This window comes from Carica papaya, chromosome 9 (genome assembly GCF_054855325.1).
Source record: "Carica papaya isolate Zhongbai chromosome 9, ASM5485532v1, whole genome shotgun sequence".
Lineage (NCBI taxonomy): Eukaryota > Viridiplantae > Streptophyta > Magnoliopsida > Brassicales > Caricaceae > Carica > Carica papaya.
The window spans coordinates 3780840-3902735 of NC_142317.1; the positions used below are offsets into that span (position 1 = coordinate 3780840).

Genomic DNA, 121896 nt, shown 5'->3' on the forward strand with positions numbered 1-121896 from the left:
TAATTCTAGTGTATTATCATGCATTCGAAAGCTGTAAAGTCAGGCAATCGATTAAATATAGCAAACAATAATAAATAATCAGTTTCGCCTCCATTAGTAACCTGTAATTAATTATGGATATTTTCTAAATTTTACAAAATACCATATTATTTATAATTAAACTTCAATTTTATAACAGGGAATAAGGTGAGGGATTCTTACACAAACTGATGTCTAAAATGCTAACTTTTGACTGCCCCTACTGGTGGTTTCCGAGTTCTCTGAATTTTCTTTTGGAGATTAAAATCCGTTTAAAGTTAAGTACCTAGAAATACCCTAAAAAAATCCAAAATCAGTGTTATGAACCCTTTTTGACAAATTATGGAATTCCGGCATGGTGGCTCCGCTGTGCTCCAGCGACGGTTTACCTCGGGTCGGCTGTTTTCGATCATTTTCGGCCGATTTTGTACGAATTCCTACGATAAAACATGTTAAGGGGCATCGGTTAGCTGAAAAAAGTTAAAAAACTGAAGCTTACCGGTGGCCAGGTTCTCCAGTACGGCGGCTCCACCAACTCACCTTCACGGTTTTGCTTCGGTCAAATTGTAGAGAAATGAATGGTGATTACAATGGTAAAAAAATTATACGAAATGGGAATTATGAATGGCCTCATCGGAGGTGATTTTTGCCTTTTTCCGCGGCACCGCCGCCAGGCTTTACCCGTAGTTTTCAGCTCATCCGCTGGTTCTTTTGCTCCGATTTGGCCATGAAGGTATTCAATATTGAATTTCGAGCAAATTTTTTTTTACCTCTTTTGGTGGTCAGAAGTGGCTCCAGTGTGGTGGCAAGCGGCGGCTGGCTCTTCTTCTCCGATGAGGGTGTCTGGCAGCTAGGGTTAGGGTTTAGTATGAAGATGATTATTTATATCCGTCTTCTTTTAATCTGGGTCGTCCATCACGTTTGATCTGGACTGTCGGATTGTAATTAAATAAAAAGTAAATTTGGACCGTTCATTGCGATTTGATCTGAGCCGTCCGATCGCGTTTAAATTGGAAGTAGATCTGGACCGTTCATCGTGTTTAATCGTGACCGTCCGATCGCGTCTGAGGATAGAACAGATCTGGATTGTCCGTGCGCGCGGGAACAAATTTGGGCTGTCTGATCGTGGCACACAAATCGCCAGCGTGGCCTCCCGTGCAAGCCAAGCTGACGCACTCCAGTTCGTCAGAGCTACTGACGCGCTTCGGTTCGTCGGGGCTGCTGACTGAGCGTCCTACGTATGCAACTTTTTCAAATTATATTTTGACCTCCAGTTTCTGATTTTTTTTTCAAAAATACCATCAAAACCCAAAGTTTTACTCTTTTTTTCCAAAATTGTTTTCAATTTCATTCTCGATTTAATTTTCTTCATTTTTACCTTAAATAAAAATTAAAAAATTAGAAAATTATATTTATTCATTAATTTTAATTAAAATAAAAATTAATTAGGGCATTACAGTTTCAAACTCTATCCATGTGCAGGTTCACCATACCTGCTGAACTTCAACTACACACGCACCCTCCTCTCCTCGATTTAGATTAAACGAGTAGGTATTCAGGGTCCTTGCACTTTACACTCTTTTCAAATCTCTCTCATTTCCAATTCACTTATTTCCTACTTAAGATCTTAATTTCTATACATAATAAAACACAAACATATAGACAATACATGATATCATCATGCACATCAGAATCATACATTTCCCAAACTACTTTCTGAGTCATCTTGTACCAGATCACACAACAAGTACAGAATACTCAGATTTCTTATGCAATTGTACTAGATCACGCAAGTACAGTACATCGTATATCTGCACTGGATCACATAGCAAGTGCAGTATACCCAAATTCTACACGCACACACTGGTTATACATTTCATATGTATAACATATGTACATACATATTAATACACACACACATATATTATAATGCAAACATGTATCTTCACTACTTGTCTCAAATAGAATATATATTTATATTCATGCACACACAATTTTTACAGATACATACGCACACATTCATACTTAAACACATATACACAATCACACAACATATCATATACATATTTATTCACGTATTTGTTCTTATCAGTTCTGTTCTTATCAATTTATATCATATTCATCGTATATTTTTATAGACATACACACACATGCATAACAACATGCATATATATATATATATATATATATATATATATATATATATATACCCACACGCACATGAACACAAACAAATACAAATTAGACATACTAATTATATTTTTATTATATTATACATACATTTAAACATTCACACATAATGCACTATACATATATACATTTACATAAATATATAATTTATGTCTCCATACAGAATACACATAATTCTTACATATGATGTGATTGAGAAAACTTTGGGAATCCTTTCTAACTCGATGTACAGTCCTCTCAGAAATTCGAATACTATTTGAATAATTTTTTTCGTTTATAATAAAAAACACATATTAAATTATAAATAATTTTAGAAACTATATTACGCGAAATTAGGAATTGATTTTACCTTCGGACACACAATCCCAGTCGCTAGCGCCACCACGCGTCATGATACGCGTGTCACCAAAAAATATCAGGCGCTGATGATCGAATTAGTGCGTGTTGTCACATGCGGCGCACCAATATCATATTTGGTCGCCACCCCTCCATTCTCTTCCTTAATTTTTTTTTTTCTTTTTTTTCTTCCTTTTTCCCTTTTTTTCTCTTCTTTTGTTTTTCTTCTTTTTTTCTTTTTTTTTTCTTCTTTTTCTTCTCTCCCTTTTTTTTCATTTCTTCTTCTTTCTTTTCCTTTCTTCTTCTTCTTCTTCTTCTTCTTCTTCTTCTTTCTCTCTCTCTCTCTCTACCCGACATGAGTCTTCTCTCTCTTCTTCTCATTTTTCTTTTTTATTTTTTTTTCTTTCTTCTTCTTCCTCGCGGCTACTTCCTCTCTCCACTGCCGCATGCGCCATGGCAGTTGTGCCTCATTTCCTTTCTCTCTCGGCTGCTGTATCGCGCAACGCAGCGAGACCCTTCTCTCTCGGTCATCGATGTCGCTCGACCGTCTCTCCTCTCACAATCTCATCTTTCCCTTCTCGATCTCTCATCTTTCTTTCTCTTTTTTTTTTTTGTTATTTAATTACATATATATATTTACCACTTGAATATATATATATATATATTTGTCGCTGTTTAGATATTATAAATTAATTTATAATTATTTTTATTTATTTTAAAATATTAAAATTAATCTCAAACCAAATTTCAGGGCGCAATACTACAATTTTAAAAATTTTCATCTCTTTTTATGAAATTTGTATTTCTTGAAAAAAAAAATAGAAATAATTTTGATCATAATAATCACATTAGTATATTTAGAGGGAAAAAAAATACAAAAACATGGAATTAATTACAATCTATATAATTTTGGCATGTTCAAAATGAAAATATATGTACATAATAATTCTGGAAATAAATTTTATTTTTTTGTGAAATTTATTTATTGCAAAAATATTTGGTTAAAAACAACATAAATGGTATGGATTTAATTTGCCAATTTTATTAAATTTTTATTTTTTTAAAAACCAAAGCATAATGTATCCATACTCATCTTTACATGCTATGATGAACATCATACACACTCAAGAACCATAATTTTTCTCAGAGAATGAAATTAAAACTTGATACTTTGACATATTTCATTGCATTCAAATTCAAGATTTTGAGATATTTTATTTAATTCAAGTTCAAGATTTAATGGAGTGAAATAGGACAAGATAACTAACTACCTACACATACATATACGTGTATTTATACACTTAAAACCCTAATATGTAAATCTTGGTATATTCAAGAAGATCATTCAAATTAAAATTCAAGATTCTGAAATATTTCATCGAATTCAAATTCAAGATTTAATAGAGTAAAGAATAGAAGACAACTAGCTACGTATACATACATATCTATACACTTAAAACCTTAATAAGTAAAACTTTTTATATGCAAGAAAATTATATCAAATTCCAATTCAAGATTTTGAAAGATTTCATTAAATTCAAATTCAAGATTTAACAGAATAAAGAATACAAGAAAACTACCTACCTATACAGACATATACGTGTATCTATACACTTGAAACTCTAATATGTGAAACTTTGTATATGTAAGAAGATCATATCAAATTCAGATTCAAGATTTTGACATATTTCATTGAATTCAAATTCAAGATTTCACAGAATAAATAATAGAAGAAAACGAGCTACCTATACATACATATACATGTATCTATACAATTGAAACCCTAATATATAAAACTTTGTATATACAAGAAGATCATATCAAATTCAAATTCCAGATTTTGAGCCATTTCATTGAACCCAACTTCAAGATTCAACAGAGTAAAGAATACAAGACAACTAATTATCTATACACACATATATGTGTATCTATACACTTGAAATCTGTAAAACTTTATACACACAAGAAGATCATATCAATTTCCTTTCTGTTTCTTCTTCACCAACTTCAGTAACCGATCAAAAGATTCCGAACTGCATGCAAGAACAATGGGTCCATCTATCTTGGGTTCCATCATCTGATCGTCGTCTATTGACCGTCTGATCAGTTCTTGAAGAGCATGATCCGCCAGATGTTTCACCGGAACTTCATATCTTTTCCGTTCTTCTCCGACGTAAATCGCCACGAAACCCTTTCGAGCACGGCGCTTGACGTGGCCGTCGTCGTCATCAGCCGTTAAAGGCGAGTAGGACTTCTTGGAATGGTGGCGAAGACCCAAACTTTTCATCACAGAGCCGATACCGCCGTGGAAAAATCCTGAAGCGTGCATGTTTAATTTGCAGAGCTTGTTTCTTGAGAGAGAATGAGAGAGATCAGAGAGAGAGATGTAAACGAAGAGACTGCAAGTGAGAGATATGAAAAGGCTAGGCTTGCTTCTTGATTTGTATATATATATATAGTATCTGCATTTCCTTCTTGAATAGGAATCGAATTTGCGGTTTGCTTAGATAAAACTTAAACTCGTTTGATTTAATAGTAAGTTTATTAGCGGTTTGTTTGGATAAAATTATTAAAATAATACTAATTATTATTATTAATATTATTATTATTACTAAAAGGAACAGAAAACCTACTTACAGACTAGATTCATAGACCACTATGGTTATGAAATTGTAAGTAACATAAGCTTTTGCATTAATGTACCGTTCAATTCAATTATCATTGATAAAAAAAATAGACATAATTATAGGTTAAATTATCATAATGCATTAAATTGCATTCTCTTATTAATAATTAGATTACCATAACATACACAAGTATTTAATTAAATGACATGGTTATCATATACTTTTGAATTTCATTATTTACCAACTTAAACAACACGTCAAAAGAATCAAGCGTGCATACAAGAACAATCCGCTCATTGGGGTCCATGATCCAATCATTGTTTATTAATTGTCTAATGAGTTCTTGAAAAGCCGAAATTAACAAATGTTTCATCAAAATTTTATATAGTTTCAATTCCTCCTCTCACGTAAATCGTCACAGAACCCTTTCAAGTAGGCCACCGCAAACAATCTATGTAACTTTTCGGAAGAACTATACCTAAACTTCTCATGAGAAAGTCTACACCTCCATAGAGAAACATTGACGCATGCATGCTTGCTAAATGTGTTCTTTAAAAGGTAAATTAAAAATTATACGTTAGTTTAAGTGGTGATTGCTGGTGATTCAAAAAAATGAGAAAGTTCATAGAGTACTGGACCTATATCGAAATAGAATTTTTAGTTTTCTCTATTTATTTTATATAACTTTAAGAATTTAATGTAAGATAATATATTTTTTGAAAATATTATATAGGTAGGTTTACTTAAAAATTTAGTCCCCACTCTTGATTTATTATTTAAAATGGTACATAAACTTTAAATTTTAGAATTGACGAGCTCCCTTTTTCATTTATTTCACTTTTTACTAATTTCAAAATAATTTTAAATTTACTACTTTAATTTTATCCGAAATTAAAATTAAAAAATTCGACCAATTCAAATTATAAAAGAAGTTAAACTTTAATAATAAATCTTACAATTTTTAGATAATTCATTTGTTCACAGAAGACTTTTCTTTTTTTTTTTTTTTTTTGGGGAATTTGGAAATGATTTTAAGAGTGGAAAGAAAAACATAAAATCCTCTTAATACTCGTTTTTTCTTCTTATCTGTTTCTTTTGTAACGAAAAGAAGCAAGAAAGCGCCTGTAGCTCAGTGGATAGAGCGTCTGTTTCCTAAGCAGAAAGTCGTAGGTTCGACCCCTACCTGGCGCGTTTCCTTCAGAGTTGAAACAACTTTTTGGAATAACAGAACATGCTCCTCCTACCTTTTAAAAATCGTAGGTTGATTTCCTTTACACACAATCTTCTTTTTTAATGAATTTGTGTTTACCCTTATATTTTAAAAAAATTGAATCAGATTTCAAATCAAACAAAAGCTCCAGCCAAGCCATTGATAATTAATTATTAGGAGCAAGAATTGACGAGGCAGCAATGTTTTTTGCTTCTATCTCCCAGAAATTTCTTGCATTGCTTCTATAATTCCAAAATGATTAACCATCATATTTCGGTCTCTAATCTTTTGTGAAGTGAGAAATCTGGCTGATTTGGATGAGGTAAAATCCCCATTTTCAGAACCTTCCTTTGATGGGGATTGTTTGAGAAGCTGCTTGAATGACTCCATTTTTGTCTTTGCCAATTAACTTATCATTTTCCTCAATGCACTTCAACTAACATCGATTCTGTACCCTCAGGTGCTTCTCTCTGTAATAAAAACCAATCTAATATAACCATACGCACATATATATATATATATATATATATGTATGAGAATGACCAGAATCCATGTGACCTAAAACGATGTGTCCAGTTATCCATCAACCATGAATGTTGGTTCCATGACTGGGAGTCGAGAGACTTGCGAACAAATTTCAGCCTCCAATTATCATCATTGCAGGGAGAATAAAAGAATTGAAATGGCTTTAACGTAATTTTTTTTGAATAAATTCTTATAAACTTATTTAAAATTTTATATTTGTTTTAATTATGAAATAATGAAAATTACTTATAAAACAATAAAAATTAACTGAACATCACAATTGAAGGTCAAGGTGTATGGATTTCTAAATAAACTAAACAAACACTCCAAATATAGATAAATTCTGTCCGGGTCAAAGGATGTCGATATAAATCAACTGGACATCACAATTGAAGATCAAGGAACTAGAAGCATAGCACTATTAGGACCCATGAAACAATAATGCAATTTTACACCAATCAAGTTCTGAAACAACATTTGTAAAAATGGTGATCGACGATTCTTTTATCAAACTTTACACCACTGAGCATCAATGCCCTGTATAAAAGCAGCATCAAAAACTCACGGGCACCGGAAACAATGCACATCCCACATAATTAAAGACACCAAAGGTTCTGTGATATGACTATCTGAATCAATGTTGTCGTAACTATAAATACTCTGATCTCGGGTTCAAAAAAAGCTGAGCTCTGTTGTCAAAAAAAAATTACAGAGAACATATATAAACAACTTTTGTATTCTCTAATTTCCCTTTGGCAACCTTAACAACCACAAGAAAAATCAGAATTTAGAAAGAATAAGAAACAACTCACCTTCGATGACAAAATTGTTTAAGCACTTGTAACAAGATCAGTAACCTTTCCCACGGCAACTGTTTTCCCTGCAAAATAGATTTATTCATGTTACTAGACAGCCTATAATTAGAATATGCATAAATATAAATTCATATTTCTTAATCACCTTCAGTTCGCAAAGTAAACCTCCCAAGCTGTGGGAAGTCTGAAAATTTCTCAATGCAAATCATGCTGTTCACCTGGGAACATGAACGGAGAACTAAAAGTCAATAAAGAGAATCCAATAACTATTGACATCAGTAGACGTGACTGTAACCAATGAGAGTGAAATTCCCTAGCAAATTCACATTTTTTTATCTACATTTAAAGAATAAAATGTATATTTGCAAATTAATTTCACACTTGTTTCATAGAATTTATTCGTCTAAAACATAGTGCAACCTCTATTTTATCCTATTTCCTCCCCCCATAAGTTTGTTGACATCAATGTTAACAAAGAACTACACCTCCATGCACCCAAAGCACAGCTACCAAAAAACCCTGGCAAAGGACTGTTCCATCTTTATTAGAAGGGTAGTGCTGTCGAGGCTTGGGTCAAATTTCCAAAATTTTAGTCCATGTGATTTGAGAGTAAAAGATCAAATTATTAATAAATTTCCCATAAGATGTAAGTTTGTGAGAGCAAAAATGAAAGGTCTAAAGCCAGCTGAGAACATGAACCAGACCTGGACACGGCACACAACAACAGCACCATTCTTCACAAATAGGACTTTCTTTTTAAGTGGCTTCTTTGTCTTTGGATCAATCTGCTGTAGCAGCTCAACAATCTCACACTCCTCAACAACAGAATGGATATGGAGAACAGCTTTATAGCCAGCAGTAAAAATAGCCTAAGTAGCAAAACACCCAGGGAATAAACAAACGTTGATAATTCAACCTAACATCTAAAAGAGGCTTTTCAGAGTAAATTTTATAGACAACTAAAATAAAAAGTGTACATTGTCCAGCAACTCAAGGATCTGCAACTGGGAAACAAATTCGGTGACAGCAGCAATTGGCTTGGCTGCAAGAAGAAATATATAGAAACCACCAAATCAATTTCAAGAAAATAAAAGATACAACAGTGCTATAACTATAAAATCAAACAAGATTGAAGAAAGGGAAAAGTGTGAGTATATTTGAAAATACAAAAGATAATAATTGTCCTCGCTGCTAAAAACTTTTAGCAGCTTATGATGCTCTCTAATGCAAGCACACATACACAATATTAATGTCACTAAAAGACTCAGTGCAGAAGAGCTTCGGTTTCAAAGTTATAATTAGTAGACTTCCCATTAAATACGTTTAGTCACGTGTCCGTCATCAACTATATTAGCACAGAACAAACTTGCATATGATCTATCATTACTTCACCGCTTACTTCTTTTTATTTGAGAAAACTTACCAACACTCGACAAAACAAAACCCGATAAGATGTCTTCTTCTTCAATGCCAGACAATCTAACCCGTAGGTTCTCACCAGGTCCTGCACACCTAACTTTGTCTTCATCACAGTATATCCCAATAACTTTTACAGAAACCTGCAGGTTAACATATTGAGTCTCAGACACTACAAAGTAAAAAATAAGGTTGGAAGTATTAATTAGACATCCTTAGAGATTACCTTGTTTGGCATCACTACCATAGAATCACCTTCACAGATGCTACCAGATTCAACTTTTCCCATCACAACAGTTCCCATGTCTTTGAATTTGTCAATTATAGGCATCCTACAAGTTTAATCCAAAACAAATAACTGATTTCCAACCAAAAGTAGCTGAATCTTATCAGTGTCAAGCCCACAAATATATCCCTTCACTTCTCAAAAAAAATTACAAGCCATACAAGAAGGACAAACATATCAATTAAAAGGGAAAAAATGATGGAGACTGAGACTGAAAGCCCTATATTAACATAAAGTAATAGAACATCCAGCAAGAAGGAAAGAAAAAAAAGGAGTTGAGAAAGAAAGAGATACCTAAAAGGACCTTTTGGATCTCGTAAAGGAACTTGTACAGAATCAAGTACTTCAAAGAGGCAAGAACCATTCCACCATGGACATATGTTTTTATCCAATCTCTTATTCAGGTTTAAACCAACCAGACCAGATATAGGTAAAAACTGAACATCTGCAGGTTTTGAAAGAAAGTTTTTAACTAATAACCAGACAAGAGTACATTATCAGCAAAAACACAAGGATTGCAGCTACAAGCATAGTTCAACAATAAAAACTTCAGTAACACTGAATTCCAGGCAAACAATGATCCAGATACATTATCAGCAAAAATACAGGATAATCCAACTAGAATAGCAAATAACGATCAAGGTACTTGAACAAACAATAGTATAAACTTAGTTTTCCCTATGACATGAAACCATCATAGCACAAAACACCCCATTAAACAACTGCACAATAATGGTAGCACGTAGACCACTGAGGTCAACAAACACATAACGTCCAACTCACAAATGCAAGCTGGAGAACTCAATGACAATAAGCAAATATATTAGATCCACATTTTCTCAAAAATCAAGTTGAGAACCGGTGTGTTGTAAAGTTATTTGTATTTGTCACCTATTTTGAAAACTAAGAGAAAAGATTGATTAGAGAGAATCCAATGATAACAAATTGAGGAAGAAACTCGAAAACTTTTCCTGGATGAAAATTTCTGCTTTGTCTTTTGATTCTCAGAACAGGATAAATGCATCTGATTAGGAGAGAACCATGAAACTGGCCCATCACAGAACCAACAAGAGAACCTTAAAAGTACCTGCCATGAAACAGCAACCACCGAAAAATGCAAAAACTAACCAACACAAAAGCCAGAAATAGAACTTTATGAACCGGGAATAAATTGAAAAGAAAACCTAAACTGGTTGAGAGTCAATCTCTACCCTAAGGAGGTGCTTGTCCTCCAGCATAAAAGAAACCTTTTCCTCTATATCAGATCCATGCTCAACAACACTTTCAACCACCAAAGGTTTCTATAGAGATTATTAGAACCAAATGTCTCACCGAGCTTTATAATAGCCTAGTGGTTAAAACTAGTGAATGCTTTCCTCTCAAAAAGAACCAAATCTTTCCCCACACACACCTTTATTCAAAGTCCTTTCACCCAATTAACAAACTAATACCAGGAAGTTTGAAGAATTAGCCACTATATTCTCTTCCAAAACAAAATTATCATAATGGTTCTGCCAACCATCCACCACAATTCATACAATCCAAGCCAAAGTCATTACAGTAGTTACCTAATTGACACTATAGATCCACCTCAACAGCAATATAGTCTTTTTTAAAAAATAAAAGTGAAGTATTATTATGCACAAGGTACCAAGGGGGTACCGCCCATATACAAAAACAGCAATACAGTCTTGCAAACCACTCACATAAATCTGTACATCTTGCTTGACCGAGAACACTTTCAAATGCTGCCAACTGCTCAGAAGCAGCATTTACTCAAAACTTTCCCCATGAACAAAGTTTATTTAGTTTACAGGCAAGTGACCTTAATTTAGAGGTCCAACATACAAGCTAGAGTGCTGCTCAAATCCTCCTAAGTAAATTATGGTCAGACTCTGTCTCTATTGAAGGAACCATAGGTGTACATGCCGGTCTAAATGAAGGGGTTAATGATCCCATGTATTCTGCCAAACAGGCAGGTCCACATTATGATCAAACCTAGGAAAATCCAACTTAGATTATCTGGGAACAAAAGCACCACCATCCATGCTCTCAGCTACCAAAGCAACTCCATGATGTTTATATTGCCCAAAATTCACACTCCCTCATTGCTGTGTCCAACTGACTGTTCTCTAGTACGGTCTTCCAACTAGGCAGCAAGTTCTTGTAGTCTAGCCTCGTAGGCTGCTTGATCTTGTTCCTCTCAAAACTTCCTCGTGCATCATCTTCCTAACACATCTTTAAGAAAGTCTCAAATTGTTGCTGGAAGATATCTAAATCTCCCAAAAGATCGTACTCCAATCCAATTTGTTAAAATACGTAGTTTGGGATTAGGTTATGGTTTACTGGAAAATCCAGTTGGGGATCAGAGTGTTTTTAGGTTTTCTGCCTTTGTCAACCTCTTTTAGAAACTAGGGACAACTCAGTAGTATCTCTAGATTCAGGAAGAAACCCAAAATCTTTTCTGGATATAATTCTGCTTAATCTCTGCATTCCCAAAACAACCTATACGTACATCTAGTTACAAGAGAAGCATAAAACAACCCACCACTCAAATAATTAACAACCATAAGAGAACCACAAAACTACCAATTCAAATAGGGTACCACCCACAAATGCAAAAACTATCACAGAACGAAAAGAATTAAACAACTGAACAACTGGAAATAAATTGACAGGAAAACTGAAAATAAACTACCTAATCATCAGCTTGCCATCACATGCTGGCATGTACTGGTTGAAAGCCCATAACACCCAAAGAATACATTAATAGTTAATTCTAAGGTGTCGAATAAAAATCAACTACTCATCAAACAGGTGTTAAATCATAGTGCTGAGTAACTCTAGCAAAGGAAAGAACCAGTATAACTACTTCAGTGGTTTTAGTGGCTGAATGCAATCTTGCTTTACCTTTCTTCACATTGTAGCCTGAAGACCTCAGAAAAGGAATCATCTTTCCTTCAATCTCATCATACCTGATAAAAGATATCAGCATGAATAAATGGAAAGAAAAATACAGACACCAATACCAAGCCTAAAAACAAAAGATAAAGCACCTTTCTTTTGACCAGTTAACAGTGGGATCATCCATTTTATTCACAACAACAAGCAACTTAGACACACCCAAGGTTTTTGCCAGTTGCACATGTTCACGAGTCTGCCCACCTCTCTCATAACCTGTTTCAAATTCCCCTTTACGAGCAGAAATTACCTTAGCATTGAAAGGGAGAAAGAGTCAGAAAATTCAAAATCCAACCCACACATCAAGTAATACAAGAAAACAAAGATTTGCAGAAATTGCTCACCAGCACACCAATGTCAGCCTGAGATGCCCCACTTATCATATTTGGAACATAACTTTTATGACCCTAAAGAATCACGATAAGCACAAGTTAACTAGTCTTTTTAAAAAAAAAAACAAAATGAGAAATGAAAATTGTAAACTACTCCAAAGTTGTACTTGCAAGAGAAACAAACATTTCAATTCCTTTCATCTTGAAAAGTAACAAATGTACTGTAAGAATGACCACCAAAAAGGGGGAGCCCCACCGCATATATGACCAGCAGGAACATCAGTACTTAAAAATGCCAATAATAAGAGGCAAACAATGACATTAACAAATGATCCCTTACAGGTGCATCCAATATTGTAAATCTAGTAGTCTCGGTTTCAAAGTGTGCTCTTCCAACTTCAACGGTTTTCCCCTACAATCAATAATGAAAATTTAGTTACTTCTTGGAAATTTTCAAACTCAGGCATAAAGTACGCATTTAAGGATAGCAGCATAATCAGCTTTTTGCCATTAAGATTGGACAACTATGAAAATATAGCATATACAATTAACAAGACAAACAAAAAAGACAATAAGAAGTTCTCAGCTTTATCAGAAAGCTGAAAGAAAAAATACCTTAACCCTCTCTTCTTCATTTGTGTCCATGATATATGCCATATACCTAACAAAAAAATAAATAAAGAAAAGCAAGTTAACAATGCAAGACTAGCAATATTGTGCTATCACCCTTTATTGGTCAATGACAGTAATGACTAGAAAACGATCTACTGCTACAGAAGTTTCATGACACTGTCATAGTGGTCCTCAAATTTACTTAGCAAGAAGGAACCAGAAATCTGATACCCTAAGAGACTGGGGAATAGTATTAACATAAAAGAAAACAGAAATCAATATATAGAAGAGAATAGAAATTTGCATTTTCTGTACAACAGCAAATTAAACATTAGCATCACTCTTAACATGTCTCACCAGCTTTCTCTACTTTTATCTTTTGCTTCTTTCTCATACTTTTGGATCGTACGATCATCAACCTGACCACTAAGGAAAAGAATTTGGCCTCCAGTTGTCGACTTACCAGCATCTGCAGAAGAGAACTAGTTTTATAAATAATAGAGGATTACTTTCAAAAACTATACATTTTTGGGTACAGATATATGAATTTAATGAAAACCCGAACAGTAATCTACAACTATATTGGACTCCAAGGAAATTCTGAAGATCAAATCCACCACATGATGAATTAAAGCACAGAAATTTGCAAAATAAACTTGAGCGACATTTTACACATTAGCTTTTGATATGGTAACCATATTAGAAGTATCCAAGTATAACTTAACTAACATCTAAAAGATCTTCAATATAAAAGGAAAATTAAAAATGTGGATCATTTCTTTCCTGAGAAGAAAAAAGTAAGAGGATCAATCATAAAGCAGAGCCGATAGGTTTCACATAAATAAACAACCACAACGGATAAATGATACAGAACCAATCAGCAAGCACCAATTAAGTTTAGACAAGTTTGTTTTGAAGGTCTGTAATTCGCATTGCTAAAAATTAATTAAAAAAACAAATAAAGTATACATTTGTTCAAACAAAAAGGCATATTTTCAGAAGCAGAACAACCTACCAACATGCCCAATAAACACAACATTCAAGTGTCGCTTCTTGTTTATTTCCATCTCAGCTTCCACATCCTCTGTAGCGGCTACCTCCTTTTCTTTCACTACAAAACATTGGTATAGCTAGTGAAGTTAACTAATTGTAAGTACACAAAACGCATATAGGTCACTAAGGGAGAGAAAAAATTAACTAACCTTTTGGCACGTTCTCAACTGGCAGAGAATCTCTGCAAACTTCATCTTTCGAATCTGAAACCAGCAAAGACAAAATTTCCAATTCATGCTTTCCGTTTCAGTTTTAAAAAACACTAACAGCAAGTATGTCTCCGTTTAATAACCTGTGTAATGTAAAAGATTTTGTAATCAAAATTGATTACATCTAAAGCTTTAATTATGAATACGGCTTCAGCCGTTTAATTATGTAATCAATTCCCTTGCGTTACAAAATTAATTATACTGCATTACATTACAGGATTATTAAATTCAACTAAACATGTAAGGAGTGATGTTTGGTTCAAATGCTAATTTCATAGAAGAATAGAAATAGGATAAAAAGATTAGAATAAGAAATAAAAGTCTAGTTCTATATGCAATCAAGTTTCTATCGATTTATGACTCCTACAAAGACAAGTATGTACATAGATCTAACATAAATTGACTACCCTGAAAACCAAATTATGTGTCGTTGCCTCCTTTCTAAACAATAAGAAATGAACAGATAGAATCCAACTGGTCACCAGCATAGATAGTCACAAGACTCACAACCAGCAAAAAAAATTTGAGGACATAAGAAGAGTTTACGCCTTGAATGGATTAGTAGCATAGATTAGTGGAATGAGAAATCAACAAATAGTTCAGAGGGAAATAGCCTCTAAATCAACATGGAGCTTCCCCTGAAATGCCAGAGCAGATATACACAGAACAAGCTGCTAGAATGTGACAGTTATCACTGCGATAAAAGCAAAAAGAATCTCGTAGCTAATTCCTCATGTCATCTTTGGATTAGTTGTAGAGAAAGGAATGGCGAGTCTTTTAAGGACATCGTATCTAACTTTACTACTATTAGAGACCATTTATTCAGACCTTAAATCCATACACAAGGAAGTTTCTGGGAAATCATTGATATTTTGGCTAATCCCAGTTTGTAAATTTCTGTTACTGTGGCTCTTCTTATGCTATATCTTTCTTTCTCCTCTTAAAAATGGTCATAAATTAGAAGCAGTTGATATCTCCTTTGCAGTTTAGATTTTAGAACGGTTATATGTCAGGACTTTCACAATTCAGGGAAATGAATTGTATGAAAGACCTATTGGATTTACTGGAGCGCCAGTTGTACAAAACTGTATTAAACAATGAAAAACATATAAACTTCTTCCATGGAAAGACACAAGATGACAACAAAATCAAAGCACCGAATAGCAGCACCAACCTTCCTCCATCTTATCTGGTTTCTGAACTTCAACTTCTTCTGGTTTCACATCTTCTGGATTAGAGACCCCATTGTTATCTTCTGCTAGGATCCAATAATAGCAACCAAATAATGGGAAAAAAAAAACAAGAAAACAAAATATGAAACAAAAACTTTGAATCTCCATCCAAAAAGATTTACTACGAGGTCGTTGTGATGCTACCTGCTGAATCTAGTTGTAACGAGCGGATCTCCTCTTCAATATCTACCAATCAAAAGAATGTTAAAAACAGTTATTTACGAAATTCCTAGCTGTGAAACTCCATATGGTAACAATGAAAAATTCCAAACCTATAATTATCAGGTTAATCCAGACGAAATTAGTAGAGAAATTTCGCTCATTACAAGGCAAGTAATACATATTAGTTAATAGCCATCACACTCAAAACCTTAATCGTATTGTTTAGAAAGGGTTTAAAGAAAATTTTAAATCAACTATTTTCTTCATATTCGAGTTTTAATTACATCCAAGGCATTAATTCAACTCCAACTATTTGACGGTCGTTATCTGCTTAAGAAAAACCTTCACCAGCGCAGACAGATTTCATTCTAATAATTACGGAAGGCAACCAATTAGCAACCGAAAATCACACTAACAGTAATTCAGGTTACCCGATAAAAAAAACCAATATCAGACATCGAAAGCTTACAAATTTTTAACCACTGCCTCTATATAAAATAAACGGGCAATTAGAACTTCAGAAAATCCAGTTAAAATCACCGGAAATTTACAACAAAGTCCAGTTAAAATTGCAAAATATAAATTGGATCCAACAATTTAAGAAATAAACAATCAATCAACAGTAAACAAACTGATCCTTGTCCACGAAAATTGCTACAGTAACAAAAAAAATCGGAAGTAGACAGACTCTGCAGATACAAGTGAAAAAAGAGAGCAGAAATGGAACCAGATAAAGAGAAATTAAGCGAAGCGGATAGACGTACCCATAGTTCAACGAGTTTGTGCTCGGAAGGCTAGGGTTTTTGAGAGGAGAAATGCGAGACCGTAAAAGATGCGAAGTGGTGGCGTTGCTCTTCTGGAATCTGCGTACAGCAGATGTTTTTACTTGCGGGGTGGAATGGTGGCTTCGGTTGGGTAGATTTTGATGCTTCGCCGCTGATTGAACCGGATTTTCCGGCTTTGGGGTTCTTTGCAGATAAAAGTAAACCGGGGGCGGTTCACTAAAGCTGGGTTACCATAAATAAATTAATTAATTAAGAAACTTTTTCATTTATTTGAAACTAAATAGATTTATCATAATTTTTAATAAACTTTGAACTAAATTTCACACTTAATCCAAATTAATACATTTATAAACAATTTATCTAAAAAATTAAAATTATATAAGTTTTACATTTAAAATTATTAAGTCCATTATTTATTAAAATAATACTATAAATAATAATGGAAGCTATTCATGTACTGATATTAGCCGGAAATAACTCAATTAAACTTATTCTTTATACAACCTTAATTCAAATTCATAATTTAAATCACATTATGTTATCACTTCAATATTAAATTGATAACTCGCAGCATAATAGCTAAATGAACCGTTACAAATAATTATTTATAGGCACTATATAATATAGTAAATTATTAATTTTTTAGAAAAATAAAATAAAAAGTTGGAGCCCACTATTAGCGATGGATCAACCAAGTTTTTGCAAGTGTCATTAACATATATCACTACTGTATGATAGTCCAGAAGTAGGAAAGTGATTGTCAAGAATAAATAAAAATTTGAACGAAATAAATAATCAGAGAGTTCAAAATTTTTGTTCATAACTTGGCCCAATGGGCTTTTGAAGTCAATTTTATTAGACGCGTTCTTCTTCCTACTAATTAATGATTAACAAATATACTTATACGTGCTTTTATATGTTTAATTTCATAATAATTAATTATAATTAAATTAAAATTGATTTACACTTTTAATTTCATAAAAACTAATTATGTATTATTATAACCTATTAAAAATTGGACCTGGCGAGGCCCAATATTTTCCGAGTGTACTTAAAACGCCACTGAGGCCCAGTGAAGTTGTAATGCCAAAAGGCCTAATCTACCTGACAAGCTACAGAAGTCCAGCCTGCCCAATTTTACTGGGCCGTGAAATTATGAATTTTGAATTTTAAATATAATATTTTTGTAAAATTTTTTATACCCATTTAATTTTTGGACATTGAAATTTTTATTTCTTAAGCCTAATTATGGTCTTAGCTTTTATATTTTAAATTTAAATATTTATATTTTCATTTACGGCTCATTTAATTTATATTTTTATCTAATTCATAGAACTAATATTTATTTTATCGCAATATTTAAAAGTAGGATATAAATAAATTATTTATATAATTAAGAAGTTTTTGGTTTTTCTCAAGTCATTTTGGCCATTACCCGTCAGTAACGTGGACACGTGGCTTGTAAACAGAAGAAGACGAAAGCGAAAAAGGACTGTATATGTAATTTAATGTAAACAGCAAAATCTAGGCATAGATTCTCTGAGTTTCTATCCCCTACTTTCGTCTTTACTCAAGCATTCAAGCCGGCATCGATATTCGCCGTCCATTTCATGGAAACGACTGATGATGTTTGCGGATCCTGTAATCAGAAGACCTATCTGTGTGGTGCGACGTAGAGAATCATAACCCGAAGAGCGGGAAAGCAAAGGAAGGGGAATGATTGCGATAACGTGCGCACAGTAAGAAAAAGAATGTGTGGCAGTGATAACGTGCGCAGGGGTGGCAGCGGGACCCCTTAGCCTGCCCGTGTTGTCACATCAACGTGCCTTTTTGTCTAATATAAAATAATGTTTTTTATTCAACGGCTACCCCCATTTAGCCGTAACCTAAAAATCTAAAATTACTGTTCTGAAAGAAAGAAATTAAAATTAATAACAAATTTAATAATTAAAATCAATACATAAACACAGGAAATATCATTTTAAGGGTCGATTAATTTTTTTTTTTTAATTTTAAAATCGAACGTGGAAATAAATTGAAATTATTAATTTGTTGAAGTAATTTAAGGCTGAAAGTAAATAGTCAGAAAATAAAATATAAAGAGGGTGGAAAGGATCTTGGTAACAACTTATTCTCAGAGTCGTATTGTGGCGTACAAATGGTAAGTTTTTGTAGTAAGTTGTTTTGTCGTTACTCTCTTAGAACGAGAACCGCGATAAAACGGTGCGTTTAAAGTTTTACAATAAGGAATCTAACCACCCTTCGCTTTGGTTTCGAGTTTATTTATTTATTTATTTTTTAAAATTTTAAAATATTTATAATTTAAAAATTATTTACTATTTATTAAAAAAATTCCAACATTTAAATTAAAATGTAATTATAAAACCAAGGGAATCTAAGTCACAACGAAGCCAAAACCAGTTCCCAAGAAAATTTTTATTGACTCGGCAGAAAAACAGTTCTCTGCCGACCCACGCAACCATCATTATTCAGTGTTGGATTTTTTTATACGATGATTAATAAACTATACGTCGCTCTCAACTTTCTTCTTTTACTTATAAGCTGGCTCCTCGCTTGTCGACCTCATTAATGGCTGGTTACTTCTAGGGTTTGTTTCCGGTTAGCTACGTGGGTTAAGTTTAGCTTTCATGGGTTAACTTCGACAAATATAGCCTTATATATTATTCGAGCTTGTCCACAAATTTGGGTAACTGGGTAGGGTTTCTCAAAGGTCAGTTTTGGGTTGCTTGTATGGAAAACTGTGTTTCAAAAGGTTCTGTAGGGTTGTATTGTGTTTCTTTAATCAAAGATCGTCTTTCCGAAAGTTTAGTAGGTGATCTGTTCATTCTTGTTTGTGTTTCTTTTTTTTTGTTGGCTTTGTGTAGGATTGAGTTTTGGTTCTTGGTCTTGTGCAAGTATAGATTGTAAGTCTTTGGATCTTGGTTTTTTGATACATGCGGATACTTTCTTGCGTTTTGAAAGTGAGAAGCTCGATTTTGTTTGTGTTTCTTTTTTTTGTTGGCTTTGTGTAGGATTGAGTTTGGGTTCTTGGTCTTGTGTAAGTATAGATTGTAAGTCTTTGGATCTTGGTTTTTTGATACATGCTGATACTTTCTTGCGTTTTGAAAGTGAGAAGCTCGATTTTGTTTGTGTTTCTTTTTTTTGTTGGCTTTGTGTAGGATTGTGTTTTGGTTCTTGGTCTTGTGTAAGTATAGATTGTAAGTTCTTGGATCTTGGTTTTTTGATACATGCGGAAACTTTTTTGCGTTTTGAAACTGAGAAATTATGTACAATATATGGATATATAAGCATCTGTATGTAGTAGGGTTGTACAGATTGTTTTCGTGAGAGAGGATGTAGAGGATGGATCTGCTAGATTCGGTAGACGGGTATGCTTCTGTCTGTCTTGTGGTAAGCTTCTTAGATTCTGTTGCTGACGTCCTGCGTCATATACAAGTTATTGACGTAATTAGGGCTTCTGATCATGGTTTCTCCCCTGATCTATTTTTTTTCTTAGTTCTGGAAATGTATATAGATGAGTATATATATATATATGTATTGTGCTAACGGTTAGGATTTTACTTATTCTCATCCGGGTCCATGGAACCATTTAAGAGCATACTGTGAGACAAGCCAATGAAGTGATTGGATCAGTTAAGTGAAATCCAATGATGGATCCAAGTCTGGTTAAGTTCTGTAATTTACTATGTTGGGTATTTTAAGCGTTAAAAGAAAGAGGTTAAGTGTAGAGCTCCTTGAAGTCCAATAGAGGATTTTGCAGGGTTGATTGAGCTGCCGAGCTATGGATTCCACAGCCCTACCCGAAGTTATACTTTTTCTGGGTAGGCTTGCGGTTTGCATATCTCAGGAGCTGCATTACCCTAAGCTTAATCCTTGTTTGGATTGAAGGGAGCTCTACACCTCGCTCTTTCTCTATATTAATCTTCACTTTCTAACCATTTAAGCTCATACATATATGTCTGCACGTACACATGAAACTTTATACATCTGACTTTTTCGTTAGATGTTTCGGGGTATCGTTTATTGCATCTTTTTATTATGTCTCTAGATCAGTACTGCAGATTCTTTGACGTAAATAAGGTATGCCGAGTGCTGAAGATCATCAAGAATGTTCTGAGAGATGATTGTCTCAGGAATGCTCGATTTACAGGCTTTTTGGCTGGAAGAATTTTTAAGCTTTTTAGAAGTGTATTTGCTGGGATAATTTATTTATATTCTCTACTCAAAGTATAGAAATCAAAGTTTCGAATGAGATCTTTCAGTTCATTGTTCTTAAAGATTTTCAACTTGTTTGTAAGGGTTATATTGTTAATGGCATTTATTTTATTTTTAATTTATACAAATTAATATATAAATTATAACTAAAATAACTCTTCAAAGTAGAAGTGCGTATCTCGGAATTTCAAATGTTAATCATCTAATTAACTAATATCTAAAATGCTTCGGAAAGAGTTTTATAAGTCTGGTAATTGACTAATGATTTCATGTGGGTTATTTAAAAGTTTATCGCAATAATCATAAGCGCCTGTAATAACTGTTACACTCAATGGTTACTGAGTGCTTTTTACCCACCTGTGACAGTTTCATGAGTATCCATTTAAGCCGAAATCAGTATCTGAAAAGTAATTTTGTTCGAGTTAAGTTTCCGATTTAGAAGCGAAGACTAAATAGTCTGTCTAAGCAAATTCAAATCCGAACCAGATTCGTGAAATCGGCTCGCCCTCAAGTATTAGTTTAAAAGCCACAAGTAAAGGTGTCAACTTTCGTGATTCTAATTACTTGGCGATTTTGAGCAGTGTAGGATGCGCGTCTCGTTGATCTGCATGATTGTCTGTGTGGTGATTGTAATCCTGGAAGCTGCTACACTCCCGGCGGTGGGGAACGAGTATGAAGTGTGTAAATTAGGAGTTGCCTTTCTTTTTAATATACAGTTATTGGATTCTTTGGTATCGTATTATTACGAATTTAGTAAATATAGGATTTTGTTTTTGTAAAGAGTACCCAGTTTCGTTTTTGTTCTTTTTAATACTTGTAGTAATATGCTTTTCATTTTCTATGAAACAATCGTCTGAGTAATTTTACCTTTGATACAAGTTTTGGAAGTAGTCAATTCAGTTTTTTAACTAAAAAATTTGCATAGATAATTAAGTAGTCAAGTTTGATTCTTCAGTACTTTCCTCCTCTTCTTAGAGAGAGAGAGAGTAGATGCACTCGTATTGTCTTGGCATCGGTTCATAATGTCTTATAATGAGATTGAAATTCGACACAAGTCCTATAAAAACATAGAATTGAAACCGGTTAACATGTACTTTGGAGAAGTAGAAAGCAAAATTTTTGATTGAATACATTATGAACGAATCAAATTTTGCACTAATTTATAGTTTAAAATTTTTTAAAAAAGAAATTATTTGGTTTAATCAAATACATCTGCTATTTTTATCTATGAGAAGTGTAGAAAGGGGAAAAACATCCTAACTGGTGGATTTTTTTTTTAATATTTAAAAATTAAAATAATTTATACACAAATAATATATATTATATACGTTATACAAATAAAATGTTACAAATATTAAATATATTTGTTGTTTAATATTTAAAATATAAAATATTAATACATAAATAATATAGTTTTAAATAAATTCTGATATATTTTTTGTCTAAGATCAGAAGCAAAAGATTTTTAAAAAAAATCATTGCCCAATTAGAATAGATACATCTCCTTAGCAAAGATTTGGTTTGGTGCAGGTCTCTCATTCGTTTAAAACGGATGCCAACGACATGGACCATTTTGTTATTTATAAAATTAAAAAATTCATTCGAAGTTGAAACATTAGGTCATTTCCATACTCGTAAGACTGCTATACCTAAACCTAAAATAAAATACAGAAGACAAATTCACCGCCCCCATAAAAGCAATATAGATCATGTTCACAGAATCTCTCCAATTATTGAAGTGGGGTTCTCAAAGCTCAACCAAGGATTAAATTTATCCATACATTTGAACTGGGAGAAAGCCGGATTTGAAACTGGTTTTACATCTTACAAACAGCAACAACTCGAGCCCTTTGCCCAGAATAAACTGCCAACCAATGGAAATCATAGAGATAATTTGAAGGAAACCGAAGTATTAATTATCTCTACAGCTTTAGCAATAGGGCATCATGCTTCACCTCTTCAAATCTTTGGACAGCCTACAATAAAACCAAGAATCAATTGTTAGTGATCTCTGAGGTAAACAATTGTATGAGGATATAGAACTCCAAGTCCCTTTGACAAATATATATGCGGTACCAGGACATCCTGCCTCTAAAACTTCATGGTTCAACCATCATGGTTAGATAATTCATTTATAATCAAGATACCGTGTTTTTAAGCATGATTACCTCCGGGAAACCAAAGAAGACCCTATACTTCAACTTATCAAAGTCCGTACAAATTACTCAAATCTAACAATGTAAAATTTTCTAAAGAGAACATTTTTTTTTTATCCATTGAATTATTAGTGGTGTAAGCATGGATAAGGCACTCAACTTGATACTGATTTGAATCAGTGATCCTAACAGCGTGAACTAATTTTTAAATCAAGCATGATTCGATAATACTTGGGAATCCAAGGTCACTATTTCAACTCTATCCAAATTTAAATCATGCATAGGGGACAATGAATAGTTTAACCAAATACAACTATTATGATTGCATCCAATTCCAACTAGAAAATTCTGAAGGTTGCTTCCACTTCCTATATCTCGTATATCTAAAGTTCATCAAGTTGCATGTTTTTCTGAACTTTAAGATTTTACGCTGTGAAATGACATTCGTGAACCATGGTTTTCAAGAACCAATTTAAGGATCAAAGATTTTCAAAACCTGCAAGTTACAACTATGTTTTTAATTTTAAGCAAGAATTTTAAAATCAGTATCTTTAAGTAGTACCTATTAACTAAAATGTTCATTTCTCACCATTTAGTAGTTATATAATTTTACTAATTAAGGACTTTTATCTTTACTAATTGAGTGAGTATTTACTTTTGATGGTTATATGGCTTTCAAATTATAGAATGCTTTTAAATTCATCTCCGCAAATTCATAAATAACCTACTAAAATACCTACCAAAGGTGGCCATAGTGCACAACTTAGTTGATAACATAAAGTTATACAATAAAATTGAAGTTAGTTATTCGCATATAACCTATAACTAATCCGACTTTAACACACAAATGATCCTTCTCACTTAATTTACCAAATAAAGAACAATAAATCTTCCTTCGCACTTCAAGATAAACCACTACTCTTCTAGTCTTGGGAACAACCTCAGCAGCTAGATCCAAAAGGATTATTCAACCATTAAGCAATCAATTCAGACACATCATATCACCTGCACTTCTCCCCTCCAATTTTGACATGAAACTGATTATACCTTCTGTTAGAATCCCAGAAAATTCAGACAAAAATCGGGCTGGAAGCAAGGCTCAAAAGGGGAGTGCAAAAGTGAAGATAAGCAGGTAAGCAGGAAATTAAAAAGGATACAGGATGATAATGGCAACAGATGATCACGACGGGTGCATGAAGAGGGTGAAACTGAGACGGGAACAAACAGACTTAAAGTATACTCCAGGAGATTTTAACACGTGGTGTAGATCGGGGAAGCGTTAGGAATGCACGGCACCTTCCTAGCCAGAGGATCCTACACACACTGTGTTGATTGGAGGAGATATCTTGGCCATCCGATCTTCAGCAAGGCACCACCTGGAGGGCGATCACTAAGGGTATTTAAGGCAAATAATATGTTAGGTTTTAGGAACCGGTGGATCCATCCTGCCGCTTAGAATTTTTCTGAATCAGGCTCTCGGGTTTCCGGCAACCTGGACAGATTCATGGCATTTCAGTCTCTTTTCTTTGTATATAATCTTCTATTTCCGAAGATCTAAACATGGTATGAAATATTTTAAATATATTTTCATTTTTCTCCCTCAAATTCTTTATCTCCTCTCGGTTCGGTCTCTATCTCCTTCTATATCTTCATTCTCATCTATTTTCTCTGTTTTACGGCATAAACTGAGGTACATGTCAGGGCCAGCTCCCAAGAACTTGGTACCAAAGCAGATTGATCCAGAAGAAACCCTAGCGAGCTTCATGTCTATGGCGAAAAATAAAGGAAAACCCGTGGTGACCGAACCACAGAAGTTACAAACCCTAGAAGAAAATGTTCAAGATATAGACCAAAGATTCTCAGACTTCATGTCTGAGATCTACAACTCTCAGCAACTGACTAAGGCGTTCGTCAACCAAAGATTAGCTCTCTTTGACCAAAAGTTTGGCCAGCTTATAGAGAAGTTGCAGGGAGATGTACGGTTGAATGTATTGCTTCTCAAGGGTCCGAGTTTGCTTAATCCTCAGATGTAAAGGTAGCTGCAGCTGGTGTTTTGGGTAGATGGCTCGCTTTAGTCCAACGAAGACAGATGGAAAAAGGCCAATTGCAAATGACAGGAGAAAAGTCGACAGATGCAGAGTCACCATCAAGGTCTAAGTAATCTCCTGCTTCAAGCACATTTGAAAATTTAGAATTGTGAAGTGTAGCGGGATTGTTGGTTCTTTGCTTCAGGGTTCTGTTGCAATAGGTGCAGGCAGCCAGATGACAGATCCTATGACCAGATATAAGGTTCAAGACTCAAAGTCCATGAATGCCATATAAGATGCAAAAAACGAATCATGGTCCAAAGTTCCTCCTGACTTGGACAAGGTTGAAACTTTCAAATTAGAAAATTAAGGGTAGTCCCACTGCAGATATCAGCCAGGACTTCCCTATTTCAAGTATAACCAGTCAATCTGATGATAATGATGCTCTGGTAATGGCTAGATTCAATGTCTTGAAGTTCTGAGATGAAAATTCAAGTTCCATTAATGTAGAATAGTGACAAATTCAGGAAGGTACTAGTTCTTGAGGGCAAGGATTATTTTCGTGGAGGGAGTAATGCCAGGCCCATGTGAAATATATAGTTAACCAGGTGATTGTACGATTGAGGTGTCACTAACAGATTATTTGTTCTATTCCTATATTACAGCAGAAGGAAATAAATAGGACAGAGTGTGAAGTGATTAAAAGAAGAAAATTCAATCGAAAAATACAGCTTTTCTCTCTACAACAATTCCTCCTTTCTTTTCTACATTTTCAACATTTCTTCTCCCTAATTCTGTTTTCATCCTCACCTAAAGTCTTTTCTACTTCTGTTGCAACTCTTCTTCTTCCTAAATTTCTTCACAACTCACAGTCAGCTCCTAACATTTCCCAACCAATATTAGCACCCCCGGTAGGAAATTACCAATTCATCCTCTTTGCAACATTCAAACAATCTTTTGTTTGTGAGGCATTTAAATCCACATTTTGTTATGCAGATTCTAGCATGTTACCATCAGACTGTAGCCATAATTCTTCTTGAAGAAATGCAGACCACAGTCAACGATCTCTTTCAACTATCAAATTAACAAGAGAAATTCTTACCTCCATTAATGTGCCAAAGAGCCATTGTCTAAATTAGCTTCCAAGTTCCAGCTCCTAAACAAGATCCGTTAGCTCCTGAACAGAAAAAGGCCACAAATGGAAACACAAACCGGAAACCATAGATTACCTTTCTGAAGCTTCTCTTTTCAATTCGTCTATATGGCTTTCTAGTTTAGAACAAACAGCTTGAATTTCAATATTCTTTTGACACAGCTCGTTCCACTGTGCAGACAAAGCATTGAGCTCATATGCAGTATTTTGCTGATCATCCAGAGAAAGAAACTAATTGATCAGATCAGGATCAAAAGCACTGGGACACGATAAAAACAGAAAATTTCAAATATAAATCACCTGATGGTATTTTCTTTCACGATTTACAGTTTCAATCTTTTCATGATACTCCTGAGCCAATTTTCTCATTCTGAAAAAAGAATATTTTCCATGTAACTGTTGAAGTAAAAGGCATTACAGGAATGCTCGAGATAAATCATTTCAAAAGGAGCCATCAGTCACTTCCAGGGAACTTCACACTTCAATTGCCAACCAGAATCATGTTAGATAGCATTAGCATTTTCATATTGCTCAGGACAAACAAAATGGAATGGCATTCAATTTCAAAGGTAAGGTGAATGTCCAAAATATTAAATATCAATAAATTTGTTACGTAGGTTGCATATATTACAACAGTCACTATCTGGTTTTGGGACATAAATATGATATCTGAATTTCCAACATAGAATGGCAGGAATTCTGATGTACATTTGCAGCAAACTACTACAAATAAAAGCAGTGCTGTAAGCCAAAACATTCCAGAATACAAAGGTCACTACATGAGTGACAATGTGAAATAACTGAGCCATTACCTATTTTTTTAATGAAAATCTAATACTTGTATTTACAGTCTTACAGAACAAACCTGGATAAGAATGCTTCCAATCGTTGGTTGTTTTGTCTCCAGAGTTCAGGGCCATATTTTGCCATTAAGTCCAAATTTTCCAACCTGCAGGTACAAACAACATAAGTCTACTTTCTGAATACCAAATGAGTAGCAATACAAAAAGCTGTTTGTGATGCATAATGGCTTAGGTTTAGAATTTCTAAACAAATTAGGACTTGCATTTCTGAAAAACATAGAGAAAAGGTATTGTTTATTATTTCCTAGTCTAGTTCTATTTTGGAAAGATAATTTAATAGCTATTCAGTAAAATACATTGAGAGTTCTCTTAATTTTCTGATTATGTGATGCAGTGAAAAACTCAAATGTGATGCTTAAAAAACCCCTTCTTAGGTCTGAAGCCTGAGAAGTACTCAGTGTACAATTCATGTTTATCCCCATATTCCCAATTTGGGCAAACTGACAATAATTTGTTGAACCTCAGTTTGATACTGGATAACTTTTCTGGTACTCTGGCACCAGCCAGTAAAGTATTAAGACAAAGATACATTGAGAAATGAGGCATGGATATATGCTAAATGCAAACAAAAGGAATCTCAACAACTACGTTCTATAATTCGGAAAGGTAATGCAGAAGAAATATAATAAAAAACACCACTTTTTTCATAATTACTAGTTAAGTGAAAAAATACCAGCATTTGTTATGACCAGCTATGATAATACTACAAGCATGCTTGTTTCACTTTAATGAGGTTGGAAATAAGGAATGAAGCTGTATGCTTAGCTAACTTTAGTGAAGTCTTTAAAATCCAAATATTCTAATGTTCGATAAACAGACTCGTAAGGCTTAAAATGACTCAGAATTGCACTTTTCCCAACAGCAAAAGTAACTGTCAGACAATAATATCAAGCTTTTTACTATCAACAAAGCAATCAATAATCCAAACTTATAAAGGCCTCATACTCGATCATTTTTTGTCGCAAAGACCGTTGATTTCTTTGAAGTGACTGCTTCCAAGCAGTATCATCGTTTCTCTTATTTGCAATTGGCACGTCAAATTCATATCGTGCATTGAAGTCAATCATCACAGGAGGCTTCCCAGATCTTATTCGCTCATACTCTCTGGCAAGCATGGGGCAGTTCTGAGATTCAATTTCAAAATCAGATATGCTGTGAAGGCAATATTTGAAGAAGAAAAGAGAAACAACAAAGAGAAAAAAGTTGTATGCCACAAAGAAACTGAATGTAGAAGATTAGTTGCAGAGCAGAACAATTTCATTTGACACTTTCAATATTCAAGCGTAACACGACGTAAAAATACTCGGTGTCATCTTCTCTTCCCCTTTTCTACTCATGACCAAACAGAGCATGCCAACGACCTCCATCCAGAGTTCCTAAAAACCCTAAAATTTCCACATTTACCTTAACAAGTTCAGATAACATCCACCGCCTAAACCACCGTACCTCTCGAAATAAAACTAAACCTAAAAAATGGAGGAAAACGAAAATACAAAATTAACCAAAACTTCAGCTCTTTTGCCTCATTTTTCTCAGCAACCAAACAAAAAATAATAAAAGCCAAAACAGCACCCGTCCTAACCAGAAGAAACAGAAGAGCTACCTCGAAATTGAACTTGGGGACTGGAGGCAAATCTTTGAGAAAATCAGCAGGCTTCTTGGAGCTTCTGCGCATCTCTTCCTCTACTAAGCGATCGACCTCTGCTTTCACCTGCGGGTTTCCGTAGTCCTCGTCTATGTACGGCAATGCGTCCACCATCTCCGCATTGGATGCGCTGGCCCATGGCCTCGACGCATCCGGCGGTGCCTCCAGCATGAGAATGTCTCCGTTCTTCGCTGCCATTATTTGTCGCTGGTTCTGGAATATCAGAGCTAGGAAGAAGGAGAAAACACGAGATGGCCACCGGGTTTACTAATGGTTTTAAGCATATAAAGGTAAATTAAAAGCCGAACTGAAGAATAAAATTGAAATTAAATTACGACGAGCCCCTAGAGGTCATAAAAAAATAGATATATTTAATAATAACAATAATAAATTAATCAAAAATGAAAAAAATATATATATATATATATGTGTATAGATTTTTATGCTATTTAATTATTATAAAAATAAAAAATATAATGTAGTTAAACTGGATAATAAAGATGAAACTTTGTGCAAACAAAATTCAATTATTATAAATACAAATATATAAATAAATTAGAAGGAAATTCTTGAGTTTGAATCTAATTACAATTTTATTCATTAATTTGAGAAATTATAGTTCATTTTCTAGTAGTTTAATCTGATAAATCTTGAACAAAATAAGAAAATTGAATTTCAATCCATCATCTTCTCCACAAGGACTATATAAATACTATCTTACATGAAAGCTCACTAAAACAGAAAGAACGCATATCAAATCATTAACCCAAAACATGCTATGCTGGGATTTTTATCACTATTGTTCATCCATGGTCACCATCACTGAATACAATGATTTAAAAAAAATACCAAAAACAACCATTTATCATGGTTAAACCCTCCAACTCACAGCTTTGTTCTTATCACCTTTTCTGGGGTGTAACACAGAAAATATACAAGTGATGATCGAGATAGCAAGAATTACAAATTTCTGCAGAAAAAGCCTCGATTTTTGCTTTTATTGCTTTATTGTTGTTGAAATTTTTCGAAACCAAAACCCCCAAATATTGTCCAGTTTAAGTTCTTTGCTTTTCGATGCATCCTTGTCCGAAAGTTTGAAGCGGGTATGATGAGAATTTGGAGTTAAAACCATGCTGGTTAAGCTAGAGAGGTTGGCATATTCGCGTAGAGGAGAGTGAAGAAAAGCTCGACTTCTGGGACTCTATTAATGATTTCGATGAACTGGTTTTTGCCTGCTTCATTAACCAAGTATGAACTTGTCCGGGCAACTTGCGACAGAAGCCTGGCTAATGGTATCCCCGACTTTAGACTGCCTTCAGATTGAGTCTCCATATGCTCCATGAGTGCACCCACCACAGCCCTCAGAGACATCTCGGAAACACTAGCAAAATCAGCACTGCAAATAAGGGAAAAATAGGAGGTTAGTAATTTCCTTTTTAAAAGAGTGCCTAAAGATGTTTTGACTTGATAGCTTTCGTATATGTTTGTGTGCATGGCTGCTTATAATTGTCTGTATACAGTAGATGAGGCTTGTAAGCATGTTTCTCAGGATCACAGGCAGAAGAAGCACAACCCCCCACCAACCAAACTCATTTAAACTGCAATGCATTCCCTAAAACAGGTTGTTCAATCGAGCAGATATTTGATCAAATAAGTTACAATACTCGGAATATGCATCTCTATATAAACTCCAAAAAAATGCCAATACATTGTCATATCTGAAACAAATCTCAACGGATAGAAGAAAAGTTACTAGCATAGGGGCAAGATTTTTAATGAATTCAGGTTCATGATGAGGACCACAAAATGGATTATGTAATTGACTCGAACAGATTAAGTAAATTGTTAGAAACCTGATACATGGTTCAGATTTGGAAGAAAGAGAGAGAAAGCCGAGAAAGAGAAAAAGAAAGAAAGCCGAGAATCAGCAAGATTTTTGAGAGGGAAAATATTCTGATTTCAATAATTTTCCATGATTTCTTTCCTCGAATACATGCCTATATATAGATTATAAAGGCAGGAGACTATAACCACCTGAATGGCAGAATAATGGTCCAGATCTTCCTCTCATTTTTCTATTATTATATTTCTACATTCTCCTAACTCTAATCCGAATTTCTTATAATGGAAAAGATAAAACAACTCTTGTACCAACTTTACCTTTTTTACCCTGCATATTATTTTACCAATTTTCTACTTACCCTTGGTTCGTTACATAAATATTCCGTATGAGGACTCACAAATTACATATCCAAATATGATATATATCTTTTCTTTTGGCCGGTAGCACGAACATACCTTGATAGCACTTCTCGTGTCTCAGCCATTAGTTGATCAAATTTGGTTACAGGAGATGAAACTGCAGAGTTATTGTCGGAGACTGTAACTTGCTTGTGCAACCTTGTATCTTCAGGCATCAAATAATCAATCCAATGATGGGGATTTCCAGTGCTCATGAACATGTCAAGAATCTGCATGACAGTTTCATGGAGGACTGTAGTGTTGAAGTAATCTTTCAACTGCTTTCTGCACATACAACATCCAAGCTATTTAAGAAAAGGTTCTCGAGTCAAATTTACTCTGCTAAAAATTTTAAAAAAAATAATAGAAATATTTGAAACAAATTAGAATTTGCAAGCGGAATGAAGTGTCAGGAATATTGACTTCCTAATTTCAGTCCATCAGAATTTATTACTTCCATTTTGTTGGTTTTCTTTAGGACAGTATGCCATATTTTTCAGGAGAATTTTGCCTTGACATTGTTCCTAACAACTTTAGGTATGCCCATAAGGTGCTCCTATTTAGGACAATAAATGGGAAAAATATTTGAATAAGAATTGTATTCTAATTGCAAGTTAATTTTATATCTAATTCAAATTAGATATTTTTTATCGTTTCTTCCTTAATAAGTGGAAATTAACATCGACCATTATGAACTTGAAGATATATGAGAATTAATTCAATTATGTATCAACTATATGAATTATAACAAAATTCTACATACCAAATAATTAAGATGTAGAAAATGAATGAAAATAGAATAAACTTAACCAAACACAATAAAAATGTAAAGGGAGTTATAGTCAACCTAAAATTTGCAATACTAAAAAGCAACTTAATACCATTGAGTTCCAAATCTAGGAATTAATCAAAAAAGGGGGCTTAGAAATTTGATTTAATGGTTGCAAAACAAACAGAATGCATATTTTCAAGGTTCATACTCAAGCTTGAACATGCTCAACCAGCAAGGTCGCAGTTTCCAACATGATTCGTAGGAAGATTATAAGAATTATTTCATCTGTGAGATTTCTCTCTTACGGCTTCTTTTTTTCGAAAGAGATTCCATGCTAAAATTGCTCCTTCCCGCAGTCCTAAATTATTATTGATCTCGAGAAAGGAATACAATTGAAAGACCTTTACCATGAAAAGATTAAATTACTAGAGAAAGTTAGACATTGTTTTAGAGTGATAAGAAACCTCACCCCTTAAGAACTTCTGTAACTGCTGCCTGCAAATCAGAAATCAACGCTGGCATGCCATAGTTTGCAAGAAAATCAGCACCAGACAGAAACTTTTTCTCATTGTCTGTATCAATTAGATCAGCATCGTCCTGTAGAGAAGGAAAGAAAAGGAACACGTTCAAAAACAAAAACTTAGAAAAAAGAGAAAGATAATCGAACGCGATTGGGGCTTGATCATTATCTATCAGTTCACCTTGGCTAATGAAAGTTACATATAGGGCTGGTTAAATATGCTACCATCACAACACCCACTTTTGATAGGAGAATAATGTTGAAGAAATACCAATGTCACGTAAAGAACCAGAAACGAAAAAACTGGAAGAAAAACATAGAGAATATACAATCAAATGCGAGGAGAAAGCTGATTAGCATCTGAGACTTCGATTGATATTTAAGAACAATCTGAGGATTAAGTCAGACAATTATACTACTGATGTAAGAAGACATCAGTTTCTGCAGGTAATACCAGGTGAAAGAAGCATGGATCAATTCCTTAAATAATTAAACTAGATTTTTTAGAACCTTTTCCTACATCATGTAATAAAGGATGCTATGCTTTTGCCTTTTGCACCTTCTGTTCTATCTAATCCCCACTCCTAATCTATTCTTACTTTACATTTCTATAACTAGGACGTCAACTAAGCCACTAAATCAAAGCTAAAGCCATAATGCAGTGAAACAAGGAGCATGGCTGAAAACAGAATGCTTGAACTACAACTAGGGAAAGCTTAATCCGTTTCGGATTAGAGTCTCCAGAATATGAGACCAACATCAGCTAACAGTAATCAAAATTACCCAATGGAACAACTGCTAACAGTAATCAAGATGAATAGAGGCAATTTAACACATCTTGAAACTATTGACGTCAAACCATAATTCATCATGTATCAATAAAAAATATGTTTTGCCAGGCCAATCATGTGCATAACCAGGTTTCAAGTTCATGTGCATTTGTCTAGTATATTTTCAGATGTGACTTCTACATGAGTGTGCCATCCAATTGTCAATGCATCAAGTGCAAATACTTTTTAAGAGCTTCTTTATTTAAAGTTATCATGTTTACATTCTCAATAATGTGGGTCCATAGTGCAGTTTGCCCATGTTTATTTGAAGAATGAATTCAGGTTACTGGTAACTTACTTAATTAACTGTGGGTGCATAGTGCAGTTTGCCCATGTTTATTTGAAGAATGAATTCAGGTTACTGGTAACTTACTTATTTAACTGTGGGTGCATAGTGCAGTTTGCCCATCCTAATAATCTTGGTATTTCAATCAAACGCAGTAATCATATATTCTTTTTTTTCAAATAAAAGAAAATTTGAATTAAAAGGTACCAAGGGGGTACCACCCCATATACAAAAGGTTATTACATATCAGTTAACATATCAACAACTGCTCCAATATCCTCTAAATATAGTAAATTGTGACCCAAGAGTAAGGAGTCAAAATAGTGTAATCATCTATATCTAATATTTACAAGAGTATTTTCAATGCCCTCAAAAGCACGGTTGTTCCTCTCCTTCCACAAGATCCAAAAAATAGAGAGGGAGATAAGGCGAGCAGCTTTGTTGTAAGAAAATAGACCTTCCCAAACCAAAAGTTCTCTATGAATAGAGTCCGCCATTACCCAATTAATACCCATCAATATATGCTAAGTAATCACACGACTCATAACTTAGAATTCCAATAAATAGCTGAATCTGTAATATTTTATACCTTGAACAAAAAGGGGTTCGACATTCCTTCTCCAACATTAGCTGCTTATATATCTAGAAGATACAACTGAAGGTTGGTATTTATTTTTCTTCCTTTTATCTCTCTCTTTCTTGTTCTTCCCTTACCTTGTTTAATCTCTTATTTTCTCTTTTTGTGTCTGTCTTCTTGTTCATTCTTCTTTATCTTGTTTCCTTTTTTTTTATCCCTTCTCATTTCTCCCATGTCTTCCACTTTCTATTTTTTCTCTTTCCACCCCTTTATTTTCTATTATCTCCTATCTCGCAAATGTTTTCCCAATGTTTTTGTGATCCTGCTTAGAAAATATTGCAAATCAGGGCTCCAGTACCAATAAAATCATCTATTGTTGCATCCAATCACCAGTTTCAGGTCAAGGGCCAATATTTCCCCCCAATGTCATATCACAGATCCCCACCAATACTCTATTCCCATTCATAAAAACCAATCTTCCAGTAGTGAAAAAGCAGAAAAGAAAAAACAGAGTTTTTGATTGGAAAGAAATCTCTTTCAGAGATATTTGGATAAGTACCTACCTTCTTGGATTTCTTTTTGGAAATGAAAGTATAGTAAGTATATTAAATTAGAGACACCAACGAAGTACGACTCATGTACAAAAATATTTACAAATCAGTGAGTATATCTATAACACTTCCAAAATCCTACCTTACCTTCTTGGATAATGGAGAAGCGGCAGACTTAATAGGATTTATGTCCTTCTTGTAAAGGTATTTGCATAGGGGCAGCACCCCCTTGGTGCCTTGTAAAATACACTATATTTTCCTGTTAAAAGTATAAAAATGACTTCCATAATCCCTATTTCTAATCCCATGGAAGGCCTTAACCAAAGCATTCATATCTCCACCCTTGCATCTCTCTCCAAATGTTCTTTTTCTTATTTCTAAATGATTTATTTCTTATTTATATGATTTTTAAAACCTATAAATTTGATCAGAAAAAATTCTTGAATAATGTATTCAACTCCAGGGATTAATTGGAAAAGAATTCTTTCCTAACATGTAAAAGCAATGAGACTTATTCTTTTGCTCCTTTTTTTCTTGTCCTCTCCAAAGTGATTTTTTGAAGCCCCTTTCCAATAAATCTTACCACATGAGCAGCAAAGATATAATCATACAGTTCCATCTCCTTAAGAAAAGACAACTTGATTCCGAACTCACCCACTGATTCTTGAATCTCCTGTCCAAATCTCAACCACTTATTTTAACATAAGCGACACCGTCAATCATCAGTCCACCCTTTCTATAACAATCGCCATGTCTGGTAATCAACAAACCTCTTTCTAATACGAATGACCTGTCTAGAAATTACCACAACCTGGAAAACTATCTTCCACCTCTCTATGTTAATCTAAAGCAATAATCCTCTTTCTAATATGAATGACCTGTCCAGAAATCCCCACAAGCTGGAAAACTATCTTCCTCCTCTCTATGTTAATCTAAAGTAAATTAGCTATGGATTCTGCACTAACTCTACTGAGACACATTATTAGCCCTAAAAAAATGTATTAATTTGCACCTCTTATAAAACTTTCTAGGGAAATATGTAAGTTCCACAAAACTATTCTGATTAAACAGCTTTACATTTCTCAACCAAAAAAAATCAGCTTTCAGTTAATACAAAAAGCATTCACATGTATAATCACCCAATAATTAGCCATGGCCTACTTGCTAACAACAAAAACCTACCATACTTCAACCCAGTAGACTTAATGCAGTGTCGTGTATCCGTATGTTTCTTTTCCAAATAAATCGATATCTGAAATTCCTATTCTTTATCTTTATCTAAAGAGACAATAAAATATGGTCATGTAAATTGAATGCATCTATTAATGAAGAAAAAATATGTTAGCAAACCAAGAAAGAAAAGCATATTCTAAAGTATAAATTGGCTAGAGCGGATTATTTCACGGAGAAGAAGACTATTAAAAAAGCATAGCATATTCTAACACTTCAAGTTTAATGATGAAATAACTATCTCAGTAAGTATTCTTGGGCGGAAAAGAAGAATACAGTGACTCTTACAAATAAATCAGAGCTCCCAAGGCCACGTGCAGTGTCAATATATAAATGCCTTCCAAGAATGTTAACCTGAACTCTGATATACAAACTGAGCATTGTCACGGCCCATACGGACATCACCATTCTTGTGAAACCTACAAAAACACTACCAACCATGAGAACATACAACAATGAGAACATGTAATGGATGAAACAACATGCATAAAGCACTATAGATGTAAGAAAACAATATTCAAAGAACTACATACTTAAAGTTTTGAGTCTTTCCCACAGCTCAAGTTTCTCGGAAGGCATCAAAGTTGCTTTCTCTCTATTTAACCTCTGGGTAAGGGGACCGACATCCAGCTCCTCTGCTATCCGACTATTTAAAAAATTCATTGCATGAGGTAATGTGGTTGTATCAGCTATTCTCTGAATATTTTGGAAATGAGCTTGCATTCTATCATATCAAGCAAAAAAAACTCCACGTAAGAATCCCCATTACACATTGAAATTGATCAAACTTGTAAAGGTAAAATGCTAAGTTTTGATTCAACTCAACTGGGCCTTGATGATTTCATCATTTTCCCGCTCATTTGCTAGTTGTCTTTCCAGATCAGCAAGGCTACGTCTATGCGCATCATATAATTTATACAGAAAATACCCACTTCCTAAAACACCTGTTGTAACAAAAATCTTCCTTCTATGCCTTCTCCAAAATTCCCTAGATTGAAAAGAAAGGTCGAAATCAACACAACGAGTAATTCAAACACCAGCAACTTTTTTACCCTCCCCACATCCCCAAATCATAAACATCACCTCAAAAACAGTCATTTCCACTTACTAGCTACCAGCTACCAGCAAAATGCAACAGAGACAGAACACTAAACAGATAGAGCACAATGAAACAGTAATAATCATTCTAAGAAATAAATAACCCACATCAAGAACCAATAAATTAAGCAATGAAATGACGATTCGACGAGTACCCAGAAGAAATAGAAAATGAACGGACCTTAAAAAATACATCTTTTATGCTATCGGCCCCAAATATTCATCATGAAGCCTTCACTCTCCGCAGGTCGACAAGAATTCCGAGACATAAAAAGGGAAGAATAAGATATATATCCGTCTGCGTAAAGATGAGAAAAGGAAGGTATTTTCAAGCCACGAACAAAGCAGAACTTGTACAACCCGGCACGAGGAAGTCTTTGGGAAACTCGCCTTTAAAATGAAATACAGCCCTGTAAATTTTGAGACTCCATGGGTATTTGCAGAGAAGGAGAAGACCTTACCTGTTGAACTGAGGACCCAGAAAGAGAACAACGGAGAGAGGGAGGAGAGAGTGTGTGTGTGTGTGTGTATTTGTCTGTGTGTGTGTGTGTGTGTGCGTGTGCGCGCTCTGGAAATAGGTAAAAGCCGGAAAGGAGGAGCCCAAACTCCAAAGTTCTTCAGCTTGTTTAATAATTTGCGATTTTTGAAAAAAATAATTTCAATTTATGGCAATCTAATGAAAGATAGAATCAGTGTCAATTTTAAAATTAGAGAAAATTAATTATTTTACGGAAGCTGTTTTTAGAAATTAATTTTTTTATAAAATATTTAAGGAAATTATTTGGAAACTTGAAAAATACATCTCTATAATTTTTTGAGAATTACAATTAAATCAAACCATGAATCATAAATTTCAAACTCTAAGTTATGTTAAACTCACCCTTTGATTTTCTTTTACATTAAAATTTATAATCTTATAAAAATGTGAGAATTATGTCATTAAATTATATGGCAATAAATAAAAATGTGATAATAATTTATATAAATAGAGAAGAGAAACAAAAATTACCAATCTACTCTAAATGGCTTCGCTTAAACTAGTAAAGAAAATAGAAGCATATTATAATACAATAAAAATATTTTTTATTAAATTATTTTACTTAACAGTATATATATTCATCAATTAAAAGTAATTTATTTTATACTAATTATAAAATAATATAAATATTTTTTAAATATAAAAAATATAATTTAACTCAAATTCGTACGCACTAACCACTGAATATTCATTTGTCTCTACAAGGTATTCCATTTCAATCATTGGTACTCTCTTATTGACAAATTCATCATTGTAGCTTCAATAAAATACAATAAATAAAAAAAACACTAACAAACCTCTATGGGTTGCCCAAGTATATAAATGTACAACATACATGGGTTGCCTTAGTACATAATTGTATAACACCTATATACTTACACACACATAGACACATGAATGAATACCAATTTCATGTAGAAAACATCAATAACATATATTCCTTCCCAATGATGAGAAGGGAAGAGAACTTAAAAACAAAGGAAATCAATCATTTCGCAAGTAAAGAATACTCCAACTATGATCCCTACAGAAGTATTCTCAATATATTTTGCAGATGTATTTTTCTTCGGAAAAAAAAAAAAAAAACAGAAGAAAACAGAAAGGAAGTATGAAAAAGAAATTGCAGAATCACCAACCCCCCAATATATTTTGCATAAAAAGTTTCAATGTTTACAGCCATATCTAGCATCATTCCGGAGCTATATGAACAAATTTACTAATGGGAAGCAACCAGAAAGCTTCAAGCTCAGCAAAATAGCTGACAAAACAAAGAAAAAACCTTTAAAATTAAACAAAAGTAACCTTATAAAGTTTGACCATAAGCAGTAATGAGATATACTTGCGGTTGAACCACAGGCTGTTACTCCAAATCTTCATCAGAGGTTTGAACATGCAGAGTGCTAGATGGTGAATCATTTCTATCATCTGTAGCAGCCCCTTCAGCTTTCTTGATTCCAGTCTTAACTTCAGCATCTACCATATCAGAATCCCCAGGCACCACAGGCTGGATTTTGTTAGCTTCGGTTTCTCCATCCAAACCACCAGCTTTGTCTGCAGAGATCTTGTTTTCCATTCCTTCATCATTTTTTCCAGAGCAATCACCAGCATCTACATTCACTTGCCTGCAAGTTCGTTTCGGCTTAGGTTCATCATCCTTGGATGTCAGATCAGGGTTTTCCTCCTGACCCTCCATCTCTTCACTTGACTCCTCAGCATTTTCTCCATTCTCTTCAGACTTCGATTTAAGTGACTCAATCACACCCATCAATTCTCGGTTAACCTGTCACAATGAAAGTGCCAAGAAACATGCAAGATTACCCTGACTTGAGGTGTGACAGATTTTGCAAGTGAAAAGAAATATGGGGAAACCAGACCTGAAGATTTTGAAGAAAATCAGAGATGTCAGTTGGACAACGAGGGCAGTTCATAACATTCTTCTGGGATCTAAGTGTTCGCCCACCCCTGCTTCTCTCTCTCACAAAGGTCTTGCCGGCAAATGCAGCTTCCAGGCATGACTTGCAGAAGTTATGAGCACAAGGTGTTGTAATTGGAAGGTTCATCACTCCCCGGCAGATTTGACAGGAGAATTCTGCATAATGAGGCTTATCAATTAAAAAGCAATATGCATTGTTAACATACACCTATTTTGTTATATAACATCATCTGAAAAAACAAGGGAAATCAAACTTCAATACTCAAAAAAGAAAAGCTATCAACAACTTTATGTTTATTCCCTCGATCAAGAAGATCCTGATATTTTGATAAATTCTAGAACCAAAACAGAGGGTCAAGACAACTTGTTGAAACCAATTTCAATCTCTAAAAACCAAGGTAAAAACTTAAGACAATGACGTTTCAGTAAATGCTAGAACTAATCAAAAACAAGATTTAAGACAACACTCTGGTGAGAAATCTCCAACCAGCTGTTAGCACAAGAACATGAACACATCTGCAACATAACACTCACGGACAAAAATTATCACATCCTAGCAGAAGATACAAGCAAAAAATTATCCTAGCTGCTCCAAGAATGAAATTCTAGAAATACACTTGACAACTAATGAAAGGTACATAACACAGATAAAAACAAACCTTTTAGGAGCCTCTCCCTTATAGTGGTGTTCTGTGCTTGCCTTATCACTTTCCTTGCTCTCTTCCTGTCCTCAGCATTTGCTGTATTGACTGATTTTCTACTCATGGGTGGAGGTATTTTCCACTTCCAACGACCATCTTCTTCCTGCAAACATGGAAAACCTAATTAGGAAAATATTTTAAACCTTGCAAAGGAGACTCATTTCCATGATGGCAATGGCAATGACATCTTAACCTAGAAGCAAAAAAAAAGAGTGAAGCTTTTAACAGGTAACTAAATTTCATAATCTTTTCGAGGCACGTGGCCAATTGCAGATGTAGCAATTGCAAACCCCACGGCATGATTAAAATTAGGATCAAAATCACATTCTTGAGCTCCTCAAGGGAGCATGATGCCATTGAATCACAAGACATGCAGTTTCATAAGTTATAAGACTTCCATTGATATATTTCTTCACTACCACACTGAAAGCAAGAGAATAAGTCGTAAGAAACAACCAAAGCAACAGAATCAGTCATAAGAAACAACCAAAGCTGATATAAAAAATGAGAGAAGAAACTATATCTCACATCAAAATCCCAAGCTGGACTTTCCTTCCTCTCAGTTACATCAGTGGCCTTCTTAAGCTCTTGTATAAGAGGCAAAGATCTAGGCCGGTCCCCTTGTTCATCACTAATTAAGTTCAAGAAATATTAGCAGAGAAAATGCGAGACAAGTGTAGCTAATTCACTAATTTTCAAAAGAAAAGGCAAACCTTGTCCATGGAGCAGGCTCATTATCACATCTCACAAATAAGTACCGACAAACCTTAAAACCCTGTGATGAATATCCTATCAGTAAATCTATTCGATAAGCTAAGAAAAAGAAAACATAAGATTAGCATGGCAAAGAAAACATTTACTTGAATTCCAACTTTTCTCCAGCATTTTTCAATTCGATAGACACCATCATATCTTACTCCTTTCTCAGGGGCATATGCAGAGCGCTTCTCTTTGTGAGACCTGCTCATTGCAAGAAAAATGAAACAATTATGGTAAAAATAACCGCTCTTTTAATAGGTCAATTACAATTTCTATATAAAACTAAACATTACTTTTTGGTAACATTTGATAGAAATAATTTCATGGAATTGGAAGCTACATAAGTGTTCAATCTTTGTTTGGTGCAAAAAAGTTATAAATAAAACAGTAAGATTACAAAAAATAGAAGTCTTCCTTCTTTTTGGAGGAACAAATTTGTTTCACTCTCAAATAAAAATTAACATATATATATTTGAAAATAAAAGGTAAGTAGATTTAACATATAATTATTTGGCGAGACTAAATTATTTGTGTTAAAGCTAATTATCAAAGATAAAATAATAACATTTGTATAAAGAATCTATTAAAATGAATAGATTAATATCTTTATTGAAATTAAATATTAAAATTTAAATAATATTAATTTTTTAAACAATCTGGATCCAATATATTTATATGGACTCAAACAACATGTTCTGTCATAAAAAATTGATAATAGACATAAAATAGTATGAAGCATATTTTAGTAACAATGGACTACTAATTACTAAATGTTTAACAGCAAAAATTTTATTCAATCTAGTCAACTCATATATCTAATGAAACAAACTATTTTCATATTGTCTGCTACTATCCTATTCAGTTATATCTTGTTCTGTTCCATCAATTTTTACCAAATGCTATGTTGGATGAATAAACACAAGCAACATGTGAATGAGTATTAATTATTAGAATTAACATTATGGAATGTCAAACTAAAGTACATAACTTTCACATCTTAAAAGGTAAAGACAACCCACCATCATATGCAATTTGAGAAGTTAAGACACTTACCTCACAACTCGAACTGGATAACCTTTTCTGCAACTCACTCTGAGAGCCTCATTCATTTTGTCAAACTTCTGATCAAAAGATTGTTCCTTGTTTGTCCTTTTGTTTCCACTAAGATCCCTACCTCCACTGCCATCCACATAATGCAACAACATAACGAAATATCATCAGAAAATTGGTAGATAAACTACTAAACTTCAATAGACAACAAAAAGAATGATAAGATTAAACAGAACATTATTAGCAAATATAGAATCCAAAAGACATGTAAACATAAACTAATATTAACTTTGACATCACAAAAGAACAAACAGTTCAAATAAACAGAAAGTACCCGCACATCTAGATGGTCTTTTTAATGAGAGAAGACAAAAGATAGGACTAATCTCAATGGATTGCAAAGAAGAGCTTGTATTGAACTTATTTTGAAGATAATTTTTCTTTCCGAAGTGCAATCAAATATTCATCACACTTGGATAGCCTAGGATAGTTACCAGAACGCATCCCATTCAAATTGGTACATGTGCCACATACGATAGTAGTTGAATTTACGTTTGAATGAGATATGTCCGTATGTTCAAGAGTAAAGAAAGCAAATATGAGCTGTAACCAAATTTTGCTTTGGACTTAATTATAATAATGATGATAAGGTGGTTTCTAAACCTGACCTTTATTTGGTTAAAAAAATCAAACTAGGTGTTTACCAACAGGATGAAATGTCCTTATTAAAAGAAAGAGTTTTACAACTTAATGAGAAAATGGGTAACTAGCAAAGTTCAGCAAACATATACATTGTGAAATATACAATAAAATCCACTGAACCACAGAAGTTACAAAATTTTGGTATATAGATGACAGAGCAGCTGAGCTATCCACGTAACTACGAGCCAAATAACTGAAGATTTTGGAAGAGTCATAGAATGTTTAAAAGTTAATCATCTGTTACACCTTGTAAAAACTATCAAACCAAGTTTAATATGATTGCACTTTACCCTCTTTTACTATTAAGAAATCGCTTAACTTATTGGTTAGGATGTGACCCTCTTTCAACGATCAATCAAACCACTTATTCAATTCATTATTTGGATTTGCAAGTTTTTCTTTAGTAATATATATTTCTTTGAGAACATAAGAGTTCTTTTGACTACATAATCAGATAGTAAAGAATCAATATTAGATAAGATAAAATAGTGATATATTACTACGTGGCAAGTGGGAAAAAGAAAAGAATTAAGAAGTTCTAAATTCTAAATTAATTACTATATTAGAAGCGTCCATATAAGCAGTACATAAGTCCTCAAAATAATTGTCGTCTAGTAAGACTATTAGCTCCCTGCTCTAAGGCAGCCATGGGTAATTTAAAAGATATCTCCAAAAGTCCATCTATAACATCAGTTTAAGTTTCTCCTCCAATAATCTTGTAAAATCAACTCCCCAAATCTCTTATTAATAAACCATGCTTTGATTCTCTAAAGTCCTAAAAATGTTTAAAGTATTATTTCTCCATAACTAATAATAACAACTCTGCTCTCTCTTTAATCCTTAAAGTCAACATCCTACTCTTACCTTATCCCAAATCTTCTCCTTAAAGAATAAAGTTCAGGATCTTGGCGAATCCGTAGAACAACCGAGGGGAAGAATCAATGATTCCCCTCTTTTTTCTTGATAATTTAAAATTTTATTTGGGAGGTGACAACCTAGTAACTTACTGCATATAGAGTCCCACTGAATTCTCCAAGTATTATCCCTCCGTAGATTTGGCCATTCACTGTTACCAATCCAATTAGGGAAACAATAAAATCCACAAAAACTCACACCACACCACAATAGGCATGAAAAAATAGGAGAGCAGATTCAAGGGTGCTGCTATCTAATTAAAGAATATTAATCCAGCAATTAAATAGCAACAAAGCACCAAGATGAACTGCACGTAGTGATTGTAAAATGCAATTCCAAATAAAAAGAAATTTCAAGAAAGTAAGACAATTACTTCATAACACTGAGAGTTAGTCATTATAAAACAAACCTTCCTGTGTACAGAAACCACTCTCCATGATCTTCGTCATCCTCGTAACCTCCTGAAAGTGCCACTGATTGTGCTCCATAGTCCGATTGTCCAGCTATACCTGCAACATGTGGAAGGTGGGCACCCCATTGCCGACATTCTAATCTATCCTCCCAGCATTCTCCAACCAGCACACCCTGATTTCTCTCTGGATCATTTTCAGCCATTATAGGTCCAAAATGATCGGGTGGAACAGTAACAAAGATCTTCCCACTGGCAGCATTGGCCTTGCCAGACTTCTGTGCCCGTTCTGTGGTAAAAGCTTTGTCTGGTCGGTCCTGGTTGTGTACAAAATGGTAAACTTTCGAAGAACCAGCTGCTACATTTAATTTTGACAGTTTCGCCATTCTGATGGCAGTCACAAGTGCAGAATTAATCCTGGGCTGGCTTGCCATTTTAGGAGGAATTTGGTGGCGGCATTTTGCGCAAGTACGCTTCCCTTGCCCAATCCATTTCTGGAAACACTTCAGGCAGAAATTGTGGCCACATGGTGTCTGAACAGCATAATAAACCAGTTACAAACTTCTGATAAGAACAAAATTCTGACCTAATTGGCATGATATTTACAGCTTGATGCATAATAGATTAGATTTAGATTAGAAATTAAAACCTAATCTATTCGGCATCATATCTGACTTAGATCTGCATCCTTAATCAGTAAATAGCTGAGGGATAAAGATGAAATATAACATGCATGTCAATTGACTACACTTAATTTCCAATTTCATAACAAACTATATGCCTTTTTTAGTTCCAGTTATAACACAAATCTACAAAATCATCCAGATAACCAGATAACCTGCATTAGCTAACAAATGGCCACCATCAAAATGACAAAAGAATAAGAAACCGAAGAAGACAATGAACAGACATAGCTATCAGCAAGAAGCAAGCAATAATATTAGCCAAAAAAGATGGTAAGAGAAAAGCAAATTGGTCGGCTTAATTAACATAAGATGTGAAAATAATCTAAATTATGTTGGGTAAAACATGAAAATTAGATTAAATTAAATGAACTGCAAACTGATAGTCTACAAGTTATTGCTTCATATGGATATCGGAGAATTTTGTTATGTTAAATCAGTAAAGAAGGGAATCAACTCAAAACCAACTTGAAGAATAAAATGACTGAAATAAACACCTGGGTTTCGCGCATTGCAGATTTACATAACGCAATACGAAAGAATCGCCAAAAGCAACACTATAGCAACAAGCAGGAAAACACCTTAATCGGAGACAATGATCAGATACAAAGATTTGCGGAAAATCTTTGCAGGCATCGCAAAAAAATTAAGCTTATGTAGCATCATAACTACAGAAGTAAACATGCGGATATGATTTTAGTGAATACAGTAAGAATAAGATCCTAAAGAGATGCTCTGTTTCAACGACCAGAAATCCGTACACTGAAAATAATGCTCAGTATGAAATCAACGCCCACAAAAGAAAATCGCAAGCGAAAAATCTCATGATAGAGCTTTGGATGCTCAAATCAGCTTTCAAGGTAAACAATGCTGCACCACTGAAAGGCACATACATTCATTTCACAAACACATACTATCGATCATATGCATGTCTAAATGTATAAGCATATGTCTGGATTATATAAGATCAAGACGAAAACAAACCGTGACAGGCCTCTCCGGCAACTGCATACAGAAGGAGCAGTTCAAGGTCCCACCGAGAACATCCAGAATATCGTTTTCCTTCTCTTTCCCTTTACTCTCCTCCTCTCCTTCTCCGTCAACTCTCCCACTCACCAGCTCCTGCCTCTTCCGCGCCTTCTCCCTCTCCGTCAGCGACTCATCCGCCTCGATCGCCCTGATCGCCGCCACAAGGTCGCCGGACGAGCCTTCCGTCCCGGCGGCCGGAGCCGGTACACAGTCACCGGAGCAGTCCGGACACTGCCATTGGAGAGTTGACGCTAGGCTTTCGGGAGGTGACGACAGACAGGCCACGTGCCACGGAGTAACGCACGTGCTGCACGTGAGAGACTCTTCGGAAGGTGGCTTTACTTTGCAACGCATGCAAACTCCATCCCCGTCGCAGGGAAGCTGGATGACGTGAGCCATTGGGGGGGGAGAAGCTGTGAAATGTGCAGAGGACAAAAGGAAGACGAGAGTCAAATATCCGAGAGGGAGAGACAGCGAGAGAGAAATGGGGAGTTGATTTGATGCGTAGAGGAAAACTGTGATATATATAGTGGAGGATGAAGAAAAGGCGGGTATTGTACGGAATTTTAGGGTTTTGAATTTCAAAAGGAGGCAAATTGTAATTAAAAAAAAGAATTGACAATCGCGTCCTTTGATTTTTACTTTTTCGGCATTATTTACTTTTATTTTTATTTTTCTTCACTTTTAGGAAAAAAAAACAAAAGGAGACCATTTTTCGGTTAAGATTCAAGAGTTATTTCGTTTGTACTATTATGCAATATTTAGAAAAGTTAATTTAATTTATAATAATGATTCCAAAATAATTTATTGCATTTGGTATATTTATATTAAATATATTTATTTAATTAATTTTTATATAAAAAGTACTCAAATATAGGCGGATTTTTTCTAAAACAATATCTGCACATCTTTAAATATGATTTTTTTTTTTTTCTTTTGTGGAATTATATAGTTTCCTTCGTATGAAATTCATTTTATAAATTATATCCACTTAATTATAATTTTTTAAGCAAGCCACTGAACTCATTCATAATTTGTTTAGAAATAAATCCTCTATTTTTATTTTATTTCCATTATTTCAAATAAACCAAATCAAAGATTTTACATTAAAATTATGAAGTTTATCTTCTTCCTTTTTTTTTATTTTGAATAAAATACCTAATTACTAAAAAAATACAAATGATAAGAATCATTCCGGACTTATCAATTGATTAATTATTTTTTTAAACAACTCGAACCATTTTAATTTCATAATAAAATACCTTTTTATAAACTTAAATTAATCACAATCGTTCTAATATACTTATTTGTTAAGAAAAATCTATTATTTAAGAGAAAAATATACGTTAAATTCAATTTTGTAATAGTAAATTAGTTCATTTACGTGATTATATCGATTTCTGCATGCGCGGCATGTTAACGACGTAATATGGTGGAATATTCGAAGATTCACTTGCACGTTTTTATAGTTAAGTGTTCGTTTTTTGTCGTTTTCTTAATTTGTTATATGTCGTTTTACGATAATTTAGTTAATGTCTAGCTTCAATTAAATTTATTCTATTTATTTGATAATTTTATATTTACGTATTTTATGTCAATTTTTTCATGCACGTCGTGTAAATAGTTCAATTTATTCGATTATTTATTGCTTTCTACTTTGGAGATATTCTTAATCGCAATTGCATAGTTATTATTTCTCATGTTTGCTGCGAAAGGCAACACCATGCCCTAAAAAAATTGGCTCATGGCGCACACCTCATTCTAAATCGATATATTAGATTGAAACAAACTCGTGGAGAATTAACCCTTTATTTTTACTTAAACCATTATCATTCTGTTTGGTCTCGGCCAAAGGTCCTTAGTGGAGTTTTTTTTCATTTTTCATTTATTGTAGTAAACAAAAATAAAAGATTTTAAGTTGATATTGTAAAACTTTTAACTCGAGTTCGTGTGTTTATTCTCAATGAAGTGACTATACATATGATTCTTTAAAAAATAAATACATTTATATATTTTTATTAATATAAATAATGAATATGTTATAAATATTATTATTAGTATATATTATCATATTTAATTTGTTATCACTCTTTTATACTATTTGTATTTTACGTGGAGAATTAATGAGATATCTGATCAAATCATATTTTTAGATATTGCTTATATGTTAAAATATGTTATGGAGATTGAGTCAAGATAAAAGTATTTAACATATATCACTTGTTTTTACGTATAATTGTCTTATGATTTGAGTTTCTTGCGTAGACAAATTCAAATATCGTTAATAATACTTTTATTGTAATGTAAAATTTAAATAACACAAAATGATAGATGTATTTGTTATGCATTGTTTAATTTGAAATTGCAAAAGAAATTGTATGAAATGGACTATATAAACAATTGTAATTGTAATGATAGATGTGTGTCTCATGTAACACGATCATAATCACTAGTTGGATATGTCAAGTTACATACCAATGTTGCATTTATGAATGGAGGTCGAACTTAATTTGTGTTTATCTACAAAAACTAAAAATAAAGAGTGTTGTTTGTGGTAGTGATGTGAAATACCATCATTGAGTTCCATATAGATAGCGGGAATAATTTCCTGATAATATGGGGTGAGCGTTGTAGAGTATAGATGTATATGACTATGAATACGATGCTTAAAATATTTTTCTTTACTATTAGTTGTAAAAAGCCTACTATAATTCGATTTGATATCATATGATATATTCGATTTGTTGTAATTTTTTTCTGAATCTTTTAGTTCAAATTGGATCCTCGTAGGTTATAACTAAATTATTTATACAAAAGATATGGAGGATTTATTGACATTTGATTGATAAAATCATTAATTTAGTTTATAATAATTATTAAAAACATATTTTATTGTATTTAGTATATTTATATTAAGTAAAAAAATTTAATTAATTTTTATACTAAAAATACTCAAAATATATGCTGATTTGTTTCTTAAACAATATTTTCATGTATCATTTATAAATGTGATTTTTTTTTTTTGTGTGGAATTATATAGTTTTCCGTGGAATGAAATTCATTGTGTAAATAATATTAACCTAATTATAAATTTTTAGCAATACATTGATTTTTTTTTATTTCTTTAGACATAAATCATTTATTTTTAATTTCTTTCCAACGTTCCAAACAAACCAAATCAAATATTTTGCATTAAAATTATGAAATAACATATTAATAGATTTAAATCAAAATTGGGTGATAGTTTCATATTCTATTTAAAGTAAATAACATATGATTATGATAAACACCTTACAATTAAAAAAATTACAAATAGTAAAAATAATCCCTAATTTATCAATAAATTAATAATTATTCTAAATAGCTCAGACCATTTCAATCTCACAATAAAATACATTTTATAAAACTAAATTAATATTAAAGTTTCAATCTATTACCAACAAAAATAAAAATTCTTAAAATATAATATATAAATGGTAATAGTGTTAAGAAAATGTATTATTTAGAAGAAAAAGAAAGTATACGTTAAATTCAAATTTATTATGGTAAGTTTATTGTACTTATTTTATATTTTATATTTACATATTTTATGTATATTATGTAAGTAATGCTAACAAAGTAATCCATATCATGGTATATTTAAAAATTTAGTTTTACGTTTTCATTATTAAATATTTATTTTTATCGTCTTCTTAATTTGTTCTACATCTTTTTACATAGATTATATATAACTTCAATTAAATTTATTATATTTATTTAATATTTTTAAATTTACGAACTTTATGTCGTATTTTTACATGCACATCGTGTAAATAACATGATCAATATTATAGTAAATTCAAAATATCTCATTGATATTTTTAAAATCATTAGTACTCAAAAAGTAGTTTAAGTCAATTCCAAATAGTGAAATGAGAATGTATACCCACTTTTACTATTAAATTGGGTTTAACAAAAATAAAAAATGATAAATTGAATATTTATTATATATTAATATTTTTAAAAACTATGTAAATATACATGAACTATTCATTTGCTATATGGTAAGTACTTTTATCTTTATTTATAATGATTTAGATTTAAGTAAGATCGTGTCTCTTATATTTATATTTATTTAGAGTTTATTACATTATTATTATTATTATTATCGTATAATCATTAAAATATATTTTATCTAATATATTATCTTTAAAAACTTATTTTTGGACCAGAAATACATAAGATATGTGAGATCTTGTACTTTTTTAATACAAATAAAAAAAAATACAAGATTAAAATTAGTTGTTGATCAAATGAGATTGTGTTGTACTACAAACATCAAGCTTGTATAAATATAGTTCAAAATTTATTAGCAGTTATTGAGCGTAATAGTATTGATAGAGTGATCATAGTTCCATTAACAAGTTAATCTATATATATATATATATATATATATACATTGTTATATTCTTTATCTATCGACAAAAAAAATCTAAATTTTATAGTTACGATGGACAAATTTATATAACTAATTATCAGCAAGCCAAATACCATGTTTTAATAAAAGTGGTAATAATCGGTTATCAATATAACTTATAAATATTGTCAGAGCTATTATAACTTTCGATAAATACAACAAATTTTGGTATAAGTTGGGTCCGAAATAAATATCTCCGTTTAATATCTTCATAAATGAAGAATTCATAATTCCTATTTTAAAAGATTATGGAAGGCAATCTTAATGAAGAGTCAAATAAGTATTAATGGCGATCTTAATAAAGATATAAATAAATATATAGAATATGAAGAGAGGAAAAAATGTATTTTGTAAGAAAATTTAGTATTGTTTGATTGGAGAAATAAAAAAGATAACATGCAAAAATGGAGGGAGGAGAGAGAATAGTAATATACAATTGAAAACTAAGACACTGTATACCAATTAAAATTATTAATTATGTATGTCTGTATGAACTATTCCGTGTGTTTCTTCATTTTGCATGCATGTATGATGATTGACTTTGATTATGGAAATTGTATAACCATACTTGTAGTATTGTCGTGGCTGAATACACCAATGTTGCTTATTAATAGTGGTCGGTCTGGGAGAGGAGTGGGGTCGCCAATGTTGGTGACGATTAAAGGGTTACCGGAAGAGTAACGGTGTGGGTGTGCGGCCAGTTTATGGTCAATACTTGGTGGAGGTGGGGATGAGTTGAGTCGTTGATATTGGTGATGGAAGTGTGAGTGAGTGGCCAATTGGAGTCGAATAGTAACAAAAAAAAAGAGTCACCGATATTGGTGATGGCTGGGAGTTTGATATAGGAGTAATAGTGTGGGTGTGTAGCCGGGTTAGAGTCGTGTGGACAGGTACGTCAGGTATGTTGGAAAATGTTGGGGTGGCCTATTGTAGTGACTTCACGTGGTAAGACGTGGGAATGGTTGACAATCTTTCTTCAAGGGAATGTTATAATTATAGCAGGGGATAGGTGAGTAAGAGGAGATGAGCGTGGGTAAGAAGGATGAAGTGATTAATGGAAGTGGGGACATAGGAGAGCATACATTTAACTGGATTTCCATACTACGTTTGTGATTTGAATTTACCTTAGTGAGATTGTATATACTCATTACTATCATTTACAGATAATGTAGTACCGAAAACTGGACAAGAGTTGTGTTATTTCGATCTTAGCGTGTAGAGAAGACGAAACATGAAGTATGAATAATGAAACAGAATACTCATATAGTTAGTAGAAAATAGCTTATGTTGAAATAAAAAATTATAGAATTGTAATCTACAGTTGATGAATATACATGAAGTAAGTTTAGAAATTTGATTGTTTTCTATGTGGTATAGTCAATTGGTTATAGAATGATATATGTTATACTACGTATGCTAACAAGATCATCGTAACGCCGTTGAGGCTAGATTTGAGGCGTTACAACATATGATAATACAAATTTATAATGATTAATAATAATTTAATGACAACTATAATTTAAGACATTTCATATATATATATTTAAATTTTCTTAACAAATAGTATGTTTGTTATGAACACAATACAAAATTTAATGTGGGATACTATTAAGTATAGTGTAAATTTATATAGTATTGTTTACTTGAGGTATATTTTAAAGAGTCGTAATTATAATTTACATCATTATGCATGAATTATATATCACAAATTTAATGTTTTGTTATTTAGTGAATTAATATAAAATGTGCTTAAAGTAATAACAACTTAATTTTAGTGTGCGCTTATTTAGTTAATTAATATGTTGTTGAATATCCTACCTTATTCGATTGTTGATTGCGTTCTATTTTAGAGATCTTCTCAATTATAACGCACAATTCATCGTAAATAGATATATTAGATTAAAATAACCTCTCAAATAGTTAGTCTTTTATCTTTACTAAACTATTGTGGTATGGTTTAATTTTAATTAAAAGATCACCAGTAGAGTTATTTTTATTATTTTTCATTTATTGTAACTATGAAAAAAATAAGACTTAAGTTAAGTTGATCGCGTGAAATTCTTGGCTCAAATAGTTAGTCTTTTATATTTACCCAACTATTACGGTATGATTTAGTAAAGGGTCACTAGTAGAGTTTTTTTTTATTATTATTTTACATTTATTGTAACCAGAAAAAAAAAAATAAGACTTAAGTTAAATTGATCTCGTGAAACTCTTGACTCAAGTATAGGTACTTATGCTCAATAAAATGACTATACATTTGGTTATTAAAAAATAAATATCTATATATTTTTTTAAATAGCATAAATAATAAATATATTATAAATGTTTATTAACATAAAATAAATATTTTATCATTATATAATCTATTTATATTATGCGATAAAAAATTGCTGATATAAATAATTATTTTTTAAAATATTATTTGTATGTTAAAACCGTATGGAAACTAATTCCACATACACGTATACGACACGTATTATTTACTTTTCACATGTAGTTATCTTGTCATTTGAACTTATTTTATAAATTTTTTTTGAGTATAGTTCATAATATTTTTATAGACATATAAAATCAATAAGCTCATAATAATAGGCATATTTGATCCACATATGTTCGTTCTGGAACTACGAAAAGAATTGCATGAATTGGATTATAATGACCATTATTGTAACGGCCCCGCAAATTTAAAATGAAATGTATATTAAAAATATCAAATGCGGAAGCGAAGTCAAAAATTCGATTAACATCCCTTACACTAAAACAAAAAACGTGCTCACAAAATATAAAAGATCAAACTACCTAAAGGAGAAACTTGAAAATAAAAGCTACGAATATGACTACGGAGTCCTTAGGCGTCCCCTTCGTCGTCCTCCTGCGGAACCGGCTCGGGAACGATGTCCTCTTGATCTGAAATGATTAAATAAGGAATGAGCTATACTAGCTCAGTAAAGACATCACGATATCTCACCGTCACGGAGGTAAAGGTGGGTAGAAAACACAAAAAGACCAATGGAGCATAATTTACAACAAATCCTTTTATCAATAATAAAACCTTTACCATTCACTTACCTCGATAGAATCCATAAAACAGTGTACGAAAGCAATAACATCATCATCATCATGAAATCATATATAAACTGTATAACATAATACTTATCAAGCCTTTCGTAATTCAATCGTTACACAACATATTTTTCCTCTTTTACCAGCCCACTAGTATCCAGGACTGTCCCCATACCCCGTCCGGTATGGGCGCCAAAACTATAAACCTCATTACCCCGTCCGGTATGAGGGTGAAACGGGCCGTCTCCATACCCCGTCCGGTATGGGCACCAAAACACATAAGATCTCCATACCCTGTCCGGTATGAGAGTGAAACGGGCCGTCTCCATACCCCGTCCGGTATGGGCACCAAAACACATAAGATCTCCATACCCCGTCCGGTATGGGAGACCATAATCCCGGTAGGGTTCCCTACGGATCCGGTCCGTCCACCATCTCCCAAGATATCTAGTCAAGCTGACCATGTTATACAATTACCCATTTACATAATATTTCATTCTCTTTTTCCTCAGTCAACATCATCAATCCACATACAAACAAGCAAAACGATAATTTATGCCAAATAGGCAACATACAACATCAATATCCCAGTCATTCAATCCATAATCAATAAAACAGTACAATATGTACACGAAACTATAAAATGAGAACATCAAACCTCATACTGCATTTAAAACTGTAAAACAGGCCAAATAACAGTTAACTGACAAACACACTAGACTCGGGCTCCATTAGCGACCTTAAGCAATTTCACACATTCGTTGATTCATGAAATACCATTTTATCATTTATTGAACTTTAATACCGTGATAGAAAATAGGGTGAGGGGTCCTTACACATTTCGGAGTCCGAACACGGCTTCACAGTGCGCCTACAGGCTGTCCCTAATTTTTTTTGAATTTTTTCTGGGGAACTGAAACGCACTACTAGTACCTGCACGTGTTCCAAAAAAATCCCAAATTAGGCCCAGGGCCCCTTTCGGCCAATATCGCATTTTCGGCACAGCAGCTCCGCCGTGCTCCAGTGACGGCGTCGCCGCTTGCGGCGGCGATTCGCCTCGATTTGGCCGTTTTCGGCCGAATTCGGCCACACTTGCATCGATCCTTGTGATTAAACAACTCTAGGGCCCTCGGGGGGCCAAAAAATTACGGAAAAATCGAAGCTTACCGACGGCGGTGCTCTCGGGTGCGGCGGCTCTCCGGTGAAGTTCGTGTTTTGGTGATTCAGCTCCGATCAACCTGTAGAGAAAAGAATGATGATCACGGTGATATAAAAATTGCATTAAACGGAGGCCGGGAAGGGCCTCATCGGAGGCAAAAACCGAGGAGGGACACGGCGGCGCCGCTGGGCTTCGGCCGTGTTTTCCAGCCGTTTGGCCGGGATTTTGGCTCCGATTTGACCACAGGGGAAATCAGCGTGGAAAAATGAGTCGGGGGTATGAAATTTACCTCGATCGGCGGTCAGAAATCTCCCCGGTGCGGCGGCGGTCGGCTTCTGGTTCGTCTTCTCCGGCGAGGGCAGGCGGCTAGGGTTTTGTGGTCTGGTGTGGGGGTTCTATTTATACCCTTTTGCCTTTTGATCTCAACCGTTCATTTTGTTTTAATCTGGGCCGTCCGTGCGCACGATTGATCTGGGCCGTCCGATCGCACGCACGTGGATCGCCAATGTAACGCCCGGACCGAGAAGGAGGAAAAAAAAAAAGCCATGTCAGCAGGCCCGGTCAGCAGTCCCGGCCAACCGGAACCTGCCACATGGCAAAACCACGTCGTTCCAAAAAGGGCCACGTTGGCGATCCGCGTGGGCGCGATCGGACGGCCCAGATTTAATCAAAAACGGACGGCCCAGATTAAAACAAAATGGACGGCTGAGATCAAAAGGCAATGGGTTATAAATAGAACCCCCACACCAGACCACAAACCCTAGCCGCCTACCGCTCGCCGGAGAAGACGAACCAGAAGCCGGCCGCCGCCACCCGCCGCCGCACCGGAGGAACTTCCGACCGCCGATCGAGGTAAATTTCGTACTCCCGACTCGTTTTTCCACGCTAATTCCTCCTGTGGCCAAATCGGAGCCAAAATCCCAGCCAAACGGCCGGAATGCACGGCCGAAGCCCAGCGACGCCGCCGCGCCCTTCTCGGTTTTTGCCTCCGATGAGGCCCTTCCCGGCCTCCGTTTGATGCAAATTTTATATCACCGTGATCACCACTCTTTTCTCTACAGGTTGACCAGAGCCGAATCACCAAAACACGAACCTCGCCAGAGAGCCGCCGCACCCGAGAGCGCCACCGCCGGTAAGCTCTGTTTTTTCGTGATTTTTTGGCCCCTCGAGGGCCCTAGGGTTGTTTTCTCGCAGGGACCGATGCGAGTGTGGCCGAAAATAGCCAACCCGAGGCGAATCGCCGTCGCCGGAGCACGGCGGAGCTGCCGTGCCGGAGTTGCGATTTGGGCCAAAAGGGGCCCTGGGCCTAATTTGGGATTTTTTTGGAACACGTGCAGGTACCAGTAGTGCGTTTCAGTTCCCCGAGGAAAATTAAGAGAAAATTAGGGACAGCTTGTAGGCGCACTGCGAAGCCGTGTTCAGAACCCGAAACGAGTAAGGACCTCTCACCCTATTTCCTATCACGGTTTTAAAGTTCAATAAATGATAAAACGGTATTTCATGAATCAACGAATGTGTGAAATTGCTTAAGGTCGCTAATGGAGCCCGAGTCTAGTGTATTTGTCGGTTAACTGTTATTTGGCCTGTTTTACAGTCTTCGATGCAGCATGAGGTTCGATGTTTTCATTTTATGGTTTCGTATGCATATTGTACTGTTTTATTGATTATGGATTGAATGACTGGGGTGTTGATACTGCATGTTGTCTGTTTGGCATAAATTATCGTTTAACTTGTTTGTATGTGATTGAAAATGCTGACTGAGGGAAAAGGCGAATGAAAGATTACGTGAATGGAAATTGTATAATGTGTTCAGCCTGACTAGATATCCTGTGAGATGGTGGACGGACCGGGTCCGTAGGGAACACTACCAGGATTGTGGTCTCCCATACCGGACGGGGTATGGAGATCTTATGTGTTTTGGCGCCCATACCGGACGGGGTATGGGGACGGCCCGTTTCACCCTTATACCGGACGGGGTAATGAGGTCTATGGTTTGGCGCCCATATCGGACGGGGTATAGGGACGGTCCTGGAATATGATCTCAAGTGTTAAGGATTAACGGGTAGCGGGACCCCTATGGATCCCCATAGATACTAGTGGGCTGGTGAATTAGAAAAATATGTTGTGAAACTATTGAATTACGAAGAGTGTGATAGGTATTATGTTATACAGTTCATATATATGTTTTCATGATGATGATGATGTTATTACTTTCGTATATTATTTTATGAATTTCACCGAGGTGAGTAAATGGTAAAGGTTTTATTTTCGATAAAAGGATTTGTTGTAAATTATGCTCCATTGGTCTTTTTGTGTTTTTCTACCCACCTTTACCTCCGTGACGGTGAAATATCGTGATATCTTTACTGGGCTAGTGTAGCTCATTCCTTATTTAATCATTTCAGATCAAGAGGACATCGTTCCCGAGCCGCTTCCGCAGGAGAACGACGAAGGGGACGCCTAAGGACTCCATAGTCACATTCGTAGTTTTTACTTTCAAGTTTCTTCTTTAGGTAGTTTAATCTTTTATATTTTGTGAGCACGTTTTGATTTTAATGTAAGGGATGTTATTCAAATTTTGACTTCGCTTCCGCATTTGATATTTTTAATATACACTCCATTTTAAATTTTCGGGGCCGTTACAGCCAACGTGGCCTGTCTCCGGTCGACGTAGTTTTGCCACGTGGCAGGTCCTGGTTGGCCAGGACTGCTGACTGGGTCTGCTGGCGTGGCTGCTGACGTGGCGCGTTTTTTTTTTCCCCCTCTTTCCGGGCATTACAATTATACTCATAAACACGTACATGAGCCCAATGTAACATGATCGTGGCTACTAGTTTGATATATTAAGTTACATACCAATGCTATATTTATGGATGGAGGTTGGTGGTTATCTATCTAAACTAGATAAGAAGAATGTTGCTTGCATGAATGACGCGAATACCATCATTGAATTATGCGGGGGTGACGAAATTGATATTACCATGTGGAGATCTTAAACTACCATTGTGATAGTTAAAAATGTTATTCTTTATATTTCATTATCAATAAAAAAAATTATTAGAATTTAGTTTAGTATTTAATTGTGTACTTATTACGTCACTTTTTTTTTTAGTATTTTTTAATTTGAATCGGGTTCCCACAAATTCTAATTAAGTTACTTATTCATGCATGAAATATGAAAATTTTTATTAACACATGATGGTTTATTTTTTACCGGAAAATTTAATGTTTTATTAACCTTTTTTTTTTTTAGCAACATGACTAACTGAATATCTAATGAATGAATAACTTGATTTCGAGCAAAAAAAAATTGTTCAACTTCTTTATTGCCTCCCGCATTAGACTTATAAATGATTTTACTCAATTTAATCACAGATAACAAGAGTACTGAGTTATGTTTCATGTGATTAAGATCAAACTAACATTTTTAATTTTTTTTTTCCCCGAAAAGTGAAAATAAATAAATGTTGTTTCTTATAATATAAATGTTTTTTAAATGAATAATTAATTTGTGATACTTAAGTCACTTAAAAATAAAACAAAAATTAAACTAAAAGTTGCAAGTTTATGATAATAAAATGTTTAAAACAAAATATTAAGACAAGGTCGTATATTAGATTGAATAAGTATATTAAACAATATTCACTTTAGAAAAATATTAAATATAAATATTTTTAAATTAAGAAATAATATTACGGGCCGGGCTTAAAGAACAAATACAAATACAGTTCAATTTTCAAGAGACCTAAAATTTTTAGCCTAAGCTCGTAAGTGCAATACTAAATTTCGTGTGACTTTAATAGCAGTCAGTTTGATTTGATTTTGTTTTAAAAATTTTAAGACTGTACGCTAAAATTACGTGTCAATATTTGAATATATTTAAATATTATTGATTTTAAAATAGTAAGATATGTAAATGACCTAAAGGTTAATAAAATAAACAATTATTTAAAATATATTATTTTCATTATGCCTGTATATTTAATATCATTAATTTATTATAAGTTGATATATTTATAATTAAATTTCAATAAATTAATTTGAGCATTTTTAAATTAAATAAATTTATTATTGAAACGATATTTTAATTATATACAAAAAATAATTGTTTAATTTAATATAAAAATTATAAAATATATTATTGATAACTTGTGTTTGAAATTTTAAATATTAATATTTTAAATAAAAAATTACTATAGTATAACTTATAATATTTAGACATAAAAGAATTGAAAATTATATGAAATATATGAATTGATTACTGTAATTTTAAATATGATTTTTATGTTATTTATAATCGAATTTATTATATATTGTTAATTCGTATGAATTTAATTCGATAATATTTTTTTTTGTTTAATTGAAGCATGAACTGTGATCATCTCATGGGTTAAGTGTAACACCCCGTTTTTTTTTTTTTTTTCTTAACGGTGTACGATAAAGCACTCATACAACACAATACCGAAATCCATATTATTCCAACCATGCACAAGAGAAGTTGGTCCACCTTCCATGTTCCAAATCAATTGTACATACATCTCCACCTCTACAACACATAGTAATACAATATCAAACATTCCTAGATATTCAATATCCAGACTAAACCATCCTTTCAAACTACTTTAAATCACAAACAAAACTTGTGCCATATGGCACTACCGACGGGGCTCCGTTACCAGCCGCTTGGGTCCCAATTCCGTTTTTACTCCACCTGTGAATGATGAGAAGTGAGTTCACATAACTCAATACGATAAAAATCAAGTTGTAAGTGTAATATGCAGTGACAAGAATTTCCAGAAATGTCTATATGCATTTATCCTACCCAACTCCCAAACAACTCATAACCCTCTCCCTACACTAATTATCAAGGTCCTATTCCAAGGAAATAGCACGGCTAAACAACCCCACCCACCCAACAATCATCCATTAACTCCCGTCACCAACATCGGCGACTCATACACTCTTCCCCCCATCTCCCGACCTCACGAGGCCACACACACACACACCCAACCACCTTCATTCCACGTCACCAATATCGGCGACTCATACCCATATCTCCACCTCTCGACCTAATAGGCCACGCACACACCCACACACCATTATTCCGCGTCACCAACATCGGCGACTCACACTCACTCCTCCACCTCTCGACCCAAAGAGGCCACACACACACACGAATACCATCATCTCGCGTCACCAACATCGGCGACTCATGCTCAATCCTCCACCTCTCGACCTAAAGAGGCCACACACACACACAACATTTCCACCTCCCGTCACCACCATCCGTGACTCATGCACCCTTCTACCCCTCTCGGCCTTGCTAGGCCACACTCACATACATATCCCCTCCCTGCTCCACCAACATCGGCAACTCAACCCGCCCCTACCAACGGCCTCCAAATTCCCCCTCCCAAACCGCATGCTCCCATCTCTCCTTATACCATGCTAGTCCCAAGCGTTCTAACTTGCTAACTCCTACTGACCACATTACTCCCCTTCTCCCATCCAATCCCCCTCAAATCCTGTTTCCTAGTCCCCACTGCCGTACCTTCCAGCTCCCTTCCCTCTCCCACTGCCCCCTACCCGCTACCTCCCCCATCCTCCTGCCTCCTCCCGGTTCCTATACACTTTTGCCTACCTAGGGTGATTAACCTCTCAGCTTGCACCGTTTCACACCACATACACGCCCTCACCACCGTGCATTTCGGGGAAACACATCACCGCCTATTAGCGGCTCCCTCCACATCCCCACCCACGCACACACCACGCACACACCTCTTCTGTCCTCTCGAGTTTTTATCCCACCCGCGCCCCCTAGATTATTCTCTCACATCCTCCTCACTCTGTTCTACCCGCACCACCCCCATCCTTCCCCACGGCTCCCCACACGCCTCCAACACCGCCATACTTTCCATTCCTTCCCCGATCACCTCCGTGAGCGCGCGGGACAACCCCACGCTTACGGCCTACCTTCACTGCTCCACTCCGTCGCGCCATTGCCGACGCCGCACCTGCACAAAATTCTCTACACACACACACCACACCAACAGCTCAAATTTTCACCGTACCTCCCGTTTCCATCTTCCTTCTTCCTGCCGGTCGCGTCGTCCGTCCACGACCTCCTTCCCTCTCCCTTCTCGCTCCCCTCCGCCCCGACTCTCTCCTCTCTCCTTCTGGAACTTTCCTCTTCTTCTTCGTCTCCGCTGTCCTCCTTCCCTCATTTTCTCTTTTTCTCTTTTTCCTTTTCTTTCCCTTTTTTTTTTCTTTTCTCCTCTCTTCCTTCTCCCTTTCCCGACCTCCTTTTATACTCTGCCAGCCTACTCCAAAACGACGTCGTTTTTCTTTCTTTCAAAACGACGTCGTTTTTCCCCTCTCTAAAACGACGTCGTTTTTATTATTATTATTATTATTATTTATTTTTTTTTTCTACTCTTTCTACTTTCTAGTCCTTACATTAAGGTAATAAAAAAAAGTTTATAAATTAAAGTGAGTTCGAATTTTATCTTTTAAATTTCACTTTACGTACGTATTAATTTTTTTACTAATATAAATATGCTAATTATAATATTATTATATTAACAAATATTTATAATTTTTAAATATAAATATAATTGTATTTATACTAACATAATAAAATAATCGAATTATAATTGAAATGAATAAACAGTGAACTTAATATAATTTGGAAAAAAAAAAGAATTCAAACCTATTTAAATTTAATTTTTTTTAATAAATTCTATAGGTTTAAGTATTTCAAATTAATCAATTTTATGTTGTTAAGTTATTAATTCTATTTAATTATATAATACTCCGATGTTCGAATTAAACAAATATCCCCAACAATTTTATACAAAAAAAACCAGCAATTTTACTTAAAAGCTTAGAGTTGCATAATGTATTGACCTATTTATCCACAGTGTTGAGGAGAACCGGTCACTGGCTATAGCCGGTAATATGCAAGCCGCATTAACCCGCTGTAACCAGTCAACCCTCACAAAACCCTAATCTCCCAATCTCCTTCCATATAAATTCCTCATTTCTCTGCATCGTCCCTCTCTCGCTCATATTCGCCTCTCAGCCTCCCACTAGAAAAACCCTAGGGAGACAGAAGCAAACCACTCGACCAGAAAATGGCTGAGGGACTTGTACTTCGCGGTACTCTTCGCGCCCACACCGATATGGTGACCGCCATCGCCACTCCAATTGATAACTCTGATATGATCGTTTCGGCTTCACGAGACAAATCAATCATCGTCTGGGACGTAAGTAAGGATGACAAGGGCAATGGTGTCCCGCGCCGCAGGCTAACAGGGCATTCTCATTTCGTTCAGGATGTTGTTCTCTCGTCGGACGGTCAGTTCGCTCTTTCTGGCTCCTGGGACGGTGAGCTCCGCCTCTGGGATTTAACCACAGGGGTTTCCGCCCGCCGCTTCGTCGGCCACACGAAGGATGTGCTTTCCGTCGCCTTTTCGATCGACAATCGTCAGATCGTGTCGGCATCCCGGGACCGCACCATAAAGTTGTGGAACACTTTGGGTGAGTGCAAGTACACCATCCAGGATGGAGACGCTCACAGCGATTGGGTGAGTTGCGTCAGGTTCAGCCCTAACACCATGCAGCCAACCATCGTGTCGGCTTCTTGGGATAAGACAGTCAAGGTGTGGAATCTTACCAACTGCAAGTTAAGGTGCACGCTTGCTGGCCATTCCGGCTATGTCAACACTGTTGCTGTGTCACCTGATGGATCACTTTGTGCAAGTGGTGGCAAGGACAGTGTGATTCTGCTTTGGGATTTGGCAGAAGGAAAGAGGCTTTACTCACTTGATGCTGGTTCGGTGATCCACGCCCTGTGCTTCAGTCCAAACAGGTATTGGCTGTGCGCCGCCACTGAGCAGAGCATCAAGATATGGGATCTGGAGAGCAAGAGCATTGTTGAGGATCTGAAAGTTGATCTCAAGGCCGAAGCCGAGAAGGCTGATGGCAACGTCGCCGTCGGCAACAAGAAGAAGGTATACCTTCTTATAGTTTAGATTGATTGGTTCGATTATCTGCATTCTTTATTATAGTTGGTGGGATTTTCTCATGATTTACAGGTTAATGTGCCCTGGATTTGTGTTATTTCTCCATGGGTTTACATTCTCATATATTGATATCATTTGCTCTGTGTATCATACAAGTTTGAAGCATTACAATCACAATTAGATAACATATTTTATTTCTGATTCATGTTGCTGCCTTGTTTCTGTCTTGTATTTGCAGGTATTTTGTTGCTTGGTAATTTTTATCATGTATTTAAATTTAGTACACGCTAGTTTATCTTCTGTGCGAATTCTCAAAAACGGGTTATCTTCATCGCTTAGTTTTTAGAAAGGTGTTTACTTTCTAAACGGGCTGCCTTAGGTATTGTACTGGTTTATAGGCGGTGTGTGTGATTGTATCATGTATGATAAGTATTGCCATTGTACTACAATCAAGTGCAAGTGGAGTCTGTTCTGCGGTCTTCGCTCTGGTCTATTACACAAGTATATATGAACTCTGCTTTGCGCGAATTCTTTAGTTTTTAGAAAGTTGTATTCTTTTTAATATGGGTATGAGGGTAAACCGTTGTAAGTAAGTAATCAGCAACGCCTTAGGTTTCTATTGGCTTGGGGGCGGATGTGATTGTAGCATGCATGCTGCTTATTGGCTTGGAGGCGGATTTTATAGTTGTATCATGTCTTTGCTCTGGTTGATACGTGCTAATTGTATGATTTGGGGATTGACCTGAGCGATGTGTTCTTGTAGCTGAGCAACTTTAAGTCAGATGATTTGAGATAAGGATCATTTTCATTTAAATTTATCATTATTTTTTATCTCTCAATTGATTTTGATACCTCTGGTTATTGATTTGAGTTTGTTTTTGGAAGGGCTAATATGAAAATTGATAATTTGTTAGGGTGTCTTGGTTTGGAGTTTTATTGTGATTTTCGTCTGGCGGTTCTGGGTTGTGTGTCTAATGTTCTGGGTTTTGGTTTTGCAGGTGATATACTGCACAAGCTTGAACTGGAGTGCAGATGGAAGCATCTTGTTCAGTGGTTATACAGACGGTGTTATCAGAGTTTGGGGGATTGGGCGTTACTAGGAAGAAGCAGCTTGAGTAGTAATTGCCATAATGCTGTGCTTTTTATTTTTTGACAGGAAGTAGTTTATTTTCTTTGTAGCCGGCTTCAAAACGTTATTTAAGATTTTGTTTAAAAATGGTTTCTTTAAGGATATTTGGATGGTTATTTTCGTGTTTGGATGTTACTAATATCTATATGGCTTTGAGGCCTCTGTTATTTTTGCTTTCATATTTTGTTAGATGTGGAGTACATCGGTTTTCTTAATTACAAATTTTTCTCTTCGTTGTTGAGGTTTATACTTAAATGTTCATTCTTGAATTTCTTTCTTTTTGTTAAATTTGTTCAAAAATTTATATTTATTTTAATATTGAAGACGAAGATTTATGAAGAAATCATGAAAGAAAGATCTTAGTTAATTTGTTCCAAATACAGGAACTATACCATGAGGCTCTTGATCTGTGTGTGACCTGTAAGCAAAATTAAGGTGCCATGCTCTGTAAGTATATGAGCTTTAATTTGTTAAAAGTATTTCTCAATAAAAATTATGTTTTATAATAAGAATTAAGTTTATGGAATATTCTGTCTTTTTAGTCGTTACAAAAGGTTCTTTATTAACCATTATGTTTGATTTATTTTTATTTAATTTTCATTTTAATGCATAATTAGCACGAGATAAATAAAAAAGAATTATTTTCTTTTATCTTTCCAAGTAAATCAATTTCTTTAATACATTCATTTTTCCTTTTTTTTTCAGTTTGTTACGTGCAAAGGCCTGTTTCAGAAAGTAATTTTCTTCTTTTCTAGTGTGTATTCCAAAAATATTTGTATTCTGAAGACTTTCCAATGCCGATGTCTTTCCCCGTGGGGAATATTTATATATTATTTTTACCTTCACAATTTTACCAACAAAAACGGAACTTCCCACGGTGTTCAGCTTTCCATAATCCCTGATTTCCTTTCCTCTCCCACAAATTGCCGGAAAAAGGAAACCACTCTCTACTCTCTACTTTCTATTCAGTAATACCTTCGACTTCATTACTCCATCCCATCTGAAGCAAACGATTTTACCTTCTCTTCAGTCTTTTACGCACCAAGTGTGCCAGTTTAAAATCCTCAGCTACCGAATTATCTTCCAGATTGACATGGGCTGCATCGCTTCCACCAACACTTCCACCTTCCGCAGCATCTATTCTACCAGGCTCCTTGTCACTAATTTCTACATGGACCGCAGGTCCATCGCTGGACTCATGAGCATGAGCAGATTCCGGGTAGGTGCCAAGAGATTCTGTTGCCATTTGGTCTCCACCACATGCATCATCAGCCGGTAGCACCATTGATATATCATTTGAAACAATTCCACCCTGCCTGTTTCTCTCACTGTGCATAAAGGAAGCCAGAGTAACATGACCAGCCTCATTATCAGTTACCAAATTGGTATTGTTGTGCATAAAGGGAGCCAGAGTAATATGACCAGCCTCATTATCAGTTTCCAGGTTGGTATTCACTGCTTCGGTCGTAGCAATTATCCCATCTTCTCCACAGTCTTTTCTACAAGGTTCCTTATCTTGAGCTGTGATGTTAACTGGAATTGGATTCTCAGTTTGATGAGCACGTTCCAGATTCATGCTCATGGACTCTCCCGTGAACCCTACAAAATGCCGTACGTTTTCATCAGCCTTTTCGGAGATGATGTTTGGTGAATCATTGGAAGCATTGATCCGCCGCTTCTTCGATCTGTTCTTCATGAAGTGAGAAAGAGTAATATAACCATCCAAATCACCTTCCAGAGTGTTGAGTGCTTCTTGCACTTCCTCATCCATTTCAGCACATCTACGCCTAGAATGCCGCTTGCAAGGCACTTTTGTTCTCCTTGATGTAGGTTCCTTGTCTTGAGCTGTGTTGTTAACTGGAGTTGGATTCCCAGTTTGATGAGCATGTTCCAGATTCATGCTCATGGATCCTCCCGTGGATTCTACAAAATGGCGTGCATTGTCATCAGCCTTGTCGGAAATGATGTTTGGTAGGTCATTGGAATTGATCCGCCGCTTCTTCAATCTGTTTTTCATGAAGTGAGAAAGAGTAATATCACCATCCAAATCACTTTCCACAGTGTTGAATGCTTGTTGCACTTCTTCACCCATTTCAGCACATCTACGCCTAGAGCGCCGCCTGCGAGGCACTTTTGTTCTCCTTGATGTTGGATTGTTCTCTCCAGAGGCTTCCACACCATATATTCCCGATTGAACACTCTCAGGATATAATGAAACAAAAGTCTCACTGTCTGTATCTGGTACGACATGTTTGCCTTTTCTTGAATGAGTTTGGATGAACCTTTTCTCGCTTGTAGTGTTGGTGCCACCATTGTTGCTGGTAAAAAATGTTGAAACCTGATCAGGTGATGAATGATCCTGCACTGTTTCAGAAGATTTGTTCTTTTTCAAGCATGATTTTATTGTTTTCTTCCTTTGAATGGCGCCGTCCTTCTGGAAAGATGATGAATGATGTCCCACTGCTTCAGAAAATCTATTTTGTTTCAAGCACAAATTTTTTCTTCTATTCCTTTCAATAGTTCTGTCCCCGTCCAAGGTTTCAACGTCTCGTCCACCAGTTATCCCTGTGACTTGTTGAGTCTCACTTCTCTGTCTCTTTCTACCTCTTCTTGATTGAACCTTTTGTGTAATCTTGCTGAACTCAGTGAAAGAAGACACTGTAAGCATGATTGTGACAAGAATAGCTTTGCTTGTGTAGAAGCCACATGTGAAAATTTGAACTATCCTAAGAGCAAAATTTATAACATTATTCTAGAAATATGTTGTAAAAGAGTAAGATAAAGATAAAATAATCTTACTAAGTTGCTGCATCTTTTCCATTCTTAGATTCTGCATTCCCTCTGCTAATGAATCATGAAAACTCAGAATCAATATATAATAAAACATTAGGCAAGCACAAAGGATAAGCAACAAGCACATTTAGGAATAATAGATTTAGTTTTTTGTATGGGATACCTTAATTTTCTTCTATCTTTCTTAGATGACATTATATTTCCTCCATCTCTCTTAGATGGCATTATATTTCCAGTTTCAGATGGAGTATCTGTGATTGCCAATGGTATAAAATCTTTTGGATCAAGCTTAGGACGCTCTGACTCACGATCCACAAAGTTGCATATAAAAGCTGTTCTCCGCATTCTTCTAGCTTCTTGGACTAGTGGCACTTTATCAGGATTCAATGCCTTCCACCTCCTGTTTGTAAAGTACAAGAATGCAGTCATTATGAAGTTCAGAAAATTTAAGAAAATAAGAACAAGAAACAAGCATGTTAGAGACTTTGACCCAGTCATTAATATGCAAAACAACATACCTCCAACATTGATTGTCAGTACGCGATGGTAAGTGGGCAGCAACCTTGGACCAACAGTGACCATGTTCTGCAATTGCTGCTCTCAACCTCGAATCCTCCTCTTTCGTCCATTCACCCTTATTCAAAGAAGGATCCAAACAATTGACCCATCTGCCACCAAAAAGAAAATAACAATAACTTTTAAGTCAATATCACTTAAATGGCACCATTGATTTAACTGACATACCTTTCTCGACACTGCACTTGAGTTCTTCCTGGCACAAATTGAGATATTTTCTTCCAATTCTTTGGCCCAAAAAGTATCACTGCTACTTTCAGGTGCTTGTCCTCATCTTGGTTCCACAGGCCTACCCTTAGCCTTGTTGGATGAAGTGATTTTTTCCATCTGTATGGACAAAATAATGCACTGGTACGTAAGTTCAATGGTCCTTTTTTAAGAAACTATAACAAATCAATGCACTATATGGCAAATCAGTTGACAAATGTCTCAAAAGGATGATATCAAATTTCAGCAGAATGCAACCAGTGATCCTGTAAAAACAAATATCCTAGTACACTGAGCTCCACTGACTGCAAAGTGGGAGAGAGCATTTTTATACTGTTTATACTCCATAAGATTTAGTTTCTTTTGCACTGTCTCTTGTTTTCACTTTCATATTCCTGTTACAGGCGTCCCTATAAATTCCTAGATACTACATTTTAATAACAAGAGCAATACTTTAGTAATATAACACAACAGGCGTCCCTATAAATTCTTATATACTACATTTTAATAACAAGAGCAATACTCTAGTAATATAACACTGATGCAGGAATAGGAAGTTCCTAAATGGACATATTTCAATATTAAGAGATTTACATAATTATAATGTTTATGTATTTAGTTTATTTAGGAACTAGAACCCACGGGTTTATTATTGGTGTGAGTTTATTATTTCCTATTTTGTTAGGGTCCTATTTAGTTATTCTCTATCATATGTCATTCCAATTAATCGCCTTCTTTTCTCTTTAGTAGAATTTCTAGATATACTGACAATCTCTATTTTGATTGTACAGTTCATACAAATAGGATATCACAGCTTAGTAAATTGGCAGGCTATTCATATGATTATTGTGGTAGAAAATTGAGTTACTGGTTCAATTATGAGCTCCAATTTTGGATCTTAATAAATTTTCTCCAAATATTATCCTCAAATTCTCTTTATCCTCTATCAACCGGTCTACTCTTTTACATGGTATCATTGTTTTTTTTTTTAAATAAAACAACACCACTTAAGAAAATAAAGAAGAGCATACACTGATCAACCAATTCGCAATTCTGTTTCATACAAAATTCCATCAACTTACCAAATATTTGTTAGCAATACTGATAAAAATATAGATACCAAGGACGATACATGAAGCAATAAAAGTACCCAAATAGAAAACTGCAATCATGGAGAAAATTCAAGCCTTAAAAATGAATTGAACTTGGGAAATAACAGAATTCACTACTTGGAAAACACTCGGTCGTAAATAGGTGTTGACAATGAAGTATAATGCTAATGGTGGTATCAACAACAAGTTCATACCTCGATTAATAGCCAAAGGCTTTATCAAATTTTATGAAATCAACTATCAAGAGACATTTGCACCAGTAGCAAAACTAACACAGTTCAGATACTAAAGTCCCTAACTGCCAATCTGAATTGAACTAAATATGAAAAATGTTTTTCTTGGTGAGAGCTGGAGGAATAAATTATAAGGAGATAATACCAGACTTTGAAAGTCAAATCACTAACAGAAAGTTTACAGACTCAAACAATCCTTATATTGGAAGTAGTCGATGTTTCCATTTGAAATGTCCAAATGAAATGCTGACACATCAGGTCTCTTTTTGTTGAAGCTTGCTGATTCGTCCTCACATAATATTCATGAACCAATAGATCTGCACGAAGATTTTCTTTGTTTTCTACTTGAGGACAAGCACAATTTGGAGGGAAGGAGGGATGTTAAGGTCTATATAACAAAAAGATGCTCAAAGAGGAAGAGAAATTTAATTACATATTTAGATATTATATTGTATCTAATACTAATGATATATCAAGGTATGTTTTGTATAATTATCATGGCAATTAGCATTTCAAGACCCAGCAACACCTATGACGCAGGAAATAATAGACTTACATCACGATATCTTTTTCTTCTTCATTCTGATTTTGGTTTTCGTATTATGGATCGTGGTTCGTGCTTTATGGCATTTCCACAATAAAAAAAAATCCAATCCCGCAAAGGATTGAACTACTATCGAGATTCTTCAGACCATAGTTCCTAGTATCATCCCGATGTTCATTGCTATAGCATCATTTGCTCTCTTATACTCAATGGACGAGGTAGCAGTAGATCCAGCGGTTACTATCAAAGCTATTGGACATTAATGGTACTTATGAGTATTCAAACTATAACAGTTCCAATAAACACTCACTAACTTTTGACAATTATATGATTTCAGAAGATGATCTAGAATTGGGTCAATCATGTTTGTTAGAAGTGGACAATAGAGTGGTTGTACCAGCCAAAACTTATCTATGTATTATTGTAACATCTGCTGATGTACCTCATAGTTGGGCTGTACCTTCCTCAGGTGTCAAATGTACTGCTGTACCTGGTCGTTTAAATCAGATCTCTGTTTTGGTACAACCAAAAGGAGTTTACTATGGTCAGTGCAGTGAAATTTGTGGAATTAATCATGCCTCTACGCATGCGTCCAGAAACATAGGCCGACTGCTGAGCCCACTCTGGCTCAGCAGGAAGCCGAGGAGCAAGGCAGTAGATAAGATAGAAGAAGGACCAGGCTCCTGGTGGAGCAGAGGAGACGGTTAGGATAACAAACTTGAAACGCAGAGCCTGAGCGGCTGGCGAACGAGTGACTAGTGGCCAATAGTGCCCTAGTTGATGGCATTCCTCTCTGCGCTGGCACTCGAGGAACCACGGGGCACTCCATACAGAGCAAGCAAATCTTAGGGATAACACACCCGCGCAAGGACCTCAATTCTCATTAGGAGGTCGAACCTAGGATCCATGGAAGTCGCCCTTCTTTTACTTTCTAGGCCATGCGAATGGGGCCAGCCCAAAATCATACTCTTCCTCTACAAAGCTAACATGTGTATAAATTAGTTGAAGGATAAAATAGAAGAGAATAAGAAGAAGGAGGTTGTTAGTTACTTAAATCTGGAAATAAGGATAAAATTCCAGAGATTAACTGCTCCTTGTTTGCTGGATTTTATGTATACCAAGTAGGACATTTAAGTTGGTATTCATGTAATAATGTGGTAGGATAATAGGAGAAAATAGGGAGAGTATGCAGCGGTAACTGCTCTAGAAATAACCACCAGAACCCCTGCTCCTCATCCCTCTTGTGTAAAAACCACTTATTGTCTCTGAAAAGGAGATGCAGAAAAATTTGTCAAAAAAGTTTCTTGACTACTTTTAACTCTAGAAAATCATTGGATTCTCCTTTAATAACCTATACTATCAAAAAAATCACATAATGAACTCATTAAATCAGGACGATAACATTCTTCAAGATCCATCAAGAACCATTGATTTAGAACCCTCAGTCTTTTGTCAAGGATCATCTCTTCGTGTATGACATGGACAAAAATGATCTTTTTGTTCCTTTCTCTTTGTAATTTTGTTTACCGGTTGAATTCCCTTAGTGCCCTTTAATCTTATTCTAGCTTTCTCTCTCAAAAAATATATATTCTGCTACAAGATTCAAAAACCTTAAAAAATAAGCATTCTACAGAATATCTGATGGCATATCCAAAATATATTGCAGTTTAAAAAAAACACGAGAACAAGAAACAAACTAATGTTATATAACTCAGATGATTTTTCAAGTAACTAACTGACCTATTAGAGCATTGAGGACCAGTCCGTCCTTTCAGAAGAGAGGCAACAGACTGCCAATTATGCTCGCCAAACTTCTCTACGGCCATGCGAAGTTCATCGTCCTCATCCTCTGTCCATTCCCTTTTTAATATGCAAGCGTTCAAACTTCTCTGATACCGTGCCAAGCATTGAAATGGAGTCCTGTTTGTCCCCAGGGATATTGCAATATCGAGCCAGTCTGTGATCCCCTTATCTTGGATAATACACAATAGATTCTTGTCCTCTTCAGCAGTCCATGGATCGCAGTTGATTAATGGATCTTCCCAGTTCAACCATCTGCAGAGATTAATCACACACAACGAAATAAGAAATGAAACAAAAGCTACCAACAATTATATGGCAACATTCATTTCAATGATATAAAAAAGAACAAAAAGTTACAATTTCATCCTCTACTGTTCATTTTTTTTAAAAGTCAAACCTTGTGACTTTTTATGCTAACATTCTGCCAACCTAAGATTTTAGTATTAATCTTACAGAAAAAACTAACTAATCACAAAGACACGTGTAGAAGTCTCGAGGTAGTAAAATATTACAAAAAAAAATTGGTATGACTTTTTAAAACATGCAAACAGCAAAACATTATATTGTAAAAAAAAGTGTAGATTTAAAAAAAAAAACATTGTTGATAACTATGGCTAATGGATATATTTAAATAAAAAAAAGTATGGCTGATGGATAGACTTTAAGCTTGTGGAATGTTTTAAAAATAACACAGGGTTTTATCTTGAAAAAGTAAAACTATGAGATAAAACTGTAGTTGCCCTATACAAAAACAAAAGCATCACAGACATCTATCTATGATATAATCATCATGGAAGCACTCAATACCACTGCCTTAAGTAGTACATGTATATATGATAATTTGTTAAATGTGCAATGACAAAGGTGTCTGTGATGGAATTATCATAGAGATCTCCAGTCCTAGCTTCATTGAAGGACACATGCCACATAATAAAATCAATAAACATAAAACACTTGTCAAGTTACACAATCTGAGACTGGTCATCTGATTGTCAAAAATATATTAGCAAGTATCAATATAAGAATTAGTCAAAGTCTCAAAATATTAAATGGTAGGACTTGTTCACTGTTATAATAGTACATACCGTGTCTCACATTCTGAACCAGAATGACCAGTAACATACATTGAAGCCAAATTATCCCAATTAACTTTGGGAAGAAACCGCCTAATCATTTCTGGGGTAATTTTAAGATCTTTGATAGATGTAAGAATGTTATCCAAATTATTTGAATCTCCAGAAGACCCCTCAGTAGCACTGTCAATAAAAGTTGCATCAGGATAAAAATGCCCGCCAGGAAAAGCTATCAGAAGGGAAAGTAATTCAGTCAATAACAACATCTCAACATTTATATGAGAATTGAGCTTTGAAATACAGCCTTACAAGGTTGTTTGCCAATAAATTATCCTCATGATTAACGAGTACAGTCAAGATTCTGATTTTGTCTCATACGGAATAAATCTCAAATATTCAGTTAGTTTTCTTGCCCTTATACATTTCTTGTAATTTATTGACCCCATAAACTGTTATGTTCTTTGATTAAGGATCGAGTCACCGGACAATTAACAATAAAGTTGTCTTCTAGTAAAAGGTTAACACCTTTATTCTTATTGCGAGACTGACCTATTTTGTGAAAATAAATTATATCTCATCAAAGGGAGCTGCTACCTTGGACTTTATTAAAAAGAACTCTAATCTTATAATTTAAAATAATATTCTGATTTATCTTTTATTAATATCAAACATATCATTTTATATAGAGGTTACAATTCTTATTTAGAAATGTTAATATAATTTGAAATTTAAGATCTAATGAGGAATACTCTATTAAGATATTAGAAGTCCTTCAATATTTAGGAATCAAGTACTAATAGAAAAAATATATATATTATTTAGAAATCTAATACTAATTAGAATTCCAACTATTTATAAATATAATATTAATTAGGATTCAATATTTAATTGAATGTCAATTTTTTATTCTTACTGTACCTTCTATATTTGCATTCATAACATAAACCTATAATAACTATGCAAATATATGCGTCCAATCTAGTTAAATGCACAGCTTGACAAAAAGCTAGTCATGCAGTTTTATTTCCTCCATAAGTCCATTACCATCTACTAAAATTGTTACTGCAAATGTTTAAAGTAACAAAGCCTAAACAATATAACTATTCACGAGAAACATGGCTCCCTTCTAGAGTAGTCACCAACATTGCCAAATTTTGTTTATTTTCCGGGAAAATATATTTTGCTTCTAAAGAAGCCTTGAAATGGGAGTAAGTTTGGTAAAAAACATTCAAACATCATATGGCAGTGAGATTTATTTTTAATGATCAATATACTTGAGAAATTCACTAGATGCCTAGAGATAGAATAATCACAAATACATTTTAATGATGCTAAAATGTAGTACAACAGGCTAATTCACAGTACCAAAAAAAAAAATATCAACAAACAACAGTAGTTACACACAGGTTTTAAATGAGCATGCTTAGAAGTCGTAATGGCACCAAACATTTTAATTAAGATTTACAAGTGCAAATATCAATAAGGATACCTGATTCGATCCATTGAAACATTAAGCAGCATTTCTTGAAACTGTTGTCTTATTCCCTTTGCCAGATTTTTTCTCTCTTCGGCAGACCATTTTTTGCAAGGGAATGAAAGAGGAAATTTCGTCAATGCCATTCTATAGTTAGCAACATGAGAATTCTCAGTTGGCCCAGAATTCATAGCAGACACCTTTTTATCATTAACCTGCAGGAAAAAAAAAAAACTTCAAGATGAAGCCACCTAAATCAAAGCTGTAAACAAAGCATAATATCAAAAGAACGGCAGGTATAGTTTAATCAAGTCCCATCCTCTCTCAAAGAACAAAGGAAGCAATCAAAGAGTTCAAACTCAAGTTAGCTCGATATGTGATGAAATCATTTTTAGTCGAGAATCCTTTGTGCTGAAATCAGGGAAAACTGTTACCTCGCAATCATCAGCAGACCTAGACCTTTGTGCTGAAATTAACTGGACACGAGGATCCTTTTTTTGAGACAGTGCCTTTCCTGTTAGTCTTTTGCAAGAAACCTGAAAATCTCTAAGGATTTTAAAACGCTCCTTGAGTTTCTTGTTCTCCTCAATTCTTGCTTCAATATGAGTCAGCTTGCTTCGAATGAACCTCTGATAGGCTCTGTTCTTCCTAATGGCATCAATAAGCACCTGTGCTGACTCTGGGAAACTAGAATTGCTATGCGGCAATTCAGACTTGCATGCATCTGCCTGCAGCCGGCCAGCTAAAGTGGAAGGTTGTGCAGTGTCTTCCCTTAAATGGACTGGCTCACACGCTTCTTTAGAATCTAGAATGATGTTAGCTGTTGCTACAGAATCCGCAATGTTGTCACGTGCTTGTCCATTATCTGGAAATCCTTCACAAGTGTTAGTTCTATTCATAAACATATCATAGGAAGTTCCTTTCTCCGAGGTTATACCAGATGCATGTACCTGCTCTGGCTTCCGCAAAAGATCCTCCATGTAGTTTTTGGGAGTATCTGCATTAGAAGATTTAGAAAAAAAAATGTCAGGGATACTAGGGGGAAGAAAGGGAGGGAAAGATGCACATCAACACCCGGCGCTGATAATGCAACCGCCACATTCAAACCATTGCACTAACACAATAGGTATACCAACAGGGATGATCGCAAGAAATCTCAAAAAGCAGCAATAGACAACTAGTAATCTTAAATGATCTTAACTAATACAAGTTCTATCTCTTATGCAAACCACTTATAAGGAGCGATTCAATATACCCCGAACAAGAAGTAATCACAAGAATGCCAATTGATGTAAGCTTCATATCTTAATCCAAACAGAAGCAAGGAAAAATCATACCGTAAAACCTGAACTGGAAGATATACCAATTTCACCACCAACGTGCTAAAAAAGTAGTTCACAGTTCCAAACTATATACGCAAAATGAAACGGAACAGAGAGAAGCATAAATTTTGAATGTAAACCCCCATAAATACACGAACTCCGAACATAAGGAACTTACCGCTATCTTCATAAGCAGAGAAACGCCTCTGAATAGAACGAAATATCTCGAAGTCTTCTTCATCACCGTCATCCGAGGGAAGAGGCGGCAAAATACACAATGGCTTCATTGACAGAGGCTCGCGAACGTCTTCCGACAAAGCGAATCGTTCCCGGATGCTTCGGAACAGTTTGATGTCCTCTTCGCCATCCGACTCCCAAGCCACTCCATCTCCCACACCACAGCCTTCGTCGCCTGAACCAGCGATGGCGGAATTGGAGGGGGCTTCACCGGCTGTGCCGTCGTGGTCATCTAAATTCGTGCCTGTGATCATGCAGGCGCGCCTTAGGGCTTCCATGTCCTCCTTGAAACCGTCGTCGTCATCGCTGTCAGAAAACTGCTCTCCATCTTCGTCTCCTCCTTCTTCGTCGTCGTAGTCGTCGTTGCGAGACATCTTACAATGTGCTGTAACTGGTGATGAGTTTCGCTAGCTTATAATTGATTGCGAACTGAGAGAGAAGCTCTGGGTTTAATGTTTTTAGTTTTTAGCGGTGTTCGTGGTTCGATTTGAAGTAAGATTTGTTTTGACTGCAACGACGCCGTTCGGTTTTGAGGCGGGGTCGGTCTCGGGGATGAATAACCAATCAATCGCATTCGCCTAATTTAAATAATAAGAGAAAAACGACGCCTGTCCCTGTCGTTTGCGCTTACGGGTCGGATTGGTTCTTGATTGGGCTTATTTCGGGTCCAAGTTTAAAAAATTTATAAAATAAACATTCAGTTGGGTTCATGATGTATTGGGTTTAAACTTAGTCTATTGGGTTTATAAATTGGGCTCGAGTAAGTCGATATGTTATTTTTATTATTTTATAAATATTATAATTATTATTTTTGTTAAATTTATTATTATTATTATATATCCAATTTCGAGTTTGGTAAAAAATAATAAGAGAAAGAAGTAAATTGGCTCAGTTAATATTATAGAGTGACACGAGTGGAGTCGTGATTGTGTACATTTATGTATATATATATATACTCATATATACTACGTATTATACGATTGATTGCATGTGCATATGCTTTCACAAACTTCATATTTATACCCATAAGCTATATGTACTTGGCCAACGAAAATGGTAGTGTGTATATTTTAATTCATTATGCTAATCATCATACACACACACACACATATATCAGAAATGGGAAATAAATCTTTTATTTATATCATAGGAGGCCTGCCATTTATATATGATATCAACACATGATAAATAACTAAAATACACAGCTTTATATTTAACTACAAACTAAAAACCGCCCATTAATCCTTCAAATGGGAATTAATTTGGCTCTTAACATGATGTGATTAAGTTAATTCCCACTTTAGTACAAAGCCACACAACATAATTGTATATTTCACATATATGCAGAGAACATTACTTACAAACTTTTTTACACCATCATAGCCCCCTCTAATAATATAATAGATGCTAAATATTTACTTTCTCCCGATTGGTGGACAGTTTTTTGCAATTTCTTTAGTGCAAAAACTATAACCATTAGGATTTTTATACATTTGATGATCATGAAGTTTATGATTTAAATCATGATTATCAAATTTTGTATTACTATCAATATTGTCATTAACATTAACCATGCCATCATTAATGATGTTTTCGGCATCTGTTAATACTCTAACATTTTTACTAATCTCACCTAAACGACGATTAACAGAGATTGCATTGTGATGCATCGTTGTAATATGCACGAATTTTCTTGCGTCAATTGTAGAGATTGATAAAATTATAATGAAAATATTAACTATTATAATCTTCATGACGGAGCAGTACCTGAAAAACATATACAAAATATCACAAAATATTAGAATTTGTCTGCTACAAATAAGGAAAAAACTATAGAAAGTAATGAGAAATTTAGGTAACATAGGGTTTAGGGATGAGCACCGGTTCCTTTTTTGAACGTAGAGAGAAGTATATGGAAGAAGCATGAAATGGTGGCTATATATATAGGCGATAACTTTCGGTATAAAAGATAAAATTGAGAGCACTAAAAACAGGGGATGGCAATTGGGAACTGGTGGTAATGCAGCGGCATTAGAGAGAGCCACCAAAAAAGTAATTATGATTAAGATAATTATAATTTAAGGCACTTTTCAATGTTTAATTATTACTTATACTTCCATTTATAGGTATTAGTTGAAAATTCAAAGTGTAAAAATTAAAATTTTGGAATAATTTATTATTTAAATATATTTCCTTTTTATTCTGTAGTATCAAAAAAATTTTCATTAAATTAAGCATTAAAAGAAAGTGCAATCACCTGTTTTAATCCACGTTTCAGCCAATTTGTGCACGGGAGACCATAAATCAATTATTTCTTTATAGAATTCAACAATGTGTGACACTCGGAATTGTATTTATTGGGCAATTGTGGAGATTCGTCTTAACAAGGGAATTATGAATAATTAATGCTCATTTGAATAATGTTTAGCAATCATGATCCCTCCTTAGTCTAAGCATGGCTAGTTAACTATTAAACTTTTAAGTAAAAAATAAATATATTTTATCAATTAAGTAAGACATGTAGGTTAATTATAATACAAGTCTAAAATAAAAAATATAATAAAAAGATATACTCCCAATACAAAATGTAAAAATAAATATAATAATTCAGACAATTAAAATAATTATTGGGTTGATTATTATATTTAAAAAATAAAAATAAAGTTAAAAATTATGATGTCAACATATTTAAAATTTAATTTTAATATTTTTGTTTAAATATTATTCAATTTCGGTAAGATTAATCATTATATTTTTAAAAAATAATAATTTATTATTTCTTTATGTTACTTCTTGATTTGTTGATATGTTAGTTAAATATCACATTATTTATTGTAGTATTAAAATAATTTGTATACCAATTCAAAAAAAAAAAAAATCTAAATCATCTCGCATTAGTTTAAATTTTTTAAAAAATAAATTGTTAATTTTTTTATGGTACTTCTTGATTTATTCATATGTTAATTAAATATTACATAGTATTTGATATAATATTAAAATAATTTATATACTAGTTCAAAAAAAAAATCTAAATCATCTCGCATTAGTTTAAAATTTTTAAAAAATAAATTGTTAATTTCTTAAATTCCCATACGGAAAGTTTTATTCTCATTCTTCTTTATCTCGTACTCTTATCCCTTATTCATTATCAAGAAGATTTCTTCTAAAAGTAAGAGTATGTCCTTGGCTTTAAACGAATGGTGGTTGAAAATGTCTTATTTTTTAAATATTTTTAATTTAAAAAAATTAATAATTCGTCATATAATAACGAATGTGTATTTATTTTATTAAACATATAATTTTAAACAAATTATTTAGGGGAATAAAATACATGCTTCGAACTTCTGATTTTTCACTTTTTAAATTTTACGTTTTTGCTAAAAAAAAAATTTTATAGTTTGTGTGTGGTTGAAAGAAATGAAAAAAATTTGACTTTATAGACGAAGAAAAATATGTCTCAAATTTACGGATTAAATAAGCTTTGGATTATCTGACTTCTTAAGCTTTGAATTTTTAGAAAATATTTCTCGTAAATTTGAGCATGTTGCACAAATAAAAGAGGAATGGAGGAAGAAATCTCTCACTCTAGCTTTCCTATTTCACAAGAAAATGAGAAAGCTTCACAAAACTTAAAACTTTTTTTGATGTCACAAGCAAGCTTCGAGCTTGCACGGAGACAAAGGGAAGCTTTTATGACTATATAAAGAATTTTTATTTTATTTAAAAATTAAGTTAAGTATAAATTATTTATGTTTATTTAATTAAGAGAATTCCATAATTATAAAATATTTTTCTTATTAAAATTAATAAAAAATTTATAATAAATTAATTTTTTTGTAGAGTTTGTTTATAAATTTATATTTAGATTACATAGCCAAAAAAATTTTCATTATCAGTTTCAAATTACATGAAATTTTGGTGGAGGTTAACTTTTATATTATTTTAATGAAATTCTACCTTTTCATGTTAAACTAAAAATAAATTCTCAAGTAAATCATATAAAATCAATTCATTTATTTTATATATAAATTCATAAAAATTAAATTCAATAAAAAAATAAACATGCTAAAGAATTTAAATAATAAAAAGAGTACGTTTTCAAATTTATATAAATACTTTAATCATATTGTAAATAAACCTTGATTTTTTTTTTCTTAAATAAATGTTTTTTTTTTTGCAAATTAATATGTTTTTAGTCCAATTGAAAGAAAAAAGTTAGACTCACGGTACAAAATCTTGCATTAAGTACCTATCCCTTTTTTTTTGCACTGATACCCTGTTATTTTTTGAAATTATACTTTTGGCCCCTAATTCTAGGAGTTAGTTCCGTTACTACCCCTGTATATAAATGCAAACAGCGTCCAGGCTCCAGAAGGACCAAAACGGTATGTTTTTTGGGTATGGAAGTTACAAAACTTTTAACTTCAAAAAAAAAAAAAAAAAAAAAAAACAAACCTCGAGAGCTCTTTCTCTCCTGCTCCTCGCTCGAACCAGCACATTTACAAAGCTTGTGCCGGCGACGCAATCATTCTCCGGCGACAATCGTTCTTATCTCAGTCCACGCTTACTCTTCACCTCAGAAGTTTGAACCGGCGATTGGATCAATTCGACGTGTCTGCGGCTTCTCGTTTGGTACACTTCTCCACCGACGGTGGCGCATTTCCTCGCGGCTCTAAATCTGGTATCAGCACCAGCAAGTTCGCTCAAGGAGTTTACAAGATCTCTCCGTCATCAGTGCGGCTAGTCTTGCAATCACGAGAGGCCGGGACCATTTGGAGCACCGGTTCCAAACGCACGCCGCTGCTTACTTAGTGTTTTAGCATATTTTGCATTTCTCTGAGGTAACAGATGGAGTTTGCTTCTTTCTCTTATCTCAACGATGGCCGGGTTTAATTGTAGGGTGAACATGGATATTTGTCTTATCAGATTTGCATTGGGGTGTAATTAGCTCTGATATCTTTGTTTCTTTTCCTGATGTAATTTGCTTTTTTGGTAGTTGATTGTGTAATTAGTAATTCTCAAGTTAGCATAAGTTCATGATAACACACAACAGCCTAGTGATTTGATATACAAATGTTGTTTGTTTTTGGTGCTATTGAGAGACTGCAGGTTGGAGTTTGGTGTTGTTTATCCATTTTCATTCTGGCGCTTTTGGCTGTTTTTCCGTTCGTATTTTCCTCTTCATTTCCACATTCGAGTATATGTACGTATATAAATCCAAGCACGTTTTGTTCTTTTTCTCCTTGTTTGTCTACTGAGGTTTGGATTTTAAGGAAAAGTTTGCAATAAATGAACTTCAATTGTAGAATTTATTTGGAAATTTACATTTTAACTAGGAGAAAATGAAATCTCATCCAAAATGATAAAAGTTAACCTCCTGGAATTTGGAATATATTTTCTCTGTCCCACTCGAAATTTCATAAAGATCATTTTTATCTCTTTTAATATAATTTATGTTCTCCTCCAAGGAAACTAAGAGTAGAATTCTGAACGAGTTATACAAAAAATAGCCAGTTGTTCCAAACATACACCAAGGCCTTTGGCAGTTCTGAATTTACTTTGACATGTTTTCCCTTGTTTATTTTGAATATAGTTTTGACCACTCAGCCCCATCTTCATTTTGTTGTTGTTTTTCTTTTTTATCTTTTCATGATTCTTGGTGTTTGCTGAAGTTCATTCTGATTTATGGCTGATTTTCATTTGATAGTTGAGCGATGTACTAAATTAGCGTTGTGTGGTTTTGGCTGAGAAAGGGAGAATTAAAAAATTCTGCCCTGTTTAGTAAAATTAGAATCTTTCATCAACACTAAAATGAAATTATAAGTAAAAATTGGTTTAACTGTTTCATGTGTGTGTAGCTCGTGACTTCTTTTTGCTCCGGTATTAACTAAATTTGGTGCTGTAGCGGTTGGTGCTAGTTTCCATATTGATCGTTTGATTTTGATAAATCACTAATTGATAGTAATTCCCTAGATTTCCTAGAAAAAAGAACAAGTGGCTACTTAACTCACTAGAAGCGAGTGCCTTTTTTCTTTAATGGATAAATAATTTCTTTCTCAAGGTTTGCCTCATTGAGAAAAATAATAGAATGCCTTCTTTTGAGAGGAAGTAAGTTAAACCCTTCAATCACCAATCAGGTTCTTTGAGCAATCCCATCAATTTCTCTTAAACTAGCCAAAATTGCTGTTTTAGATAAAATATGGTGGCCTTTACACATGACATATGCACCAATTACTTTCTATACTATTAGCTGACAGTATACTGTGATAATCTGTCCATTAGATACTACTACATTAACACTCACCTCCAGCTTCCATTCCGAATAGAGTCTCCTTTCTTCCCAAAAACATCAACAATCTTGCATTTAATAAATCCAAGCTTTTGAATCTCTACACTGCTAAAACAATCGTGCGGCCATGGGAACAATTGGGGGCCTCCCACCATGGTTCTTGTCTCAGATTTAGCTTCTGCTTCTACGCTCTGGACTTCTTCTGTACCAATCATTTTATTTAGCCAATCAAACTGTTAAACTTGTGCTTTAGTTTGGAGAATTGGCTAATTAGTTGACTGTGTCCTCCTTGCTCAATAATGCCTTGAGCACCCCTGAATCTGATGCATCTTACCCCTGTAATCATAAAGGTCCTCTTCTATTACTTCTCAGAATCCATTAGGAACAGTCTTCTTTTTTATCTTTGCTTCTGTTGGGGGCCCACAATCAAACTTGTCATCCTCAGCGTATGCTCCTCTCTTTCACAGTATTCCAGGAACATCATTGGGCTTAGAACATTTATGTTATCTGCCGTAGGCTTGTTATCTCTCAGCATTTTCTCTAAAATACTAGTCTCCAGCTGGGTCTCATTTTGGGCAGCCCTTCAGCTTGGGCTTGTATCATATCGGAATTTTCACCCTATTTAATTTCCATATGTCCCTCAATTCTGCCAATGGCCCCCCCTTCTGTGTTCATTATAAACTAACGAGTCTTCTTTTCTCAAAAGTGGCCGTTCATCCTCCTTCATAAATCCCTTGGGACCCACCATGATCAGCCTTGATTGGCTCTGAACCACACATGCAGTCGTAATTAACCAACTCTTTAGGTTTATCAAAATCCCTGTCCATGTGTACATACATAACAAGTGACAGGTTACTGGAACTTTTGGCATCTATACTTGATTAGTTCTCCTTCATGCAACCCTCCACCCTCCATACTCGATTGGCAGTGTTGTGATGATGCTGAGCATGCATAACTGCCCTACTTTGCCCCAAAAGATTTTCAATTAGCTTCTCTCATCTTCAACACTAGCTAATCATTATGAAGTTGCCTTCTACTTGGTAACAACCTATAAAGCATAAGTATCTTCTCCCTACTAATAAAAGCAATCAAAGGAACGTTTTGAGTACACATAATAAAACCATGCAACTAGAAACGTCATGTATAGGAATTGCGACCCGTTCTTCTTCCTTATTATGTTTTGGCCTGAAGTGGTTTTTGAATGTCGACCATCAGTCTTGACTTGTCTTTAACCTTTCCAAATTTACCTTCCATTTGCCAAGTAACACTATTTCAAATTCCAACTTGCCAATTTGACTTCCAATTTTTCGGGATTAAAATTGCTCATACTGAGAGGTAATTGATGGATTCCGAACCAGAATGGGAGCAATATTGAACTTCAAATCCTATACTGCAGCTGCTGGACTATAGTCTTGCAAAACAAGTAAGCTCTCCTCTCAGTCCAACACCTTCCTATAATTCTTCTATTATCAGCTTTGTCTAGTGACCTAAATACAGATGAATCTTTTTTCGTAACTCTTTATCCCTAATTGGTAGCTGATTTTCCAATCATTCTCCAAAATCTGTTTCATCACACATGAGAATATAAACTTGTAAGGTACCTGCCAATAAAAGCATATGTGATAACAGTTCTCCCCATGCTCTTAATCCCATCCTGATAAATATGGTTCTGGACTTATTATACTTGATCATTTTGCTTCATATACACCAATAATCACAGAGGAAAGAGGCACTCTACTGTGAGAATAGGCAAAAAAACTCGCTCATAAGACTACATTGAGAAGACTCTAGATAAAGCTCACGCAGAGAAGTTTTACCAAATATATCCAATTTATAACTGAAATCTTTTATGAGACGTACTGCTGACTCTAGTTTTTGTTTGTATGAAAGTTAAACACTGTTTCATTCGAGAAGAAATGAATTGGATGTTTTCACCTTATGAGGTTATGGCAGATTGCATGATGAAGTGAATTTGATTATCTTTGCAGTTGAATGTAGTTGCTGTTATTTTCACAAAAATGGTGTCTCTCCTTTCGTTTTAAATTTTGTGCCTGCATTCATTAAAAGTGTTAAATTTACTGTGCTCTGAAAAGAGAGAATAAAAAAGAAAAAGCTTTAATCCCACCATGTAAATATTTGGTTTTCTCAAATTGTTTAGATCTCATTGATAGTTATTAATCTCCCAGTTCTTTTTTTTTTGGGTTAGAATCTTTCTTCTTGACATGTTTTCTATGATTTTCAATTAATACATAGGTATTCTCTTTTTCAGGGAATTAGTAAAGAGCTCTCAACCAATACCTTTGCGATCCCTCTTCCATGGATTTGAGGAGATTCACAGTTAAAAAACCCAGAAGAATTTTCACGCCAATCATTCACCCATTGTCGTGGGTGACATTCACTGCCCAACAACGCCTTCACAGCCAACAAAAATACCCACAGTCACCATTGCTGCCACTGGACCAACTGGAATCTTGTAACCATAGTTTGCTAAAATGGGTATCTTCTATTCTCTCAAGCTCGTCTCTGGATTCTTCTCAATGTAAGCAACTTGTATCCACTTTGTCTCCTCATGAATTTGATCGCTTATTCTTAGATGTCAGGACGAAAGCAAACCCAAAAACAGCTTTGGAATTCTTTTACTTCGCATCAGAATCGTTGAAGTTTCGCTTCACCCTTCGTTCTTATTGTTTATTGGTTCATTTATTACTTGCTTCGAATCTTTTATCAGCTGCGAGGTTGTTTCTGATCCGCTTAATTGATGGGAAGATGCCTGTTCTATTTTCAAAAGACCACCCCAAGAATAGACTTATGGAGGTTCCTATTGAAATGGCAGATTTAAGTGCTTTTTTTGAGCCAGTTCATAGAGTTCATGTTGCCGACCTAGTGGTTCATGTTTATTGCGCTCAATTCAAAAATCTGGGCTTTGGTTTTGCAGCAGATGTGTTTTTACTTTTGGCCAAGGCTGGTATGTTTCCCTCTTTGAGGACTTGCAATTTTTTATTGAGTTCTTTAGTGAAGGCCAATCAACTTAAAAGAAGTTTTGAAGTGTTTGAAACTATGTCTAGTGGTATTTACCCAGATGTTTATTTGTTTAGTACTGCAATCAATGCTTTTTGTAAGGGAGGAAGAATTGAGGATGCACTTGGGTTGTTCACGAAAATGGAAAAGTTGGGTATTGCTCCTAATGTTGTTACTTACAATAATATTATTCATGGGCTGTGCAAGAATGGGAGATTGGATGAGGCATTTTTGTTTAAAGAAAAGATGGTAGAAAGAGGAGTGGAACTGAGTCTTTTTACCTATAGCATTCTTATTAATGGTCTAATTAAAGCAGAGAAATTCGATGATGCAAATTATGTTTTGAAGGAAATGTCAGATAAGGGTTTTGTCCTAAATAAGATTGTGTACAATACTCTGATTGATGGTTATTGCAGAATTGGAAAAATGAGTAGAGCACTGCAAATAAAGGATTATATGTTGTCCAAGGGGATAACTCCGTGTTCAGTAACATTTAATTCGCTTATTCAAGGTTTCTGTAAGAATGGTCAAATGAATCATGCTGAGCATGTCTTAGAGGAAATGCTATCAAAAAAATTGTCCTTAAACCGAGGTGTCTATTCATCTATAATTCATTGGTTGTGCGTGAATTCTAGGTTTGATTCAGCACTTCATTTTATTAGAGAGATGCTGTTGAGAAATTTGAGACCCAATGATGGCTTGCTGACTACTGTGGTCCGAGAACTTTGTAAGAATAAAAAGCATTCAGAGGCAGTAGAACTTTGGTTTGAGCTCTTGGAGAAAGGTTTTGCTGCCAACACTTTAACCTCAAATGCTCTGCTACATGGACTCTGTGAAGCAGGTAAGACACAGGAGGCATTTAAACTTCATGAAGTGATATTAGAGAGGGGCTTGGTATTGGATAGGATCTCTTACAACACACTTATTTTGGGGTATTGTAAGGACGGTAAAGTAGACGAGGGAATTAAGCTTAGAGAAGAAATGATTAAGCGAGGTATTCTACCTGACATTTATACTTATAATTCGCTTATACATGGCTTTTGCAAAACAAACAAATTGGAAGAAGCTATTAAGCTTTGGGATGAGTGCAAACAAAATGGTTCTGTTTTCACTGTTTATACTTATGGTGTCATGATAGAAGGATATTCTAAAGCTGGAAAGGTGGAAGAGGCTCATAAATTATTTGAGGAGATTGTTAATAAAAGATTGCAGCTAAACTCTGTTGTTTATAACATACTTATTGGTGCCTATAGTAAAAATGGGAATATGACCACGGCCCTAAGACTTCGAGATGACATGAGAAGCAAGGACATTATGCCAACCTGTGCTACATATACTTCTCTAATACATGGAATGTGCAACATTGGCCTTGTTGATAATGCAAAAGACCTCATTGGGGAAATGAGGAAGGATGGATTATCGCCCAATGTTTTCTGTTATACTGCACTTATTGATGGCTATTGTAAGTTAGGCCAGATGGATAAAGTTGAAGGTGTCTTGCAGGAAATGTCTTCATATAATATATGCCCCAATAAGCTTACCTATACTGTCATGATTGATGGGCACTGTAAAACTGGAAATATGAAGGAAGCTGCGAAGCTTCTAAATGAGATGGCCAAAAATGGAATTGTCCCAGATGCCATCACGTATAATGCCTTTATAAGTGGGTTTTGCAGGGAAGGGAAGATGGAAAAAGCTTTTGATATATGTGATGAGATGTCAAATAGAGGATTTCCTTTAGATGAAATTACATATACCACGTTGATTCATGGCTGGCATCAGTCTTCATCATTAACTAATCAGAATGATGAAGAAGTATCGTAAGGTTGCTTACCTAACATTTTTTATCATGTTTTTCCCTAATTGCTAAATTGTTTTACTTAGTGAAAGTTTGCAGTCAATAGAACATTTGTGTTTACATGTTGGGCTGAATTGCCACTTGAAATGCTTGGCTCACAGTTCTTTTCATTCACAATTTTTCTTGATAGGAAAGCAAATTGAGAATCATGGTATGACATTTGTGCTCTTTTTGATGTTCAAGGTTAAAGGTTGGATATAAAAGGTCAGTTGCAATTTTATTACTTATCCATCCTTATCTTTATCTTTGACATTATTTTCTTTCTTGTTAAACTTATTTTATTTATTTCAGCAGTTCATTATCTGATGGTTTTTGTCTGATAGCAACTTCCTTCTTATGTTAGACTTTTAGTAGTAATTCTTGTTATTTAGTTACATGATTTTATGGATCAGTATGTTTATCTCTAGAAATTACTTGTTTTTTTTAAAAAAAAATTTGTAATTTGTGTGATCTTCAAGATTGAGTAGCTTTCTTTAGTTTTATACCAGTGGGCATTGGTGATTCAGACTTTTCTCCTCCAATGCTGTTGATAGATTGCTCTTTCCTGTCCGGGATCTGTTTCATCAAAGTAACTGATTACCCAATGCTAATTGTTTTCTGTAAAATAATTCCCACTTTCTAGGTTTAGTTTTGTGTTTATAACATTTTGCTTTCTTTGCTTCACTTAATTGATCTTCATTTCTATAATTTGAGCCATATATCATATTCCTTTTGACATTTTCCTACTTGGAATTTTGGAGAGAGCTCATCTTTTATTATAAATAAAAGACTGTTGTGCTTTGAAAAATTATTTTGATTTGTTTGGTCAAGATCTAGAGAATTATATAGATTAAGTCTTGCTTTTCAAGGGTTTGGTAAAGATTTAAGCTTTTGCAGTAAATGTATAACTGGAGGTAGTCATAGATGAGAGTCGGAGGATGATTATGAAGGAGGAGAATGATTATGAAGGAGTGCTGAGCAGATCATGCCAACATTAGGAATCAGATAGTAGTTAAAACATGAAAATTTTTCATGAAAACATAAAGTTGATATATAGGTTAATGATCGCAGCTTCTTTTTCCCTTTAATCTGTTGGAAATTAGAATCTTGGCAAACTGATGATCGATGCAAAGATCAAGAGGAACTGACAACACACATTAGAGCTTGAACATAGTGTTACTTCATGACAGGTATGTAGTTCGGCACATTTTTTAATTGTCTGAATTTTAGTAGTTTTTTTTGGTTGTTTAATTATCTTAGTTTAAGTTAGGCATCGACTTTTATTTTTGTTGATGAAGGTTTAGTTTTTCTAATCTGTCAACAGTACAGATTCCAAAGATGTTTGCCTGATACTGACACACTATGGCATAAGCTACTTTATATACTGGCTTCTTAAGATAATCACTTCTAATCATATACGTAGAATTGAAAGCTAGTGTAATCCTGTTTGGGCTTCTCCCTGGGACATTTCTCTAAATGTGGGTGCATGGAAGACACTCGTGCACCTTGTGTATTTGATGTCAAAGAGGGGCAGGGGCTCAATGTTTCTGGGGTCATTGCTTTATGACATGTTCCTGAAAACATGAATTGATGTTTAATTTGTGTTCTATCCTTTTCTGTTGTTTATGCTTCTAATTTGGTGGATTAAGGACTTAATGTCGCTACTCACTTTTTCATGTTTGAAAATCTGTGGTGTAATGGGTCCTGAGGAATGTGTTGGCTGTTGTAAGAAGATTCAATGTTTCATAGGATATCAAGTAACTGGTTGATAATTACCCTTTTCAGTTGGGAAGCTTACACATTTTTTTGCTCCGTTCGGAATATTGCTAATGCTACCTAGATGTTGTCTTATTTCTGGATGCTTGTTTCCTCTACTGATTGCTTCTCCTTGTCATTCTATTACGGGATTTATTATTCCTATTTGCAGATGATGGATAATGCCTTAAATATGTAGATATATATAGGCTAGTAACTATTGGCTGTTTGAGAAGAAAAAACATTGAAAGATCACATTCTATACAGGCAAAGAATACACCACCAAGATTAGTCTTCCTCATGGCTGTAATGTTGATGAGCTATTAAAGATAAAGGGGAACTACTCAAGAGTTTATTTCTTTTTTTCATCCAAAAAGGTGCTCAAGAGGCTTCCAAAGTGGCTGCATGAATTGCAGAGGCTGAAGTGGCAGCAAGGGAAGCAGAGAAAGCAGAGACTGAAGCAGAAGAGGACAATTGCCAAAGCAGCAATGAAGGCTTCAAAATATAATAATACACTTTATACCTGGTAAAATCCCCTTAAATTGACAGCCTTCTTAAAATGCTCTTTCACATTTGGATAAGCACAATATTTTACTCAGAATGCTGATCCTCATTTATCTTAAGATACTTCAGCTTCAGTCTCACTCAACAGTCAAAGCCTGCAAAGTTTATGCCTCCGGATCTATGGCTTCCTTAATCAAGTTGGTTGTCTCTACTATAGTTGAGGGAGACTTAAAGTATCTTTTGTGCTGACACATGTCTACTTGGATGCATCAGAGTAGTTGAGTGGCAAAAATCTGGTGTTAAATTCTTTGAGATTGATCACGCTCGAAGGCCTGCAGGCACCCGCTTTACTGTTCATTGTTTGTGCAGGATTGGCCTGGACCTGGCATAATTAATGGACATCTATGTGATGAATGACTTTTCATTGATGTATCAATTTCCGGGCACTGAAGCATCATATTACAGACTTACAGGAAGCAGTTGAGTTGCTGAAGTCTGAACTAGAATGTTCTTTCATTGATGCATATTTTTGTTATTGCTGTTATGTAATGACAATAATTATTGTGGTCGGAAGCTGGCACAGTTGATGATTTTTCTGGGCATGCTTTGATTCTGAAAGAAACAAAGGGAGGGAAGAAGATAAATCTTGGGGTTACTAGACTTTCATTCTCTGGACGCTGAAGAGGTAGATAAACTTTTGAAAGTTTGATTTACACAATCAAACCATAGCGAGACTCATCTAAACATTCTTTTATAACTAATTCTCTGAACCTGAGAATTATATTTGTTCACTGGTACAGAAAAGTTACTGGTTGAGTCAGGGCGAAGGCAAAGAGGCATATCTTGAGACATACAATAGCAGCAAAGTGGATGATGCGAGTACAAGGAACCAATACTAGACAAAAGACCACTTTAGTTAACTAATTGGAGATTCTTTGAAACAAGATCAACACATCCAACATACAAGCAAAACTTGAGATGACAACAGCACATGCTCTATGAAGGTCAGTATATTAGACTCCGAGTGTTTCTGTATCATATAATGAAATATCAGTTTGTTGCTATTACTGCTCCATATAACTTAGTTAGCTAGAAGGTAAAAATTTTATGAGAGCTTTGGTTGGTGGAGGCATGCTGGTTATTTGCAAGTGCATTTTGGGGAGCTATGGAATGAGATTGCACTGATGCCAAGACATGGCGAGCATATAGATGAAAATTTCTCTCAATATATATGTATATTCATATAATTATTGTTTGTAGAAACAAAAAGGCCATTATTCCCTGATGAATCAAAATCTTTTTGTTATATAATATCTACATATTGCAAAAATCAATCAAATGTTTTAACCTTGCACTAATCACTTCCTTTCTTCACTGTCATAAATAATGAGATGTAGTGTCATTGTCTAATAATGGATTAATTCATTGCAAAAAGTAAAAAAGAAGAAGGGTGTTTTATATTATTTCCTAGAAATCATTGAGAGGGTAATGTTGGAATTTTTAATTGTCATTAAATGCAAAGAAAATGTGGCTCGAAAATCTTTTTTGACTTTAGATTCGAGAAGTGAGGAATTGAAAGAAAACTAATTATGCATGACTTGACTTTACTCCAGTGTTGAAAGCCGGAGAAGTCATTACCCCAACTAACAAAATCCCAGAATTGCCGTGATCTAATTTCTTTATATATATATATATATATTAAAAGTTCAGATCAGTTGGGATATAAAATATCTCCTTTAGCTTTTATGTATAATATTCATTGATTATGTCTCTCTTCATTTATGGCAGTGCGTTTTAGAAGCGTCACCTTGCTTGGAGTCATTACCATTCTCTCTGTATCTTCATTCAACCAAGCACAACATTGTTGACAATATGTATATCCACTTACTTCACAAATTACGTATATGTAGTTAATGTTGTGCGCATGAAATATGTGATCTCTTAATCTTCAACGGTATCTATTTATATATATATATATATGTTTGTAATAAAATAGAAGACTGGAAGTTGGGCATAATATTACAAAAGGCTAACTCTTTTTATTTACTCTTTAATTAACAAATTATAAAATAAAGTATAGTTTTTGTTTTTACCCATTATGGTTTAAATTTTCTTTGGATTAAATTAAAGTTTCTTCACATTTCAGTAATCTCTGATTTATTTATTTTAATTTATAAAATGCGTTTAGATTTCTAAATATAAACATGTGAAATGTTTGAGGTTAAATTACATTATAATACATTTTAAAAATAAATGACAAAAAACCAACCCATCAAAATTAAGAACCACAGTGTTTGAACTATTAAAGTTTGACTACAGGAGGTTGAATTATAATTTACTCTAAATTTAATGTATATATGTCTTTATTTTTATTTTCTTCGAAACTAAAATTTATTTTTCAATTTTAAATCACGATTGATATATGAAAAATAATATGACTTTCATGTCGAAGTCAACGCTCTACTCCTAAAGAATTAATGAGGAAGTTGAGGTTGTTCAAACATAAATTACACAGTAGTCTGCCATCCAATATATATATATACACACACACACACAGGAATTTTACCTATAAAGAGTACTGATATATACTGTGCTAACTGTGTAAATATTTATTTTTTTATGTAAAAGAAAATAGAGTAAGAGTACTAGATACAATCCTGAAAATCACAATATATATATAATCTCTTTATCTAACAATTGTTATAAATGTAGGGAAAAAAAATCAATAACAAAGTAGTTTATTTGTTAAAATTTTTTTGTTTTTCATTTTAAAGTCGGAATTTAAATCTTATTGAAAATATAGAGTTCATCGTTTAGTAAATATATTATAGATTAATTTTGATTGACTTATAATATTTACTTCAATTGAACTAAATATTTAACTCATTAGTATGTCAAGAAGATAATAGTATCAAAATTAAAATATTAATTACAACGAGTTTATTATATTTTTAGATGAAAAAAAACGTTTTGTGGCAACTAAATTCCCTTAGTTAGAGATAATCACTAATGGATTAAAAATTTATTATAATTTTTAATTAAAAAATGTACTAAAAATAATTTTTTTAAAAAAATCTAAATAAAACTAGATTGAGTTGTTGTCTTATTGGAACTATTTTAATTAATAAAATCTAACTCTTACAAAATATTTATTTCGATTAAATATGACATCACTTATTATGGTTAAATTAAATTTAATTTGATCATAATAGCTGTACTAACACACCGATAAATTAAACTATTAATTTTGTTAAATTAAATATTATAAGTCAACTATTATCGGCCCGTAATATATTCACAAAACTATGAACTCTATATCATTAATAAAATTTGAATTTATAAACTTAAAACAAAATATAAAAAAATTTAATTATTATATTACAGTTTTAGTGTTAAAAGAAATGATAGTTAAAAGTATAATTTTACTCATCTATTATGAACTTGAATTTTTTGGACGATCAATTATGGCGAACACAATTCAATTCAATTCAATTCAATTAGCACCTTACCCAATTTGAGTAGGCCTTTAATGTGATCAATTCAATTCAAGAGGACTTATCAACCAAGGCACATTTTTCATGGTCAAGTGTATAATATACATATACATATATATATATAGCTATAGATATGTAAGTATGCAACTATATTTATTTCATGTATAAATGAAGTAGATAGTTGTGGTGCATACACTCTGCAACTTGCAATACACGACATATATAATACTTGTGGGGACTGATATTTTAATACTTAAATTGTAAAAAATTATAATGAAACGTAAGAGATATTAATACTCGTATAACAACGTTTCTTTTAAGTTATATTATAACCTAATTCTTATTTTCAAAATTTAATTATTGAATAAAGTATAATTTAATTACAATTTTCTATAGTTAAGAGTTATATATATCTATTTCGCAATATTGATCCGTCCAATATTAAAACAAAAATTTAAATTTAAATAACAATATTTTCTAATTAATCAAATAAATAATGTTCATACTATTGTAACTATTATATATATATATATATATTATGTTGTATTTAAAAAAAAAAGAAAAAAAGAAAAAGAGTTAGACAAAGTAGAACCTCATATTGAATCAACTACTTCATGGACCGTAATTAAAACGAATTGAGCGTGACACAAAAATCCTCTTAGCATGCACTAGACGATACTAATTACTTACTCCCATCATAATTTCTTTGTCTCCCCCCCCCCCCCCCCCACACCTAAAAAACCCATTTGCCAAATACAAACACGTCTCTAATTGGTCTTATTTAATTTCACCCAAAAAAATAAAATCCAATACTTCCTTTGTTATAATTTTCTAAAATTACATATATGTATCGATTATATACGTATATATATATATATGTATATATGTATATGTAGGCTCATCTCTATAAGAATAATATCCGCTAGCTAGCTACCCTTTTAGCAATTAATGAGATAGATATCAGTTACATCGATCATCGATTTCCTCTCCTCTTGCTTTTTTTTTTTTGTTTTTCCCCATTATTTCATCATAGCTATACACATATACATGCACATATATAATATTATACACGCACACAGGATCAAGAAATTATTACTGTAAAGAGACGAAGCTGTTTTCGTGTATAGTACATCAACTTGAACCCATATTTGACTTAACAACCAGCTCCTGTACTTCCACATATATATATATATATATCTATATGTATCGTCTCTCAACTCTATCTTCATCATAAAAGCTGCAAAAGACATCATTTAATTTTCAGTCTAATATCTGATCAAATAATAATTCCAACTCTTTTGCCATGGCGTTCTCTCTTATTCACCCTCAACTTCAGCACATAGTTGCCCGGATGTCTTTCTTCGACGCTTTCTTGTTCCTAGTAAGTATATACATACATACAAACATGCAAATATATTTACACAATATACAAGCACGTATATTATTTGGGCACCGCCTTGTATCATCATAAGTTCATTATGTATTAATCATGCATGATCATTTTGTGCAGTGATTTAAAATCCGATGATGTTTTATATATATATATATATACGTATATGTAGATTATACATATGGTGGACAAGTTGGGGATATGGCACAGAGTGCCGGTGCTTCTGGGACTTGCATATCTAGGGATTAGAAGGCACCTGCACCAGCGGTACAACCTCTTGCACGTCGGAGAACTCAACGGCCAGAAATACGACGCGGATGAATTTTCTTATCGGACGGCTGACGGCAAATGCAATCATCCTGATGACGACACTATTGGCAGCCTCGGTACCCTGTTCGGTCGTAACATGCCGCCGTCAACTTCACAGTACGGGGTGAGTAGTAGCAGTAGTACTGTATATGCACTGTTACGCTGATTAATTAATTTAATTTAAAAAATTAATTAGGTTGGTATTATAATAATTACCACGATTTTTCAAACTTTAATTTAATTATTATTATCACATGTATTATTTCAAATATTAATATATAAATTATTAATAATTCCATTTTAATCAATTTCATTTATTATTTGAAAATGATAAGAAATTTATTATTTAAAATAGTATATATTATTTTTTTAATTATTCATTCACCTTATTTATTTGTTGACTATTCAATTTTATAATTTGAATTCCTATTTAATTTTTTTTAGTGTTCGAAATTCTTTAGCTTTAACTTTAGATATTTTGCTTAAAAATCTTTTTTTTTTCTTGTATTAAAATTTTTGAAATAATTAGTTTTTTATTATTTAAAATCCAGTAATCTTAAAACATTAATATGGTACCATAAGTTGTTTTTTGTTTTAGAAGAATTAATCATATATATATATATGTGTGTGTGTGTGTGTAACTATATACTTAGATTTTCAAATTAATTTCAATAAATTTTTTATAATTGGTATGATTATTTGTATGAATTATTTTATTTATTTGTTAAAATTTTACAATTTTTGTGAATAATTTTAATTTTAATTTTAAGAATACTGGCTATATATGTTATAAAATATACTGATTAGTCCCTTTTGGATCTTGAATGGATGTTCATATTCATATTAACGAATGCATGCATGTCACTGATTATATAATTAATTATCAGCACATGTGTACAGATATTACATGTTCATGCATGCATGTCTTGTAGTTATCTACATATATATATATATATATATATATACTTATAACAGTAACATGTGGCGGAAATGTGTACCAAGTTTCTATTTTCTTCTTATATAACCAACAATAATGTATATAAGAAAGGGATGGTTAATTAAACAGTTGTAAGCGTGGTAAAACGAGAGAGAGAGAGAGATATATATATATATATATATGTATGTATAGGAGATAATTATATAATATATGTCATTTTCTGGGTTTCCAATTATATAATGGAGTAACAAGTATTACATGCATTAATTAGCGCCACTGAGAAGTTTCAATCCGAGGAGGCTCTATGATTAATTCCTTTTGTTATCATAAATTAATTAAATAGAAAATGACTAAATTTGTGTTATCTTCTTGTTAAATTTATTAACAATATTTATATTTTATGGAGTAAATATTAATTTTAATTCTATAAAATAAATACAAATATTTTACATGAATTTTATGTTAATTTTTTAAATTAAAAATATGAATATATACAATTTAATTATGTATCAAATATATAATTGTAATTTTTTTACATGTTAAATAAATTACTAACTAAAATTTAAATGGGTATACACACACACACACACACACATCAACATAAGCCTGATTATAATTAATTAATTAATTGTGATTAGTTGCTGGATCCTCATCCAAGTGTTGTAGCCACAAAGCTATTGGCAAGGAAAAAGTTCATAGACAATGGAGATCAATTTAACATGATAGCCTGCTCTTGGATTCAATTCATGATTCATGATTGGGTTGATCATTTGGAGGACACCCAACAGGTACTTCCATTGTTCTTATTTAAATATTAGTATGTATTTTACCCAAATGAATATTTTTTTTTTACAATTAATATATCTATCTATATATATATATATATGTGGAAGAAACTAAAGTTATATGAAATTAAAGCAGGTGGAACTTAGAGCTCCTGATGAAATTGCAAGTCAATGTCCACTGAAGTCTTTCAAGTTCTTTAAAACCAAGAGGGTCTCCACCCAGGAACCTTATATGAAGACTGGGTCTGTCAATACACGGACACCCTGGTGGTCAGTAATCTTTCCTTAAATTTATTTTTTCATTCATTAAAAACAATATATATAGTTAAATCTTATACATTTAGGGATGATATTTTGCACTTAAACTCATTTAATTTGATCCATCCGAACATTATTCAATATGATATTTTTTCATTAAAGTACCGGTTTGAGTCAAGTTGAGTTTAAGTTATAGAAAGACTTGTCCGAACCCAACCTCTAAGTATATGTATATATATATATGCAAGTTCAGATTTGCTCTTCATTAGGGTAGGTGGGATTCAGTTTTGATAATCCATCTCCTGCTATCTCTAAATAAGATTTGGTACTTTCATAAACAGAAAAAGATACAGTGAACTTGCACAAATTTATGTGGAAACTTATAACAGTTTAAAATATTTGAAAGCAGGGATGGGAGTGTGATATATGGGAATAATGACGAAGGGATGGTAAGAGTGAGGACCTTCAAAGATGGAAAGTTGAAATTAGGAGGAGATGGACTTCTTGAGCATGATGAGAAAGGGATTCCCATCTCAGGTGATGTTAGGAATTGCTGGGCAGGATTTTCCCTCCTTCAAGCCTTGTTTGTCAAAGAACATAATACTGTCTGTGATATGCTTAAGGTAAAACTAATATTGTAAAACCAAGACATGTTACAATGTAAGTTAATGATTGACAAATTAGGGTTTTGATCAATGTCAGGAACATTATCCCTACATGGATGATGAGAAGTTGTATCGACATGCGAGACTAGTGACCTCAGCTGTGATTGCCAAAATCCACACTATTGATTGGACTGTGGAACTCCTAAAGACTGATACTCTCATGGCAGGCATGAGGATCAATTGGTATGATATGCATTTATATGTAGCTTTTGGGTTTTAATAGCTCTTTAATCTTGATCCATTTCATATATTAAATTTGTAAGAATGTCCTTTGTGCAGGTATGGATTTATGGGGAAGAAGTTTAAGGATACATTTGGACATATATTAGGTCCTGTGTTAAGTGGGTTAGTTGGCCTAAAGAAGCCGAGAGACCATGGAGTTCCATATTCACTTACTGAAGAGTTTGTTAGTGTTTACAGAATGCATTCACTGTTACCTGATAACTTCATTATTCGCGATATTAAATCCACGAATTCAGAGTACAAATGTGAATATGAATATCCTCCAATACAAGAAGAGTACTTCTCTTTTCTTTCATGAAGTCAATATTTTCAACAGTAATTTTTATGTGTATTAATTTATACATAATAATAAAATCATATATTGTTAATTTAAACTAATCTTTTAAATAATCAAACATTATAAATTGTTTTAAAAGTAATTGATTCGATTTTATAGGGTGCCGATGAAGGAATTAATAGGAAAAGAAGGAGAGAAGAGATTGTCAAAAATTGGAATGGAGCAAATGTTAGTGTCAATGGGTCATCAGGCTTGTGGAGCTCTTACCTTATGGAACTTCCCAACATGGATGAGGAACCTTGTTGCTCATGATGTTAATGGAGAAGATAGATCAACCCTAGTTGACATGGCTGCCATGGAAAGTAATTCACTATTAAACTATTTGCCCTGTTTTTTTTTTCTTTTAAATTTTGATGTTAATTATCTGATTGAGAATATTTTTGATGATTAGTCTATCGGGATCGGGAGAGAAGAGTGTCTCGATTTAATGAATTCAGACGAAATCTGTTAATGATTCCTATCAACAAATGGGAAGATTTAACAGACGATAAAGAAATTATTGATGCTTTACATGAAGTGTACGGAGATGATGTTGAGAAGCTAGATTTACAAATAGGGTTACATGCTGAGAAGAAGATCGAAGGCTTTGCCATTAGTGAAACTGCCTTCTTCATCTTCCTACTCATTGCATCAAGGTAATGTTAGCTTTTAGTCGAATATTAAAATTAAAATTAAGAAAATAAGTATTTATTAATGGATAATTCTCAACTAAAAACTAGAATTATTATATATATATATTAAAAAAATTTACATGTATTATATCATTTTTGATATTTTAATTTATATTTTTTGTTAATTAATTAAAATATTTATGAACAGGAGATTGGAAGCCGATAGATTTTTTACGACGAATTTTAATGCGAAAACCTACACGGAGAAAGGGTTAGAGTGGGTTAACAAGACGGAGAACTTGAAGGATGTTATTGACAGACACTTTCCCAAAATGACAAACAAATGGATGAGATGTTCAAGTGCATTTTCTGTGTGGGATTCGCAGCCTCAGAAAACCAACTATATCCCTCTCTATTTAAGGCCAGCTACTTAATATATATATATATACACACACACACACACAAATAAATGTAATTACATGAGATATACAAGTTTGATTCGTACATGTTTGAGATCAACTTGTATATGAAATATCTAGATTATATAAGGACAATATTGCAAATAAATATGTACGTATCACTGATGCAATAAATGTAAAATCCTTCGCACTATGTCTAGATAGATAGAAACATAATAAAAAGGACATATCTTGTTTTTTTACAATTAAATTCATATATATATATATATGTGTGTGTGTGTGTATCTACACATATTTTTATTGACAGAAAATATGTAAAAGCTATATATTGGCGGGAAATTTTAAATGTATATTGGCGGGAATCACGTATGTGTTAAAAGACAAGACCTTCACCGCCTCCCTCGAAAAAGCCCTAACGACCAGGAAAAAAAAAACGTTGACCAATCATATTTAACCACGTTCTCCTTCGGATTGTCTTTTTAACTGTTCCCGACCTTAAATGTCTGACGTGGCGATCGCTGATTTGTCTGTATAAGTCGTTTAATCAGAAGTGCTGTCAACTAATCCCGCTTCCGCTAACTCCGTCGCCGTAAGCTGTTCTTCTGAAATTTGATCTCGTTCCCTCCATTTCCTCAATGTTAGCCTTTGGTGTTCTCTAACAAAAGGGGGAAATCCAGAAATAGTGGGGGGAGTAGCTGAAAATGGGAATCAAAGATCTTCTCAGATTCATGAAACCCTACATTGAACCAGTCCACATCAAGAAATATGCCGGAAAGCGTGTAAGTTAATCCTCTTTCTTCTTCGTGAAAAATTTCTTTAGTTTCGTTCAGTCAAATCGGTATTTGTTTTGAAAAAATTTACTTATAGGTAGGAATTGATGCATATTCATGGCTGCACAAAGGAGGTAACTAATATACTTACTTTTCATTTTCTTTGCCGAATTTAATAGTTCTTTTTTTTTTTTGTTTCAATTTAGTTTTTCATTTGAATAATTGGGAAGGGCTTTCAGTTTTTTTTCTTTTGTGTTCTTTGTTCATGTGGAAACTTGCAGCATATTCATGTAGCATGGAGCTCTGTATGGATTCAAATAGTGAAAAGAAGCTGAGATACATAGACTATTTTATGCACAGAATTAATCTTCTTCGTCATTATAAGATCATCCCGGTGGTAGTCTTTGATGGCGGAAATATTCCCTGTAAGGCTGCTACTGAACATGAACGCCACAGGCATGTCTCTACATTGGATTTTCCTTTTTTAGCTTTTATCTTTTTTTCGGTGGTTTTTCTTTCTTCTTCCTTATTGAATAGCTTTGCTGATTTAAGGAGAAGAACAGCTAACCGTGAATTGGCTATGGCAAAGCTTAGTGAAGGGAATGTTAGTGCTGCCTCTGAGCTATTTCAGGTACTTTCTGCTTTCTTTTCTTTTTTCAGTTTCTTATGGTTCTGAATTTAGGTTCCTGGTATCCATGAATTCACACATTTGGCTTATCTTTATATGTAGAGAGCAATTAGTGTCACTCCAGCCATGGCTCACCAGCTGATTCAGGTATATGATTGTCATATCGCCTTCTAGACATACTAAAGTTTCAGAAATCATTCTTGTATTTATACTCCCATCAAAAGTAAACGATGTTTTTAGACTTAAGATTTCATTAGGTTGAAAAGTTTTGCTGATTACTTTTCAGACTTTAAAAGCAGAGGACATTGAATTCGTGGTAGCGCCATATGAGGCTGATGCTCAGTTAGCATATCTAACCAGACTTGAAGTGGAAAAAGGTGGAATTGTGGCAGTGATTACAGAAGATAGTGATCTACTAGCATATGGTTGTCAAGCTGTAAGAACTTGTTTGATATTGTGCAGATGGAGACCTGTTTAATTTAGTTTTCCTAAATCTTCAATGAAATTAGTTTTCTGTCCTCATTTGTACCTTTTGTGATCAGATTGTCTTTAAGATGGATCGGTATGGTAATGGTGAAGAGATAGGTCTAGACAATGTTTTGAAATCTGCGGCTCATAACCCTTCCTTCCAAAAATTTGATAAGGAATTGTTAACAGGTGAGTTCATTGTATCACCCTATGAAATGTTTTAGATGGAAATGTCTTAAAGAGTTCTGAAAAACATATATGGCTAACATTTTGTGACATGCCATCACCCGTATTGAACCATATGGTGTATGGAAAATGAAAAACTGTTACCAAAAATGGTGGGACTTCTATATCACATGGAAATGACAGACAGTACTAAATGCTTCTCATCAACTTCTACTAACGGATTGTGAATTTTTCTGCTATAACTCATCAGAGATCCATTAAAATTGAAATCAGGCTTATGATCTTTTATTTCGCAGGAATGTGTGTGTTAGCTGGCTGTGACTTTCTTCCTTCTGTTCCTGGTATTGGAATTGTGAAGGCTTATTCCTTGGTTGCCAAGTATCGGAACTTGGATCGTGTAAGTACCTGTCTGTATGTTGATGTTCAATAGAGGTGACTGTTTCTTAATCTGTTAAAGACTATATAGGATGGGATACATGTAACTCTGCTTCAATCATGTGGGTGCATGCTCCCTGATGATGTTAAAAATTATTTAATGATAAACGTCAGTTGATCTAGTACTTCTTTTTTCATCTAAAAATAAATAAAATTTCAGTTTATTCTGGTTTTTCAAATGAAGATAACATATCAGAACATGGATATTATTTGTTTGGGCTGAACTGCGTCTTTAAGATTCTTATAACTCTAGCATAACTTGTGGTGAAAAATAATAAAACTTTTGGTTAACTGAGTAGAGAAGCTGTTGCTTTGAACTACTGCTTAAACAGAAGTTCAGTATAAAAGTCGAAATAAATGGGATTGTGATAACGTTTTGAGCTTTTTCTTTATAAATCAACTTCTGAATGCGGTGGGTTTGCAATATGCTGAGGAACTAGCCTATAAGTTGAATTCTAAATCTTTCAGAAATCTTACTAAGCCATCTCAAATACTGGAATTCTGCACTGACCTGAGATTAAATTAATTGGAAGAATCACTAGTATGCATTTGTCTAGATATAGAAGTATTTATCTGTGGTGTGTGTGTTTATATGTCTTCTTTTCAATATCCCCAGAATATATTATTTTCCGAGTAAGATTATTTTGAGAGTTCTAAATGTTGAGTGCTTTTTGAAATTTAGATAATGCTTGTGATTCTAAAGTTATTGGCATCATAAGATTTCCGTGTGTTTGAAATGTTGACAGGTTTTATCAGTTTTGAAGTTAGAGAAAGGCAATCAAATGCCCGAAGATTATGCAAAGTCCTTCAGAGAAGCTTTTGCAGTTTTCCAGCATGCTCGAATGTGGGTATTAACAGATTAGATTATTCGGGGAAGCGCATCACCCGATTTCATTATCTTGTTGCTTATTGGCATTCATCTAATTTTCTTCCTTTACATTTAATGTGCAGATATGATGCTTATGCTAAGAAACTTGAACATATAAACCCTCTTCCGCAAGAACTTCTTGAATCACTGGATGGAGAGCTTGATTTTCTGGGGCCGTATCCTTTCCTGCTTGTTATTACTTTTCCTAAATTTGCAGTTTCCTTGTAAGGTTACTAATCGTGACTCATTAATGCAGCTAACTTGTTAGAAGTTTCTGCCCCATCATAGATTCTAACTTTGTTGTCGTATAATGTGTCATCTGAAATTGTCATCTAAAGTATTCAAAGCTAGATCAATAGTTCAGAATGGAAACAAGTTGTGGCTGTTAAACTCGGAATCATGGTACTACAGCGTACATAAGCAGACAACATTTTCACAATAAATAGAAAGTTCAAACTAGTAATTATAAACTGCAAATATAAGCTTACCCTCCATGTGTTTGTAGGCCAAGTATGTTGGAACCTTGACCACTTACAAATGATGTCAGAGACCTCCCTCCATCGGTAGCCACTGCAATTGCAGAAGGAAAGTTAAATCCAACAAGCATGGAGGCTTTCAATGTGAGCCAGCCCTTGTCATTGGCAGGCTCCACAAAGCGGAAGCTGCCACTGTATCCTCCGTCCAATCAAGAAAACTCCTTTTTAGTGTTCCCTTCTCATAAAACAAGGGAAAGAGATAGTACAGGCAAGTTTTTCGAATTCTCTTGTCATTTCTGATAGCTGCTGTATAAATGCGTGCAGATATTCGTGCATTTTCACAAATTATCTTGAACATACCTACCTTCATGCAATTTCTCAAAAGAAACTCTCCCTTCATGCATATCACGTAACTAAAACATCTTCCACATTTTTGACAATGGAGAGTTTTTTCCAGAATCATACAGAATAAAGGAAGATCCAGTTTTGACGAAAACGAAATATCTCAAAGAAGATTCAGGGTTCAACAAACTTATTTCACCAGCGGACACTCATCAGGCAATGGAAGCTTCAGAGATTCCTCATGATATCCAATTGAAGGTTCCCAACAATAATCCATTCAAGAAAAGAAAACTTGACGAGATTCGCTTGAAGCAGACAAATGATGAAGGTGAAGAAATGTCTGTTGTGACAGAGAATAGCAAGATGGATGTCTTTTGCAGTCCACCTGAAGATACTCTGAAATTCTCATGTAATAATTCTTTCCAAAATGAGAAAGAAAATGAAATTCACTTTAACCAAACAGATTGTGTGAATGAAAAAATCTCAGTGGTAACTGAGGTAGAAAGTTCAGACATCTTGTTTGTCAACTGGGGGTCTCAGGAAAGCGTTAATTCCAAGTCTAGAAAGGTGTCCAGTTGGAAAGCAAGAGGGAAAAGTGAGAAGTTGAAGAGCATATGCAAGAATTCTGAAAGAAGGAATGGTAGTATATTGAATTTCTTTTCTCGAGTCTAATCTGTCTTTTTATTTTACATAATTTATGGACCAATTCAGGCCTTCTTTCTTGATTCAAAAGTCAAGTTCTCATGGATGATCATCGCCTGCAATTGGCTCACCAGTCAACCACAGCATCAAGGTAAGTATAAATGATTTATATAATATATTGAATTTGTAACTGAAAACATAGGAATGGTTTCTTATTGACAAGCTTGAGCTGCAAATGTTCTTTCTAATACCAAACTAATTGACACTTAATTATGGGATTAAGTTTTAAGCCTCTTTCAATCTTTTCAATTCCATTCCACTAATTATGTTTGTGGACCGCTCTTTTGATTAAGCCTGTCAATGGATTAGATTAACTTAAATTCCTTCTATCAACAATTTCTTTTAATATATATATATATATATATATATATATTTCACACTTAATTTCTCAGTTGCAAGTGCTGGTGGATTCTCCAAAAATATGTTCTATTGATTCTGCACGTTTAAACTTTTATTACAAGAATTAATATTTATTTATTTTAGATTGAGAAATCTCACATTTAAAATTATTGTTACACAAATAATGACTATTAATTTAGTTTAATTGTAATAAAATATCTCTAAAAATATTTAAGTTAAAATTAAGAAAAATAAAGAAAATATTTTATTATTAAGATGATCTAAATATATACACTTTAAATTTTTGTTTAAATTATTCCATTTATGTGAGAGGCAGATTAGAAATTTAATTTAAAAAATGGAGTATTTTACATTGAAATTAAAAAAAAAAAAAATTGACTGACAAATGCACAAAATTATTAAAGAGTCCATTTCAAATATTAATTTATTGTACTAAAAAAAATTGAATCTTGTTCAGGAAGTTATTGATGAAAATTAATTAAAATACTATTTCTTTTTATGGTAAAATAGAAGTTCATTATTAATTAATAAGTAAGGCCGATTAAATAATGAATCTAAATAATTATATAATTATCTTCTTCTTCATCTTACATAAACACTCTGCTTCACTCCTCATATTGTAAGCCTCTACTTTCTCTCATTTTCTCTAAATGGGAACCCCTCTCTCCCAATCATCCATTCTCCAATCTCTCATCTCTATCACCCTCTCGCCATGCTGCTCACAAAAGAACAAGCAGTTCTTGAACACTTTCTGGGGAAGCACTTGGAATCACTCTAGCCGAGTCCCAGATGATTCACCTTCAAGCATGAGTCCGTTTACCTGAAAATCATAGACTTCTTACGCTTTGTTTAGATAAATTTTAGTAATAATTAATTAATATATAATAATAACAGTAATTAAATAGTAATAACACAAGATTGTAATGATAAAATTTTTTTATGTTTGCATTATGGTATATTAATGTATGTTAATGAAATATTTTTATTTGGATGATAAGATGATATAGTTATATTTTCAGTCAAATTATTAATTTACTTCTACATATCATATGTAATAGTAAATAGTATAAAGTATGTAAGGAAAAAAATTATTTATCAATATAATTATATTTATATTTAAATAAATAATTATTATATATAATCAAATTAAAATTTTGTATTTAATAAAATAAATAATTATTATTTATATTATCATATTAATTTAATTTTAATAAAAATAAAATTATTTATATATTAGAGATAAAAAGTTGTTATTATATATTAGTATATTAAATTTAAAATTAATTTAACAAATAAAAAATTAAAATGTGTTTGAAATAATCAGTTAATTTAATAATTAATATTATGTAAAAAATTAATGATAGTAATTATATATATTTTTTATTAGTTTCAAACTTCTAAATTTATTTTTTAACAAAAAATATATAGTTCATATATATATATATAGATATTTCGTATTCATATTCAATAATAGAAAAATATTTATATTTTTTTACTAAATTACTTGAAAATTAAACAAATACTACAATAAACCAAAACTGCTTCAAAAATATAAAATACTGTCTATAAATAAATAAAAAAAGATATAAAAAATTAGTCCGTATAACATAAACTAATCAATCTAAAACATAAATTAGTCCATCAAAATAATAAGATTCATCCATTAGACATCTAACATCATTTTGACAAAAGTTCTTAAAACCATAATATAGTCTTGTATTTCAGCGACAACAATCTCTATTTTCAATTATCTGAAAATTCGAAAAAAGCAAAAAATCAAAATCAACAAAAGAACAAATAAAAAATATTCGAACTTAAGATGTGATATTAGTTATTACCTGGTAAATTAAGCAAATTGGTCATGGAAAAACTACGCGGATCAGGAGGACAAGTCATTAAAGCTTTAACCATGTTTGGTTTATCCATAAGCTGCATAAAAGCTTTTGTTTCTTAAATGAGATCTAATCCCATACGAGAAACCTCTTGATATAGCTTTTCTGCTGAAACAGGCGCTTTTGCAATTGTTAATATTTCCTTCACTGAATTTGAAATAGTTCGAACTTCAACCAAATATTCCTCTTCATAGACCGTTGTCAAACATCTCACTTTCTTTCACATTAAAGACTCTTGCACCTCATGTTCGGACTCTGAAGTAGGAGTTTCGGGTGTTGGAGCCTCACATGAACTATCCAGACCATGAAAATTAAAATTACCACTTAAATCTTGGGTAATTGGTGTCTCACTTGTAACATCTAGACTATGTTCATCACCACTCCTCTTCCTTTGTCTTCGAGGGTTTATGGATGTATCACTTGTAAACCCACTAGCTCTATTCTTTCTACACATTTCTAATATTTTCTCTTAATTTTGCACGCATTTTTCAATTATGTTGCTTCAGGTTGAGCCTAACATGAATAACTATATTAATATTTGAACAATATAAAAAATGGCAAACAACATATGATAAAGTAAAAGATTTACCTTTATTAGTTGCTCCCAAACTTCCTCTTCTGCTTTGAGTCGTTCAGTTGTTGGATTCCAGATAAAACCACACATTCTATGTTTGAAAATATCATAATATTTTGAGAATTGCATTTTCAAATTTTTTATGCAGTTGTGTATACACTCTTTATCAATGTGCAGATTTGGAAATGCATTCCTCACTTCTTCACGTACACAATCAATAGCGTGTGATGTGAATGTCCCACCCAATCTACGACCACACAAATGTTGATCGTAAAACAAGTTTACTAGGATGTCATCTATATAATCTGACCAGTGGATCATTTTACTTCCTATGTCTGCATTCCTGTTCCTCTTAGCCATTGTCTAAAACACATATGAAAATATTAAATATAATCATATACCAAAAATATAATATGATTACAACAAAATAAATTTCAAATTGTAGCATTCAATTAAAATATTTAAGTTACACAGACATCATAAGTCATACAAATGTCATACACCATATAAACATCATAAACTATACAAACATCATAAATTATGCAAAATGTAATCAGCTCATATATCAGTTGCTATTGCATCCCTAATTGCTTCGCCTTTTCTCATTTCTTCAGTACTGTCCCTAGAGTTACAAATACTTCGTTCTTTTAAATAAATATTTTCGAGTTCTTCATCAACCTCTTAAAGAATTTCATCAGTTTGATCCTCTCCCCGTAAATAATTATGCAAAATGCAACAAGTAAATATAATGGTATTAACAGTCTTAATCCAATAATGGGATTCAGTCGATGTTTGGATAATTGGAAAATGTTTCTTTAGAACTCCAAATGCACGTTCAATCGAATTACGCAATGAAGCATGTCGTAGATTAAATAGCTCACGAGCATTGTGTGGTGGATTTCTAGAGTATTCACTTAAATGGTAGCGTTCACCTCTATATGGTGTAACTAGTCCACCCCGTAACATGAACCCAACATCGACAAGGTAAAACTTAGCTATAAGCAATAAACAAATTAAATTATAACATTTTTCTTCAAAAATATACATTACATATCGAAATTAAATATATTTTAATTACTTTCGTGAATTACTAGAAGATCATCAACTTTCTTTAACACATCTTTTATTATTTGAATCTAAAGCGGTCCCCTCCAACCCAGGTAAGACGTATGAAAATTTCAAATCAAATGTACAAGCACTAACAGGTTTTGAGTGGGAAAATCTTTTTTCCTGCAAAACCGTGGAGCATCTTTTTTAGACACTTTAACACGTACATGTGTTCCGTCAATCGTACCAATACAATCCTGAAATTAATTATTAACTAATTAATTAAACATGCACTCGTGTTAAAATAATTAATTAAATATATATAACTTATAGATATACCTTAAAAAATGGAAAAAATCTGGGATTGTTGGTTATTTTCGCAGGCATTTGTGATCCATTTGGCTGATTAATAAATTTACCGGCCATATGTACTATACATCATAGCACATTGTGAAAATGACGACTTGTCATCTCTTCGGATCGTCGAAAAACTCAAGATATGACTCAATTTCTCTCATTGTGTCCTAATAAGTAAAGTGTCTTAAATACTTATTCTTCTACAGTTGTATGAACGATATGCCTAAGTCCACCATCTATAACTAGTAAATGACATAAATTCATAAAAGACGAAGCTTTCAACCTAATTATATGACGACAAAAATCACTTGATAACAAATTTTTCATAAGCTTATCTCGAGTTTTCTCTCCCTCTAATCTTAGTTCATGAGTAACTCTATAATTTATCTTGCGCCTTTTATGAACTACTAGCCCATGAAGTATGATAAACTAGGATAGTAAAATAACTACACGTCTCAAAATATCTATATTTCTTATCTAATGTGTGAACATAAATGATACTAAATGTCTGAAACAAAAAGAAACAATGAGTTTAATTATTCCAAATCAAAATAAATCATATCATACAATTTAATCAACACACACTTTCGCCTGTTTGGGGAATAAATTTCTGGTAATATTTATTTAACCTCATTCTATGTTAACAGAGTTCCCTAATAGCATTTAGCATTTATTCTTTCCTCCAGTCACAGATATCATTTTCTATGGAAATTTCTATGATGTCTTGGAGGCATTTTTCCTTGGAAGGTGTACAGGAGAATAGATAAAAATATATATTATATTTCATCTTCAAAGGTTGTGATCTACCTTTAGTTAATTCAAATATGAGAGTAGTATGAATGTAATTTGCCTCCAAGAAATGAAGGTAATTTGCCTATAACGAATCATAATATTTTCTTTTCTTTTTTATAAGAAGCACTAGCAAATATATCTAACCATTTCATCCAAATTCTACAAATTTTCTAACAAATTCTACAAATTCACAGCCAAGTAATTCTACAAAATAATAAGTGATGATTATAAAAATTCCATAAAAACAACATCAAATCTCAATCATTCAAACCCAAAGAGGTTAACATCATTTTATCTCAAGTTAAAACAGATTCCTACATTAAATCAACAAACATGGTATGCAAATAGAGTTCGCAATTAACTAACATAACTAATCTAGAAGTCTTGAAACATCAACTCAACTTTTTAAAAAAAATAAAGAATCAGTGCTTGATACAAAATTTTGATGAAATGCTATACCCTTCACTGACTAACTAAACCTCAACAAGGAAAAAAAAGAAAGAAAATTTATATAAGCTATTTAGAAGCCTACCTTAATTTTTGGCACAAGTTTTGAAAATTAAGGTCATTGGTAAACAATTACAAATTGCCCACATTTAAAATAATAAGAGGTACTATGATATTCGCTACCCATATGATCCCTCAACATTTTAAGAGGACAGTAATCTTACCTCAAATTTAATTACTTTCTATGGATATAGAACTAGAGATTCAGTTTTTTTACTATCAACCAAGAGTTTATGAAGGTTCAATGTTGATCCCACCAGTGGATAAAATAAAAACATTTGCAAAGAAATTATATAAATAGGTGTTGGGTCTTCCTAAGGTGTATATATAGCATGAAAAAGCTTAAGCTAAGATTGAAACAAATCAAGCATTTTTGTAAAATATATTCAAAAATTTTATACTTAGTTTATCTAGCATGGATGATCATTCTATTAAAATATATACAAAAAAATAATTTCACCAAGAATTCTAAATGAAATTAACCACTACATTCTAAATGTCATCAAATTTGATGGGTCTAAAATGTATTATTCCAATTAGGTTGTGAAACTTTGAAATGAAGCTCAAAGACAAGTACTTGAAGAAAAATGAGCAAGGGAGACAAATACTTAAGAAATAATTCCATCTCAATGATCCATAAGAAAGAACTAAATGAGAAATTGTTATTGAAGTGTGTGAAGACTCGAAGTTGAAGACATCAGAATGGAGAAGAGAAAAAAGAAAAAAGGGAGATATATACATTAGTATTCAATGAAAAATTTCATCTTAATAATACAAATTAAAAAAAGACTGATAAATTTGAAAAGAAAAGAAAAGAAAAGAATTCACGAATGTGTGGTAAGAGCATATGAAAGAAACAAATCAAAGACTATTCTAAAGACATGGAGAAACTCGAAGTCAATGACATTGTAGTGGAAATGAGATAGAGAAAAAGAGAGATTAATAAGTATTAGCTCACAAATAATTTTATCTTAGTGACACAATAAAAATAAGAAAGACAATAACATATGCAAGAATATGTACCTGCAGTAATAACATATGCAACAACCAGTGGAAAAGAGAAAAGGAAAAAATGGAGATAGATATGTTAGGATTCAAAGAATAATTATATCTCAATGGAACAAAATAAAGCAATGATAAATTTGAAAAGAAAAGAAAAATAGTCACATACCTACTGTAACAGCATATGGAAGAACCAAAATCAATTACTTCTTTTGAGATGTGGAGAAACTCAAAGTTGAAAAGAGAAAGAAAAAGGGGGATAGATATGTTGGGATTTAACTAACAATTTCATGTTAGTGATACAAAATGAACACAATGATAAATTTGATTTTTGGTAAACAGGAAATCAGTTTTTGGCATTGTCGAAAAATTTTGTGCTTTGTTTTTGGCAAACTGTTCTGCCAACAATTCTGATTTTTGGCAATACATTCTGTGTGTACGAAAGTTCATATAAAATAAAACAAGACAATATAAGTAAAATTCATTTGAAAATTCATACTTGACTAAATAGGAGGATAAAAATTTCTACTAGTTTTTATAAAGTTTAGGACGCACTTTTTTAATTCTGGTTAGAACATATTAGTTTTGACAAAAGCCCATCCCATCCTTCACTTCATTTCGGTGAAGCTAAGGCTTATTAATCTAAAGATGTGTTTAGCTTAATAGACACCTTCAAGTAAAATATCAGGGAGTCCAAGAGCAAAAGTATAATTTAATACACGAGCTGCCAAACAATTTCACTGCCAAAGCGGTTGCAGTGAACCTGTCTAACTACTCTAATTATCACGTGTAATTGTCCCAGGATAATGCGTTTATTAGAATTATATATCAATCCAACCAAAAAAATCTATTGGAAATGTACATCAATCAAACCAAAAAAATCTGTTAGGCATGTAAAAAAGTTGTGGTATTGCAAGACTTGGTATCAGTTGCTGCATTTATCTTATGGAACCATGATTTACAAGCAAAAGAGCCAAACCCTATTTTTCTTATGTGCTTTTCTATTTCTTTTTTTGGATAGAGCGTTTAAAACTGAATCCACCATTCTTATGCTTGAAAATCAGCAAGCAAAAACAAAATAGAAGCTCTTTAGTTAAAAATATGGCATGAGAAGAAGAAACAAATGGCGATATTTGATCTAGTGAAGATAGAGTTTTAGCATTGGAATTATCAACAAGATATTAGGTGCTCGAATCTCTATAAAAAGATCTCAGAGGCTCAGATGGACTAGCTGGAGTAAGGGATTTGGTTTTTCTTGTTGCAACAGAGAACTATAGGGTCTAGGAAGAGCTATATAAAAAGAGGCCTCAACATTGTTACATTGTTCTTAGACTAGTTGATTTACTCAAAACATACAAGAAACAAGAATCCTAAAAATCAAACAAAAACAAGTGAAGAATGCCCCTACAAAAAACCAATGCAACAAAAAAAAAATCTTTCTAAACATCATATAAATAAAGTGTAAACACTATAACTAATTTGCTGCCAGTGCAGACAAGGACAAAGAGTCATAGTACTTGTCTTTGCTCATATTTCTTCAAGTAAAGATTATAATTTCACTCCGTCAAACTCTATCATTCATCTAATCCTCACTCACAGATATAGGCTACTATAGAAAGAAATAATTGCAAATCAAAGAAAAAATAAAAGAAATACAAGCAAATCAAAGAAAAAAATACAAAAATACTTACCAATTGAGAAGGTGAAGAACGCAGATCAGAAGTCAAATCAATGAACCGACGTTTGGAAGCAATCATAGAAGAATAATAAGAAAAAAATCAGTCGGAGAAGAAGAAGACCCGTCCTACATGTGTGTGGCTTGAGTAGGTAAGAAGAGAAATTAGGGTTTTTAGTTGTCAGGATAAATATGGAATTAATTAAATTAGATGGGGGTATAATGGGAAATAAATATTATGCCGGTCAGATACCACCAATTCGGTGGTTTAAAAATTCATCCCAAATTTTGCCATTCAAATACCATTTGTTACAATTGGAAGTTGAAATAAACACAATTTTTTTATGCCCATGAAATACCATACATTAAATTCCTACCACTCACCATGATCCAAACAAAGGGTTAGGAACCCATTTAAAGGGTGTAACAAAAAAAGGGTAGATTAGGAAATTCGCACAAAAGACAAAATAAGTAACCGACCGTAGGTACCAAACTAATTTCATTTCATATTCTATACCAGTTTCATTAAATCAATATTTTTTTTGTTTGGTAGCTACAAAGCTTGGCATTCCATCACCACCACTATACTTATCATTATCAACAATGTTGAGGTGATCATTCAGGAGAACAGAAAGGTCATGGTGGAAGCTGCAAAGCATCTGCATTTCCTTCCAACATATGAATAACTTCATTTATGGAAGGCCTATTTGAAGGGCTGACTTGTATGCAACATAATGCCGCTATTATCATCTTCTTCATAATTTCAGCTACATATTCATCTGATACACAATACCACAAAAGGTGACCTCCACTCGCCACTTGCCGGTAAATCTAATGAGTAAAATATATTTTCCTTGTATGGCTTACCTCAACATCAACTTTTTTTCTTCCTGCAACCATCTCCAAATCATCATTGCATAAATGTATGTATCAGCTTTGCAAGAAATTGGTCCACAATTCCTAAAAAGTAGCTCTGTAACGGCCCTGAAAATTAAAATGGAAATGTATGTATTAAAAAGTTCTAAGTGCGGAAGCGAAATAAAATTTTTGATTAACATTCTTTACATAATAACTAAAAACGTATTCAACGTGTGAAAGAATAAACTAACTAAGGTAAATACTAGTAATGAATGCAATAAATAAAACTATGAATTCCTTAGGCGTCTACTCGCCGTCTTCTTGCGGGACGGGCTCGGGAACCAAATCCTCCTAATCTGAAATAGTTAAATAAGGAATGAGCTACACTAGCCTAGTAAAAACATCACACTATCTCACTGTCACAGAAGTAAAGGTTGGTAGAAAATAAAAACAACCAATGGAGCATAATCCATGATAAATTCATTTATCAATAATAAAATCCTTTACTGTCCACTTACCTCGGTGAGCTTCATGAAAACAACATAAGAAAATAATAACATTATAACCATCATAAAATCATATATACTTTGTAACGTAACACATGTTATACTTTTGTACTTCAATAATCAGACAACAAATTTCCTATTTTACCAGCCTACTAGTATCCATGGGGATCCATAGGGGGTCCCCGCTACACGTGAACCATTAACATTAATAACTTAATTCCAGGGTCATTCCCATACCCCGTCCGGTATAGGCGCCTAAAAACCATGAACCTCAATACCCCGTCCGGTATGAGGGTGAAACGGACCGTCCCTATACCCCGTCCGGTATGGGCGCCAAAACACATAAGGTCTCCATACCCCGTCCGATATGAGAGACCACGTTCCCGGTAGGGTTCTCTACGGACCCGGTCCGTCCACCATCTCCCAGGATATTTAGTCAGGCTGTCCACATTATCCATTTATCAATTCACATAACCTTTTTTCATTTTCCTTGGTCTCAATTATCAAATCAAACAAAAATACGTAAACTAGTAATGAACACCAAATAGACAACACGACATCGGATTCACCATAATTCAAACCATAATAAATGAAACCGGGATTCATGCATACGAAAACATAAAATAACCACATCAAGTACCACATTGCATTTAAAACTGTAAAACAGATCAAACAACAACTGATCGACAAATACACCAGATTCGGGCTCTATTAGCAACCTTAAACAATTATACACATCCATTAATTTCACGAATACCGTTTTATCATTTATTGAACTTTAATACCATGATAGGAAATAGGGTGAGAAATCCTTACTTGTTTCGGGGTCTGAATTCGGCTTTACACTGTGCATACGGGCAGTCCCTAGATTCCCTGAATTTTTTCTCGAAAACTGAAACACGTTTTTGATACCTGCACATGTCCCCAAAAAACTCCAAATCAGACCTAGGGCCCTTTCGGCCAATATCGGAATTCCAGCACGGCGGCTCCGCCGCCCGCGGCGGCGATCCGCCTTGGATTGGCCATTTTCAGCTGAATTTGGCCAAACTTGCATTGGTTCCTATGATAAAACAACTCTAGGGCCCTCGGTGGGCCAAACAATCATGAAAAACTGAGACTTACCGGCGGCGGAGCTCTCGGGTGCTGTGGCTTCTCCGGCGCGAGTTACGATTTGATGTTTTACTCTGGTCAACCTGTAGAGAAAAGGACGGTGATCACAGTGGTGTAAAAATTGCATCGAATGGGAACTAGGAAGGGCCTCATCGGAGGTAAAAATCGAGGGAAGTCGCGGCGGCATCGCTGGACTTCGGCAGTGTTTTCCAGTCGATTGGCCGGTGATTTGGCTCCTATTTGGCCATAGGCGGATTCAGCATCGAAAAACGAGCAAAGGAGAGAAAATTTACCTCATTTGACGGTCGGAAAATTCTCCAGTGCGGCGGCGGATGGCGATGGTCGGCTCCTCCGGTGATTGGTTCTTCTTCTCCGACGAGGGTACTGGCGGCTAGGGTTTGGGGTTGGGTGTGGGTGAGGTTATTTATAACATTTTCCTTTTAATCTCAGCCGTCCATCACGATTTAATATGGGCCGTCCGATCGCGATTAAAATGAAAATAAATCTGGACCGTCCATCGCGATGCAGTCTGGACCGTCTGTGCGTGATTCAATCTGGGTCGTCCGTGCGCGTGAGATATGGGTCGTCCATATGCGTGAGATCTGGATCATTCGATCGCGTGCACGCGGATCGCCCACGTGACTCCATCCCGCGTGGCCTCCCGTTTCAGCTTCCTTGCCACGCGACATGTTCTGGTTGGCCGGGGCTGCTGACGTGGCGCAACTTTTTTAAATTATGTTTTAACCCCCGATTTTTGATTTTCTTTCAAAAACACCCCCAAAATCCAAATTTTCACCCATTTTTCCTAAAATCAATTTCAATTAAATTCCAAAAATAATTTTACCATATTTTATTATTATTATTATTATTTTTATTTCTATTAAATTAAATTAAAACCTTATAAATTAAAAAATAGAAATACAAATTTTGGGTGTTACAACTCTCCCCCCCTTAAAGAAATTTGGTCCCCCAAATTTGTCTCTTACTCTTGGTCGAACAAATTGGGATACTGGGCTCTAAAATCTGATTCTAGCTCCCAGGTAGCCTCCCTTGGCGTGTGGTTCTGACTATTTCCCGGATATACATTCTTGCCAACTTGTCCACGGGGTCGGTCATTCTGATGGCTAAGAAGTGGGAAGATTTGGTAAGCCGGTCAACGATTACCCAGATGACGTCATGTCCTGAACGTGCCTTGGGTAATCTCGTTACGAAGTCCATGGTGATGTGTTCCCACTTCCACTCCAGAATTGGTAACGGCTGAAGTAGCCCACCTGGGCGCTGATGCTCTGCCTTGACCTGCTGACATACCAAGTACTTGGATACAAAGTCGGCTATGTCTCTCTTCATCCCATTCCACCAAAACTGGGGTCGCATGCCTTGGTACATTTTGGTGCTTCCGGGATGCATGGCAAACTTCGAGGTATGAGACTCTGTCATGATGTCTCTCTTTAACTCACTGTCGTCTAGGATACACACCATGTCTTGGAAACAGAGTAACCCATCGGTAGAGATTCAAAATTATGAGCCCACTCTCTGTTCTGCATCCTTCTTGCGGGCTATCAGGGCGGGGTCGACTGACTGGACTTTCCTTATTCTCTGGATTAACTCGGGCTGGACTGTCAGGCGGCCTAAACATGTGACTCTCCTTAGGTCCTGAAGTCGAACCTGTTGTGTGGCCCCAATTTGCCTGCATTCTGAAACCATCAAATGGGCTAAGATACTTGCACTTTTACTGCTGAGAGTGTCTGCTACCACGTTGCCCTTACCCGGATGGTATAAGATATCACAATCATAGTCTTTAAGGAGTTCCATCCACATTCTCTGATGCATGTTGAGATCCTTCTGAGTGAATATGTGTTTCAAACTCTTATGATCGTTATAGATATGAAAGGTCTCTCCGTATAAGTAGTGGCGCCAGGTTTTCAAGGCGTGTATGATTGCGGAAGGTTCCAAGTCATGGTGGGATAATTCTTCTCATGATTCTTTAACTTCTGGACCCATATGTTATGACCTTCCCATGCTGCATCAGGACACAACCCAGGCCCAGATAGGAGGTATCACTATAAACTGTATATCCCCCTGATCCACTCGGTAAAGCTAGTACGGGTGCAGTAGTCAGCCGCTTCTTTAATTATGAAAAACTTCTTTCTCAGTCCTCATTCCACTCAAACTTGGCATTCTTCTTTGTGAGTCGGGTTAGAGGAGCTGCTAGGCTAGAGAATCCTTCAACGAACCTGCAGTAATAACCTGTCATCCCCAGGAAGCTCCGAATTTTCTTAACTGATGTCAACTTCTCCCAGCCAAGTACTGCTTCAACCTTTTCGGGATTCCCTGATACTTCTTCTTTCGATATGATGTGTCCTAGGAAGGCGGTCTGCTCAAGCCAGAATCCACACTTACTTAATTTTGCATTTAACTTCTTTTTTCTGAGGACCTGCAAAACTTGGGCAAGATGGTGAACATGTTCTTCTCTGCTTTTTGAGTAGACTAAGATGTCATCAATGAACACGATAACAAATTGATCTAAGAACTCTCTGAAGACCCTGTTCATCATGTCCATAAAGATTGCCGGGACATTGGTTAGCCCAAATGGCATGACCAGGGACTCATAGTATCCGTACCTGGTTCGAAAGGCCGTCTGGGAGATGTCTTCTGTTCTTATCTTCACCTGATGGTAACCTGATCGCAGGTCTATTTTAGAGAAGACCTGTGCACCCTGCAGTTGATTGAAGAGGTCATCAATCATGGGAAGGGGATATTTGTTCTTAATTGTAACTTTATTTAATCCTCTGTAATCAATACACAGTCTCAATATTCTATTTTCCTTTCTGGTAAAAGTGACTCCGGTACCCCAAGGGGACACATTTTGTCTAATAAAACCACTGTCTTGCAATTCAGTGATTTGTTTTCTCAGCTCTTCCATCTCAATGCGGCTCATACAGTAAGGAGCAACCGAAATGGGATAGGTGCCTGGCTGTAGGTCTATAGTGAACTCAACTTCCCTATCCACTGGCAGTCCGGGTAGTTTGTCTGGAAACACATCTGAAAAGTCTCGGACTACTGGAATCTCTTGGATACAAATTTCCTTCTTGGGCTTGCCTAGTTAGAGAAAACAGCAAGATTAAGGTACTAGAAAATCAAGGAAACTTGCCATCAAGGAATAAGTACTAAATAATTTTATTAATTTGTAAATGACTCCTCATTGGGAGGATTAAATACAACTTTCTTGTTAAAGCAATCTATGGTGACGTGATGCGCCGCTAGCCAATCCATTCCTGAGATTACATCAAAATCCCCCGTGTCTAACCCTGTCAGGTCTACACGCAGTTTCCTCTTTGCTATCTCCACGGTATAACCCCTGTAGACAACTTCCCCTAATATTGTTTCACCTCCAGTACTAGACACAAACAATATTGAATCAAGTTTATCAGGTGATACATTAAGTTCGGATGCAAAAATATGTGAAACAAATGAATGCGATGCACCAGTGTCAAATAAAACATGAGCAATATGGTCACAGATAGTGTACATACCCTGTACCACGTCTGGGTCAGCGTCGGCATCCTGCTGGGTGAGGTTGTAAACCCTGCCCTGAAAAGAAGGTCTTCCTTGGTTATGGTTCCTCGGGCACTCTCTCACATAGTGCTGGGAACTACCACATATGCGACATGTGTTGTTGAGGCGGTAGCATGGTAGGTCCCTGTGATCCCTGCCATAGTGCTGGCATATCTTTCCACGTGCTGCCCCTGGAGCCTGAGGAGGGGTCTGGATCACTGGTCTGGACCTCTTATTTGGTTGGACCGGCGCAGTAGGTGCTGATCTGCGGGGTGGAGCTGAGGGTCGGTGACTCCCTGTTGACTGAGGACGGGTGTTGAAACTCCTCTCCACAATCTGCGCCTTTGCTAGAACAGTTGAGTATGTCTTGAGCTCCAGTAACAATAAGTATTGCTTGATCTCTGAGCAGAGGCCCCATTGGAATCTCCTGACCTTCTTGCCCTCATCCATCAATGTCTTTGGGGAGTATCGGCCCAGCTCTAGGAACTTACGAGCATATTCCGATACCGTCATATTTCCATGGACCAGCTGAACAAACTCCATCTCCTTCAGGTGTCGGATGTTCTTAGGGAGATACTTCGCATGGAAAGCCGCTAAGAATTACTCCCAAGTGGCTGGTGTAGGCAGGGTGGTCTGCTTGAGCTCCCACCAACGACCTGCTTCCCCTACCAGCATGTAGGAAGCAAGGGCAGCTCTCTGCTTGGGAACCACTCCCAAGGTCTTGAAATCTCTCTCAGTCTCCACCAACCAGTACTAGGCATCTTCGAGAGAGGAACCCCCTGTAAAAGTAGAAGGGTTCAGTCTCCTGTACCTCTCTATGTAGCCTGGGTCGATCAAGGAAGGAGCTGGGTCCCGTGGAAGAGGGACTGGGCCCGGCTGGGGATAGACTGGGGGGCCTTGTGGTGGCACCTGATGATATAGTGGGGGCACCAGATTGTACTGTGGCGGTGCCGGGCAGTACGGTGGCTGGGGCACTGGTTCACACTGCGGCGGTGGTGCTGGGTGGTACTGTGGTAGAGCAAGCTCGTGCCGGCTGGTACTGTGGTAGAGCAAGCTCGTGCCGGGGTGGCTGGGGATCCGCTTGGTGTAGTGGTGGCTTAACTTGTGGTAGTGAGGAAGGTTTGGGTAACTCCCTTCTCTCCTCTCGACCTTGCTGGGTGGCCATGATCATTTCCAGCATCTCAAATATTCTGTCCACATCTTCCCGAAGTGAATCATCCTGGACTGCTCGGTTTAGTGGGGGTCTTCCTCTCCTCATTTCTCTGCACCTGCATTTCACAAGGAAGAGTTGAGTAACGATTTATCAGTGGGTATTTCTCTAAGCATTATTGTGTAAAGGATGAGCCAGAGGAACGCGGCTCTGATACCAACAGTAACGACCCCGGAAATTAAAATAGAAATGTATGTATTAAAAAGTTCTAAGTGCGGAAGCGAAATAAAAATTCTGATTAACATCCCTTACACAATAACAATAAACGTATTCAACGTGTGAAAGAATAAACTAAGTTAAATACCAGTAATGAATGCTATAAATAAAACTATGAATTCCTTAGGCGTCTACTCGCCGTCTTCCTACGGGACAGGCTCAGGAACCAAATTCTCATGATCTGAAATGGTTTAAATAAGGAATGAGCTATACTAGCCCAGTAAAGACATCACACTATCTCACTGTCATAGAAGTAAAGGTTGGTAGAAAACAAAAATAACCAATGGAACATAATTCATGATAAATTCATTTATTAATAATAAAATCCTTTACTGTCCACTTACCTCGGTGAGCTTCATGAAAACAACATAAGAAAATAATAACATTATAACCATCATAAAATCATATACACTTTGTAACGTAACACATGTTATACTTTTGTACTTCAATAATAAGACAACAAATTTTCTCTTTTACCAGCCTACTAGTATCTATGGGGATCCATAGGGGGTCCCCGCTACACGTGAACCATTAACATTAATAACTTAATTCCAGGGCCGTCTCCATACCCGTCCGGTATGGGCGCTAAAACTATAAACCTCAATACCCCGTCCGGTATTAGGGTGAAACAGGCAGTCCCCATACCCCGTCCGGTATGGGCGCCAAAATCATAAACTTTAATACCCCGTCCGGTATGAGGGTGAAACGGGTCGTCCCCATACCCCGTCCGGTATGGGCGCCAAAACCATAAACCTCAATACCTCGTCCGGTATGAGGGTAAAACGGGTCGTCCCCATACCCCGTCCAGTATTTTTCGACCGATTGGCCGGTGGTTTGGCTCCAATTTGGCCATAGGCGAATTCAGCATCGAAAAATGAGCCAAGGGGAGAAAATTTACCTTGTTTGGCGGTCAGAAAATCCTCCAGTGCGGTGGGGGGTGGCAGCGGCCGGCTCCTCCGGTGACTGGTTCTTCTTCTCCGGCGAGGGTACTGGCGGCTAGGGTTTGTGGTTGGGTATGAGTGAGGTTATTTATAACCTTTCCCTTTTAATCTTAGCCATCCATCACGATTTAATCTGGGCCGTCTGATCGCGATTAAAATAGGAATAAATATGGACTGTCCGTGCGTGATTTAATCTGGGCCGTCCGCATGCGTGAGATCTGGGCCGTCCATACGCTTGAGATCTGGGCCGTCCGTACGCGTGAGATCTTGACCGTTCGATCGCGTGCACGCGGATTGCCCACGTGGCTCCGTTCAGAACTTTTCAGGGTCCACAATGTGCTTCATGTGTCCATACTACGCAAGTATAACCCAGACCCTTCTCACGTTTTGGCCCACGAGCCTCTTTCACTATAGGAGGATCTGTCCTACAAGGAAGTATTAGTCGGTATTGTGGACCAAAAGAGCATATTACTCCGCAACTGAAAAATTCTCTTTGTTAAGGTCCTATGGCAGAATCACACACTGAGAGAGGCCACATAGGAGCTAGAATCATATTTCAAAACCCAATATCGCCAATTGTTTAATTGAGAGTGAGAGAGACAAATTTGAGGTACAAAATTTCTTTTAAGGGGGGGAGAGTTGTAATACCTAAATTAATTTTTGTGTAATTTAAATTAATTTGTAAATATAATTTTTTAATTTTAATTTAGTGTAAAAATGAAGAAAATTTGATAGAGAATGAAATTGAAAACAACTTTTGGAAAAATGAGTGAAAATTTGGGTTCTTGGAGTATTTTTGAAAGAAAAATCGAAAATTAGGGGTCAAAATATAATTTAAGAAAGTCGTGCCACGTAGGATGCCTAGTCAGCAGTTTCGACGAATTAGGATGCGCCGCGTGGCAACGGACGTTGATGTGGTCATGTGGGTGATTCGCGTGCCCGCGATCGAACGACCCAGATTCGCTCTCGCGCGCGCGCACACGGATGGTCTGGATGCGTTACCTACCCAAACGTGATAAGACGGTCAGATTTAAACGCGATTAACGGTCTAGATCCACTTTCTATTTAAACGCGATCGGACGACCTAAATTAGATCACGATGAACGGTTTAGATTCACTTCTTATTTAATCACGATCGGACGGTTTAAATCAAATGCGATGGATGGTCTAGATTAAATGGAAACAAATATAAATAACCCTATTCACACCAAACCCTAACCCTAGCTGCCAGACGACCCCTCCCCCCAACCCCCCCACACTAGAGAAGAAGACCCAACCGTTGGAAAGAAAACCGCTGCCACGTAGGAGCCACTTCCGATCTCCAAGAAGAGGTAATTTTTTTTTCATTTGCTCGGAATTCAATTTTAAATACCTTCATGATTAAATCGTAGCAAAATAACTAGCAAATAGGCTAGAAATCGTAGGTAAAGCCTTGGGTGCTACTGCAGGAAATTACAAAAATCGCCTCTGATGAGGCCCTTCCTGATTCCTGTTCTACAAAATTTTTCCACCGTTGCAATCACCGTTTCATTCTCTATAGATTGACCGAAGCAAAACACCTAATCGCAAAAGTGAGCTGGCGGAGTTGCCGCATCGGAGAGCCTCGCCGCTGGTGAGTTTTAGTTTTTTTATTTTTTTCGGGACAACCGAGGCCCCTTACCGTGTTTTCTCGTGGGGATTGAAGCAAAACCGACCAAAAATAGCCAACCCGAGGTGGATTGCCCTCGCGGGCAGTGACGCCATCGCCGGAGCACGGCGGAGCTGCTGTGCCAGAATTTCAGAATTGGCCAGAAAGGGATCCTGACATTGATTTTGAGTTTTTTGGGATATTTGTAGGTAATTATTGTGCGTTTTGATCCCCGAAAAAAAATTCAGGGAACTCAAAGACCGCCAGTAGACGCAGTCAACAAGCTTAGCTTTTCGGATATCAATTTGAATAAGAATCCATCACCTTATTCTCTGTTATGAAATTGAAGTCAAATTAACAATAATACGGTATTTTGTACAATTTAAAAAATATCAATAATTAATTATGGGTTACTAATGGAGACAGAACCGAAAATTATCTACTGTTATTTCTGTTGATTGTTTTTACGGTTTGAATCCATGATAGTATCTGATTGATCGATTTTATAGTTTTGAATGCATGTATTATTTGTTTTATGTGTTTACGGTTGAATTGGAAAAAATAGAGATTAAAGAAAAACAGAAAATTGCGTGATTAAGTGAATTGATGAAATGACAGCTTTACTGAATATCCTGAGAGATAGTGGACGGACCGGGTACATAGGGAACCCTACCGTGAACGTTGCCTCATACCGGACGGGGTATCGAGGTTTGGTAATTTGGCGCCTATACTGGATGAGGTATGAGGACGGCCTGTTTCACCCCCATACCGAATTAAGGTATTGAGGTTTACTAGTTTGACACTCATACCGGACGGGGTATGGAGACGGCTCGTTAATTAGAAGTGTTAAAGGAAAGGTTCATGCGTTGTAGGAACATTCCTATGAATTTCTATGGATACTAATAGGTTGATAAAGAATAAAATTGTTGTTCAAATCGATTATATATGAAATTATGATCTATGTTATGTTATTGTCTTTATAAGTTATTTTGTAAATCTCACTACGTTAAGTAGATGATAAAAGATTTTATTTATGATAAATAAATTTGTTTAATTAAGA

At 34.5% G+C, this 121896-nt stretch overlaps 9 protein-coding genes, 1 long non-coding RNA gene and 2 other non-coding genes across 35 annotated transcripts; 5 read left to right on the forward strand and 7 right to left on the reverse strand.

Moving 5' to 3' along the window:
• The first annotated feature begins 6289 nt into the window (after positions 1–6289).
• TRNAR-CCU (transfer RNA arginine (anticodon CCU)) lies at positions 6290–6362 on the forward strand. Its single transcript has one exon. It is a non-coding gene; the product is annotated as a tRNA-Arg (tRNA).
• Positions 6363–7186: 824 nt separating this feature from the next.
• On the reverse strand, positions 7187–16907 carry LOC110823166 (Translation elongation factor EF1A/initiation factor IF2gamma family protein). 3 transcript variants are annotated; one of them, XM_022053489.2, is made up of 19 exons: positions 16749–16907; positions 15967–16008; positions 15765–15818; positions 14531–14584; positions 14344–14439; positions 13686–13797; positions 13332–13377; positions 13057–13128; positions 12729–12791; positions 12480–12634; positions 12334–12398; positions 9718–9868; positions 9364–9469; positions 9145–9280; positions 8699–8763; positions 8426–8590; positions 7867–7939; positions 7719–7786; positions 7187–7595 (listed from the first exon to the last, which is right to left on the reverse strand). In XM_022053489.2, the coding sequence occupies exons 1-18, from the start codon at positions 16750–16752 to the stop codon at positions 7737–7739; spliced, it is 1509 nt and encodes a 502-aa protein (XP_021909181.1). In that variant the 5' UTR covers positions 16753–16907; the 3' UTR covers positions 7187–7595; positions 7719–7736. The 3 variants fall into 3 exon arrangements, with proteins under 3 accessions (XP_021909181.1, XP_021909180.1, XP_021909179.1); XM_022053488.2 differs by having other exon boundaries at positions 15765–15845; XM_022053487.2 differs by having other exon boundaries at positions 15765–15848.
• Positions 16908–22547: 5640 nt separating this feature from the next.
• Positions 22548–29133, reverse strand: MOS4 (modifier of snc1,4). The gene is made up of 7 exons (XM_088211351.1): positions 28808–29133; positions 28150–28328; positions 27207–27290; positions 26642–26711; positions 26418–26551; positions 26291–26344; positions 22548–22981 (listed from the first exon to the last, which is right to left on the reverse strand). Exons 1-6 carry the CDS (start codon positions 29045–29047, stop codon positions 26296–26298), a joined length of 756 nt encoding a protein of 251 aa, XP_088067477.1. The 5' UTR covers positions 29048–29133; the 3' UTR covers positions 22548–22981; positions 26291–26295.
• Positions 29134–29582: 449 nt separating this feature from the next.
• PEX3-1 (peroxin 3-1) lies at positions 29583–37574 on the reverse strand. 4 transcript variants are annotated; one of them, XM_022053831.2, is made up of 8 exons: positions 37416–37574; positions 37136–37252; positions 36683–36844; positions 36390–36580; positions 36145–36275; positions 32332–32459; positions 31148–31375; positions 29583–30245 (listed from the first exon to the last, which is right to left on the reverse strand). In XM_022053831.2, the coding sequence occupies exons 2-8, from the start codon at positions 37147–37149 to the stop codon at positions 29987–29989; spliced, it is 1113 nt and encodes a 370-aa protein (XP_021909523.1). In that variant the 5' UTR covers positions 37150–37252; positions 37416–37574; the 3' UTR covers positions 29583–29986. The 4 variants fall into 4 exon arrangements, with proteins under 4 accessions (XP_021909523.1, XP_021909522.1, XP_088067446.1 ...); XM_022053830.2 differs by having other exon boundaries at positions 37136–37344; positions 37416–37571; XM_088211320.1 differs by having other exon boundaries at positions 37345–37567.
• A 1038-nt stretch (positions 37575–38612) lies between these two features.
• On the reverse strand, positions 38613–46179 carry LOC110823392 (E3 ubiquitin-protein ligase ORTHRUS 2-like). The gene is made up of 9 exons (XM_088211526.1): positions 45629–46179; positions 43962–44494; positions 41939–42064; positions 40987–41086; positions 40840–40901; positions 40655–40757; positions 40085–40229; positions 39367–39581; positions 38613–39272 (listed from the first exon to the last, which is right to left on the reverse strand). The coding sequence occupies exons 1-9, from the start codon at positions 46070–46072 to the stop codon at positions 38853–38855; spliced, it is 2148 nt and encodes a 715-aa protein (XP_088067652.1). The 5' UTR covers positions 46073–46179; the 3' UTR covers positions 38613–38852.
• Positions 46180–61396: 15217 nt separating this feature from the next.
• LOC110823538 (small ribosomal subunit protein RACK1) lies at positions 61397–63686 on the forward strand. Its single transcript, XM_022053933.2, has 2 exons — positions 61397–62366; positions 63377–63686. Exons 1-2 carry the CDS (start codon positions 61488–61490, stop codon positions 63476–63478), a joined length of 981 nt encoding a protein of 326 aa, XP_021909625.1. The 5' UTR covers positions 61397–61487; the 3' UTR covers positions 63479–63686.
• Positions 63687–64231: 545 nt separating this feature from the next.
• On the reverse strand, positions 64232–75443 carry MYB4R1 (myb domain protein 4r1). Of its 3 annotated transcripts, none has more exons than XM_088212187.1 (11): positions 74823–75443; positions 74260–74319; positions 73757–74187; positions 73338–73537; positions 71861–72031; positions 70713–71027; positions 67045–67203; positions 66819–66968; positions 66464–66700; positions 66307–66348; positions 64232–66143 (listed from the first exon to the last, which is right to left on the reverse strand). In XM_088212187.1, exons 1-11 carry the CDS (start codon positions 75253–75255, stop codon positions 64523–64525), a joined length of 3819 nt encoding a protein of 1272 aa, XP_088068313.1. In that variant the 5' UTR covers positions 75256–75443; the 3' UTR covers positions 64232–64522. The 3 variants fall into 3 exon arrangements, with proteins under 3 accessions (XP_088068313.1, XP_021909623.1, XP_088068314.1); XM_022053931.2 differs by having other exon boundaries at positions 66307–66351; positions 74823–75442; XM_088212188.1 differs by lacking the exon at positions 74823–75443 and having other exon boundaries at positions 66307–66351; positions 74273–74314.
• Positions 75444–75921: 478 nt separating this feature from the next.
• LOC148239737 (uncharacterized) lies at positions 75922–76815 on the reverse strand. The gene is made up of 2 exons (XR_015816619.1): positions 76763–76815; positions 75922–76648 (listed from the first exon to the last, which is right to left on the reverse strand). It is a non-coding gene; the product is annotated as an uncharacterized LOC148239737 (long non-coding RNA).
• Positions 76816–79267: 2452 nt separating this feature from the next.
• LOC110823395 (Tetratricopeptide repeat (TPR)-like superfamily protein) lies at positions 79268–90376 on the forward strand. 13 transcript variants are annotated; one of them, XM_088211016.1, is made up of 9 exons: positions 79268–79722; positions 83440–86013; positions 86177–86250; positions 87129–88306; positions 88405–88561; positions 88654–88763; positions 88859–88969; positions 89085–89288; positions 90073–90376. In XM_088211016.1, the coding sequence occupies exon 2, from the start codon at positions 83487–83489 to the stop codon at positions 86010–86012; it is 2526 nt and encodes an 841-aa protein (XP_088067142.1). In that variant the 5' UTR covers positions 79268–79722; positions 83440–83486; the 3' UTR covers position 86013; positions 86177–86250; positions 87129–88306; positions 88405–88561; positions 88654–88763; positions 88859–88969; positions 89085–89288; positions 90073–90376. The 13 variants fall into 13 exon arrangements, with proteins under 13 accessions (XP_088067142.1, XP_088067145.1, XP_088067141.1 ...); XM_088211019.1 differs by having other exon boundaries at positions 88868–88969; XM_088211015.1 differs by having other exon boundaries at positions 88405–88763.
• Positions 90377–92688: 2312 nt separating this feature from the next.
• LOC110823287 (alpha dioxygenase) lies at positions 92689–97982 on the forward strand. Of its 3 annotated transcripts, none has more exons than XM_022053651.2 (10): positions 92689–93159; positions 93289–93601; positions 95053–95202; positions 95333–95469; positions 95867–96080; positions 96160–96305; positions 96402–96641; positions 96802–97004; positions 97094–97337; positions 97522–97982. In XM_022053651.2, the coding sequence occupies exons 2-10, from the start codon at positions 93350–93352 to the stop codon at positions 97745–97747; spliced, it is 1812 nt and encodes a 603-aa protein (XP_021909343.2). In that variant the 5' UTR covers positions 92689–93159; positions 93289–93349; the 3' UTR covers positions 97748–97982. The 3 variants fall into 3 exon arrangements, with proteins under 3 accessions (XP_021909343.2, XP_088067334.1, XP_021909344.2); XM_088211208.1 differs by having other exon boundaries at positions 93341–93601; XM_022053652.2 differs by having other exon boundaries at positions 92691–93159; positions 93341–93601; positions 95336–95469.
• A 139-nt stretch (positions 97983–98121) lies between these two features.
• Positions 98122–102847, forward strand: LOC110823316 (5'-3' exonuclease family protein). 3 transcript variants are annotated; one of them, XM_088211209.1, is made up of 13 exons: positions 98123–98511; positions 98600–98636; positions 98784–98958; positions 99055–99133; positions 99233–99277; positions 99417–99566; positions 99673–99787; positions 100081–100181; positions 100966–101063; positions 101171–101263; positions 101635–101831; positions 102021–102545; positions 102617–102847. In XM_088211209.1, the coding sequence occupies exons 1-13, from the start codon at positions 98434–98436 to the stop codon at positions 102628–102630; spliced, it is 1707 nt and encodes a 568-aa protein (XP_088067335.1). In that variant the 5' UTR covers positions 98123–98433; the 3' UTR covers positions 102631–102847. The 3 variants fall into 3 exon arrangements, with proteins under 3 accessions (XP_088067336.1, XP_088067335.1, XP_021909368.1); XM_088211210.1 differs by lacking the exon at positions 102617–102847 and having other exon boundaries at positions 98122–98511; positions 102031–102166; XM_022053676.2 differs by having other exon boundaries at positions 102021–102847.
• Positions 102848–109785: 6938 nt separating this feature from the next.
• Positions 109786–109907, reverse strand: LOC148239738 (small nucleolar RNA snoR77). The gene has a single exon (XR_015816643.1). It is a non-coding gene; the product is annotated as a small nucleolar RNA snoR77 (small nucleolar RNA).
• Between the last annotated feature and the right edge of the window lie 11989 nt (positions 109908–121896).

What these genes read in the sequence shown, in the direction of transcription:
- LOC110823166 (XM_022053487.2), bottom strand. An exon ending in GATAAAAGTAGAGAAAGCTG is followed by an intron (nt 13,378 to 13,685) that starts GTGAGACATGTT and finishes TTTTTTTGTTAG; the next exon opens with GTATATGGCATATATCATGG. An exon ending in TGGTAGTGATGCCAAACAAG is followed by an intron (nt 9,281 to 9,363) that starts GTAATCTCTAAG and finishes GTTAACCTGCAG; the next exon opens with GTTTCTGTAAAAGTTATTGG.
- MOS4 (XM_088211351.1), bottom strand. Translation starts at nt 29,047, where the DNA reads ATGGCAGCGAAGAACGGAGACATTCTCATGCTGGAGGCACCGCCGGAT. An exon ending in TCCCCAAGTTCAATTTCGAG is followed by an intron (nt 28,329 to 28,807) that starts GTAGCTCTTCTG and finishes ATTGAATCTCAG; the next exon opens with AACTGCCCCATGCTTGCCAG. An exon ending in TTGGAAGCATTCTTATCCAG is followed by an intron (nt 26,712 to 27,206) that starts GTTTGTTCTGTA and finishes TTCTTTTTTCAG; the next exon opens with AATGAGAAAATTGGCTCAGG.
- PEX3-1 (XM_022053831.2), bottom strand. An exon ending in GATGAAATCATCAAGGCCCA is followed by an intron (nt 36,581 to 36,682) that starts GTTGAGTTGAAT and finishes TTGATATGATAG; the next exon opens with AATGCAAGCTCATTTCCAAA. An exon ending in TTGGGAGCTCTGATTTATTT is followed by an intron (nt 32,460 to 36,144) that starts GTAAGAGTCACT and finishes CCTTCTCTACAG; the next exon opens with GACGATGCTGATCTAATTGA.
- LOC110823392 (XM_088211526.1), bottom strand. Translation starts at nt 46,072, where the DNA reads ATGGCTCACGTCATCCAGCTTCCCTGCGACGGGGATGGAGTTTGCATG. An exon ending in TGCCGGAGAGGCCTGTCACG is followed by an intron (nt 44,495 to 45,628) that starts GTTTGTTTTCGT and finishes TATGCTGTTCAG; the next exon opens with ACACCATGTGGCCACAATTT. An exon ending in TGGTTTCTGTACACAGGAAG is followed by an intron (nt 42,065 to 43,961) that starts GTTTGTTTTATA and finishes TGTGGATGGCAG; the next exon opens with TGGAGGTAGGGATCTTAGTG.
- LOC110823538 (XM_022053933.2), top strand. Translation starts at nt 61,488, where the DNA reads ATGGCTGAGGGACTTGTACTTCGCGGTACTCTTCGCGCCCACACCGAT. An exon ending in CCGTCGGCAACAAGAAGAAG is followed by an intron (nt 62,367 to 63,376) that starts GTATACCTTCTT and finishes TTGGTTTTGCAG; the next exon opens with GTGATATACTGCACAAGCTT.
- MYB4R1 (XM_022053931.2), bottom strand. Translation starts at nt 75,255, where the DNA reads ATGTCTCGCAACGACGACTACGACGACGAAGAAGGAGGAGACGAAGAT. An exon ending in GGTCTGCTGATGATTGCGAG is followed by an intron (nt 73,538 to 73,756) that starts GTAACAGTTTTC and finishes TTTTTCCTGCAG; the next exon opens with GTTAATGATAAAAAGGTGTC. An exon ending in CAAGTGCAGTGTCGAGAAAG is followed by an intron (nt 66,969 to 67,044) that starts GTATGTCAGTTA and finishes TTTTGGTGGCAG; the next exon opens with ATGGGTCAATTGTTTGGATC.
- LOC110823395 (XM_088211008.1), top strand. Translation starts at nt 83,487, where the DNA reads ATGGATTTGAGGAGATTCACAGTTAAAAAACCCAGAAGAATTTTCACG.
- LOC110823287 (XM_088211208.1), top strand. Translation starts at nt 93,082, where the DNA reads ATGGCGTTCTCTCTTATTCACCCTCAACTTCAGCACATAGTTGCCCGG. An exon ending in AATACACGGACACCCTGGTG is followed by an intron (nt 95,470 to 95,866) that starts GTCAGTAATCTT and finishes ATTTGAAAGCAG; the next exon opens with GGATGGGAGTGTGATATATG. An exon ending in TGACATGGCTGCCATGGAAA is followed by an intron (nt 97,005 to 97,093) that starts GTAATTCACTAT and finishes TTTGATGATTAG; the next exon opens with TCTATCGGGATCGGGAGAGA.
- LOC110823316 (XM_022053676.2), top strand. Translation starts at nt 98,434, where the DNA reads ATGGGAATCAAAGATCTTCTCAGATTCATGAAACCCTACATTGAACCA. An exon ending in TTCATGGCTGCACAAAGGAG is followed by an intron (nt 98,637 to 98,783) that starts GTAACTAATATA and finishes GGAAACTTGCAG; the next exon opens with CATATTCATGTAGCATGGAG. An exon ending in GTTTTCCAGCATGCTCGAAT is followed by an intron (nt 101,064 to 101,170) that starts GTGGGTATTAAC and finishes TTTAATGTGCAG; the next exon opens with ATATGATGCTTATGCTAAGA.